This window comes from Excalfactoria chinensis, chromosome 9 (genome assembly GCF_039878825.1).
Source record: "Excalfactoria chinensis isolate bCotChi1 chromosome 9, bCotChi1.hap2, whole genome shotgun sequence".
In the NCBI taxonomy this organism is placed as follows: Eukaryota; Metazoa; Chordata; class Aves; order Galliformes; family Phasianidae; genus Excalfactoria; species Excalfactoria chinensis.
In genome coordinates, this window is record NC_092833.1 from 13,057,569 (window position 1) to 13,201,747 (window position 144,179).

Below are 144,179 nucleotides of genomic sequence, written 5' to 3' on the forward strand. Positions count from 1 at the left end.
GGGAGAGATATATAGGAAGGCCACCATTTAAGAATTTTGGCCAACTACCACATCTGGAATCTGAGCAGCGTGAACAAGTTGATATGGCTGTGGTTAGGAATTCAGTATTTCTCCCCCCCTCTTCCATTTCATAATCTGCTCATTTTGCTATTTGCTCCTCACAAACAATAAATAGGATATCACCAGTCTGTTTAAACACTGCAGTTCTTCCCAAAACAATTAGCCTCATTAACATACCGATTAGCGCTACTAAATGCCCTTTAAGAGCAGGTTTAAAACACGGTCTTTCTAATGCAAAGCTCAAAAATAGCTGTTATGCATGACCTGGCCATTGCACTGGTGGAGGCGATGTAAGAAAACACACAAGCTCCTACCCAGCTCCTTCCACAAGTCCCCCATTTAAGCCACGGTCACAGCTTCATAGGAACACAGCCAGGATTTTACCCACTAAGTTTAAAATGAAGCAGTAGGTAGAGCAGCCTTCTGGGATTCAGGGTCTTAGTAGGAAGCGCGAGTACACGAGGCTTGGTTCTACCTTAATATAAGTAAAAACGAAATGACAGATTCTGTATTAGCAGCCAGGGAAAAGAGGAAGGGAGAAGGAAGAAAATTAGTCAATGAAACATCATGGAAAAAAATAGACATATTGTTCTATTTTTGGATATACATTCAGTTCTTTGGGGAAGCAGGGGAAAAATGCACAAACCGCTTTCCTTCTGACAGTTCCAGGTGATCACAGAAGTAATGTTCTTTATGCAAGAAAACGAAGCAGCTGTTGTCTATCAAAAAAAGGGAGTGAGCATTGTCTTAGGCAGTAATGCCTGATCTATTATTAATCCCTACTTCAGAACAGACTTTAAATATATTGACAACTTCAAACAGAAAATGACAATGTAAAGGCTCTTTTAAACTCCCAGGGGAAATCCAGAACTATGGGTGAAGCTACCATTAAGGAGGAAAAAATGAAAATACACTAAATTATGTTTCTTTACAACTGCCCTAAATTAGTTGTCATTAGTTCGCTGTTATACGTGTCAGTGTAAACAAATTGTTGGGTCCTTAATGAGCTCAACTCTGCCAAACATCTGAGAAGCCTGTTTGGAAAGGGATACCCCAACTTGGGAGCATTTGGAAGCAACTCTCAAATCAGCTAACTCCGTCAGAAAGATAACTCACTTGAAAATGATATAATTACTTTCAGTTTGTTTAAAGCCAAGGAAAAGTTGACATAGTGATAAAAAGGAGGGTGGGGGGAGGGCGAGAGGAGGAGGGGGGAAAAAAAGGAGTTACTTTATACTGCTTGAAATTGGGCTGTTCTGAGGCCGAGGACCCGAGCTTATTTGAAGAAAGATTATCTTGACAAATTGGATAAACATTTTGTGCATGACAGGACGCTGATGGAGAGTCTGTTCTGCAAGCACACCTGGGGGATAGTTTGCTCAGTGTGTGACCGAGGTGTTCAGCTAACCCCAGTTCTCCCAGGGCGCTTTGTTTACTGTGTGACAGGTAGAGGCAGATCCTGAGTCAGGCCCTGGTTCCTGCAGACCTTCCAAGATGCATTTTGCTCCCTCCCCCTTGGGATGGATACCACTTGGCTAGACTAGGCCACAAAAGGCTCCTCCAGACTTCAGTAAATAGTTCGTGTTTCAGGAAACCCTGCAGGCTGGCGTGCCCCAGGCCAACAAGTGAAAAACTCACACAAAGCATCTCATCTCCATCCCTCATCTGTCAGCATTCACTGGAAGGAACCACTCTAATAACCTGAGAGAAACCAAAGCTGAAAGAGAAAACCACCTATAGCCAAACTGTTGGTTAATTAGCAGAGTAATGAGCCTTGTCTGTCTAGGTTCTTCACCATCATGCATCAGAAAATGGGGATACAAAACAGACAATGTAGGGTTTTGCTCTGCCTTCACATTCACGTCAGACACTGATGACCAAACATGATGACCACCATGCACATTTTTGACATTAAGAAGAACTGGTTCGATCAGAAATTAGACCTCCAGATTTTAATTTGCTTTCAATTTCTCTGAGGTTGTTGAAGTCATCCAGCTCTCAAGCCCCTCATTGCTCTGAAAAGCACCTCAGAGCCCTCCATGCACCTGCTGGGGTAGATGATTTTCCCACTAGAGGAGCTTACGGTCATTTCCTTCCTCCAAAGCACTTAGCAGAGCTGGGAGGTCAGAAATGGAAGAGAGGAATATCCTTTGGGCAAAGGAAGGATCAATGTGGGATTCAATTCACCTGAGGGTGGTACAAGGCAAACCTCCTAAACCACAGTAAATTATTCTTCCTTTCTGACCAGTAGTGATGAGCAAATAAAATAAAGGCAGAGCTGCTCTGCAGTAAGTCTGCGTCACCTAATGGATCTGATTTAAAAGTCACAGAAGCTGCAAGGAAACACTGACAAATACACAGAAGTGTTTAAGAGACTATTTTTAACTGGGGCAAGGAAGAGCCTACACTGATTTTTGCCCCTCAAAACTGTCAAACCAAACCTTGTAAAACAGCTGTATTCAAAAACAGCATAGCAGTAAAAGGTGCAGCAAAATTACTTTCTTCCAGCAGCATTTTTGTCTGGGTGATTTACATTCCTACATCTGCTCAGGCAGTACACCCCAAAGCCAGCATGCATTTCTCTTGCAATTTAGAACAGTAACCCATAATAGTATCAAGACAGTGCTCCTTGTGAGAGATATAAATGAGTGGATAGAGATAAATAATCTCCATCCAGAAAGAGAAATGTGAACCTCTGTAAGCAGGCTTGGACTCAGCAAGCAAAAACTGACATTGGAAAGTGATTAGAAAACAGAGTTGAATGATAGGAAACAAATATTTTCCAGGATGTAACAGCCTAAAGAACACTACCACAAAGCTGATGAGTTCCTGGAAGTATCTCCAATTTGCCCCAAGGTATATTTAGCTGATGAGAAATGTTCCTGTGATGCAATCCTAGCAGTTTCTATTTCATTAGTTGAGCATGTTGTCAATATCCTGACAGGAGGGATTTTTCTTTTCAGGTTGACTGAAACAGTTAGGACACTATTTCATTTCAATTCATACAGTTATTATTAAAAAACAGTTTTCCTTATTTGCCCATAATACTATACTGCACACACAAAAAGAACAATGGTTGTCAAAGCCAAAGTTGTCCAAGCAGGAACATTCCAATATTAGAACACACATGATGATATGAACCATTGTGCTCAGCCATGGGCACTCCACAGAGCATCTCTGTTTACAGGAAGAAATCCAAGCTGCAGAGGAACCAGTGACTTTGCAGGCTTACAGAAACTGCCAGGCATAGCTGAGAAAAATCTCAAAAACAAACAAACAAAAAACCCCAAACATGGAAAAACCATGCAAAAAAGTTCTGAGGATAAAAGTGACTTGAATCTTCACACAGAATTCCCCTCCTGCTCACCTTTTGTGGTATCCTGACAAAACTTCCAACAGTAATTAAAGAAAACCAAAGACATCTTAGTCTCTGGAATAGTTTTCCCCTTCCCTTCCAAGCAACACCCACGTTTCTGATGAACTCACACTTGTGGTGCTCAACATGAGCTCAAGTTGGACAGCAGTAACTCATGGTCCTGTACACCGATTAGATGAATTAAGCATAATGGGACCTTCCACCAGCACAACCTACCGGACTCCAGGGAGACATAATTATATTTGCAAAACTAGGTCTTACTTTCCAGAAATAGACCTTACCTGATTCTTAAAAATAGGGCAAAGAACGATGCCAGCAGGATGTCTGCAAACAAGCTCTCTCCATTTAGTCCAAGAGCAAAGATCAATGAAGTCACAGCATCCCAGTTTACTTTCAAAGTTTTAAAACTATATTTTTTAAAGCCAGCGTGGGACTGCTGACTCCATTTAGTTTATCAATTAAAAAAAAAGGAAAAATGACACACAACCTTCCAATTCTTTTGCTACCTGCTCCGGCTCACGTGGGTTTGACAGTGTGTACTTATACCTGCGCATCACCCCTATGTAACTTAGAACACAATCTGTACTGTCACATGAAGGTTCATTTCTGACCCATATTTTATCCAAATACTTTATGATTGTAATCCTAAACACAATATTCATGGCTGCAATTGTTAACCTCTCTCCTTTTACTCCACAGGTGCATCATCCCAGAATATCTATCCAAAGCCAAAGACAACCCAGCCTTTATAGCAGAAGCATTCCAAGCCTCATTAGCCAGGTAGGCAGACACTTCTTGTACAAAGTATAGGAAAACCATTGTTTCATTTCTGAAGAGAACAGAGTCTGCATCACACAGAGGAAAGTTCTGACATGATGTAGATTTAGAGGAAGAGCCCAAAAGAGAGCAAGGGACAGCACAGCTTCTGCTGGGCTGGATAAGCTCTTCCTCCCCTGTCCAGGGCACGCCTTCTGCAGAAGGAAAACCCTGTCATGATGATCACCAGAGACACAATTGTGTTGGCTGGTGGGACAGAAAACGGAGGAACACCTGGCAAAGCATCCGCTTTAAGTACAAAAATAGACTCCTGCTCTTGTGACCAAGGACATGAATATGCAGATATTTGCTTTCACTCAGAGTGCTGTTTCATGTTCTGATATTTTGCAACTAAAACTACATAAACAGTCTGTAAACCACTCTGTAATCTCGTTAACAAAAGCCAACTGTGAGTCAATGCTAAAACAGAGTCCAAGCAGAAATACTATAATTTCCTGGTGCCTTTAAAAGCCAAATGCCCTGATCTGATAAAAAGCCACACGCATCCTCAAGCAAGTAGCTCATTTTAGTTTACTCCCATGTGTGGTGATGGACAAGATGCTTTGTACACTGTCTCTGCAAAGCAAATGCTTGTTTATGTCAGGTCATGTTCTCATTGGAGCGCTGCATTAGTGCACAAGTAGGATGGGCAACTTGTTGCTTAGGGCACCATCTCCCCCATCATTTTGAGATTAACAGAACTATTAGGCATACTATAAAGATAATTTTGTAATGATACAAGTGAATTCATTCTGCATGATTTGCAGGCAGCATGGATATTAAGCTATAAGTAGACAATATTTACATAATAGGAAGCAGAAACAGTGAAACTCCAATTTAAGCCAGAAAACCTTGAATCAAGAACAAGAATTTTATTTTATTTATTTATTTTTCCCCAAACCAATGTTTGCCATATGGAAGCTTCTTTAACACCTCCAAACACATCTACCCAATAAGCACTGAGATGTCCTTTGAGAACTTCACTAATAGTTATCAAAGCCAACAAGAATCTTTCACTCTCATTTTCAGAAGGGTCATTTATTTCAGTTATGGAGCCAGGTTCTATACCTGAGGCCATTTCATTTCTTGGGTGGGGATGAACTCCACAGTATCAACTTACTGCCCTCTGGACCCTGTTCTGGCACTGCTGTTCAGCCCCCAATAGAAGCGTGCTAATAAGAGGCTCAATGAAAAACAAAACTATCCTGCTATAACACTATCTGGAATACTGACCCAAGAAGTGTGCTTCATCAATGCACATCAGTCCCCTCCGCACAGTGGACAGCAGGGGGCCTGGAGGTACTGAGGAGAGGCACTGAAGCCAGCTTCCAAACTTCACATTGATAAATCCTAAGAATATCATATCACACCAGCCACCTGCACACACACATTAAGTCACACCTGTATGCGATATGAAGGATTCGCAAGAAGCTGAGGATGGCTTTAAATGCAGGGGAGCAAGCTCTCTCCTCATCCATCCACACCAGAATTTCAGATCCCTCTCACTCTTTCAACCATTCTATGCTGGCCAGGAAGAGCCTCAGCACGATCACGAGGTCCACCTCGAGGTCATCCTTTGGTCCTGAAAAGCCACAAGTAACTATACTGCTTACCTCATCTCATCACTTCTTTCCATGCACTTACATACACATGCACATACTCTGCTGAGTGTCCACTCAGCTAAACCCAGTAGCTAAAACCTACCCTGTATCAAGAGTGGCATCTATGGTAGGGGAGCAAAAATAGAATGAGGTATTAAAAAAGGGTTGGTTTTGAATGTAGGCATTTCACATTTGACACTGCCCGCTTGAGGCTGCAAACCCAGCTTTACCTGAAGTCCAGGTGCCAATACAGACATAGCTCTCAGCTTGCTTTGATATATCCCAGAACCACAGATCATTCATTCTGCAAGCACTCAACTCTCACCTTCACAGGCTAACATAAATAAATCTTAAAATAGTCATGTGCTATTCTTATTAACAACTAAGACAACAGTCAATATAGTAAGTTCTCTTATAGTATTTAGTGCATGCATACCTAAATGTCAACAAACCACTTCAACACACACTGAACTCCTTTCCTTTTCACCTAAATTTAACTGCAACATTTAACTTAAGCAGTGTTTAAAAGTTATCCTAAAGAAGAGCAAGTAATTTAAGCCACGTGAATGAGGGCACTGGTGAATTAACGCCACAAGACTGGAATCTCAGATACTGACAGAAACTGGGCTTTGTTGTTTCTTCCTCCAAACCCCTAGATTAAGTTCCCTTTAGATGAAAAACACCTAAATGAAGTATAACATTTGCCAACAGAACCCACTTTCAGATTATTTTGTTTTTCTTTTGCATAAGCTCACGACTTCCACATAATCCACAAGCAAATAGCTCTATTCTGTAGGTTAGAAATTATAAAGGACCATGTAATCAGCTGACAAAAGAACTGAAAACAACCCCAGAGGAAACGCAGAGCTGCAGGCTCACAATGCACAGCTCTGTCAGCCGCCCACTCCTGCACCAGATCCTCCTGACGTTTCTTGTGTCATGACTGGACTTTATGAATGGGACCGTAGGGTGTTTGCTGGTGAATAATCAGCAAGGGAAGGGGCACAGCATCACGGACAAGGGGTCTGCTTCACTGTCTGCTGACCAGAGCCAAGCAATTCGTTCACTGCTTTCTCCTGCCACCGACTAAGAATCACAGCTCAGCATTGTATTAGAGGCCTAATTGTTGCTCATTTCTGAACAATGACACTTAAGAAATTAAGCTATTGTAACCTCAGATAAACTGCTCGTGCTTTGGTGGTTTTATTTAGTCTGCATGCATCTAAATGTTTAGGTTCTTACACAGTGTCATCAACACTTCTACCACCAGCTCTGACTCACAGTTCAACATCTGTTTGCCTATTGTACAGTCTTCAGAACACAAGCTTTTCTTCCTCTATATTTTTTATATCTATATAATCAGAAAATATTTTTACTTTGCCTATTCACCTCACGTGTGCCCAACTACTGATATTTCTACTTCAAGTGAAGCTGAAATCCAAACCAATCCCATTGTAAGCAAAACTTCCCCTAATCTGATGGTAAATAACGAGCATTTCTCCAGCCATTCCTCCTCTGACTTATCAGTCAGGTTGATGGATGTTTAGCACTTACCTTAATGCAGATTTTTGCTTTAGCTAACATTTGGAGAAGCAGAATCAATTACAAACTGGAGATTACGGGGCTGATGAGCTTTCACGCTATTGCAGTTGACCATGCAATTGGGTTTCTAAGTGACAGACACCACAGGACCACCTCAATTGGGTAAAATCCTTCTCACATTTCCACATATCTAACTTCATCTCCATTCAGCGCTCATTTCCCTCCTTTTGATTTGTTTAATGAGCTGTTCGAGTGTGTGCATGTACATATGTATGTGCTTTCTCTTAATGAAGGGACTCCTGCACTGGGGGTGCTTTTAGCACCACATCTGCTGGCACAGCTTCCAAGACATCTGCAACATTGCCCATGGACTGGGAATGTCCAGATGTGGATGCACTGCCTAAAGGAAGCCTTCAGATGTGAGAGGCAGTAGAGGGCTGTTGGTCTCCATGAAACAATGCCTAACAGCTCTCAAGAACATGCAAGAAATCTTCCCAAATAAAGCTTTTAATCAGTAAGATCCTAAGCTGAAAAGCACTGTTACAGGTAATTATTTTTAAATTTGCAAATAGAACCTACTTTTCTTACTTCAGTGGACTGTCATTGCTCCCACCCCATCCAGTAATGTATACTTACTAGCGATTATCAGAGCCGTGCCTTTACTGGGATTCCTTTCCTGGGAATCACTTCAACAATTAGCAGTCCCTGCTATCACTATTAGAATCACTGGTGCTCAAAAACCAACAAAAAAAAGAAAAAAAAGCAAGCCTATACCTGATGTTCACCAGCAGAGGTGGGAAAGGCCCAGCACTTGACAGAATCAAGCTCAGCTATAAAGGTAGCAAGCATTTAACTCATCCCAAACGGTCTCAACCATAGAGCAAATGAGTATCTCCAGGGGGAGAAATCCTATTAAAATTTAAGCAGGTAGATGGCACATGAAAGTAGAAGTTTTCCAATTAGCTAACTGTCTCTAGCCCAGAGCTAGTCTCAAGTATTTTTTTAAACAGTGATGCTCCAATTCACATCTGTCAGCTGCAATATTTACATCTTTGTAATTATTAAAACTGCCTGATCTCCAGAGCTGCAAGTGGGTTGGGACATTCTGAGCCCGTTCCATTCCATCAGCGGCTGGTTAGCTTCAGAAAGCTGAAGAGCTATAGATGCCACATTTCTCACAGTTTGTATCTTACGCTTGTCCTCTCTGCTACCATGACTGTAGCTGGGTAACACCATCTCCCCTACTGATTACTTCGCCATTAAAGGTGAGATGGTATTATAAATCTTTCCTCCTTTCTACTGAGAGACTTCCAGAACCTCTGTGCCCTCAGAGCTTCTTACCACTAGGGGAGCTTTGGTTGAAGTTGCACAAAAGCATCAGGAGTTGCTGGGAGAAAGACAGCATCTTCACTTGGGCCTTAGCCACATATTGCTGTGCTGGAAACCTAACATCCACAGCAATGCTGCTGAGAATCATAGAATCATTAAGGTTGCAGAAGACCACGTGCAATAGTTTTCCAGCAGTTGTTTTCATAGCATATTTTCTCACTGCATCACCAGTTCCAAGGTGTGCACCTACCGGTGATCTGGGCTGGCAATGCACCACAGCAGTCAGGATGACCACATGGAGATGGCAGATGCTGAATCTCCTACAAGTTATATTTGCAGTGAAAAATGTTTACCCTTTGTGTGTTCCTCCCCAGGAACAACACAAATGTGGGCTCAGGTTTTTTTAAGACACACTTGGATAAGTGCAAACACATCTCTTTTGTAATCAGCCTGGGCTGACCCTGTTTAGCCTGAGGTCAACGACCAGTGGCATCTGACCTGCAGAAGTTAATGCGGCAGAACAATAGGAGAGGGTTGGCAAGGCCTTATCCTATTACCTTTTTGATACCAAATTAATTGTTTTTCTCCTTCTCAATGATTCTCTGACCTTTCAGCTATATGTGTTGCTGGCACAGAGTGATGGATTAAATTCAAGTAAGTACATTTCTCGACATTGTCTCACAGATTTGGAAGTTATTTATGCCTTCCTTTCAGTACTAAGAGGTTTAAGAATGTGCTTATGATTGCAACCCCATTTGATAGTTAAAGAGAAAGAAGATCCAAAATATTAATCAGTTTGCAAGTATTAGAATATATAGATAGATAGATCACACATTACCAAAAAACTCACTCTAATAATAGACAGATACCCTTATAAACCACAGGTAGGCAAATCTAGGTGCCTGATATAGCCTTAATTGGTGATGCTTTGTTAACTGACAATGCCTCATTAATCAGCAAACCCAAATGCATTACTAGTAGAATAAATTTAATTAGTCATACTAATATTTTCCAGAAGGAGAAAATCCCCACACTATCGCCATTCGATGAGAAGAGCCTGCATAGAATAGCTTTTGATCCTGGACACGTCTTTCATTTGAGTAAGTTTTGTTTACTTCCTAGTAGTTGGGCCACTTCACTGGATGAATATACTGAGATGACACAGTGCAACTAGCACCGCACTACAAAATAAAGGTGAAGGAAATCAGTTCAGGTTGCCCTATCCCACCCCCATTCCATGCATCAATTAAAGCGATCAAGTCTAGAAATGTGAACCTAAAGCTCAAGATGTGACATTTGCCTGTAGCTGACATAAAACATCAAGGCACCAAGGCCAAATGCACATTCCTCACTTGGCTCAGTTTCGTGTAGACATGCTTGTCTCCCCTATCTCATACAGCTCACAGCACAGGACCCACAAATACCTTCAGACTCCATCAACTAAAGAAAATAGAATTTCATAGTTGTCTCAAGACAACACAAAAGCTTCTACTCAATTATGTCTGCAGGACCTCAGAATTATAGCCTTGGTCCCTCATGATCCTGAAATACACATTATTAAACCACTAAAACAAATACACATTATTCTGATTTAAGCCATATTAGAACATTAGAAGAGGGCCACTGGAAAGCATCATATTGGTGGTGCCACTGGGAGACTTCATTTATTCAACAAACTTAAATATTCTCTCAGTTCAGCTTCAAATACAGATGATTAAGCATACATATTAGCACGATGAAGAGCAAAGGATTTCCTATGACAGCTCTGCTTGAAAGTGACAAAAAATGACTTAGGGAGAAATTGGGAGAGAAGTAGTAAGAGGCTAATCTTGTTATAACGATTTAGGATTCCAGAAAGTGTGTGTGGGGGGGGGATGGAAATCAGTTTAAATGTTCTTCAGCTCTTCCAAAACCACACATACCTACACTTAACCTCCAGTAAGAACAGACACAGCAGCTTCTGTTTCCAGAACAATATATTAGACTTACGCCAGAGCAGAATTTCACAGCAGTATATTCAGAAATGCCAGAACCAAACTAATGTGACATTTGTAACTGATAAGTAAGAGGAGTTTCATGAAGAGGCAGACCATCACCCGTTTGTCTTTTGGGTCCAGATATTGTACAAGCAATCAACACAACTGCCAGCCCATGCAAGTCTTCAATATATTAAGGAGTGTGTAATGCCGGTGGAAGGACCGACTTAACTCTCCATAAATAATGAGGAGAACACCACCAGACTGCACTTTGAAACCAATTCGCAGTTGGGATGACTTCCTCATAGTAAAGCCACTGGGAAAGGTTGTTGTAGCTTAAGCCATTCTAAAATATTTCTGAAATTAAAAAGCTGGATTTGACTCAGCAGGAGTAATTACAAATATGTGAGGTACAGATTAAAAGTACCTATCGTACGACTTGACAAATAATGGTTTTTATTTTTAAGAGCCAGGAGAAATGGGGAGTTTTTTGGTAAAATTACAGTCAAAAGTGTTGGCATCAACATTACCACTGTCCCAAGCACATGCTTTCCTGAACCATCACACAACCCAGTATGTAAGAGCTGACAGCTGCAGACAAGAGCCCAGAGATGCAGCCACAAGAGGAGATTCTCCTTCAGGTCTCACACCACATGCAGCAGTTTTCCATGCAGTTTCTGTGGCAGATCCCAGAAGAGTGGGAAGTGACACCAGCACTGCAGGCAACTCATCATCTCCAGGAAGCATACAAAATCGTAAGTTCACATGGAATAGATCATAACACTCACCCTTCTTCCTAAGGCAAAAAGTCTCCCCTTTTGGAAATCAGGGAAGCTACCACTGATCACATTACTGTCCTTATTCACAGAATGAGGAAAAGGGAAAAATGAAGTGACGAAGAAAAAAAAGAGAAACCTTGCACTAATTATGGCTCTCCCCAGTGACAGCACGGGGACACAGAGTTCACCCAGCATCACCCACTGGAGAAGGCCCAGGAGCTCAGCTGGGTGCACCAGGCTGGGACTACACACAGTGAGCTCTGCAAGCACTTCCTGTGGCAGAGGGGGTAGCCTTTAGAAAGAGGTCAGTATTCTGGTATTTAAAAAAAGCTACAGAAAACTATGCTCATGTCAACAGATGATCTCTTGATTAGAGCAGCAACTCTATTGCTCATTTTGATCAGAAGTTCAGTTTCATCATTGCTTTCTTCAGGTCCATTTAAAATACCCATGCCTGGTCAACTCTGCTCATGATCATTTCTCCAGTGCAACACCACAAAGTCTTCTGGTGGAGTTTTGGTTAAATACACAGTTCAGTCAGTACCTTCACATGCCACCACCAATACAGAAGCTCCAGGGCCCAGGGAGAGACCACCTCCCTAAGCTTCTCCATCCGCGCTGGGTCCCCTCCCAATGCTACTCAATTCAAATCACAGCTCACCTGGCATTCAGCTTCAAAATAAGCCTGCACCACATTACCACCCTGCTTCCCCTGCCCTCAGCTTTCAATTACTGACTTTAAAGGTACAACCTGAATCCATGTGGTTCAAAATGACCTTGTTACACCTTGCAGGGCTCTCATACTGCAGCTCAGAGTATAAAACCTCAAAACACGACTTTGCTCTAAGCCCCTGCAGCAAGGGACAAGCCTCAAGCTGTTTAAGTCTTTAAAGGTACATCCAAAGCCAACATGGCAGCTGCAGAGAGGGATTGGGGAGCCCGGCTCCAGCAGCTTCCAACAAGGTATTTAAACCTTCCTGCCTGTTAAATGTTTTTAACGTTCATTTCCTGAACTCCGAGCAGCAATAACCACTCTTTGTTATAGCATCACATTAGTCATTATTAAAGTCATTATAGAAGTTAATAAGTTATGCACAGATGAAGAGCCCAACACAGCTCACACACAGCACTTAATTCAACTCTTTTTCTTCAGTTTCTTCCCTGCTGTTGGGAAAGACAGACAGCCTTTTTTGATATGGCCCTGACTCACACACCCACGTGGCTGCCTGGTGCCCAGCACAGAGCTGTGTGGAGCAGCACTTCAACAAGAGTCAGGGCACCCCTCACCCCTACCACCACCACAGCCTTCATTTGGGGTAGAAAAAGAGTCTGCTGTTGACAGCCTTCTGCAGCACAGCCCGTTCCCATTGAGGGTAACCCCACAGTTTAAGGATACGTGTTAGTTTAGATGCTTCCAAAGCAGCAAACATTGTCTTACTCAGAGTTAGTTACAACACAACACTGCCCTCCCCGAGGAAGAACACATGTTTTTTGAGCAGATTTCACTTAGTAGCCATACACAGCTTACCACATTACTTGCTTCCAGCTTCAGCACAAACTTACCACATTAAACCCAATTGTTTCAAGAGAAGAACCAGCAGATTTAAGCATATTTGTGGCTTAGTCACACAGTACACTCACAGCAATGCTAAACAAACCAACCAGCCTCCCACAAAACAGACCTCACTACACACCCATCCCCCTCCTCAAGCAGATATGTATTTCCTGTTCACCAGAAAACAAACAAGCCGCATTTCTGAAAGTACTTTGAAAATAAAAACAATATTAAAAGTAAAAAAAACTTACCTAGAAGAAGCAGCAACTGCTGACCACCAAGCAGACCCACAAAGAAAGGCTAGCAGCACACAGGTGGCACAACTTATCCATGAATTACAGCCACAGCTGGGCCCTACTGAGTCAATTAAGCAGCTTTTGCACTGCAGAAAAGGTTACCTATGTGTGGCCTTGGGTGATACACCAAGCAGTAAGGTCTCAGTGTCTGAAACCAGAACACATGCTATACCTTGTGCACAAAGTGCTCACGCTCATCATTAGAAGTAACAGGACCATATTGCATATTGCCCAATGAACTAGTTAATTAGTAGTAATCTTAAATTCACCTTGACTGTGGGCAACTTCAGTGCTACAGCAGGCAGCCAGGGTGGGTCAGGTTGTGATCACATCAGAGGCTGTGTCCCAGCTGGCTGTTGTTATGGAGTCATAGAGGTTGGGAGGGATCCCTGGAGATCACTGTTGCATCTTCTTTGGAATGTACCACCATGTGAGGCAAAGGGCAGCCCCTAGCACTGCCTCTCCACCCCCCCAAGAAAACCCCAAAAAACACTATTTGCAAAAAGCTGATTTACTTGGAAAAAATATATAGTCCACTGTGGTTGAAGCAGGGGCATACATTGCAGTATCCCACTCAACCTGATGGTGACCTCTGTAAATGAGATGGCATAAAGACCAAAGTGGCTGCAGATGTTGGCCCACACAGCCATTGGTGTTATACAGGTTCTGAGAAACTACGGCTGCCTTTCAATGTCAGTCTCTGTGTAAAGTTAAACACTAAGGGCCAGTATGCAATGCCCAATAAAACCAGGGGCTGTGTGGCAGAGACCTCTCCTGTGCAGCAAATAGCACTGCTTGGCAATGCTCAGACACTGAGAGAGTTGCACAGAGGTGCTTATATCAACTCCTGTTTAAAAATTCAAGGCTAATTTGGGCCACGGTTGCCCATTCTGTGAGGATTTCGGGCTTTATTTTCAACTGTACACCAACACATGAGGAGTTTTAGCGGAGCAGCACCATAAAGCTGCATGGATCTGAGGGCTCTGCCAAGCGTGACATCAAATCTTCCAAAGAGTGAGGTTAGATAAAGCACCAGATAGCAGCAAATTCTTGATTGAAATAAAACACCAAACATTTCTCCTTGGCTGGCAACAGGTGAGTTCACAGGAAACGTTTCCTTATCCACAGGAGTTTCTTTTATAGCAAACGCGCAGGTTTCCCTGCCTCCCAAGAAAACTCTGTCTCGCAAAATGTTTATAATGTTATCAGCTTAGAAAAAAATAACACTATTTTTAACTGATGGGAAAGGAGCCCGTTGGCTCTAAAGTTTCCATCCCTGAGTCGGGCGCTCAGTGCTGTTTGGGGCCTTTGTTCGGGGTAAATCAGCCATCAAAAATTGAGCCCTGCCGCTCCTCGCATGTGCTGGGCGGGATGACTGGAGGGATCCTGCAGCCCAGGCACTAATTACCTGTCCAGACACCTCGGGAGATCCTGCGAGCAGCTGGCAGGGGAGAGACCTGGCTGGGGTCTCTCCCATCCCCCCAGCATCCCCTATGGCCATTGTGGCCACTACCAAAATGTATTTACAAGGATGGGAGCCACTTCATACCAACAGGGACATGGCCAGCTTTGGTTTTCCCTCCTTCCTTGACTACTCCAACAATGCGTTCACATGCTGGGTGGATAATGTCCCAAAGTGGTTTTATGGATGCTAATGGTGGGAGAAGCATTGGCAAACCCAGACCCATGTCAGAGCATCACTCATTGCACAGAATCACAGAATATCTCAAGCTGGAAGAAACCCCTGGGTTGATTTTGCTGAGGACTCACATTCATTGATGGCTGAACTCCAGTGGTCCTCAACTGGAACATGCTCAGAGGGTGGGGGAGATGAGGGCATCCCCTCAGCACTGAAATGGCAGCATTTATCCCAAACCAGCACACAACGATTATAGTGCCCCAGAGAGCTTTGTTTCTCTTTTTTACACCCTCTCAATAGTAATAATGATATAAATTTTCCTCGAAAAAAGGGCAGAGGGAAAAGTTTCCTGCTGCTCCATGAGCATGTTCCCCAGCACTGCAGGGTGGGTCTGGGGGTTCCTGAGCACTCTGGAACAAAGAGGGGTTCCCCAAAGCAGCGCCCAGGGCATTGGGCTCATTGCACTGTGGGGTCAGCAGCTGAGAGGGAGAAAGAAAAAAAAAAAACAAAAAAAACAAGAATAAAAAAAGCAAAATAGGAGAAAATAATAATAATAATAAAGCTGAATTTTTTGCAAGAGAAAACAATTCTCCTGCCGGCAGAGGTAAATAAAATAACAGCAGTGGGATGATTTGCAACCATGTAACGGGCTTTTGTCTTCGCCTATTTCTCTCTGCCTTGAGGGTTTCTGTGTTCCCTCGCCGCAGGATCCCAATGTTTCTCCCTCCGGTACAAAGGCGGAGGGCTGCAGCCCCTCCCCTGGCTGCTCGCCCCCAATCTGCCCACGCTGCGGCTCCGGGGGGTGCAGGGCTCCGCAATTTAGGATTCCTGTTGGATTTTCAAGAGCACCGCTCTAGGACTTGCCAGGTTTAAAAACAGACTTACCCATCTTTTTTAACTCTTTTTTTCCTTCCAGAATTTACACGAAGCCCATCAGGCATTTTGCTCCCTGCAGGAAACTTAGAGGTATTTATGAGTCTAATTAGAGGCATTTATAAGAGTGATTAGTGTGCAGCATCAGCTGCTGGTGGCTGCGTGTGTGTTCACACATGGATGCAACGCCACAGTTCACAATTTGTTCCTGCGCCTGAAAGCTGCAAAGTGCCCCAAATTCCCCCAGGCAGGCGCTGTGCATTGTGTTGTGCTTTGTGCTGGGATGGAGCAGCACGTGGCTGAGCAAAACCAAATACATTTCTTTAAGAAGAAAAAGGATACGTGTGCTGAAAGGCAGTGTTTGAGTCCCTGGGACAAAGGCTGACACGGCCTCACTCGGGCCTCGCGATTACCCATCACACAGGTGCAACACTTTCCTTCCCTTCTTTTGCTGCTCACCGTCCTCTCTTCCAGGGCCGTAGGTCTGCAGCACAGCAATCCCTCATCCACTCTTGTCCCATATTTGGCAGCAGCACATCACAAGAGGTGCTTTGGGGACCATACCCAACTAAAAATGAACTCAGTGACAGCCCCCAGGGGGCCAAGAGCTCTCTGAGGCCTCTAGGACAGCTTGGGTCCCTCCATCCCTGTTTATTTTGGCAGCCACCATATAAACAAAGTGGGAAGGTGAGCCCTGCCGCCTCTACACACTTAAGAGGAGCTTGTAGCTTGGCTTGGGGAAAGTAGGGAGAAAATAAGGGAATATTTTAATAATAGATTTATTGTAGGAAATTGAGGTCTGTTCCCTGTCACAGAACCTGATTTCCCAGCGGTGTGTATAGCAGCAGGTCATGCAGTTACAGCGCACTATAACCCAGCAGCCCACACCAACAGCGAGCAGCAGCCCTGGTGCGCCCAGGACACAAAGCTCTGCCTCAGCAGAAGGAAGGCCATGGTCAAAACTCCCTCCCAGGGCCACACCACAGCAGTGCATGCAGTGCCCGCCATGTAGACTGCACCAGCAGGACTGTCTCATCTCTGAGGATTTCTTTAGGTTGTGTTAGTTGTTTTTTTTTCCACACAAGAGGGTTTTAGCCCCAAATCAAGCTTGTAAATCTTTCTTTATCCAAACCTCTGTACCCATAGTTTTGCAGTCTATGAAGGAAACTTTGCCACAAAAAAAAAATACGTTCGTTCTTCATTTTAATCGTTGCTGGAGACTCTTCTTGAAGGCTCCCTTTAAGCACAGTGCTCCTCCTGCCCAGGTTCCTCTCCATGTCAGCATGTCCTGCAGATGCAGCCACTGCCTGGAATACGTGTACCTTGGGGCTTTGGCAGAAAAAGAAATACCTCAAAGACAAAACATTGATTTCAGCCAGCTGCACTGAGGTTAATGAACAAACTGACATGTCGGAGAAGAATATTGATTCCACTTTCCTTAACCATCCAGGTAACGTGGGGGCAGGCACCAAAATCGTAACATACAGATGTCATTAAAACACACACAAAAAACATCACATACATACTTTAATTTTATCTGATCAGAACTTCTGTCTGTAGAGATACAATGAATATAGATGGCACTGTTACTGTGTAAACAACTTCCTTCAAATCACTGAAATGTCAATGTCGATTTTAAAACACAGCTGTATACGCTTCTTTTTAAGTAGAAAAAGAGCAAATAGTTCTAGCAAGTAAAATGCATTTGAGAAAAGTCCTGAAATGAACTGAAAAAGGACAAAACCGTATGAGAGAATACATCTGGAAGAATGGCATTTTTGTTTGCTTAACAGTAATCAAATTTTCCTAGCAGGAAAGCTGGATGGGAACTCCCCGTACCATACTTCATTAGTTTCAATTAGTAGTTTATTTGCCATTAGTTAATGTATGACACTACCGGGTCTTTTTACAACCAGCTAGCACAAGTTGAGAAGAAAGTATATTAAATACCAGAAGGAAAATGAGATGATATAAAACAGCCCCTGATCCTGCTAACCCCTGCTCCTCTGAGCAATCCCCTTTCTTTCCTACTTACTGCACAGTGCAAGAGCCTCAGGATTAAGTCAGATCTTTGAACCATAATTCCATTTATTTGGAGAGGCAAATGTGCCTTCCGTTCAATTTAAACATTTCCTTTTAAAAAAGGCTGTCAAATCTGAAAGCACATTAAATTCACATTTAGAACAAACTTTGTTCTCCTTGCATGGTTCCAGGGCTGTGGGTATGGCATAGAATACAGATGCGGTGCTGCCTGAGGCCTCAGGTGCTGGATGGACACTGTGGGAAGTTGGGGCCAGCAGTGCCCCACGCTGCCCCTTCGCCACCAGAGCTGCTCCTGTAGGTGAAAGAGGCAGAACAGAAGGTGATACTGTTCAAACATCTATCGTACAGCATTGGGCACACCATCAACAGCAAAAGACAAGTAACATGTAGCCCCTCTTTCACATATATTAGTGAACAACCAGTCACAACACCTCATTTTATTTGCAAGCCTGAGTTCTGAGTTTCTGGTCTATTTCTCATCCTATTTCTAGGACAGTTGTTGTAATGGTTTGGATCCGGCTGATGGATGAGTATCACTAATTCACCCTTTCTAAAAGAAAACCAGGTTGAGACATTTAATTATTCAGCATTAGATATCTTTGAACCCAAAATAATTAGACTGCCTTGTAGATCACTAAGGCATATTTTGCCTCAGTTTACTATGAAATATTTCATTTCCCCTAGTTTCATCTGGTTAGATACAAAAACTTTAGGATTTCTCAGCTATTTCCACTGTCCCAAGTATAAGAACAAAATTGGGTTACTCATGTTTACCTCTGTCCAACAATGGTTAGACTACATCCCTATAACAGTATAAGAGTCGTAACAGATTCCCAGCAAACTCACAAAGCATCAGTTTCTAATGATTCAGGTTATTTGTGCAGGAAGGCTATTTATTATTTTTAGATTGCCCCACTGTTTGTCCCATGGGAAAATCAAAACGCCAAATGACTTTGTCAAAAATACCAAAGTGCTACAATCAGAACTTGTAGGGCTGGCCCTGTGCAGCCTGGCAGGTAAGCAACCAGTTTCAGTCCCTTCACTACCTAAATCTTTGCTAGAACTGGTTTGTGTCCAGGTCTAGCACAGGATTTAGACAGGTCTGACTGGGGGATTCATGCCTCCACCCACTAGGTGCTATGGCCAAAGGACAGCTCAGGGAGGCACCTCTCTTTGAAGGGTTGTCTCAGACAATGCTTGCCACAGGTCTCCAGGTCAGGGAAGAGAAAGCAAGCGGATCTCGTGCACTGAAGTGGAAAACTTCGTGTCTGACACTTTGCCTGTCTATATAAAGAGTACTTACAGTTTGGCCCAAGCCTGGAGTTGCTGTTTAAGTATCTCTTGTCTATAGAAATGTTAGGAGACAGTCCAAGCACCATCACAGCCTGGCACATCACTGAAAAAGCAGTCACTGTGATCCTGCAAGGGTATAATGGTCCTTCTGAGCAGCATCAATCCAAAATTAATTTCCCGTTCTCGTGACAGTACAAGCTTTAGCACAAAGGTTTGGTCTATGAGAGCAGTTCTGAAACACATGCAGTGATTTTAACTTCTAGTTTGAAATGTCCTATGGGCAGTCAGGTCTGAGGCTGAGCACCAGCACAGCCACAGCTGTACATCCACGGTTACAATTAGTAACTACTGAGGTTCCAACAGGTGCGATGAGTTACATTATAATTGAGTGACATTTTGATGAACATACTTACAAGTTGTTTCCAATGCAAGGCAATGTAGAAATATGTAAATACTCACTGAAACTTGTGGAAAAACAGGAGAGTTCAAGCCAAATAATTTTTCAGTTGTAATCAGCTTGAGGTTTGTATTGTTTGTTTGAGTTTTTTGAGGGAAGTTCCTGAATATCCCACCAGGCTCTAACATTTGGAATATGCTGTCCCTCCTGCATGCCTCACACACGTACAGGTCAGCCACGTGCCTCGTGCTCAGCCTGCAGCCCATGTGATGCTTTGTTTACCCACTGCACTAGCAGACACGTACAGCAGCCATTCCATGGCAGAACTTGCCCTGAGTCCACCACTTTGCTGCGCTGGAGTCTGCAAACACTGGGTTGCTGAGTTCCCCTCCTCCTCCCGGTTCAGCAGCATCCACGTTTGTTGTTCGGAGTGAAACTATTCCAGATTCTGGAGAGCAGAAATGCAGGGAGAGACAGCGAGGGCACAAGCACATTATCAGAAAGAATTTGAGTGCTCCCAGCAGCCCAGCAGCAAATTAGAAAGTTTTGGCTCCCAAGAATGAGTTGTGTTGTTTGTTCCTGCACACTGCAGCTGCTCTTTCCCTCTCTTCCCCAACCCCCTCCATTGGGTGGTTTATTACACACAAGCCACTAATGAATGGGAGCCGCTGTTTTACAGTACACCACACTTACAGGACTTATCTCTAGGCCCACCACAGATTTGACTGATCAACAGCAGGGCACCACCATCATAATTCTTCCTAGAAACAGGAGGATAAAAAGGGGTTTGTTGGAGGTTGGCTGTGTCTGCAGAGAATCCTGCCTGCGGGGCCTGCTGATGCCATCGCTTGCTGCTATGGTCTCTGGCCTAATAAGGTACAGAAACAAAGATTGTTCACTTGTTCAAGAACACTAAAGCATCCGAGTGACGGAGAGTGGAGGCAGCGGGGCACACATCCAAGTGGGATTAAGGCCACAAGTGCAACTTCGCAGGGCTGGCTGGGTGGCAGGGGGATATCTGCCTCTGAAAAAAACAACCCAGTTCAAACATAATTTATAATGTGTCACTCAGTCAGAGGTGGCTGTCATTAAGAGTTAAACGTCGCATTGTGTTCAACTCATTCCGATAAGAATTCTCTAAGCTGCTTATATGTTATCATAACTCATGAGGAACTGGAGAAAGGGCAGGGAAGGGGGAAGCTTTGGGGACAGAATGGGACCCCATGGGGTGCAGGGACAGGGGAGCATCACTGGATGGCCGCCATTTTAATGTGGTGTGCCGAATGCTTTGGTGCAATGCTGGACCGCCACCATTTAGGTGTGGTGTGCCCATACACTGCAGAAGCACTGCCATACACCCACAGTTTTGCTGTGGTGTGCCCACAAGTTGCAAGGCAGCGCAAGAAAGACACCATTTTGGTGTGGAGTGCCACACACAGGGACAGCGCAGGATGGATGCCATTTTGGTGTGGAGCTCCACACAATGCAGGACAGTGATGGACAGCCACAGTTTTGTTGTGGAGTGCCCTTAAGATGCAGAATAGTGCAGGACGGATGCCATTTTGGTGTGGTAGGGTGTGCCCACATGCTGTGGGGCAGTAGCAGGCAGACGCCATTTTGGTGTGATGTGGAGCAGTGTGCCCACACACCACCGGGCCCAATGTGGCATACAAGGCGCAGACCCTACTACTGGGAATGCATCATTATTACCTCAATTGCACAGCAAGGGAAATGTACTGCAGCTGGGTAACTTAGCTGCTGGTAGTGAAGAAGGAAGATATGTTGTAGCCAAGTGGGAAGGCCTTTGGTTAATGTTGCTCACTGGAGATGAGCCCCAGTGGCAGAGCAAGCGAGCAGCTCTGGTGGGCAGTACTCAGTGCTGCTGGCTGGCCTGGCAGCACTGAAGTGAAGTTTTTTCTCTGGCCAAGGGAAATCCAGCAGGAGGCCAACTTTCCCCAATGGTTTTTTCTGCTGCCTTGCCTTAGGTGTTGAGGGAAAATCCTATGCAGTAAAAGGACAATAGCCGCACGAGATTGTTCGTTGTCACAGCTCTTTCCATAGCAGCTCACTGACCTAGCACAACATCCAACCCAATTCCCCGCTGGGAGAGGTGCAACCTGTGCAGAAAGGCCGTTTGTTTATCTGCTTGCTGCGGCTGCCGGATCGCGTTACACCTGCCGGGGCTGCCGGTAACGTGGGAGGTGGATGTTAGCCTGGCACTGTTGCTTTTATAAAGCCTTTAATGTAACAGGCTCTGGCTGTGTTCAGGTGCTCACCCATCAAGTCAAGGCTTAGGGAAGCTTGTGCTGAGACATCCCAGGCTCCCATTTCCTTGTCACTCAACTCAACAACTGCAGTCTGGCTGCGGTAGGTGTAGGAGAAATATTTCCTCCTCATCTCATAGTGAAACAGCCACCCCCATCTTCACAGCCACAGATTTCAGCCTCCCCTGGTTTTTCCAATTGTTTGTTGTGATGACATCTTACGTTGAGGTCTTGCAGCATAACTGGCCCTCTGTGCTCAGCCATGCACCAGAAGATGAGCTACAACTGCGAGAGTATGGTGAGTCATGAAGGACACGCCACTCTCCAGCAGCCCAAGATGGAAGCATGTGAGTGTCAGTGATGAGAGGTCTTCAGCCAAGCTTTGTTTCCCAGCCTGCTCCTCAATGGCTTTCAGGTTTGCTCTTGCTGAGGAAGTGCTAAACTACTTCCTTGCTTCCCTGAGGCATTTCTGCTGGGTCTGGAAGGATACCAGTGTCTCCAATTTGTATGTAACCATTCAGAACCACTCCAAGAGGTATCCAGCTTTCTGGGTACTGCAAGGCAAACATCTTAACAGCTCCAGTTGTCCTCAGACAAGCATAAGCCCTGATGGGTTAATCACAGCAGGCTCTTTGCACACAGTGGTATCTGCTTTGCTGCTGCTGTTTTATGGATGCCACACTACAGGTGTCGAGCCCAAAGGATCTGCACCTTGCATGCGCAGGTATGGCCTTAGGCCAGCTTGCACTTATGGTGAGGTCCCTGCACCTCTGGCTGAGGTGTTACAGACTGTCTGGCAGCTGATACTTCAGAAAGCAGGCAGCTTGCTGCAGCTGTCCCTTTCCACAGTGAGTGAAATGAGATCAAACCGCATGCGCCCATTCCTCCCATGCAGCCCTATATATATGGGCTTATATATATATGAACTTATATATGGCTTTATGTATATGAACTTACTATACATACAATGGCAAAGATTTCTTCTAATAAGTTTCTCCTTCTGAAGTCACCCAGGCTCCATGGAATCTTGCCTGAAAAAGTAAAAGACAATTTATAAGCCAAAATGGAACTCACTTGTTTATCTTCCCCAACTGTATGGAATGCAATCAGACAGAATAAATAAATACTGAAAAATGCATTTGTTTTATAAATGTCTGCAAACAAAGGGTTTGACACATTTGCAGTATGTAGCACTGTTTTTAAACTATGATTTTAACAACCTGACACATTCAATTAAATACAGAACACTACCCAAGTTGTATTTGCATTCTGGAAGAGCAGCTCCGAAAGAAACTGGAAGTGTGGCAAACATTCTGAAAGAAACTGCTTTCAACAGGGAATGAGATCTCCTTGAAAGGCTGCAACAGGACTGACTTTATAGCACTACTTGTAAAAGCCACAAGCGTCTTAGTTTTCCTCGTATGACAGAGCCACTTTGAGAAGGACAGACTGACAGCTTGGTCTGCGCTCCAAGAAACAGCGAGAAAAAAAACACTCCTTGGTGTCCTTCTCTATAGTGTTCAAAAAAAAAATTCCTACTGCAGTAAATAGTCTTTAAACAAACAAATAAACAACGCAGAAAGCAGCGATCTCTGATGGGAGAAAACAGAGGCTGTTTTCCAGGCAGTGACACTGCCACTTTAACAGTTTCCCACTGTACTTCGGTTTAGCTGCCAGAGAAGCCTTGTTCAGCCTATTTGGGGGCCCCATGAAATGCTGCAAGCGTTACTGAAATGAGCACTTGTCTTTTGTTGTGCTGCATGCTAGCACCATACAGTGCTGAGCTGATAAATCCACTTTTTCTAGCACAAGCATTTTTCAAACAAAACTGCCATGAGACTGATGAGTAATGCCAGCTTGCCAAAAAAAAAAAAAAAAAGAAACAAAAAAAAAAGAAACCACACCAGCACTGCTGACAATGACAGCTGTTACATTCACATATTCACAAAACGAGATGGGTTACATAACTGGAAACTACACGAGCAACTAAACAGCAAGAGGAACTGCTAAGCAGGGCGCAACTTGACATCAGGAAGGAGCGCATTACACGTTCCTGTCTGCTCTGCCCACTGGTGATCGCAGACAGCAAAACTTTCAGGCATAAAAAAGCGCTTTGTGAAATGATTGTTATTTTATAGACACGGTGCTGAGCTCTAGCAAAGGTCTGAAATACACACAAGGCAGAGCAGGAAGGCAGAACATCATCCTGTCACCAGATCACCTGCCTTTATTACAGCTTATCTTAAGCAAAATTGTACAAGACCAAAATAATCTGCACTTCCATTTCGTTTGCTCATGGGCAACTTCATTCCCATTATATGGTAAGATAGACTTTAATTTAGATTATAAATAAAGATTTTGACCGGTAGAAATTTAGCACTAACTTGTTTCTGTTATAAGAAGGAAGTGTGTTTGTGTGTCTGCTCTATACATGAGATGAGCAACTAAACACATACAGTTCCTCACGCTTTACCACATTACCTGTAATAAATGAGGCTGATGCAAGATCAAGATGTGCCGACAAATCTGGAGGAAAAGAAAAACCAAACCTAAACAAAAAGAAATGAAATGCAGGAATGAATATTTTCAGAATGATGTCACCTAAAGCAGTGGGTAGGTACAGTCTGCTGTGTAGGGGAGTAGTGAAAGCAGAGGCAAAATATTAGATGTGCATTAAGCCACAAGCTGAAACAGCAGTGAACAATGGCCTTGGTTGCTCTTGGAGCCTTAATGTAAGGAAACATCCTTATAAAAGATGAGACAATAGCAGGCCTATAAATGACAGTCCCGTAGGCAGTGAAGGATTAAGAACTTCCTATAGCTCCTAAAGTATCAACCTACATTGTAACCCTTCTGCAGAGGCTGCCCTAAGTGCTTTCTCTGACTTAGTCTGCCCAGAACAGGGAAAAGCATCAGAATTAGTTCGACTTTTCCTCTGCACGCCAGCCACGCAGACACTTTAAGCAGAGAGGAGAGGCAAAGAAAAGGAGAAGGAAGTGCAGCACTTGTTCGGCACCTCCTGGCAGCACACCTGTCAGCCCGGCTGCCCACTTGCCCTCGCTGCTTCCTCCGGTGAGCGCAGAGCTTCTCCAGCCCTGCTCTGGGCTGAGCGGCGCTTCCCACTCAGCAGCACTGGAAATGCGGTTTTCAGATAAAAACAAGCACCAGCTAGGCTCAGGCTTCAATGTTAATTTATAGCATTTATTTTCCTCGCTTTGTTTTGAAGTGCTTTGTTTTTTGCTGTTTTGTTTTTCTTTTGCTTGCTCACTTGCCTGAGTGAGAAAGCACGCTCATTTGCCGCACGTGTAATTAATCTGAAAATATTTTCTGCTGCCTGATGGACCACAGGCTGAGACACAGTCCTGCAAAGCAGACATCCTCAGACCTTTCAGGCCGGCAGATCACTCTCAGCTCTCAGACTTGAGTGCGGGCTGCCACACACTCTTCTCATCAAAATTTTAATTGAAGACCATGAGCGTTATTATTTAATACAGCTCCACAGACCACCTGCAGCAAACTCACCAAGGCCCCATGGATTAGCAGTGATCCATATGATAGAGGCTGGGAACCACCAGCCCAGAGCCCTTGCTGATTCCGACCGCTCGTCTCTAACGCTGTGTTAAGCCCATTCATGTATATCGTTCTGTTCAAATGAAAGCAGCCTGCACTTCAGAAGGTATTTCATGGAATCAAATGATTGGGAGTGAGAACTTCCCAGATCTGAAGGGGCCAAGGAAGATGAGCAGTCCCAGTGCAGCAACCGCCAACACACACCACATCCCAGCTGTATGAGATGAACGACTAAAAAAAAGGGCAGAGAGTTACAAAAGATGCAAACCCAGGGGCCTGTATCAGGCAGCATTTGTAGACCTGCAGTTGATTATAAATTGGACAGGATCTGTAACGTTCAACTCAAAAGAATCTGCAGCAAGTAAAAGGTCTTGAGACCCCCTTGTCGCTCCCTCTGCTAACGATTCCTCCTCCCAAGTCTTTTGAGAAAGTTTGGGGTAATTTCGTCCATTTTCAGTGCAATGGTTGAACCCTCTGCTTCAGATGGTTGGATCATCCAGCCTGCTTGTCCGGTGGAACTGGGACACTGTATGCTCACTTTACAAAGAAGACATGAATATATATTTAAAAGAAAAAAAAAAAAAAAAAGCTGCTAAAAATTCTGCAGTTGCTTTTGACACGCTGAGGATTCACCTTGCAGCTGCTCACAGTTCCTATTTTTAAATGCTTTTTTCTGAAAACCAAGCAAATTCGCTGATGCTGATCCTCATCAAGGACTGTGAGCTCTGCCTTGCCAAGCTTAGTCATAGAGGGCACTTCCCTGAACCAACATGCTTGCTAATGCAAATAAATTGGTTCTAGTACAGTTCTATCAAAAACCAACAGCAACAAACTATGGGCAGTAGTGAGGATGGAATTAGAGCAAATCTTGCCACTAATACTGCATGCATAGGTCTGGGCCTCACACTATTTAGGGCACAGTTCTGCCCCTCCTATTAGCACCAATTCATCTCCTGCTCTTCAGATAACCCCTATGGGCAGATTATGGCAGCCCCAAGAGGCAGAACCTTGGCCAACAGGCAGCCCCGGTTCTGGGCTTTGTGCAGAGCCAGGCTTTACCGCAGTCCAAGTGAGAGGCTCTCGCTGTTGCAGTGGATGGCACTGCCTGGCAGGGCGATGCCATTTAGTACGAGGAGCACAGGAAGTCTTTGGGCAGGATTCCCACTGGGATAAGTTTGTGTAATGTTTCCAAGACTGGGAACAAACATTAATGCAATTTTCTTCCTTCAGAGCAGTTTTAAAGTCACTCAGAGTTTGAGAGCATTTTCCTCCTTGGAGACTGGACTTTGCTCCTCCGTGCAGTTCCACTTACTCACCTGGTGACTGTGATTGTGGGCACGGTGTGCAGAGCTGGGGGCTTGCAGGGGTGGTAATCAACCAGGACAGCAAATCCTCTTGCTCAGAGGACAAGTTTATAGATTTGTTTTAACAAAATCAGACCTCTGCAGCAGCCTACCTTTCTCCCCACCCCAACGGTTTGTTGCTTAAAATCTTACAGGAAAAATGTAATTTTCTCTATTCTCTTTTAGCAAGGTGAAAATTTTCTTCTGCAAAAACATGTACACCCAAAGCTGTGGCTTGTCCGTTTGAATTACAGATCAGCAAAGGAAGCCTGTGAAACTCTCCTACTTTCATTCCATTCTGAGTGTGACTTAATTTCCCAGTTTAAAAATAAATTTACACCAATTAAGAGCTCCTTGAATCTAAAAAGAACGCATGCATTAGAGATATTCCTCCCTAAAATAAACATATTGCTTAATAAACCATCTCCTGGGTTTTAGGATATTAAAGCAAAAGAGTGCTTCCCAGGAGCCTGTCTCACCACACATCAGCCACCTTGGTTTATAAGTTAAAAATCAAAATATGAGTTTGGTTTGGAATATATAAAGTGCTCATTTTTCCTGTGTTCGTGCTCGATTTGACATTGTTAGGGAGAAAAAAAGGGCTCCTCAACAGAACAGTTTATTTGAGGAATGGTTAATGCTAATACAAACTTTCCACTAACGAGGATGTTTAAAATTGTTTTTTAATATGCCTTTAATGACCTCGGCTCCTCATACCTACCTCCTCGCTTCCAAAACTGTTTGCACTGTCCCCAATAACACTCAGCGGAAAGCTGTCGCTCCTGCCTAAATCCTTACTTAGGTTGGATGCTATGCCTCCGTTAGACAGGGTCACGAGGTCACGATCGATTTTGGAGGCCACCTGGAGAGCCCAGGCCGTGAACTGACTCAAAAAATTTATATCAGAGCGGGAGCGGCCCACCTCCCAGGGCTGAGCCCGCGCTACGGCCCGGCCGCGGGACGGAGCCTGCAGCCCCGGCGCGGGGAGAGGCCAGAGTTGTTGACCCCGTGCGCTGACCCCTTCAAACTTCAGGAGAATTTTTCTGGCAGTTACCACGGTGACTGGGCACTCCAAGCTTATCCTTCTTACCACGGGGAAAAAAAAAAATTAAGAGGGAAAAGCTAAAAAAAAAAGGAACGTTAAAACCTACCTCGTAGAGATGTCTATCAAGAAGCAAACATGTAAATGTTTTAATTGTTTGCTTCTCTACTCGGGCTGCTCTGGTTCCAGCTACAGCATCCGAAGCTGCCGGCAAGAAATCGGTTTGGCTGAAAACATTTCAGCTTCTGGAAAAGCAATGTTCAATGGATTTAGCACTTCTAATATCTGGTCAGGAGTGGCACCCTAAAGGGCTTACTGCAAAATCATTTCTATTTTTCCTTTCTATCTGTCTCCAAATTATTGCCATTTTTTGTCGAATTCAGAACAAACTGAGGAAAGGCTCAGGAAAGGATTCCAGCTTTTCTCCAGTTAAGAACTAACAGCCTGACGACAGCACTGAGCATGCAGCAATGTGCTGCTGTGGTCCCTTCAGAAGAGTCTGAGTAACCCACTTAATGCACCGTGAAATATTATTTAACAAGAGCAAAAAAAAAAAGAAAATGAAAAGTTGTGAGACACCATTACTGTTGTTTTTCTCAGGTACTTTGAACATGACCCATTTCACACTTATCAGATGTCCCAGGTAAGCAAGGTCCCGTGATGCTGACAGAAATGCAACAAGGAGTCAGGAAGTGCACTGAGTAAACAAGAAAACAAAGTGCACTCTCTGTTCCTAAAACAATAGGGGAAAACTGCCGCTGCTTCACTTCCAAGCAATCTTGTACAAGAGATGAAGCTTTTATGCAAATTATTCAAGTGTTCCTATACTTAAAGAGAACCTTTTGAAAGGGAGCGCAGACCGGCACGCAGTGTTAGTGGGGAAAAACCTGCTTAGGCTTCCGATGGCCAACCTTCCATCAGCATCCCCAGGCTGCTATGAGCTGCCTGCTTCTGGACTACAGCTGAACAGGGGTTGAATGGCCAAAAGTTTCACGTCATCTGGTCTCACACACAGCTTTGGAGTACCTCCGTCTGTTTGCAGAGTTGAATAGAAATATTCAGATGTGTTCAGCCTCTCCTCAGGGCTGAGGAGGTTGAGGGGGCTGCAGATGCGGCTCTGGAACAACACGATCCCTCAGCTCCTGAAGGTGGAAAACAACGCAGGTTTGTGTGTGAGAAGCAAACCGCACAGATCTGCTGTTTTGTCACAGATTCATCTTTCATTTCCACTAGAAGGAAGAGAACAAGGAAGGCCAGCACGTGTGCACCAACCAGCACTGAAATAAAAGTGAACACGGAAACTGCAAGGGACTTCTCCACTCAGAACTGGTTAAATCGCTGTGAAACATCACACGCCTCAGTGCCAAGTAGATACACAGACATGGTAATATTATTCAGCAGTTTTGAATTAACCGTGAAAACTATTTCAATTCAAAACACTTAGAGGTTGTTTTCCTGTTATTAGGAAAAGGCAAAACCTCTCCTTAAGCGATGGATTTTTCCATTTGTGCTTTTATTGTGGCTGAACAAGGTGGTTTTATGTTTTCCCCTTCTTTTTCTGCATGAAATAATCTAAGTTGAAACAATCCGGTGACTGATTAATAGGCCAGTGGGAAGAACAGAAGTGTCTGTTACGTTTTATTTTTTGCACTCTTTTTCAACAGCTCTGTATATACAAGCATGTGCTTTTCAATTAGATAGCATGATTTATGAAGTCATGCTCAGGGCTCGCCAGGTTGTTGACTCAGATTAGAGCTATGATGCCAGCTCACTCCCTGGTGACAAACACTGACTGTCCTTCCCGCAGCCAGGCACCCCTGGCAGCCTTATTAAAAGACCTTGTGGTTGGCAGAGCGCTGAGCAGGAAATGAGGTCCCCTCCGGTTCGGGACGGAGATGACTGGAGTTACAGAAAGCTGGAAAGCAAAACCAGGACCTCCTGAGTCACAGCCTTCCAGCTCCCAGGACCCCGCAGTTCCTGGCGCACCTGCACCTCCCCCCTGCGTGCCCCCTGTCTTTCCAGGAGCCCCCCAGGAGTTTTGGGTCCAGCTGAGGCCAGGGAGCAATTCCACGTGGGAGAGCAGAAATGAGGGCACAGCTGCCCCCGTTGTCCCCTCATGTCCCAGCCTGGCCTCAGAGCTCAACACCCTCCAAGGGGACACTTCCCTGCCCAGTCCCAGCTGGAAGGTTTTGGCACATCTCAGGGTGTTTTGCTAGCTGTGTTACAGCGAGGCATTTATCTCAGCCTGTGGCTTGGGGATCTTTTGTGTGGCCTCCTCTCTTCTAGGAATTCCGTGTATAAATCACTGGAAAGCAGGAAATCTGTAAGCCCTGGTGGGAAGCTCATGCTAGGTTTGGCACAGACAGCTGCAGACCAGAGAGCATCTCGTCCTGTAGGTGATGCAGCAAGCCAACATCCGCACCTGAAATGGGGGAACCCAGCCCCTGCTCCAAGGGTTTCTAAGCCAGCATCAGGACCCTGGAAATCAGTTAGAAACTTGATGGATTTATGAGAAAGGACTCCCTGATGCTCCCTGAGTAACACTTTCAGTTTGAATTTCCTCTGTGCAATAGAAACAATAATATTTAGACCATTTGGGGCTGAGATTATTGCTCTAATAAATTGTTTTGGGTTTTTTGTTTGTTTGTTTTATTGCTTCATTGTGGCAAATAAGCCCCCGATTGATTTTTCTCCTAATCAGCATGGAGAATGCATTTCGCTGTAATTAAATCCTGTGTAACTGGGCACTCCGTGTTCGCTTGTCTCCGAGCTTGCCGTGCTATGAGATACAGCACATCAAACACCGCACTGTACGCGATAGGCACCCTGCCAGCCCAGCAGCGATTATGCGAGCTCGCCTTCCGTGTGCTTACAAATGAGTGGAGCTGGAGCACGTATGGAGCAGCGCGCATCGCTTGGGAGACGTAGGAAAGTTATTAGGGTAGGAAGACGACCAGAGGGGAGGCTCAGCCCTCTTGCTCTCCCATCCCAGCCCGTCCTGCAACACCGAGCCTTGGCTCCGGGCTTCAATCGGAGGCCTCAAAGTGGGGAGCGAGCGGCGGCCGCGGGCGGGGGGCAGTGGGGGCGGCTCTCAGCCCCGCAGCGCTCTGGGGGGCTCCGGCTGCATCCTGCCCGCTCAGCGTGCTGCTGCCCGTCACCCCCCGGCCGCGGGGAAGCAGCCCGGCGGATAATTACCCCTCGCTGCAATCCGCAGAGCTGGCCTAATCCGAAAGCTCAAGTGCCCGTAAGTAAAACTTCAGGAAAAGTTATTGAAACTGACAAATACAGGGTGACAAATAATCAATAAAAGCCCAGTCCGACATCCTTTATTGTTTCCAGGCACTAACAGCAAGTAATGAAACCTCGGCGAAGACAGGGGGTGGGGTGAGGAGGGACAGACAGAACCCGGAGCTGGGCTGCCGCTTGGACAGCCCCCAGCAGGTCCAGCACGGAGGGAACTCAAAGAAGGGGCGGGGGGGAGAGAGGGGGGAGAGCAAAGTGTCCCCCGTTAACCAAAAGGCGCCGGGATGAGCTCGGAGCGGTCCCGGCCCGTCAGTGCCGCCGCTCCGTGCGCGCACCCGCGAAGGTCCCCGAGAGCCGGGATCCGCTCTCGGCAGTAAAGAACAGGAGCGGGGACACAACGCGCTGCCGCTCATTAGCATCTCGGCCCCGGGTTTGCAACGCCGCGGTTTCTAAAGTTTGAGAGGAAGACGCCGGGCAAGATAAATCTGTGCTGTCGTTTCTCTCCCTTTCTGTCTCTCCGAATTAAGTTCTGATCTATCAGTTTAAACAGCGGCCAGAAAGTTGATTCGCTTTCTGTTAGGATTTCGGGTTCAACTGGGGGCTCCTCCCGTGGCTTTAAGCTTTTGAGCTGTGTAAATGAACGGCAGTGTCACATAATCGATAGGAAAAACTCAGCTGTCACAGATCCGAAAGCAGCCTCCCGCCGCAGCAATAACGTGATTTGGCATTTCAAAGTTTGGGAACGTGCTGGCTGTGCGCGGGGATGACGCGCAGAGAGAGGCGGGGGGGGGCACACTGACCCCAGCTCTGCCAGCACAACCCTCGCCTTCCCCCTCTCCTCCCCTTCCCCCCACCCCAACACACAAGCACTCTCTCCTGCACTGCTGGAGAAGTTTCTCAACTTTGTCGTTAGGGTGGGGGGGTGACCCAGAACAAATCCCGGTGTCATCGTGGCCTCTCCAAAGCACCCGTGTCGTCCTCCCCCCAGAAGCTTCCCTCCCTTCCCCCCCCCCCCCCCCGGCCTCCAGGACGTGCCCATCTGGAGCACGCACCGTGAGAGCAACTGTGACCATCAGTCACTAAAAGCCACACGCTCCAGTGGGCCGGGGATAAAACGAAGGCCTGGTGACGCCTGGTTAAACCACTGACGCTCCTGCCAGCTCTGGAAAGGGTTTGGGGAGGGGGGGTGGTGAGGGGTTCGGGCAAGCCCCTCCCAGCAACCCCAACTTCGGAGAGATGGAGCTGGAGCTGTGCGGGGCAATCTGTCACTGGGCAGAGAAGGCAGTGCCAAGCTGAGGGACCGTGGAGCTGATTTCCAGGGACACTCAGCAGAGCCCCCGCAGTCCCCGCCGTGCCCTAGGCAGCCCATAAAAACAGGGACTGCAGAAACAGGGCAGCTGCATAGGCACAAATATTCCACTAAAACCTTTCCTTTTTTTGATGGGAAGGACCAACCTGTGGGCAGGGGATGCAGAGCTGGGGGGTAACCCTGCTCCCAGTCACTGTCCCTGTTTGGCTGTGTACACATGAGAAAACAACACAGGCAGCACAAAGCTGACATGCACTCAGGAAGGGGAAGGCTTTAACTTCAAATTAGGAAGCTCTCTCAGATGAGCGATAAGTTCTCTTTGGTCAGACAGCAGTGTTTGATCATATCTTTGTGTTTTTGTGCCCACCACAAAGGGACCTGCAGGCTGAATCAAGAAACAGGATTTCAGATCCTTTGATTTGACATAGGGAAACTGTTGCGTTTGTAATATTATAACACTGTAAAGGGAAAAAATGAAACCTCTGTAGCTGAGACGAGAAGTGTGCTTAAGTACCACTACATTTCAATCCCCATTTGGATATAATTTAAGTCTCCTCTGGCTTACAGTAATATACTCTCCAACCTTGAGGCTATCCAAAAGGAGGGATTTAATGAGGCCGAGTTTATACACGTATATAGTTTAGAGGTTTCACTGTAGCTGTAAGATCACAATTGGTACATGTGTAGTGCAAAGGAGCTGAAATCCCATCCAGGGACCAAGTTGCTTATTTCTGAAGGAGCTGTCATTTCCAGCAGGGGGGACACAATGAGAAGGCCAGGAGCGATGGAGCTCTGATCTCCACCAAGGAGAGATAACCACCTGATTAAAATGGGCCTCTTGTTCCCCCGTCACTCGATCGTCGTGTGAACTTCCCTTATTTACAATTATAGGCAATGAGAGAGTTACTCAGACTGCAGTACACCTATAGCTTGGGGTTTATCTCTCCCTTTGTTATCAGGACCAGCTCTTGGGCAGCTTTGTGGACCGCTCACAACACAGGAGCACAGAAGTGCTCTGAAGAATGGAGGTGATCCGTACATTCAGGGCCACACATGTGATCACCACACATACAGCCCCACAGGGATCCGAGCAAAGGGGCTGGGCCCAGGCAGAGCCCAACCAAACCAGGCTGCTCACAGCCCTCAAACATGTGTATGTACCACCAGAAAGCAAAGGGTCATCACACTGAAATGCCATATCATGCTCAGTACCTCCTCATTTTGGATCAGCCCGAAGCACAGATGAGGACCAACAGCCCTGGGCAGTGACAAACATCTGCTGAGATGTGCTTCACTTCCCTCTCCATCTTAATATTAAATGGCACAGTGTTTGCCAGATTATTATCCCACTATTGCTTGTGCATTTGTCTCTTATGTCTAGTGTCTGTCATTACACAAAGCATTTTGAAGAGCTAATTTCAAAAGACAGAAAGTCTACACTTACTATAAAAGTCATTAAATTAGCATGACAAGCATAAAGTTCCTAGGTTATAATTTGGTTATGGATCTGAAATCTCTCCTGCTCTGTCTCTCCACTTGAAGGGTGAAGGCTGTGGTGAGGCATGGACACCAGTGAGGACAACTGAGCCACAGTGTGCAAATGGGGAACAGCAGAGAGGTGCAGGCTCCTTGGCATGGCAGTGGGTGAAAGAAAAGTCTCTCATTTCCCAGCAGCCAGAGAAAGGACTGATCTGATGGTTTCCTGGCACAACAGGTGGGAACACAACATAAATCCATCCTGATGAATTTCACATTCATTAACAGGTTGCTTGAAGAGCAGGCAGCACTCTTGCTTTTGAGATGCAACTAAATGCTGAGATGGGAAGATGCGCTATTAAAGCAGCCATTGGCTGCTTGTGCTTAAGCTGCAATGCATCCCATTTATTTGAATTGCTTCTTCATTCTGGAAGAAAGCTGAGAAAGGGTGGGAGAGAGGAGAGGTACTTCTACCATCCCCATGTGCACCTGCACTGCCTGAGCACACCAACCTCAGAGGCTGCAGGAAATACTGCCAGGACCACGAGTGCACACAATGCAGCCACGTGGGAGCACCCAGCTCCTCCAGGCTGCACAGGCATCTCCAGGACGTGTTGCACTTTGACAACAAGAAAATGAGTGAGCAGCCAGGGCACTCCAACCTGGTGCTGGCAGCAAACACTGCCCTGGTGGTAATTTCGGTAGCAAATCTGCTGTCAACATTTTTTTCCCACAAGGACCATCACGGTGCATCCATGCGGGCTGATTTGTTTACTTTCAACCAGGCACACTGTGTGACTTGGAATCCCTACATTTACCTTTTCTTCTTTAAGTACTTTAATTACCATCACTGACCTGTTGGGCCTACCTACAGTATCGATGTCCTTTTTACATCGTTGCCTTCCCTTGCTCTGCATGTTTCTGCCATTTAACACTTGCTACCTTTGCCATTGGAGTCCTAGAGTGACCCCCATGGGTATCTTGGAAAGAAAGCCCCTCTGCATTCCTGCACTGTCTCCTTACCCAAGTAATAGCAAAGGGACCATTCAGAGGCATGGACCACACTGAAGCATTAATTAGGCTGATGAAATCCATAGAAATGTATGGATTCAGAATAATCGAGTTTCTTCTGCTGACTATAGTTAAGGAATACGTGAGCAGCTGGGAGAATAGAAAGTACTGTTAGGGTGAAGTCATGCATGTAATTGAGTATATTTAACATAACCATTTTAATGATCGGTGATTAAAAGTGCATCTACTTAAATTGTATACCTCTGCAATTTGTCCATATCAACTTTAGAGCAGACACAAAGGAAAGGTCGTCATATAAATTTATAAACAAGATCCCTCTGGGCTGCCCTGGGCTGTGCAGGGCCGTGGCTGCGTGGCTGTGAAGGGCCCAACGCGATGCACATTGTGAGCCCCTGCCTCGGCCCCGTCCTCTCCCAGGCACTCACAGCTCTGCAAGTGCATCAGCAGTGAGTTTTCTTTTCATCCGTAACTGTTTACAACAATCAGATCTCTCGGGGAAAAAAACAAAATCCCCGGGTTTCTTCATGTGTTGGAAGAGTACCTTTCCCCTCACTTGGCAGTATTAGGGGTGTGTGTGTACATGGGTATGTTTCAATAAAACCTCACCAAATTACTTCCCAGCAAAGAAGTGATGGAGATCGACGCTTCCCCCACACTGAGCAGAGGGGCCGGGGCCGTGCGGGCAGTTCGGGCAGTGCAGGCGAGGTCGTCCCGCAGACCCCGACCATGGGAACGCGGGGAGTCGGTCCCCCCGGGCCCACGCGCTGGGAAGACCGGGTGCCTCTCTCGCCTATTCAGCCCGCCCGGGCTGATCGCGGCGAATAAATAGAGTCATTGTGGAGCCCATCCACAAACCGACCCGGCTCCCTCCCCCATCCCCTCTCGCCCTCCCCCCGGCCCTTTATGCCCAAGCGCACACGAATCCGCAACCGCTTTGCTCCGAGCGGAGCCCAAACTTTTCTCCCCATCACTGCGCGGCGCCGGTGGGAAAGGTTTCCCCGCGTCTGTACGGGACGTGAGTGCGGGGCGGGGGCAGCCCGGGGCAGGACCCATCCCGCGGCAGATAACGGTTCCCGGCAGCCAGATGCACTCAGCAGCCCCGGACAGGGGGCAGAGCTTCACTTAAGCCGACGGTGGCGAACCGAAGGCGCGGCGGTGCCCCGCTCCGAGCAGCGCCGGGAGGGGAAGCGCGTTCGGGGCCGGCGCTGGGTGTGCGGGAGAACTCGCTGCCTTGAAAGCGTATTTTTCTTCCAGCGATGGTGGCACTTAAATGATAATGTGGGCAATGAAACCGGGGAGATTTATATCTTTTGGAAAGTAGGGCGAGCCAGATGGTAATAGCGTCATTAACAAACAAACTTCGGATCCGCAAGTGAAGCTTGAAATTGGGAAAGAGATCTGGAGAACAAAAGGAGCTGCTGTTGAGGGGGGGAGAAAAGAGTCCCTCTTCTGCCGGAGCACATTCTGGAGGGGCTGCTCCTGCCCGGCGCGAGATAATAAACGACGGCCTTTTCCTCCCCTGTTGCGACTGAGAAAGGACAGAGAAAACTTTTGCAATAGGCAAATGTGGCATTTATTTATGTGTAACCCTTTGTAGTCTCAAGTGTCCCAAATGGGCCTTTAATTCAGAGCCCTGGTTTGATACGGGAGGGATTGGTTCTCCCGAGTTTATTTTATAGAAACAAAGCGCCGCTTGTGGAAGCGGAAGGGCCAAAAGTTCAGTCATCATTTTTTCAAAAATTCATAGTAACGAATAAATATGAAAGGTTAAACGCTGCGTGCAGGGAGAGCAGAACCGTCTGCGGGATGCAGCGCGTCCCCTCTCCGCGATTCGTCCCTTCTGCCCCTCACCCCCGGCCGCTGTTTGCTGGGAGCGGGGTGGGGGGGGCAGGCAGAAGCGGACCCTCCTTCGGTTTCTCTCCCCCGGCTCAGCCCCCGGCACGCGTTTCAGGGGTGGGAGCGGGGGGGGGACGGGACACCGCAGGTCGGGGCGGTCGGCTCCCAAAGCCGCAGCGATGCAGATGTGCGGAGGGCTTTAGAAGATCCCCGCGAGCATCGCCCTTCCCGAGTAAAGTTGGTGGTGATTAAATGATTAATGATTTAAAAGATGCCTGTTAACAGCCCTGAGTTGAGAGACGCGGACCCACGCTCTAAAGTGAAATCTAACGTGATTTTTTTCTATGTGCTGGAGATCTTTAAAAGCCCCGAGGACTTACCCTTAAGGCATTATTCAAAGAAAAAAAACTGAGACTGGCGGTTCGTCACAGGCAATTGTAAAGGGTTTCAAAGGACCGATCAAACGAGTTGGAGAGTAATCTACATTAAAGTCCGGATGGCAGTGTTACAACATGCACCTGCAGGGTATTTGCTATCCGTGCCCCTTACAGAGCTACAAATCACCATTAAAGAAAGCTGCTTAAGCTTCCTCCTCGCTTCTAGAAAGACTTACTCGGGCTCCTTCACTTTGATATTTATACATCTTGTTACAGATAAGTGCGGGGCTCTGGGCTCCCTTCCCCCTTCCCCACCGTCCCAGTACCCCCGCCCCGGGCTCCGGCTATCGGGGCGCACCCCACGGAAGCCTCGCGTGGCGGCGTCCCCGTCCCCCCACGCACCCTCCCCACCTCCCTTCGGGAAGCAGCGCCCCGCGAGGAGCCGCGGAGGACCGAAGTTGCAAGGGGGGACGGTTTTTTTTTTTCTTTATTTATTTTCTTTATTTTGTTCCCACCCGCCGGCTCGGCTCTCCCAGGCGGCCGCTGTCACCGGGGAGACCGGGGCAGCCCCGGCCGCATCGGCACGCTGCCTGGCCCGGCGGATTTTCTCACAGTTGCGGGAGGTGCAGACATGGAAATGAGCTCATTACGGGGAGGAGTGGCGGCAGCAGAAGCCCTCCCCGCCCCCGGCCCGGCTCGGCCCGGCCCGACCCGGCCCAGTGCAGCCCGGGGACCCGGGGGCGGCTCCGTCCCGTTGGTGTTATTCGGGGAAGTTTCACCCACGGCCGCTCTCAGCCCAGCAGCGGGAGCCCTTAACCCCTGGCACGCCGCTGCCACCGGGAGAGCCCCGCCGACCCCCCCCCGGCCCCGTAACCCCCACCTGCTCCCACGGCAGCAGCCGACGGGCGCGCTGCTGCCCGCGCCAGGTGATGACAAAGTTGCCAACTAAATCAACAAGCCCGGAAAGGTAAAACTAAACAAACAACTGAGTTAAAAAAAAAATAATAATAATAAAATAAAATAAAAAAACAAGATTTCCTCTGCAAAGGTCAACAGGCATCGAGGACCCCCTTCCCCGGGCTGCAGGCAGGGATTGTGAGTCCGATTCATTGCATTCGTTGCGGGGAATCTCAGCGATCTGCGTTTCACCACTTGCCTCGAGTGGGTTCTCGCAACCACACAAACCCGAACCGCCCCGGGCAGGGTACGGGGACCGCGAGCCCGCGTTCCTGGGACTGGAAATGGGAGCTCCGGACACGGTGGTGGGAGCGCACCGGAGGGCGCTGCAGATGGAAATGAGCCACAATTTTCCCGGCCTCTTCGTTTCAATTAAAAAAAAAAAAAAAAAAAAAAAAAAGAGAGAGAGAGAGAAAATCTGCCGTATTTGTATCTGTGCCCCATCTCCTGACAGCCCTGCTTGCGCGGAGGGCCGACACACATCGCCCTAATCTCCCGCTGACGGTGCCCCGCGCGCATCAAAGCGCGCATTGTTCGGCGCCCGGGGGGGCAACGGGACGGGGCAGGGGCTCGGCATCGCTGCCAGCTCCCCTCGGCCAAAGTTTTCCAGATCACTCTTCCCAGCAGATCGGCCCTCTAAGAAGCGGGTGGGGCGGTAGGGAGAGGACTCTGCCGCGCAGGGCTCGTCCCAGCCTCAAGCGCGAGAGAAAATTTCGCGCAGAGCCCAAAGCGCGCAGCCCGGGGCTTTCGGAGGGGATCGGGGCTACGCGCAGAGCCGCGCAAGAAACAGCGCAACTTCCCCTCGGAGTCGTCCCGCGGAGTCTCCGATTCCCCCCCGGAGAAGGGACACCGCGAGGGTTTGGGCCGGTGGGGGGACGCCAAGCTGAGGGGCCCCGCAGAGCAGAGGGGGAACCCCCAAAGGGATTCCGGGGATCGCACATCCCCGGGCCGGACAGGCCCTGACGTATTCCCTGTGCAACTCGCAGCCTCCTCCAAACTGTTGCAGACTCAGTCCCGGGCACGTCCGCAAGGCTGGCAGGAGGGTGACAAGACACCAACCTCCCCCTCCCCCGGGGCCCCCTTCCCTTTCGCCGAGCCGAAAAACGCCCGCAGCTGCCCGGGGGGGCACGGGGCGAGCAGCGAGCGCTCCTCGGGCCAGGCGCTAATTTGGAGCTCGAAGGCTGCCAGCTGAGGGCTGGGTAGCAACCAGGGGAGAGAGGGTATTGCTGCGGGAAGATTTAGGTTGTTGCTAGGATGTGAGAACAAAAAATCTTCAATAAGTCGGGGAGGGGGGAGGACGGGGCAGTGGGGGAGGAAGGGGGGTTACAAGGTTTGTCACAGGGAAAAGTGCAGACATCTGCTGGAACTTCCATATCTAAGCTGTTCATTTACAGGAGCCAACTTCTGAAATCTCCACAATTAGATCTGCATTGTTCTTTCTCAACAACACTGCCTAGAAAGAAAAGGTCTTCTCTGTCGGGGCCAATCCAACGAAGCGTTTGACGTTATTAAATAATAAAGCGATTGTGATTTACATTGTTGTTCAGAAAAAGGGCCAATTATCCACTGTTATGTTGCCATAAAGATCATATTAACTCGAATTAGTAATCAAACAATATGCTAGCGTTAAAAGTATAGAGCGGACAGCGCGAGCGGGCTTGTCGCATCCTCACTTGTGCTGGTAAAACCGGAGCGCACAAACACTGCGAGAGGCGCGCAAACTTCGTTCTCAACGGGAGAGAAGTGAGCAAGGTGCCGGCGGGCCGGGGCCCCGTGTCGGCGCTTAGCAGCGAATTCAGAGCCACCCAAACCTCGGGCTGCTTTTGTGTTTACAAATTAATTCTCCATAATATCGCAGAAAATGTTCCACAGCGCTCGGCGGATCGGGAACTGTTTGGTTGGTGCGAGGTTGGGTTTCGGATTGGCATTTCGATGGCTTTTGGGGTTGGGGTTAGGTGTGTTATTATTATTCTTACTATTATTGTTATTATTGCTATTACTATTATTATTATTTGGAACTCTGTTTTTAAAAGATTTCTACCCGAAGACGAATCTCAGCGCCACCCAAACGCGGACCCAGACGCATCCTTGCACTCCGCCAAACGTACTCCGCCATAATCAAATAATTATTTTTATTAAAGCAGTTATTAGGTTTATAACTCATTTGCCACTTAAATTTGTGCAACCAACCAAGGCGATCTAAATAGGTTTGAGTTGCCCCTTGGGTCCGGGATGTAAGCGGTAAGCAGGAGGATTAATTACGGGTGTGCGCAGCGCCGGGACACAAAGGCTGCGAGCAGCGCGGGGGCTGCGGTGGGAACGGCCGCCCCCCGTCCGGCACCGCCCGGAGGGCACCGCGCGGCGCTGCGCAGCGCAGCGGGACCGGGGGCGGCTGCCGGGGGGGCTCACACTTGTTGGCTCCCACCTCCGCTGCCGGGTGATGCTCCGGCCGCAGAGACCCGTTGGAAACGTCCCGAAAACAAAGTGAAAACCGTCCGTTTTTTGTTTTTGTTTTTTCTTTTTCCTTTTCGTATCAATATTATCTTTTCCCTTACGCCTCACCAAGATCCGCTCTTTTGTGCTCGGGGTGACGAGAGCTGACCCCTGGGAACGCGCTTGCAGCACCCACCGGAATCTGACTGATTTCCACCGTCATCTGCCGCGACCATGTCGCGTTACAGTGTGTGTGAGGGGGGTCAGGTTCTCTGTCAGCCTCCCCCGTTTAGCGGTGATCAGGCGAGGAGTGCTTTTGCCAAACCGTTCCAGAAGCTGACGCTATTTGTTACCACGATTGGGGAGGGGGGGCGGGGGGGGGGGGGGGAGAACTTTCACAGTAACGTGGCTCTTTATAAGCAAACACAGAGCAATTTTCCCCAGCGCAATGCATCAGCAGCTACAGCCAAAAGAGCTTAACGTGCTTCTTGCAGGACGGCTGCGAGGAAGCAGCGGGCGCGGGGGCTGCTCCGGGCCGCCCCGAGGAGTCGGCGAGGTGCGCGGCCGCGGTAGGACAGGGGGTGGAAGGGGGGGGCACGGCCAGAGGCCCCGGGCTGTGAGGTCAGCCCCCACCCTGCGAGTCACTCCGAATAAAACTCGAGGAACCGAGTGTGTAACATCGGGCTTTCCCCAAACAGATCACGGGGAATAAAAAAAACGATCATAATAATAATGATAAAAGTGACGGAAAGAAGCCAAGAAAAACCAATCCACGCCGAATTAGTAGGACCGCAAAGTTTCTATCCGTGTATAAGGATAATATATTAAGCCAAAAAGGAGACAGGTTATCTCTAAACAGGATTAATATGCGTTCGTGTGTAGGATTAGACCATCTCATCCATTTAAAAACAGGGTCTCTCCTCCTCCCCACGCCAGTTTATTATATATAATAAAAAAGAAAAACCACCACCAACTTTCCCTGCTCGGAGCTCTCGAAGAAGGCAGTTTCTTAATCGAGAGCCTTTTGTTCTTTCTTTTTCTTTTCTTTTTTGCAATAGGACGCTGCTGATGGCCCGGTCTGAGCCGCCTTGGAAGGGACTGGGCCAGTCTGTAAAACCTGTGATCAAAACAGACCTGTCTTCAGAGCGAGCACAGCAGATTTAAATGTTGGTCAAAAGGAGTCACAACTGTTCATTAAAAGCAAACCCTAACTAGGGCTAATGTATAGCCATTTTGTGAGCTCAGGACTGTGGAAAGAGGCGAAAAAAGTCTGAGTGTGAGCTGATGCCGTGCTGGCTGGCAGTGTGTGGTCTATTGTAGGGAATGTGCTTTTTCCACTGAACAGAGAGCCCCCCTCTTTTATTCCCCAGCTCTACTGCACCTGCACTGGATCAGGGAGCTACTGCCATTCACCACATCAACACAGAAGACATCTCTGACAGCACTCAATTCATTACATTTCTTCCTGCTTTTCAAACCAACACACAAGGAAAAAAAAAAAAAAAAAAAAAAAAGAAGAAAGAAAGAAAATAAAAAAAGAGTATTGCCAATCAGTGCCGGGGGGGGGCAGGGAAGAAATCTTACAATACTTGATATTCGCAACTCATTTCGGATTTCATTAGTCAGAAAGCTCACTCCTCACTCAGCCGGTCACAACTTTTTCCCTTTCTCCTTCCCGTCCCCGTGCGCTGAGGAGACGGCAGCAGGAGGACGGAGATGGGGGGAGTGCCGCAGCAGTGCCACCTCGGTGCCCCCCGGAGCCCCGGGCCGGGAACGCGGGGCCGATCCCGGGGCTGATCCATAATTCATGGCAGAGGAGCTCTCTGGAGAATCGAAGAAAGGGCCCAAGAGAGCAAAGCGTCCCGGAGCGCTGCCGGCAATTCCCGTGCCCGTGTCGCCGCGGGGCACAGCCCGGGGACCGCGGCCACCCGGGGGGACACAGCGCGGCCGGGGACAGCGGGGGGCAAAGTCTGGGCCGGCGGAACTCTTGGGGGGGAGTTGGGGGAGGGGGGGGTTGGGGCTCTGGGAAACGGTCGAGTTTGTTTCTTCCCAAATCGTTTTTCAGAAGCATTTGCAAGCGAAAGAAACCGAGCCCGGGGTTTTAGATTCAGGCATTTGATCTCGCCGGATCCAGACATCTAATTAGAGTGGCCTCAGCGATTGGAACGGTGTTAATTCCCATTGTTCCCCGCTCGGCTCTCGTGGCCCCGCACCGCTGGGTTACGCTCCTTTTCAAAACCGAGAGAAGAAATCTTTTTATTTTAAACCTCCTATAGAAATAAATATATATCCTTCCCCTCTTCGAGGCCCGTTTGCTTCTCTCCGACCAAAATACACGCTCCTGTCTGCCGCTCCTCACACCCTGGCGCAGCCCCTCCGTGGGACCGAGCGGCCATCGATCCCGAGGAGCTCTCTCCTACCTGAACAGCAGGAGCAAATCCTACTGCCTGCTGTCGGGTGTACCGCGAGTACCGATAAGGCGCTGCCGGCTCACGCTCGGGACCCCGTGAACCGATCGGTTTCTTTACACCAAACCCCGCTCGGATGCGTGCTTCGGGAACACGGACCGCTGCGGTGGGAAAAGCCGCGGGCGCAGCGTGTGCGTAACGTGGGGAGAACGGGGGCGAAGGCCGCGGAGTGCCGGCCCCACTCGCGGAGCGGCAGATTGCTTTTGGAGCTAAAACTAATAATTTCATAACTGATTCCCATTCAATCTGGCGCCGGTGACGTCACGGGGCATTAGCATACGAGGAGGGATGAAGCAGTGTGGCTGGAGTTGATAAGGTGCCTCCTGAGGAATTCGCCGCTTGTTTTAATACATTAATTATTTCTGTGTCTTCCGCAAGTTTGGCAATTTGTAAGGGCTTAAAGGACCCATCGCTCTGGGAGGACGGGCTGCAGTCTGGGTCGGGGGCTGCTTTCCCAGCCCCGAGCATCCCCTCCCGGGGGGGGGGTGTTCCCATCCCGGTCCCCCCCAGCGCAGGGCAGAGGCCCACAGACCGGTGGGGTTCCCCCCCCACACACACACGCCATTCATCACGTCTGTCTGCAGAAAGCGCCCTCGTGACGTCAGCAGCCCTAACCGCTGAGCGATGATGGGGTCACCGAGGTCCCGGGGCGGGGGGGCGGCGGGGGCCGGGCTTGCCCCGAGCCCCCCCTCTGCTCAGCGGGGAGGGACGCGCTGTGGGGACCCATGGGGATGCAGCCCGGCTCCGCAGACCCCAGAGCCCCCCGGGGACCGCCGCTATGGCCCACCGAGCTCCACCCGACGGGGCGGCTCCCCGAATCCCGACGGGTACCGCTCGGCTGCCCACCCCGTCTCCCCTGAAGGAGTCAACAGCCTTGAAATAACCACTCGTTTACTCGAGGCCGAGGAAGCACTTGGAAGGAAGGAAAGGTTCTTTTTTTGTTTTTTTATGGGGTAGGATTTTTTGTTTGTTTGTTTGTTTTTGATTTTGATTTTGTTTTTGTTTTCCGTTGGGAGTGAGGAGACGATGCAAACAAATCGAAAGCTTAGGAGAAGAACGAAAAAGAAATAACGAGAAACTAGAAGAAATATAAAGACTCTGAAAAAGAGCTGGTGCACCGAGCTACGGCCCTGCTAGGAGCGGGACGGCGGCAACCGCATCCCGACTCAGGCACAGACTGCCCCGGTACGGCCCTGCTCTGCCCCGGCTGTGCCCACGGCGCTCTACAGGCCCGCGGGACCCCCATTGCGGAACGCCCCGCGCGGTGCGACCGAGCCCATCTCCTCCTGAACTTCTGCAAGTGGGAATGAAAAATCACGGCTCTTTTGGACGCCCCCTCCTCCCGCACGCACAGGCGCACACGCGCACAGTTACGCACATGCAGGCACATCCACACACACACACACACGCTGAAACGCACTCAGCGCGCTCTCCCACGGCTCAGCCACACTCCCCCGAGCAGCTCAGTGTCCTCCTCCCCCCGTTCCTGCCCCGTTCGTTTCCCCGCTCCCCAAGCAGTGCAGCACCCAGCGGGGCCTGCACCCAAACCGGGCCTCCGAGCTCGGCCAGCTCCGCGCCTCTCCGCGTTCTCACAGCCACATTTACAACTCCGAGAATTCCCGTTTCTGTGTTTCCTATTTTTCTATTTTTTTTTCCCTCTCCCCTTTACCCCCCAGGTCTATAAGCGAAAAAGCCTCCGCACTCACTTCAGCGCCGGATATCCTCGCCAAGTGAACTCGATTCCTCAAAAGCAAAACAGGACCAAACTTCTCGCATCCCCCGGGCCAGCGTCAGAAAACTGCTTTTAATTACCAAAACCCAACTAGCGGCGGTGCTAACTAGCGGGCGATCAAACCGCAATCAAACTTCAATCTCTGAGCAGTTAGCTATAAACTGTCAGCAATTGAAAAGTAAACCCGGTGCACACAAAGGCTCTGTTTAATTTTCTCGTTGTAATGGCTCTAAATGAGGACCCCATCACTATGCAGTTAAGCGGTGTTGCTTGTCCCCCTGAGGCGCTGATCAGTTCTTTTTAATGTGAGAAAACTGGCAGCTCGAAGCCCGTCAATGGAGCTCCCACAACAAAAGTCCTGAAAAGCTGAATGAATTGGGTTTGTAATTACTGCTTCCCTCTCCCCCCTTGCAGCTTATCTCTTATTCATTCAACATATATTATTGTCACCTAATCGCACACTCCCAACATTTTTTTTTTTTTTTTTTAGTATCTACTACTGCGGACATGTTTGTTGTAGAAATTAAACAAAATAACCCTCCTTCTGCTCCCCCCCATCACCCCCCCCCGCCTCCCCCGACCCCAAAGGCTGAACCGCGGTGTCAGGACCCGGCAGGGGCCAACGCGCGGACCGGGGCTCAGCGCTCCGCTTGGGAATCACGCACGCACTTTAGATTTTAATATTTGAGTTAGATCGGGATTTAAATAACTGAAGTGTATCTAATCACACCTATCAGCAGTGGGCCTCTTTCCTTCGGCGGGACCCGGGTTATATACTGCTTCAATCCGCCTGCTCTGCGGAGCGCAAGGTTTGCTCTGCTGCACGTCGGGGCCGGCGAGGGGCTCACCCAGAGGGCCCTGGGCCGCCGCGGGGGTCTCCCGGCACCGCCACCCCCCCCAGGCCGGCACAGCGCCGCGCTCCGGGGCCCGAGGTGCCCTCTGCAGCCGCTGCCGCCCGAGGGGCCGAGCGGAGCCTCTCCCCGCTTCCCCCCTCGAGAACCGTCGGTTGCAGAAATAAGCGCCGCTATTACAATCACATCTCCTAACAGTCTAAATAATTAATTGAACCATTGCTCTTTGACCCTCGGAAAGTCCAGTAGGGACCCGTTTGTAGTAATAATACCCCCGAATGAGCCCTTGTCAAATATTCATTTAGTGGTTAATGTGAGCGATGTCCCCCTGGGACGGGCTGTAATACCAGCTTCCCGGCTTTGGCAAGAAACCCCGCTAATCTACCTCTCCAGTTCTGCAAAATATTTTAACACCCCGGCCCTTAAACAGCCGTAAAAAAAAATCACAGGGGAAACTCTAATCTCATCCTTGGGTTCATTGCGGCTCTGCACAGCGTTGGCGAAATGTTACACCGACGCTCATGGACCGCGCAACGCCATGGGATGGAGCACGCTGCAGTTCCGAGGGGATACCCGAAAGGGCTCCGATAACAAAATAAAACCGCAGCCACGGGCTCCGCTATCCCCATCTCAGCTGCAATAAACGCCCGGCATAATGGCTGAGGTGTGAATGGGGTTACTTAGTGCGTTGCATTGAAAATTAGCAGGGACAATGGCGTTCTTCCAAGTCGCACTTTAAAAATAAAAGCGTTCAGCTGGACCTAGAAAATGCTTTGGGTTATCGTCAGTAAACGGATAAATGGATGGATGGATGGATGGATGGATGGATGGATGGATGGATGGATGGATGGATGGATGGATGGATGGATAGGAGGAATCTGCCCAAGGGAGATCAGGTTTCACCAACATATATTTTACATCACAGTCCGAAATCTAAGCTCAAACAAATTGCCCATATAAAAAGTTGCTGAAAACACTAAGCCTGAATATGTGGTTTAGTGTCTTTGTTTAATGGTATTACCTCGCCTTCTTCATGCGAATTGTAAAAGCACCAACGATTCCAGCTACCCCCCTCGACTATTTGAGTTAGCACTTCAAAAAGGGGCCCGGTTTTATTGCTGTTAATTGGCTAAGATTCTCTCTGGAAGAAAAAAAAAATGGAATCGAGGTATCGATTGGGCTTTTATTCCCAGTCCCTTTTTCTCAGTGAGGTGAGCGGAGCGGGACTGTGCGCTCACTACCACGTGAATAATCCCCAGATGCATTACAAACGCAGAACAGCTCTGAAATATATATATATATTTTACTCGTTGCATTAATGCACAAGAAATAGAATAGGTTGGGAACGTGCAATAATTGCCGTGTGCTCAAACACCGAGACGGCGCGGAAATAAAAGGGACAAAGGGAGCTGAGCTGCAGCACAGTGAACAGAACCCCACAGCCCACAGCCCGGCAACGGGAGTTCTCTGGGCACCCGGCTCCAAGCAGGGAGGCCAGAGCCGAGCCTGGCGAACAGCACAACGAAACAAACCACAGCGAGCCAACTAACTCTTCTTTTGTGATTTTTGCACGCTTGTTGTTGTTGTTGTTGTTGTTTCTCCCTGAGCTAAATCGCAATCCGGCAACCGACCAGAAACACGAGAAAGAAAAGCTGAGCCGCGCTCGTACCCGGCCTGTTCCTAAGCAAACCGCCACGTCCGTGCCTACAAGCACAACAGCCACGAGCAGGACACGCGACCGCTTTGCAATCACAGCCCCCCACTTCCTCAGGCGCCGTATTCCTCCCGTGCAGACCCGCACCTCCCCACGCGCAGTTCCGAGGCGGCCGCGGACGCGTTGGCAGCGCCGGACCCACGCGGAGCCGCCGGGGAGCAGAGGGGCTGCGCCGCCGTTCCCCTCCTGCCGCCCCCGCCGGGCCGGGCCGGGCCCAGCGGCAACGAGCGGCCCTCGGCGGCGGCGGTTCCGAGCGCACGAAGTAGAACTCTACCTGGCACCGACGGCGGAGCTCTCCTCCTATCTGGCGGGCGCCAGCGCTTCTCTTTGGGGCTTGCGACCGGCCGCAGAGATTGTCCGAAATGGGGGCTACACCGCGCTGGCAATTTAAGAAATAGGATTCAAGAAAGAGCTGTGATTTCGCGAGCGAGTCTCCGCCGTTCGCCCGCCTCGTTTTGTCCTGCTCGTTTGTGCCGCTTTTCTCGTTCCTTACCTTTGCCCGGCCGAGTCCCCCCCCCACCCCCCCGCCCCCACCTCTCACCTCCTCCTGCGCTGCCCCGGAGCGAGGAGCGGAAACTTTGGGAAGTGCGGAACAAAGGCAGCGCTCGGGCCCAGCAGCAGCACTGCAGCCCCGCGCCGCGGCCCGAAGGCCCGCACGGCTCGGAGGGGCACCGCCGGGCGCGGAGGGAGCGCGGATCCCCCGGCAACAAGTGGCCGACGGGACGGGACCGGACGGGACCGGGGCCTCCGCTCCGCACCGCCGTGCCCCGAGGACGGTCGTCCCGGTAAAGCGTATCGCGCTGCGTCCCTCCCTATCCATACGTATAAAAATATTCATGCCTCGGTATACGGCTGCATTATTTATAACAGTCTGTCGGCCGCGGGGATCCCTTCCTCTGATGAATTATTGAAAAAGAAAAAATAACCAAAAAAGCAGCTTGCGGTACAAAAATAAATCCAACACTCAAACGGAACTTCAGTGTCCATATGTCAAAAATTTATTTATCTCAAACTGTGCATAATGGAGTAAAAACTTAACTTGAATATGTACCTGTTATAAGGATGGTATTAGTTCAAATATATACATGGACTGTCGGCAGACTGATTGCAAATAATACAGAGCCGAATCTTTAAAATACAACTACGGAAAATGAGGAAATGAGGAAAAAAAAAAAAAAAAAAAAAAAAAAAAAAAAAAAAAGAACTTAAAATATCATCACAAGAAATGTACAGAAATATTACAAACCATAAGAAAATATTTCAAACACAGTAAGTTCAGGTTGGGGTGGGGGGTGGGGGGGGTTGTTTGTTTTTTTTCCTTCTCTTTGAACGGGATGAAGTCTGGAAACAAAAAGTTATTATAAATTAACAAACGGCGTGTGAACCTTCATGGCCTTTTTTTTTTTTTCTTTTTTTTTTTTCCTTGCTTTTTAACCAGAAGTAAAAAAGAAAAGAAAAGCAAAACGTCGTACATCGAAACGTTTGCCCTCTCCCAGCAAACCAAGCCCACGGCTCGCCAGTCTTCCTCCTACCGCTTTTGCCTTTTGTACAATTTCCAAACCAATTTTCAACGTCCAAATGCTGCAAAATAATTCCCTCTCCTCCCGCAGCTGCCGTCAGCGGAGCTGCCACGGCCACGGAGCTCCACGGAGAGTCTGTGTGTTAAAAAAATCACTCGCGAATTCTCGGGTTTGATTTCTCCCCTCTCCCTATGACCGATGGACATTCTGATTGCCATGTGGAGTTTGATAAATACTGTACAAAAGTTGCCTGCAAATATTCAAACGTTCTCCTCTCCGCTCTTTGAGTCTAGCTCTAAATATTACCGGTGAAGACTTTTGCGAACTTTCCTGCAAAGTTCCTACCGTTCTCACTAGAACTTTTAAAAAGTTTTGTGTAGTCGCTTCCCCTCCGAGCTCTATACAAGTTCCTTTGTCGGCTTTATTTCTGACCCCCTCCCTGCCCCCCCACCCCACCCCCTCCCCTCCCCCCCACAGTTTTCTCTGTACAAAAATAGTCCAAGAAAAAAAAAAAAAAAAACAAAAAACACAACAAAAACAAAACAAAACAAAACAAAAAAGTCCAGAATTTCTAATAAAAGTTTTTTGTTGTTGTTGTTGTTTGTTTGTTTTGTTTAGTTCTCCTTCCCCCCCACCCCCACCCCCGCCCCCCCCGGCCCCTTTGTCTTACATATGTGATAGAGGGAGTGTGCCATTAATGGCTGTGCCAGGAACAGGTGCACTCTGGTAGTGTTGGGACATATGAAGTCTGCTTGGGGCAGCTGGTTCTGGTACTTCAGCACCTGGTAGATACATGCTGATCATGTCCCGAAGGTCCCCGGCTTGGCAAGGAGCCCTCGAATGAGACGAGGAGGTGACTACGGGGGGACTGGAGCTGGATTCCGTCTTGACCACCGAGCCCATGGAGCCCAGGGCCATGCCCGGGGTCCCTTGCTGGGAGTACGACATGCTGTAGGTAGGCGATCCGTTCATGTACGTCTGCGAGCTGGTCATGGAGTTGTACTGCAGGGCGCTCACGTCGTAGCGGTGCATGGGCTGCATCTGCGCCGCGTTGTGCGCGTTCAAGCCCGGGTGCTGCGGGTAGCCGAGCTGCTCTTGCATCATCCCATAGCCTCCGTTGGTCCAGCCGTTCATGTGCGCGTAACTGTCCATCCTCTGGTTCACCCCAGCTCCCAAGGTGGCCCCAACCCCTACCCCGGTCGTCATGGTATTGGTGCCCGGAGCCAGTAAGCCCCCTGGCAACGTGTACTTATCCTTCTTCATCAGGGTCTTGGTTTTCCTCCGGGGTCGGTATTTATAATCCGGGTGCTCCTTCATGTGCAGAGCTCGGAGCCGTTTGGCTTCATCAATGAAGGGTCTTTTCTCCGCCTCGGATAAAAGTTTCCACTCGGCCCCGAGCCGTTTGCTGATCTCCGAGTTGTGCATCTTCGGGTTCTCCTGGGCCATTTTCCGCCGCTGCCCGCGGGACCACACCATGAAGGCGTTCATGGGGCGCTTGACCCGGTCCGGGCTGTTCTTCTGGTTGTTCGCGGCCGAGTTGGAGTTGCCTGTGCCTCCCCCCGAAGTTTGCTGGGGGGCGGGAGGTTTCAGCTCGGTTTCCATCATGTTGTACATTCAAACTACTTTTGCCTGGAACCAGCCCGGAGCGGAGAAGCGGAGCGGAGCGGCGCCCAAGTCCCAAGCCGGACTTCTTTTTTTTTTTCTTTTTTTTTTTTTTCCTAGGGAGGGGTATGAAAGGGGGGAGGGGGACTCCCCAAAACCACACTTGGATCGAGATCAGAATCTTCCTCTTCGCTGATGGATTAATAATGCTAATAACTGCTATTATTACCGCCGGAGCCTCGGATTTAAAAAACTTCTTCCTCCTTTTTCCCTTTTCTCTGCCTGCCGCCCTCTCTCTCTCCCTCTCTCTCTCTCTCTCCACCTCGGTCTTAAAGAGCCAGCAAACTACTTTACCCCCTTTTGCAAACACACACACTCTCTCTCTCTGCCTTGACAACTCCTGATACTTTTTTGAACAAGTTAATAGACAACCATCCATGTGATGGGGGCTTGTCAGGGAATAAATGCGTTCGCCCCGGCCAATCAGCGCTCGGCGGCTCCGCCACTGAGGACAAGTCTCTACCCCTGGTTTTGCATGAAACGGGGCGGGGGCTCTCAGCCGCCGGGACGGCGCGGCGGGGGGGGGCGGGCCCAGGGCCGGCCCAGGCAGCCACTGGGAAGCCTTTGTATCTCCCCTTCCAGCAACAGGTCACACACGCCTTTTGGAGGAAGTGGGTAAACAGCATTGTTGCTACGTTGCTTTTTTTTTTTTTTTTTTTTTTAAGTCGATGTTGGAAGAAGCCATAAGGGGAGCAGGGATGGTTTCCCCTCGACCCCCCGCCCCGTTGCGGTGTCCCCTGAGCCGTCCGGCTGCGTGTGCGGCGGCTCCCCCCGTCCATGGGGAGCGGAGCCCCCGACCCGGGGCTGCCCCACCGACAGGAGCCGAGCGGGCCCCGCGCAGAACGGGTCCGGGCCGTGCCCTTCTCTCTCCCTCCTTCCATCGCGGGGTGCCCGCTGGAAGCGGGAGCGGAGGACCCCCGACGGCCCTCCCAGCAGAACGCGGTGCGCGGCCTGCAGCCCCGGGACGCGCCCCCGGTGCGACGCTGGGTGGGCACGCCGGTCGGGGGGGCGGCCCGCAGGACAAATAGGTAGTTTTGTTTCTCTTGTTGTCGCTACACGGGGCCGCACAAAGCCCCGGCTAAGTTTACTTCCACTCTCTTGTTGGGATCTTTGTTGCTAAAACGCACTTGACGACAAAGGAAGGAGGGGAGAGAAAGGGGGGCGGAGGGGGGGGAGGGGGGTGCTCTTCCCAGCCCGGCTCTACGCGCTCTGCCGCACCCCGACGGCGCTGTTTTGCCCGCGGCCGCGCTCTCCGGCAGCGCCGAGGCCCCCCGAGAAGGGCCCCCCGAGAAGCGCGGCCCCGCGCAGGGGCGGGTTGGGGCCGGGGCAGCGCCCGGGCGCCCCGCGAGGGCTCAGCCGCAGCACTGCGGCGCCCCCTGCCGGCGCGGTGCGGAGCAGCGGGAGCCGGGGTGGGGGGAAGGGAGCGGCCGTGCCCCCCCCCTCCGCCCTCCCCCGTCCTGGTAAGGCGTAGAAAAAGTGCGGCGGGCGAGAGTGCATCTCTGGATTATGCAAATAAATGTTATCGGCTTTAACGCGTGTAATTCGAAGGTGTATATATAACCTGGAGAGAAGCGACGGGTTGAAAGCGTCGGAAAATGGGCGCGCGGTGCGGGATGCGCGCACCGGGTGATGCGCGATTTTTGCGCGGCCCGACTGCCCCCGCGCTGCCAGGGCCGCCGAAAGCTTTCTTATTGGTCGTGCGCGGGGCTGCGGTTGATAACAACATTCCAAATCATAATGATAATATTACAGTCTTGGGGATAATGAAGTTTGAAAAGCGGGGAGGAGCGGGCGGCGGCGGTGTAACAAACGGATACCGGAGCGCGGCTCCGCGCGGGGCCGGGCCCCTTCCTCACCGCGTTTATCGCACCCATAAAGGATGGGAATTGCCCAACAACTGCGTTATCGGGCGGTATTTACAGCTTCGTTTGAACTAACTGCTTGAATTATCGACGCAATCAACTATATTTGGCGTATCTGCATCATAACGCGTTATAGAAAACGAGGTGACGGCCGTCCGGCTCCCCGAGGAGCTGCCTCCTGCGCTGGGGGCGGTGGGTGCGCGGAGGGACACGGCCGGACCCCGCGGCTCCGCGCACGGCCGCACTGCGCTGGGGGAGCCGCGCGGTGATGCTTCAGAGCGAGAGGATTTATAAAAGCGCTCCCTTCGGTGTAATTTATGGAAATGCAAAGTGGTCGCATTAAGCAAATAGTCCGCAAATGTCCTCCGTGATGGGCTCTGCGGCACACGCACTCTGATTTCCAGGTTATGCGTTTCTTTAAAAGAAAATGAACGTTAACGACTTGGATTTTGTGTATTTATTGTGCTAATAATCGCCGATTCTCTCTGAGCCCCGAGGATACGGCCTATCGCGTTAACTGTATCGGAAAGAATATACGCATTTTCATATTATTTTTCCGAACCTGGCAGTAACCAATCTAAGCAAACTATTAAGCGGTCTTGTGGAGATGGAAGATTGCAGCTCCATTTTTTGTCCTTAGCTGCAAATAGAGGTTTAACTTGCAGTAATTAGGTGAGAACTAGCCAAGCATCTTACTATTATGATGCTTGTTAAAAACGCTTCTTTTCTGCATCTGCATTTGAGTGTGTTCCCCTCCACTCTTAATCTTCTTATGGAAATGAAGGCGAACGGCAGGGAACCTGCAGAGACTTAGAGAATGTCCTTGTTAACTGGAATTTCTCAGCATTGCTAATTAGCAGAGTTTGACGACCACCAGTATTGGGGAAAGCTCTGTTTAGCCACTCACAAACCCTTCCGAGGAAGAGCAGACTAATTTTATTTTGTAATTAAAATCTGAAAAGGGCCCTATTTGACAGTTAGGGCTATGAGAGTTTTATCTCCCTGTGAAATAATTACTGCCTTGATAACTCAATTTTCCGCAAAATGTCAACTGTGAGCTCCAAAAGTTTTAATTTCATTACGTTAAAAAAAATACTACTAATAAAAAATGCCGAAGACGAAAATGTACAGAGAAATTTCCTCTCCCCCTTCTCCTTCTGCCGAAGTTCCCCGGGACGTTCCGCACACGACCCCATGCCCCAACCCCGAGGGTGGGGAGAAACACCCCGAGTGCCCCCCGCAATTCACTGAAACCATTTCGAGTGGGTCCGGGCCCATGGAAGGGCAGGGCGGGGGGATAACGGGGGGCTTCAGCCTCCTGCAAGCTTCCAAGTGAGGAAAACGCCACATTTTCTCCAGCAAATAATTCCACAAATAGACGCAGCGACAACCTGGGGGCACTGAAAAGGGGGGACAAAAATGAAGAAAAAAAAGAAAAAAAGAAAGAATGAAAACCAAAGCTCCGCCAAACTTAAGAAGTTGGGGCCGAGCTCAGGGCCGGCCCGCACCCCGCCGGGCCCCGCACCCCGCCGGCCCGGGGCCACCCTCTCAGCTCGGCCCGAAGGGCGCGGGCAGCCGCTGAGGGAACGCGGGGGGGGATGGAGGGGGAAGCGAGGCGCTGCAGCAAGTGTAATCCACTCTGCTTGCGTTTGGGATATTTTATTATTATTTAAAACGGTTTAATCTGCTTTTTGTCCCTGCCTGTCCAGCAAGTAGCCCGATTGTCGCTCTCAGAAGTGGCATTACACGTACAAACGATCGAGGGGGGTGAGGCACAAACCTGCGTCCAGCCCCAATTTCGCCCAATAATTTCATTCAAGGGCTCTAAGGACCCTTGAAAGCTGGGGAATGCGGAGGGAGCTCCGCGTTGCTCCCGGCGTCCCCTTTCATCCCCCTTCTCCCTAATGGAACCGCCGGGCGAGCACACGTGCGGGCAGCCCGTGGCCCCGCAGCCGCCCCGCGCTGCGCTCCGGGCCCGGCTGTGCCCCGAGGAGCGGGGGCTGCCGGCGGTCCGCTTCGAGCCGCCCCTCGGGCACCGCCCGCCCCGCGACCACCGCGACCAGCAGCTCTGCTGCTACTTTGAGCGGCGTTAAGGAAAAAAGAAAAGCGTTAATACGGCGTTAAAGAAGAAAAAAATAATCGAAAAGGAAATAAGAGGGAGCGGCTCCACCTTTCTTCTGTGGGACCGCAAGAGAAATGTAAAAAACGATCATAAAGCTGAGATGATGGGACGAGTTGAACGTACGCAATAAACATCAGCAAAGCCGGCTCATGTACACACACCGGAGCTCCAAATCGCCTTCAGAAGGCTTCCAGCAAGAAAAGAGGCCGTGTCCAAACCTGTTCTGCTCCCAGGGCTCCAGAAACAGCCCTCCAACTCCGGGTGACTCTCCCCCACATCTCGAATATCCCTCCCCGGCCCTCCATCCCAGAGCAGAGCAGAATGGAAGCTGTTATTATTATTTTACATGACCTTAAAAATAAAGCAGAAAATCAAGCAGCAGCAGTGAGGAGGAGGTCAGGAGTTGCCGTGGACCATGGGTGGGATGGCTGCTGGGCACAGGCCCTGTGCTGGCACGGCACCCCCTGAGCACAGCCCTTCTGGGCGCTCTATTTCAAGTTATCTTTCCTTCCTAGTTTTATAAGAACAAATGAGTTTTCTTTTCCCATTGTAGTTGAATGAACTCATGTATATTAAACACAAAACCCCTCCTGAAGAACGCTAACTGCTTTGCCTAAACCCACAAAGGCACAAAAATCCAGAGCTGAAGGTTTCCAGTTTCTGAATAAGTCCCCTCAACTCTCTCAGGCTCGCAGGAAGGAGAGATTGGGACCTTTTTCTGCAAGTTTTAATGCCTGGAAGGGGCCATCTCGCACAGAAATGCATTGTCTTTTGCCAAAGCTGAGGTTTCTATTTTATTTCCCTTGTTCCCCCTCACCATCTTTCTATTGACTAAAGAAAGAAAAAAAAGGTGTAGAAACGCGTCTGTGCATGGGATCACACGTGTCGCCCAAATCAAATGAAGTCCTCTTTGGCCCCGGAGCAGTTTTGATGGAATTATTCTGACTCCCGCATTGAATTCGAGACGTTTCCCAAAGAAGCTCTGGCGGATTCAATGGGAACGCCTGAGGCACAGCCCGGGGTGCTTCAAGGTTGCACCTCAAACCCTGGAATCCCGAGGCATGGATTGAAAGTACATAGGAAAAAAAAAATAATAATAATAAAGAGAAAGAAAGAAAAAAAGCAATCTCTTTCCAGTGACTCTCAGATCACTGACACCATCGCCCATAATGGAGCCAAGACGGTGACTTTTATCTCGCTGTTCCTCATAGTCCTTAATTTGGAGCTCATTGACAGGACAGACGGTAATGACACTTTCAGAACTGTTATGGTCTGGAGTGACAATCTCTCCATCTCGTCCATGGTTTATTGACACCATGGGCTCATTGTGACAACTTAGGCTTGTGATTTCAGAATTCTCAAGTGACGGGCTCGTTGGGGGGGGGGGGGGGGGGGGGGGTTTAATTCAAATTATAGACTAGCTGTCTATATTGTGAATTCATATTTAGACGGCACTTAATCGGAGCAGAGAGATGGTGCTATAAATAATACCATCAGTGCTTCCCATGTGTCTGTCTGCTGTCCTCTGCCCCAAGATGACCCGGGAGAGCCTTTTCAGGAGGGAGCCTGGCCACTCCCCAGCATCCCTTGTAGGGCTTAGGCCTGTGTGTGTGGACAAGGAAAACCTTAAGGGTGCATGAAAGATCTGAACCCCCCGGGCTGGATTGTGGTGCAGTGTCGCAGGGGAATGGGGCTGCTCCTGGCACCCCTCTGCCCTGGACAGGCTTGCAACAGCTGTGCCTGGGGATGGGGAGGAGAAAGGAAAGGTAGAACGAGCTAATCTGCCCTGCATCCCGGTTGCTTTTAGGATCTGTTTCCTCCACTCTTCCACTCCTCGAGATCTGGAGGAAATGCAGGTGTCCATAAAGCCTACTTCCAAAAGACACTCATAAGGTAAAACCGCACTTTACCACCAAGCGGGGACGAACGAGGACAAGCACGGGGCTGCCCCAACCCACGCTGCCCGCTGCCCGCTGCGTGCCACTCCCGGCTCCCTCCCGGCTTCAGGACCGACCCGCAGCTGGCACCGAGCGAGCCCGGGGAGCGCTCCTATTTTGGTTACAGCCTCATTCAATGCGCCAACTTCTGACCCTCGGAGGGGGCACTTTCCGAGCCCTTTACAGCCCCCTCAGCACTGCTGTTTCCAGGGGAGCCCCAGCAGCCCCGCTCTGAGTCCGGGTTAATCATTCACACTGCTGCAGGAGTCACTGCGCTTTTTGCAAAGCGCTTCCTGACGTTAGAACGTGTGTACCAACCTCTCTGTATTTTTTCTGTTTCCTGTGGTAATTGACATATAATATCTCTGTTTATAGCTGGCTTGACAGATCCATACAGATGTGTATTTTTGCTTAATTTCAGAGTTATATATACCCAACGCGCGCCGAGGAAAGAAACAGTAAAGGAAATCTGGGAACTCCGTTGTGCAGAAATTTGCGCAGGGCTCTTGCTATTATTTATAGAAAATGAGAAGCCTTTATTTTGGGACACATTGGGAGTTTCAAGCGGAGATCAAACCGAGAGAACGGAGCGCGCATACTCTGCGCGACAAACAATGATCCTTAAAAACCACAGTTCGTACTTCATGTCTAAAGCGAAAAGTTTACTGTGAGAAGCACGGCCGCAGGAACCGCTTCATAGAAGAAATGCGGCATTACGACTTTCAATCAGGCTGCCGACAGGAGCGACAAAATCACCCCGATTTAGCAGGAATCATTTGGTTCCCATTAGCGTTCCTCCCCGCACGCAGGACGCACAAACCGCGGTCAGTGTTACCGCACCTCGCGAGCACCGCGCAGATGCCTATAAAATAAGCGGCGAATTCATGTAAAAGTTGGTGACAATGCGGCACTTCGCATATTTTGGTTGACGGTTTTGTAACACGCAGCTTTCTTTTAGATCTGTCAACAGAGAGGAAGAAACCCCCCACTCCACGCATTCACTTAAGATAACGCTTCTCCCTTTCCAGGAGCCGGGCGGAGGTGTGGGGGGGTTATTTTGCTCTTTTTTTGGAAGGGGGGAGGAAGACTACTTCATTACTTCGCCTTAAAATACGACATTTGCGAGCACTTTGCCTTAATGAAACGGAACCGTCGAGCTCTGCTCGCAAGTAACACCTGTCAGTGCGACTGAGCTCCAGCGCCTTGGGGGGAAATCACAACCGCAGCATCCGGAAGGCTGCGGTGTCCCGACAGCAGCGGGAGCTGGGGACGCAGCTGGGGACGAAGGATTTGCCCAGTGCCACCCACTACCGCGGCGTGCAGAGCGCGGGCTGTCGGCGCGGTCCCGCAGCAGCACGCTGGCCGAGCGACAGCGGCATAAGCGGACACTTCTCCAGGGACGGGGCTTTCGGCAGCTCTGCTCACACATACGTCTGTGGCGTTACGTTTAATGCCTGTACATCCACACAGCTCGAGCTGGAGGCTCCTTCCCTTCCCGTGATTTCTCTCCCTGCCCATCCCCACTTCCCCACGCTCACACGCAGCACCCGCCGGCCCCGGGGGCTCCGCTCCGCACCCCGCTCTCCGCAGAGCCGCGGTTCCTCCGCCAGGTCCCCGCGGGCGGCTCCGGGTGCTGCCGACAGGGGGCGCCGCAACCCGCTCTCAGCGCCGCCTCCCGCCCGGCGCGGCCCCGGAAGAGGGGGAGAGCCCGGAGCGGAGCGGGGTCGAGTGCGGATCTTCAGGCTCGGCAGATAAAAGAGATTAAAGGCTAAATTCTCTCTCTCTCTCTTTTTTTTTCCTTTTTTTTTTTTTTTTTTTTTTTTTTTTTTTTTTGGTAGCAATTTTAACCAACCACGAAAACGCGGAGCTTTCATCCTTTGATGCATCTCAGAAAGAAACTGTTACATCAGTTGTGAAATTACATCGTTTCGGAGCCGGCCGAGTGGAGTGGGAAAATAATTTAATTAAAAATAATCATAATACGAGGACCAGAGCTTCCGCTGAGGCACTTAACGGCTGACACACACCCTCCGTCTCGTCTCTCCCAGCGCTCCCGATGCCGTTGCATGGGAGGAATTAAACCCACATAACCCGGCGGGTCGGGGCTGTCCCCTCGGGGCCGCACAAAGCAGCGCTCGCCCCGCGGCACACGGTGCTCTCTGACCACATTAAGCAGAAATAAAATGGTACCCGGCTGCCCACTTTCCCCCTGCTACAAAAACTCTTCACCTGTATTTAAATAGCATGTCTTTAATTACAGCGGTTGGGGATGTATGAGGCTGAAATGAAATTAGCAGTCATTACCAGTCCTTTAACTCCGTGGTGCTTTTGATCAGCACTAAATTAGCTTTCCAGTCCTAACAAAGGCTCTATAGCAAGCAGTGGGCTGTAAATAAGACAGCTCGACCTGCCCTCAACACCTTTTCTCTTGTCAATCACAGCTCTATCATTCAGCCCAAGATTAACCTTTATCTACCAAATTCTTACCCCAAAAAACAGAAGGGGGGGCGGGGGGTGAAGAGAAGGCGGAGGGAGGAAGAGGGGGAAAACCCAACCTTAACTTTGCTAACTGTAACTAAAAAGAGCCTCCCTTTAAGTGGCATTATAATGAGCCAAAATGTCAAAATCGATCATTCCCAGCCCAAATTGCAGCGCACCGGGAGGCAGCGTTCGGCGCAGGCAGTGACACACGTCGATTGACTCGCAACTTCCCCGGGCGCGGCCTCTTTGCCCAGCGAGGGCTCCGTCCAGGGTCGCCCCGCGTCTCCTCTCGTGTTCGGGTACCCCGTCCCCAACGCACGGCTCTGCGCGGATCCCCGTACGGCCGCGAACCCCCCAACGTCCCCCCTTTCCTCGGGAGCGCCCCCGGAGCCGCCGCGCAGGAGGGGAGCGGAGGGAGGGTGCGGGACAAGCGCCGCCGGCAGGGGGCGCCAAAGCGCAGGCGCCGCGGGCGCCGCGCCAGCGCTGCTGCGCGCCCGTTGCGCGCCCAGGTAACCCCCGCAGCGCGGCCGCCCCCAGCCCCCGCGGAGCGCCCCGGCCGCCTCCCGGACAGCGCAGCGCAGCGCCGGCGGGACTCAAACGCCTGCCGCCCCGCAGCGGAACTCGCCCCCGCTCTGCGGCTCGCCCCGCGGGGCACCAACGAAATAGCGGCCCCGGTCGAAGCAGCCCGCGGGGTCTCCTCGGTCCGTGCGCGCCGGCGTAGGGGCGGGCAGTGCGGGGCGGGCGGCGCGGGGCGGCCTCGGGCGGCTCCGCTCCTGCCCGGCGCTCCGGTCGCAAAGCGGCTGCCGCGCAGTTGCAGGCAAACCCAAACCCGCGCCCGAGTCCCTCAGTGTAACGCCGTCGAGCTCGGAGCGGCGGGCGCAAAGCGGCAGCGGTATTTCTCCATCGTTTTAAAGGTCACGGGGGAGGAAGGGGGAAAAGCGTGAATGTCAAAGTTGTGGTGCAGTACTTACATGTCGGTGCCAGCGCAGGGTGGTGGCGGTGAGCGGTTTGATTGGCAGCTTAGAGCGAAAGTCCGCGCGGACTCCTGAGCCCGAGTCCGCCGCGGGGCTGCGAGCACTTCTCACCGGACAGAGGCAGCTGCAGGCAGCCCGCACGTCCCCGCTCCTCTCCTCCTCCAGCCAGGACGGAGAATGAATCCATTTCGGCTTTTCTTCCCCCGGCTCTCCTTCCGTTTGCCTACACATCCTCCAAGTCCTAGCCCTAGCTTTTAACTGCGGTCCCTGGAACAAGAGGGGAAAAAAATCGTTTATGGCTTAAAAAATCCAAATGGCTGATTTTGTGTGTGTTATAAGAATGCACCCGCGACAACAAAAAAGTCACTTCTCTGTCCCCCACCGTACAGCAGAAGAATAATAAAAAAGCTTTATATTTTTGCAGTGGGTATTCAAAGATAATTTGATGCCATTGTTTCTGCTACAGATGGTTCTTTTTAATACAATAACACTGCTCTTTGTGCATACTACACACAATAAAAATCGAAAGCGTTCTCCTGAATAACCATTTTGTTCTCGCTTGTATACAGGCCAACAAAAGCTGCCGTGAGGTAATGGGTTCTGTTTATTGAAGCCATAGAATAGAGGTTTGATAAAGATTTTTGTATATAAGGGGAAAAAAAAAATTAAAATGAAGACCTCGCAAGGTCGAGCCGATCCCTGCGTATTTACTACTACTGAAATATTTTATCAATATATTTCTTTGACTTGCAGCTGCAGGGTTCCCCCCACCTCCCCCCACCATTCAAACATCTGTTTCTCTGAATGTGGGGAGCTCCGCAGCCCCAGCGGCCCCTCCGACCCGGCTGTGGGGCAGAGCGGGGGCACAGCGGCCCCGAGGCGGAGGAGCCGAGAGAAGCGGGGCCGAGCAGCGCGTGTGCGCATCTCTGCGCGCGTTCTTCGGCGACTTGCCGTCCCCGCGCACGAACGCACGCCCCGAGAGCAGCTCCCGGCGTGGGAACGGGGCCGACCTCGTCCCCGTCGGTCCCCCGCTCGTTCCTGCACGCCGGGAGCCGCACCGACCCCTCCGCAGCTGCCGAGCTGCAGCCCCGGGGCGCACCGTGCGGGTGGGGGCAGTGAACTGCCGCGGAGTTCTCGTGCCCCGCCAACTTTAAGCCGAGTAATGAACACGCGAGCAGCGCTCCGAGGGAAGGATGGATAGCACGGAACCGGAGAGAAGCGCAGCTGGGAAATGTTTTCCCGGGTCCAGAATAGCGCGCCCGAAGCGCTGCCCGCTGCCCGCTTCTCAATGCGGTTGAGACTGTAGCGAGCGGAGGAGAGCCCCGAAGCCAAAGAAAGTGCTTAGACAATGGGGCTCTGCGGGAAAGTTGTTAGGCAGTGCCTGTGTTTGTCTACCTTTCTATAGGAATTAATGCCACAGTGCTCTGTGCCTCTGTAGCCGGGACTGACAGTAATCCACCTCTGTGACTTCTGCCCTTTGTGTTTTCACAAAACTCGGCTCACTTGTAGCACGACAACAGCACGGAATAATGACTTTAACCTTCAAACATTCTTTAATTAGCTTTTTCAGCAGACGCAAAGATGCCCAAATGAGCCCTTTGACAAAAACTGACCTGCGCCTTCCAATTCTACTTTCACTTTTGGGACTAAGACGTTATTGGTTCCCAACTCGTCTGAAGTCATCTAATAAGGGATTATTTAGGAACTATTACCCACACGCCAATTAAAGCCTCTCCGATGAAATTCGGGAGACAAAGATAAGCATCAAAACGGAAAATTAAACTATTTGCGCATAGCTTGTTTTTCAACAACCCATTTTCCATCTCAGGATAAACATCTTCGAGCCGGCTCGCCCCAGCAGAGCGGGGAGGGAGCGCAGTGCGGCGCCGAGGCGGCTCCGAGCGGCCCCGGGGCGGTGGCCGCGTACCCTCCGATCCCCGCACGGCCGCTCCGCTCGGCTCCGGGCCCCTCCGGCCGCCCCGTGCCGCTCCCCGGCCCCCCAGGCCCCGCTGCCAGCGGATGGGGGCTCTGCTCAGCCCGGGTTTAACGCCCAGAGGGCAGCGGAGCGCACACAAGAGACCTCCTAACATTGCACCTCTAAGCGCGAAGGAAAAAACCATCAGTGGTATAAGAACCCAAAAGTTGGGGAAATCGTGCAAGTGCTTTCCTAAACACTGGGCAACATTAGGGAAGAAAGTGCCGCTACTATAGAAAAGGTATTTTGTTACTCACAGCGGTGAAGGAAAGGGATTAGTAGGAAAGGCGCGTTTCGCTACCTATAGAGGTGCTTTGGGTTAAATGGGAACCGGGCTCTGAGCAGTTTAATACGGACTTAGCGAGGAAAGATGATTTTTTTTTCCCCCAGACAAAGCGTCCCGATGGCTCAGAAATTGAACGTCGTTCTTAACAGCTGTATACAGCTCTTGGAGAGAGTTTCCAAGCAAATTACAGCAGCGTCCTACAGCAAGCTGACAAAGAGATTCCGGGAATGCCAAGCACCGAGGAGGGAAACACGAATCCCTCTCGTTAGCCCGAAGCACGAAATTGGCATAAAGCTCATTTTGCTGATAGCCAGAAACGAAATCATCAGTGCGTGGGACCGGGCGGCTGCAACTTTCAGATGCGCGGGATCAACGTGTGACACTTTCTCGGGGAGGGGGAATAACCATGAAGAAAAAAAGAAGTAAAACGCGTGAACCATGGGTTGGAAGGGCTCTGAGGGACACTCACATCCCAACACGCCTTTCTCGCCCCGCACGGCACCGGTACGCATAAGCTATGCCCCCACGGGATGGGACACTGAATGTCATAGAACCAGAGTGTTATGGTGCGCCGGATTTTGGCTTTCACAGTTCATTTAAGACTCGAGAAAACAAAACAGAACAAAACATCTGCATCCAGCAGCGTAGATGAAATAGCGGATAACTCCGAATTTACGCAGCAGATCCTTATCTCATACTGGATACCCGAGCAGTGAGTTGGCCAGAGGCGCCCTCCCTTAGACGCCCGACGCACCGCCGCGCCCGGGGAGCAAACAACTCCCGAAGTCGGGCCCGGGGCAAGCAGGGCCCCGCACCAGCGCACAGCTCGGCACCAGCCGCGCTCCTCCCGCTGCCCGGCGCACACACGGACGCGTTCTGCTCGCCGCGGTCTCGGCTCGGGACGCTCACAACGAGGACACCACCGTCCCGCAGTTGCCCCCCGAGCGGAGCCGCTGCGCTCCCCGCGCCCCGAAGGACGGGGTTGGAAGTGTCTGAAAAGACCCCGGGCCGCGGGGCTGCTCATTCGCGAGTCCTTTCACTGCGTTTCCCTCTTTTCACTAGGGAAAGTTCTCCCGTGCGATCGTTTCCTTAAGTTCTTGGCAGCACGCTTTCAATTAAAGCACGTTCGGGCTTTTCTATCCCCAAAGCGTGCAGGCAGCTCACCAGGATTCACACCGGTCGCACGGACACACGGCCCTTCAAAGAGCTAGAAAAGCTTCCCACCACCTCACGGTGTAGAAAGAACATTTGTGAAGCACCGACAGCAGTTTGTTTGTTTTGTCCTGGGATACGGTAGTAAAAAGCCTGCTTAACTGCAAGCAAAGAACAAGCAGTCTCCTGAGGAGCTGCAGGTTTGCAGGGCAGGCAGGCCCTTCTCTGTGCAGAAATGTATGTCTGAGCTTCAGACGTGCCTCCGAAACCTGGAGACCTTTCAGTTCTTTTCCCTCCCTGTGACCGCTCTAAGAGATCTGAAATAGTTCATTCTTTATCTCAACGTTCACTGCAATATTTCTGCTGCCAATTGCTGTGGATAGCTGCAGTGCCAAATACGCCTTTACTGAAAGTTGAGCACAGAGTAAACGACACATTTCTCTTGGGAAATATTCTGTTAGCACTTTGCCCGCACATCATAAGGACCTGACACCTTCCTTTTTTCAGTCCTTTAGATGGCAACTTTCTCTAGAGTTAGGCTCCTTTCACATTCCGAAGATGAATTTGTCACAGAAGGTAGACTTATTTGCAATAACTGATACCTTCCTGTGTACGTTATGTCAACGTATCACAAATACATTGATTCTGAAAGTACTTTGACAAATAACAACAGTATTTAAAGCAATTTAAATAGTCCGTGTCTGTATTCATGCATACAGTAGGCATGTACTTCACACACCTGTACATATGTTACATACCATGACAATACACAGTCTACACATGCATGGCACATGATACCTGGCATTCAGAGGACTCAGACCCCTTTCTGCACACACACTTTCTGCACGCACACTTCCACATGTCTGAGAGGTATGCATGCATTCTTACATCCTAAGTGATAAGAGATCATTCTGAATGCTGAATTCTGAACGTATTGCTGTGAGTAAGGTGGCAATCCCCAAACCACATCAAGTCATTTCTCAGAACTCCTGTCCCATTACATGCTCATTGCTGCTGTCAGCAGCCTGGGACTAAGAAGAGACAGAGCCAACCTTGGCAGAAGGCTTCCAGCAACATCCAGAGAACAGTTTCCTGGCACTGTGCTGCCTGGCACTCTGTCATCACTCACTTCAGTTGCAATGTGAATTTGGAGAGGTTATTTTCTCCATGGTTTCTGTATGGTTTCAGGTAGTCCCTCATCATCACCACCTCACCACAGGGACAGCTGCCGATCTTTAACCCCATTCCCCATAGCCTGCTATGAGCAGTGACTCAGGGACTCAGTGAATTTAGGATGTTCATATGTTCAGCATATGTGGAAATACCCAGACTTAGAGACTCTCACTGCAACCATCACAGGACTCAAGACAGCAATGAGGGTCCAAGGTGGGCCAAGAGTACACCGTGCTCAACGCTTTGCTCTGAACATGGGCAATGAGTACAAACCACTCCACACAATTTGAAACCTTCTGTCAGTGACACAGAGTAGCAGCTCTCAACAGGTCAAAAATCCAGCTGAGGGCTATTTAGGAGAACATTAACAAATGAGGATATGCAGAAATAAGGGATATCTGTTTGCAGCAGGAAAAGGGCAAACAACTCACACTGCATCTGGCACGGAATTAAAAAGTGTACAACAGATTAGATATCAGCCACTTCTATCAAATCCATGCCCAGGAACCTAGGGGGAGGGAAACACGGAAGAGCAGATGCTTAGAAGGTAAAACACCCCAATTAACCTCATTATCTTTTACAAAACTGTACTATTAATATTCAGGGGTTTTCAAATTACTGTTGTTGTTGTTGAAGAGAATCTGTTGACTATAGCATGTGTTTTGCTGTAGTCTCCCAAATCAGCATTGCCCTTCTTAAGGTCAGGGGAATGTATCTTAAAACATTCATATATTTAAAAAATATGTATTGTTATTTTAATAGGCACTGTGGATAGTTTAATTTGTATCTGTATTAAATTAAACATATGGTGAACAGGGTATAATAGATTTTCTATAATTTAGCTGCCAATGTGGCAACAGAAGCCAGTTACTCTCACCAGCAGACTTGTCAGTGGTTTGTTTACTAGCTTATTTGAATTAAAATAAAGCTTCGCTTCTGCTGACTGCACATCATTATCTATGAGACCATAATCCTGCTAGCAAATCCTATATCTTCCAGAACTGGCTCTTTTGTTTGGGATTACTGAGAGCTTAGCCTATAACAAAGAGGAATAAGGCATCCCTCTCATCCTCGTAATTAAGTGTGGGGAGTAATTTAGAAACAAACCCAGAAAGATGTACAATTTGGAGTTCTGCTTCCATACAGGATTGGGGAACAGAAGAGGCCAAACACTGATTATGGCACTGCAATGTTAAAGCTATTAAACTGCTGTACAACAGGAACCCGGCTTTTAAAAAGAAATGGCAACTATCAGTAAAGTATTAGGTTGTTTTATACTACAGACATTTTTTTGCTTATCTAAAGGTATGCTGGAAAATTTGGGTGGAGCTTGGAGCCCAAAGTCTATTTCAAATCTCAAATTTTCTACCTGCACACAGTACTTCCATGTCACCCTCCTAACAAATCCATTTTGAACTAATAAATGAAGCTTGAATTATTTTAAAATCTCCCTTAGTGATTTCACTATTTTTGAATAAGAACACTCTCCAGGAATAGAAATAGCTCCAGCAGCTGAACATATCTACTTAAGCGCTACCTTTTTGTAGCACCAAGATTTGTATTTTCCTTTGGGAATCTGAGCAGGTAGTTTGGAGATGTCAGCATTTTCAAATGACCACAGCATTGGGGATATAATAGAGAATGTTTTAACATAGGTACTGTGAGGTCAGTCAAATGCACCTGGGTGATCTTTGGTGCTCATTCACGTAATCCGTTTCTCTTTCTGTTTGAAACATGAATTATGTTACATACAAGTAGTAGCAATTAATAACAAGGTCACAAAAAATAGAAGTCTCGGGAGTATAGAGATACACAGTATCTATTTGCAGAGGGCTAATAAGGACAAGGGTTGATTTATAAAAGTCTTCAACATTAATTGTCACAGATGGGAATTCTGAGGACCTCTGTGAAACCAAATGAGGCCCCAGTGAATTATAAAGCAGGTCCTTAGACTTTAAAAACATTTAGGCAAAGTGACAGTTCAGAACATCTGTTAGCCTTCTGTCTGAGCATAAACTGGATGTCGTGGAGTGCACAGCTGTAGGCATTTTCTGCTTCTTTTTGCCAACATCTGTCACAGTGTTACAGTAATATAGGTAATTATCAACACCTCATATAAACTGTTTGCTATTTTAATTTCTGAATAAGTAAAATTAGCATTATACCCCTTGGGGAAAAAAAAAATCCAGGAGAGGAAGAACATACATTCCCTTTTAAAGCTGAATGACAGATCTGATCATTTTAGGAGAGCTGAAATGCAGGGGAAAAAAAACCCTCTAGTACAAATAAGGTCTTTAGGATAACATAAAAGACTTAGGTGAGAACAAGTTTAAATATCCTCCCTTTCTCTCTCTGCCTCTTAGAAAAAGACATCTGAGTCTCATCTGTCATAAGCAAAGAAGATCAGTAGCAAGAAAAGACAGGAAACCGTTAATCATCTATGGTTTTCTCCATGCACAAGCAGCTGTCAAATGATGTATGTTTTACCACAGTAACAAAGCCAGGGGCTCATCAGTACCAAGCAATTTTACTGTCAGTTGGTCATCCTTCTCAACAGCTGCAGTAAGAAAGAGATCACCTTGCTGTGGTGCACAGAGGCTCGACCTGAGCAGCCGGTGAGGGGCAACAAGCTGCAGGACTTTCAGAAATAGAAACATGGTCAGAGGTCCCCCAGTAGCCAATGGAAAAGGGTACACTTGGAAGAGATTGTCCACAGAAATGCCTTGAAGCCATTTTTCAGGACGTTTTGTCCCTTTTCATGGCTAGAGATAGAAACCACTGCCCTTTCTTCAAGATCATCTACCTGGCTGTGGACTTGGGCTCCTGTGAAGATGCTGATTCCCAAATCATCAAGCACATTTGGAAACAGCTGCTCACTTGGTGGCTGTCGTAATGAGAGAAGTGCACCCACAGGCTCCTAGAGCACAGGATAAAGAACAGCAGAACAACAAAGCAATGCTGTCAAAACAGCACTGGAGACCATGTCAGTCTTAACTTGCAAGTATGAGCCTAGTGTCAGAAAATAATCAAGGGGCAATAAATTTTACAGCATTTTATGGAAGTAACAATCACATCCAGTTCATACGTATTTTGCTTTCACCACTAAAAGAACAGCACCTCTGCTAGAAGTTAACATTCCAACATGGAAAAAGTGCCTTTAGCTCTTTTTATAAAGAGGAGGCACATGGAACAAAGTGGTCACTAATACGCTATTTTTAGTGCCTGAACTACAGTCCAGAAGATAATACCCAATTACTTGATATAGTGCTCTATACACTCTCTGAACAACAATAGTGGATTGAGAAGCAAGAGAAAGCACCAGAATATGGTTTTGAAGTCATTCAGATTTCATGTATTTTATTTTCTTCTTAAAAAAAAAAAATAGGCTTTGAAAAGAGGTGCAGTGTTGTCCTGGTTGAAGGAGGGGGGCCAGAGAAGAGTTTAAAGGGAGATGAGAGCAGATGGGGCTTGAGAAAGAAGAGAGAGAGACCTTGACTACAGGAAAGGAGAGCTAGGGCACAGACAGCCAGAAATCTAGAGAAAAGAAAAAGCATCTGGGGTGCAGTCAGAAAAGGCATTGGCACAGCTATAAGAATGTCATAGGCATAACTGTAAGAAAGACCACATCCAGGACAATCTGAGCAGTTGTGACCAATTCAGGATTTTACCAATTCTGCCGTCCCCCCTGGCTTTAACTCTGCTGCTGATCTTTGCTGACTGAGCTGCTGGTTTATTTATTTATTTTTTCCTTCATAATCTCCGCTAGCAATAGAGCAATTTTAATAAGGACAGAGAGAGAACAGCTGTGAATCCACACTGGTTGAAACAGACAGTGAATTTTTGGAGGGGGATGATGTCCGGAACCATTCTTGTCTTACTTTTATTTTTAGCTTTTTTTTTTTTTTTTTTTTTTTGTCTCATCTTACTGTCTTCACTATTCATTAAGTATCCCCTTCTTATTTCACGCACAGTCAAGACTAGCTGGAATCATATGCGTACTCCATGCAGCCTGGGGTGTAGCATTCCTGCAAAGACAATCCAGTGAGGACCATTGCAGCTGAGATCCTGAACCACCTGGGAAAGATTGGTAGACTGAGCAAGACAGAGGTTGGGACTACTTCTAGATCTCCATGCCTTCAATGAGCAATTACTGCTCTGCATTTTCTTGCCTAACATGACTCCACATCCAGGTGGATGCCAAATAGATTTTACCAAATTATAAGCTACAGGATAAATATTTTCCTCTTAATTTTGGTTTCAGTGCTAAGATTCTTAAACATTTATTTTAACATTCGCAAATAAAACTGTCTTAGTTATTCTCATCACCCAACTACCGAAAGGTATTGTTTGAATGCCAGAGTATGAGCTATTGCAGATCACATAATAGATGCCTACACATTCTCTATGCTAGTAACATTTATTACTGAAACAGTGTTTTGTAAAGAGCTTTGAGATACCTAGGCCATAAAAAGCACGATATAAAACAAAATGCTATTCAGTTCAATAGATGTCTGATAAGAAAAGAACCCTAAAATTTGAACAGTTCCTCCTCCCCTTAATCAGCCCTAACAATGGTACCCCAATCTTGGCTCTCCTGCACAAAGCAATATCTGTCTTTTAAAGAGAGGAATAGGAACGTGCAGCTAACAGAGCGCTCTCATTGGTGGAACATTGTTAGGTGTTTTATAATTGATAGTTTTCAGCATCAGCACAAAGGTAAGGGCTTTAGCCTTGAATACTACCTACTAACAATGTACCCACATACAGAAAACTAGTGCTAAATGTATTTATTAAAATAAATGCTTTAAAATAGTCCTGCTTTTCATACAAAGTAATTATCTTACCCTATGTGTAAAAGGTACTTTTGTAATCAATGGTATACAACCAGCTTCAGATACAACCACATACATGCACGCCATTACACACAGTGATGCTCATCAGATTGCATGGGACTGAATCATTTCATTATGTTCTGTAGCTCAATTCTTCAATTCCTGTAACTTCAGCTGGAATTCATCCAGATCAGCCCTGTATTCTAAGATAAAATCAAAATACTTCAAGGCCACAACCACCAAGAAATACAATCAGCTCTAAACACAGAATAAGATATTTCATACTTTTCATGCATAGCTCCCACTCTAATAGTGTCAGGGCAACAGATTTTTTTTTTTCTTTTTTGGCACTTCTAGCCTGTTCATTACCAAAGGACAAGAGAAATATGTTGCGGGTATGAATGAATTTTGTAGCAGTCAAAATAGGAGTAGCAGCCAGCTGGAGAATTTTAAATGCTCTAAATCTTCACAAGTCCTGCCCAGGAACCTCATCACTAACAAGCAAAAAACTTAATGTGTTAAATACTTTGGACAGAGCAGAGCAGTAAAGAAATAAAATTCAGGAGAAAAATAAAACAAACAAACAAACAAAAACAACCCAGAAGAAATATAATACAGTGACGAGTTTCCCACAGTACAAGACAAAAACAACCTTGTTAGTAGAACCAGGTGAGTAATCATATGGGCAAAATGTTTTAATTACTAAAAATGGTTAGTTTTGTTATCTGGAGAATCCTATCATCTCTTAATTAATTAATTTGCAAGTATTTGGATGACCATCAATTTATTCATAGAAATGTTTGAGAGTTGCAAGCTATGCAAATTCTGTTGCTAATTAGTTAATGGCTACATTCACCCTGTCAGAGGCTGACAATCAGATACTTGTGCTTGTAATTCTTACACCCACCATCATCTGCTCTTAACAGTACACCAGAATGCTTCTGTACTTGCGCAGAGTGGGCAGCACTGATCCTGAGTGGCTTTCCCCCCAGGATCAGTGTTTCCATGGCAAGTCCTGTGCAAAACTATCTCATCTTTTCCTCTCTGCAGTGGGCGCTTAGGGACAACAAAACAGACAGCAGAGAAATAGGTTCTACCCTATCAGTACAGAAGCTGGTGAGAGTCACCATTATGGTCCAGATCCAAAAAAGCACTGGGAAATTAAAGCATCTTATGCTCCTTGATATGTTCACATGTATGAACCTCCCGCCCTCAAGTAACTGATTCATTCTTTTAAAATTAAACCCTATGGAGAGAGGGACATAGAATGAAATTAAATGATGGAGGATCTCTGGATAAGATTGAAATACTGTTGGCTGATCACTGAATGACAGTGACACAATTCCTCTACCTTTGATTTCATTCATCATCTATAATGCACAAGCCCAATGTGGGGTCGTTGGGTGCGCAGTGTATCCAGGATAGTTTTATCTCTCAGAGAAGTAAAAGGGAACAGTGCTGTTGTTTTTATTTTTCAGTAGCTGAGATTCCCTTAAAAACCTGTAATAACATAACCCAGGTAGTGACCCAAGCTAAATTAGAAAACCAGAATTCTTCTCTAAGACTATTAATTTGCAGTACCAGAAGATCCTGGGATCTTGTGCAGCTTAGGGCTTTTAAAATAGTTATATGGGAGAAATTCACTTATGTGACCTTAAGCATATCAGTAACTGTTGGGCTGAAGCCTTGGTGAGTCAATTCCCACTGCCATTGCTGCTCCCTTGGAGCCAAATACTTGACATTTGTTCTTTTATATCATTTTTCTACATTTACTTACACTAATAATCTATTTTCTCTTAATATATGACACAATATAATTTAGGATGTTCCAGTTATGGGGAAAAAATTATGATCCAAGTTCAATGTCCTCTGCTACATATATGTGTTCCGCCTCCCTCTCTCCCTGTCTACTGCCATTATAATGTTTAATTCCAGAGGAGCTGGCAGAATTTTCTTCCTCTTATGTGTTTTGTTTTATTTGTTTGTTCTTGTTATTCATTTTATTTCTGTTACAACTCTGGAAAAAGATGCACTTCAGTGGGTGATAACCAAGACCACGCAGTTTAACAGATGAAGTAGCTGCTCTACATTTCAGAATGACTAAAATAAGTCCTGCTAGCAATGCAAAAATTTTACCTTTTTTATTTTTTAAATCACTTAGGACACTTGCTTCAAATTAACTGCCTCACATTGCTTTCCTCAAAGGGAAGTGAGAAACAGCATTTGTTTGATATAAAACATCATATTCTTAAAAAGCCGAATTATAAACAGAACCATACGTGAACACACACAGCAGGATAGAAAAGGTCAACCACTTCAGTGGTAAAACCACACAAGCCCTCATTTGAGCCAAAGTACGCTCCCTTCCCACTATGAAATAACTCCCAAAATGGGAATACGAGTAATAATTTATTTCCAGTACCTGTAAATAAGGCCAGCAGTTACAGAACTGTAAACAGACACTTCAAGGAGCTTCTCTTTGTCCCCAGTGTTGTTAGAGGACAACACTGTACGTCTGATATGCAAGCAAGTGGAGATTTGCATGGAACTCTACTGGATGAATGGCAGAAAAGTAGCTCTGGGTGGTTTCCTGCAGCTTACTGGGCTGGAAACAGCACAGAATATCTGGCTACAGCCTGGCTGAAAGAATATGACATGATTGCAGCCTGGAAATAAATGATTTGTCTGCCTGTACTAAATGAGGGTAAAGAAACAGACAATGGAATTTTCAAAACATGTCTGCAATGACATTGCACATATAACACTAACGTTCAGCTCTAGAAGCTACCTCTTCCTCCTTGTTTTCTCTGTCAAAGGCCTAAGCAGAGGAACTGCCAAATTTCATTTAGCTGTTAGGCTGTACAGCTTCCACTGGACTTGTCACAGAACCTACTGTTTACATCAGTGGCCTGAAAAGCCTCAACAATGAGAACGTCACTGAAAGCTCACTGCTTAGGGCACAAAGTTCTGCAGGAGCTGCGGTGCAAATTCTTTGATCCTTGTTCCAAACTACTCAGAGTTGCTGATCCTTTGTGAATATGACATTATTCATCTTATTCATCTTTGGTTCATCATTTATTCAAAATTTTGGGAACAGAGAAGAGTGGCTTTCATTTATAGCTAAAGGAGTGCCTAGCTTGAATTTCACTTCTCTTTTTGGCTGGTCATTTGGGTTTTGAGATGAGAAGGCTTTGCAAGATTTAAAGGGTTGGAATGGCAGAAACACTCACTGATATCAGCAACGTTTTCTCAAAAGTTGCTTTCTCTTTTTCTCCTCTTAATGTTACATTTCAGCCTATAAGCCAGCATTCCTCCTGCCAACACCTGCTGGAACATAAAGGATTCTGAGACAACAACGATCTGTCAGTTACAAAACAATAGCTGGACTCTTTCTCACATTGTCCTCATACAAAGTTAGCCACATCCACCCAGAGACATTTGAGTAATATAAGTCAAATTAAATAAAAGGGTGAAAGCAAATTTAGAGCATTAGTTGAAGTAAAATAAATCTCTGTGAGATTACTTCTATTGCAAATTAACTGTTTTTACTTTGTCTCTATCCCTGCCCCATTGAGTTTGTTACTTTTTCTAATAAATCTTGCTATTATTAAGTTTATTGCTGTACAGATCATGTCACAAAACTATTTTCCCCAGTGGAACTCTTTTCTCTTTGGAAGAAGAAACACAAGGGGATAAAACTGCCTTGATCGCATCCTCCTCCTGCTGGTGATGTTCATACTGATGGGTGTTTTGCAAATAAGATGTGTATGTGAGCATAAATATAATTATAGTACATCTTTGTTGTGTGGCTGTCCTATAATTTTAAATAAACTTTACCAGATACAATATACTGCAAATTTCTGCTACTTCTATTCATCTATGCTACTCTTGTTATTAAAATAAACTATCTTCTCCCTTGAAATGGTGAGTGCTATTGACTGAGATCTGTAGGATTTTTTTTCATAAGGATAGGCTAATCCTGTGGAAGGTGCTTTATTGCAGTCTAACTTTTGTTTTCTCATGAGCAGTCACTTTCCACGGGGTTTGAGATTATGAACTCTCAACATATTCTTAGAGTCTCAAGAGATTTTCTTTTCAGTCATATTGTGCTCAGAGAACTAAGAATTTTCATCCAAATTTGTGATAGCCTGCATCCAGTAGAGCACTCAGATGACAGACCTGAGACTGGCAGCAGCTCACATTGCAATAGTGTTCTCTGTAGTCATGTTTGACCATGCTGCATCACAGCGCAGCTGGGTGGTGAATCAGGCACAGTGAAGTAGCAGTAGACAGCTACAGTAGGCAACTGAAGATGGAAGAAAACATTATTCAAAACTTAATTTCAGTAAATTGTCCTGAAGGGCAAATCATTAACCCCATGCGGCCTAACAGCAACTTCATGCCCTTGCTCACAAGAGTGAAGAAGTTCTCTCCACTACAACGCCAGAGACAATTTAGTACTGCAACAAATTTCTCAGACTAGAACTACTACAGAACAGAGAACTCAATGTTAGAAAATGCCCTATATTAGGAACATTTTGCAGTCACTTCATGGTCACTCTCACATCACCTTCAGGGCACATAACCTGGTCTGCTTGCAGAGAGAGGCTGAAGTCCAGAGAGAGCCTTTAACAGCTTGCAATCAGATTTGCAAATCTCACCAGCTAGTACATATTTATCTAGTTAATGGCCTCCAGCTGCAGTTGCAGTGTACTTTAAGTTCGCTGGGAAACACAATACCATTTCTTCCTGTCCTTTCTTCATCAAACCCACACTGCTTTGAACTCCTCCATGAGTTGTTTGGTTTATATGATCAGTTCATATGAGTACAAGCACTACACAGTCGCAAGTAAGAATACAGTCCCATGCAAAGACTACTCCAGTCTGTCCTTAATTAAGTAGGAATCAGGTGCCTGGCATGATGTAAATCATGTCAAAAGTAGGGATCTCTCAGATACCCCAATTTCTAACTGATGATTGGCATTAACATCTTACCCAGCCATGTCCCTACAATATGCCAGTCAAGGGCAGAGAGAGGGCACTCGTTTGATGAGAATTGGGCCCTGCTGGCATCAGGTGCAAGGAATCTGCAGGATCCAGAGTCCTGCTTTTCCCAGAGCCATTTCCAAGCTGGCACAGGGGCTGACATCTTCCCACGCAGTATGGAAGAGAAAAGTGACCGGCAGTGACAAGGCAGTAACAGCCTCTCTGCTAGAACACATCCAGTCCAACGCTGCCAACAAAGAGGGAAATGTTCCTAGTTTTCTGTTTGTGATTACACTGTTTTGTCATTGCTGTCAGGATGTGCCTATGCAATATGTGCCTCTCTGATGTCTCGTGCCTGTATGTTTCATTTTTAGCTGAGTGGGATGTACAGTAATTAGCCACTCATTCTCCTTGTCTATTCTCTGTGTTTTGTTTCTTTTCCTTCGCTTAGCGGATTTTGGCAAGCCTGTGGCCTTACTGGCAACTCCTTCCCTTCTCCCCCATCTGAACCTCCTCTGTCAATTTTCTTCTCCCTGCCTGCGAGATGACAGTTTATATATTTGTAAACACAAGTGAATATGCAAATATGCTCCAAATATGGACTATGCAATCAAATTATCATGGGTTTGGTGGAAATCTTTTCTGGTTTATTTCCTCTAGAAGTACAGCATCCCTACTGCAAACAATTTACAGCCAACAAAATATTGCTTGAGTCAAACATACGCAGTGGAGTTGACAAGTTTTTAATTCAAGCTGGAAAAATTTTGTTCCTGGGCTTTTTCTTTTTTCTTCTTTCCTTTTCATTATGAATTGTTGCCTTTGGGTTGTGTTTGCCTTAAGCATGCAAACAGCTCTCACCGATGTTATGGGGACTCACATGTGCTTAAAGAGTTGAAAACGAACAGCTTCTAGGGGCTTTGGGTTGATGGAGCTATTTCACTCCTTCGGTTAATGCTGTACAGCACTTTATGAGTTTTTATCTCATACCTGAAATTTTAAAGCTGTAGGGACTACTTCAAAGATCTCCTCTGGAATTCTTTTCCTTCAAAGGAACCAAATTAGCATAAAGGACACAGAATCAGGTCCACAAGCAGCAAAGAACAACTATTTCAATTTCAGCCATGGTTGCACAGTACAACACACACATACGTAGCAGCCATGCAACAACACTGTGCTGATCATTCTACTCTGGGATACGTGTCAGGCTAATGAGAAATACTGTGTGTATCATCTTCTCTATCTTAGCATCATTTATTCCCTAATATGCAAGCATGGCTGTCTGGACACTACAGCATTTTGAACTGCTGGTCCTCAGGGTCCTATGAAGCAGCTCTTACATTTTCCACTAATCTCCTTTTTCCCAAGTGCTATACATTTTAAAGAGATGCCATATGGCACTTAAACAGAGAAATCATATGGTGTTTTGCCCTTTCTTTCTAATTCCATTGGCTTTATATTTCTCAAGTTGCATTCCCAGTTGATGAACAACGTCTTTAACCTCTTGAGTGGTCCTGGTCTTAGATACACAGCAACATGAAACTTGTGCTGGCTTCTAATGCATACTGGATGTCAACAATACTACTGTTGCTTATTTCAGCAGCTGATTTTCACCTAAGTGTAGTAGTGGGAACTCCATTATACCCCCCAAGAGTAAGTGGAAAACATAGCATATCTTCTACTGATGTACCATAGAGCATTTCCAGTTCTCAGGCAGAGAACAGTCAGAAGTCATGGAGTTAAATGGCTACAGCTTCATGAACAGGATTGAATTCTGGAACATGAAGTGCACATTTTATTGATGATACCCCATCCGCATGCATTGTTTCTTCAAAAGGAGTAACCAACAATTGCTTTGTAAGCTTTTTCTATTGCCTAAGGAGCAGAGCTATGGTGGTTTTGTGGAAGTTAATGTTCCTTTTCATATGAATTATTTGTGTTTGATAAAAAGGAAGGATCATTACCACTATATAGTATCACAGGAGGTGTTAGAATATAGACAGGCATATCACATATGATCATGGACCCTTTAAGGCCTCCAGTCATATGAGACAGAGTTCAAAATTATAGGAAAGGCTGAATTAACATCTCTCTTTTCCTTTTTCCTCAAAGTGCAAATTGAACCCATCATATACCCTGAGAAACCAAATGGTGTTACTGTTTGGTCCACTTAATACTGAGCATTTCAAAATGCCAAATAAAAGCATGACACTCACTTGTGCCTGTGTATATTTATCTATAGAAATAAGATGGAAGAATACATCCACAAGTATCACTTGCATATCAAAATAATGGTAAACGCTCATCTGTAGGAGTGACTGGATACAAAAGCAATTGCAAGTGTTTATGCAGTACAAACATGGAGGTGAAGTTAAAATACCTTTGAAAATCTGACCCATATTATTGGCAGTAATAAGGAAATCCTCCCTCTATAGATAAAAGAGAAAGTACCCTCATTATTTAGTCAGACCTTCACACCACGAAGACCCAAACACAGAGGGGTTATCAAAATGCCCTTAGAATAATAAAATCAAGCGTTGACACACCAAGAAGCAAAGTTTTAAAGTGGAGGCCCCCTGACAAGGCTCTGCTTTACTCATAGAGGCTGGCTGGGCTGATTACCACATCTGAATGCTTGTAGAGATACAATGCAGGATGTTCATTAGCAGAAACTGCTGTCCTGACAAGAGCATTACTAGAATTATATCAATTAACACCAGCTGAGGATGTGTCCTGTAATTTTTAAATACAGCGAAACTATAAAGAGACTTCTAAAGTTTAGAATTAGGATTGTGAATTGCCAGCAGTGCAAGCTGGATGTCTGTAAGAGCGCCAGTAGTCTGAGGACCACGTGCTGCCCATCCCTGCACATCCAAAGCTTGAAGGAAGGAGGCATGCCAGGAGGTCAGGGGAGGGGTGAGACCAAGAAGCAGAGCTGCCAATGCGAAGGCATCCCCCCGAAATTTAAGGCTTATTTTCTCTTCCCTGTAAATATATTTTCAGCATTCTTTGCTGCAGCCGTGACAGCAGTCCTTGCCTATTGGACCCACACACAGCATTTTTTTCCCTGGCACCGTGCTACAAGCAGTATCAGTTACTGCTATCAGTTTCCATGCTTAGCACGGGCTGGATCATGGCTTTGGTAGTGCAGGCAGGTTTCAGCAGCACTGATGTCTGCATGGATGCAAAGTCAGACTTCTGGCTTCACTGTTTTAAAGCAATTCTAACTCTATGGGCTACAGTGACTATTGTCTGCTCATGAACGGCTCTGGAGATCAGTATTTAAAACCACGATAAACACATATCATTAGTAATACACCATTCACAAATATGATAAAGGCAAACTAACATTTGCACATGTAGTCTTACCTTACTTTTAAAAACTGCAATGCATTTGCTTTCCCCTGAGAAAACACCAGCCTTCTTCAGGCTTACTAAGGAGTGTTATCAGTCCTGTCACACCAGCTTTTGTCACCTAAAACCTAGCAAACTGTTTACATCTGATTACCTCATATTTGTTAACTAACATGGACATTTTCAAAGGCGGCCAAATTTTCTGTTTCATATTAAACATTTGAAATCATGTCCTTTCTCCTTTTTTTAAATAAGACACCACACACAACTTGAAGAGTCCACAACTGAAATGCCTAAATGCAGACTTAGGTGTTCTGCAGCTGAGCATCTCGATCTTCACTGCATGCACTGCAATTGATCTGAAATACTTAAGTCACGATACACACAGAGATCTCCAAGTGCTTTTTGGTGCTCACAGAGGTGTTCTGAATTTAATCTGGCATCATCCAGCATTCAGACAACATCAAGAATGTCTTTTAAAAATGTTTCTAACTCATGTAGTACAAATGCAAAAATATATTTATATATCTCCACATTAATATCAAATAGTCATCAAAATAATCATTTGAAGATAAAACAACAGATGCCAGCATGTTATGGTTACTTAGTGCTAACTACCCCACCAAATTAAAACTGGGCCTGGTGATCCCAGACACAGATTCAATAGTGTTTCTATATTTATGTGTTCATTCTGATTTCAAGAAGCTGCGCTTCTTAAGTTTTTCATTGCTAACCACGGAGTTCAGTTTAAGCTCTGTTAAATCCATAAAAAACAATATTGAGTCTATGTATTATGTGCCAGTTCCATCTAAAAGTATCGGGTATGGAATATGGGCCAGATACAATGGAGCAGCCAAGCACATGTAATTTACCCAACAAATCTAAAGCAATCCCACATTGATTTTTGCAGTTTTGTAGCCCCTAGTCACAGAGTGGAGAAAAAATGGCTTACTCATAGAGTGTGTGAGTACTTCAGGCTACATCACATTCATCTTAGAGCCTGTGATTTGGGTTGCCTTTTTGTTACCTTTGTTGATGGATTTTTTTTAGGTCATTCCATACAGTTTTCCATTCTAAAATATTTACTTCTGTAGTTAGAAAACAAAATTGTTGTGATCAGCTGATTACTTTCACCTAACTTACAGAGTACAGAGGGAATATTGTACCATTTTAACAGTTCCATAAGGCAATTATTTTAAGTGAGTGTAAACAGAAAATTGTATATGGGTAAGGAGGTAAGTTTTCAATAACATACAACACTCAGGAACCAGAACTAAGGGATACAAAAGAATTGAGTGTACAATTACAATTCAAATGGATATTTTTGAAGTGATGCACATATGTATTTGTGTAGCATAAAATATCTATGTTTAGACAATTATACTTCTAAATAATTTTAAATCCTAAAGGAATACTTCTATATATCTTCATATTCATTTAGAAATTATAAATGAAGACATTTATCAACATATATTAAAATAATTTTACTGTCCAGAAATATCTGCTTTATTAACCAATTCTTAAACTATAAATTCTATGATAAGTTCTAACAGCATTTGGACTTAGATTGCAGTCTATAATATATGCCCAGACTGAAAACTCCAACTTAATAAAGAAAACCTACCAGATTTAAGCTTGTTTCATGTCCAGAGCTTTTTTTTTTTCTTCTTTTATTTACTCATAAGTATCATTAATACCAGAGATCAACAACCTTTGCTGCCATGTATGTCACTCTCTCTCTTCAAGTCTTTAGTAGTTGCATGCTTATCTATTTCAGTCAAATGTATTTCTTATCGAAAAAAAAAGAGTGAGCAACCTGACAATACAGTGTTATCGAATTTTTTCAGCTGAGACCCACATGTCATTCAGCATTCAGACATGCTTGTGCTTGATTGATGGATGGGTTTGTGACAAATAAAACTAGGATCAAGAGCTTTGCACCTTTTCCCCCATCAGGAACCAGAGTAAAGCACAACTCTATAACAATGGCAGGATTAGGGATGCATTAGCTCTCCATCGACCAAAACCATCCATTCCCATCAATACTTTGCACTTAATAACCTGAAGCTATGATAAGAAAACAAAAGAAGGAGAAAGGGACAGGAGAAAACAAATCAATAGAAGAAGGGAATGTCTAAAAGATGCTCTGTCCAAATGAAGAAAATTTTTTGCTGAATTGCTAGGATAATGCCCCTTGACAACAGAACAATGTACTGTCAAGGTTTATCAGCGAGGAGGCCAATTGGCACAATGTTAAGCACAGGTTTGGCATTTGAGTGGTGGCACTTACTGTAGAAATAAAATACATAATGCCAACATGCAGATAATAACTACTCATATTTGTTTACTACCAGCAGTCTGGATACCCATAAGGAACACAATTACATTTCTAGATGTGCTGAAACATATGTTATGAGCAAAAGGATGGATCCAATCCCCCTAATCTACAATTGTTATTGGCTGACATATTCCACTAAAACTTTGTGTTAAAATATTATTAATTTCCACTTGAAATCATATATTTATTTCTTTATTATTAATTTACATCTTATCTGATTTAATAAACTGACCTGAAAGACCCTGAGCAGTCTTAGGCTTTAAAAGGCCAATAGATTCCATGTAGCCTCTTACCTACTTGAAATACTGAAATCTAGGAGCTAGACTAAGGCTGGAAGCAAGAGACAACCTCTCCTCTTCTTCAGGATTAAAATAAGAGAAAACATATTTATTGAACAATTGCAGCTTACTTGGGAAGATAATGAAATATCAGTTAGGAAACAGCTTATCTAACAGATCCTAAAATAAACTGCTCTCTTTACTGCAAGATTCCACGCTTGAGTTTGCTGCAGTGGTGAGCAAAACTAGAGAAATCTATTTCTTTCATGGTGCATCTAGTGCCAAAGGATGGAAGATCTAACAAACCTCTTCCATCAAGAACCATCTTCTGCACAGAGCCCTGAGTGCTGAGTTGCCTTACTTTGGGCTGAGGCCAGTGCTGGATGCTGAATTCCCTGCCTTGTAGCTGACCTGAGACAGAAAACTGCCCATGTTCATTGAGGGACCCTCCTTTCTTTAATACGTTACAGTTTTATTTCATACTCCTTATTTATTCCAAATACTATTAGAATAAATGTCAACAAATAGCACACAGACAGGAAGGCAGGAATGCTGCTGATCAACACTCACTGTTTTAATCAGCTAACCTGTTTTCCAATAAGCCTCTGATATAAAGGGAAAACCCTAGTATCCAAGACACTAAACAGCATTACTTCACATTAGTTTTATGAAAAGTAGCAGAAAATATTTTGAAATGTTTCCTCTATTACAACTTTTTTTTTTTTTTTTTTTTTTTTTTTTTTTTTTTTTTTTAAATATCAACCTACAATTATCAGATTCTACTCACTATATCAGGATAAGTATGTTTTAATATCTCCATATTAGTCATCTAATTGTCAGTGTGTACCAGGAAGGACAAAGACAGCCAAACAGTAAAAACGCAAGACAAAACAGGCAGTAGGGATTGTGCTGCTGGTGCATCATACACATGAAATCTCAGTATCCCTGCACTGTTGTATGTAAATGATGATTTTGATTTTCAGCTTCAACTCAGCATATACACTTGCTGTGATCACAGGATGTTCTACAAAGAAGAACCAGTAATGATCTAAAGGGAATGCCACAAGGAACAAGCATGTTCCTAGAAGTCAATGCAATCTTTACAAGTTCCTTGATGACTACATGAAGTTACTGAAAAGATATGGAATTAAGTAGAAAGCGCTACTGTGGCTGTGCAGAAGCCAAAATGCATTCACGTGAAGTGAGATAAGAAGACAGGCAAAAGAATATTACTAGGACGTGTTAGAGGGTACCTGAGTAAGAAGAGCAGCAATGACTATGAAAGGAAATAGCTTATAGCGATTTTTTCAATTCAGTGTGTATGACAGAAGTAGAGTTAAACACAGCAGAACACGAACATAAGTAAAGGATGGAAATAAATTCATAAAAGATGCAAGAACTACAAAAGACATGATAAACCAGGAGCTTTTCTGACAGCAAACACTGTATACTTTAACTGTTTCTAATGCTAGAGTTACGTTGTATTGCGTTGTATGAAATTCAAAAGTGCTCCTCCCTGTCTGGAGTTGTTCTCCATACTGTAATGAGCACAACTTTTGGTTATTTTAGTTTAATAATATCGTTACCATCAATACATGTTAGAAAACAAAACAAAACAAAAATACAACATAGTTCAATGAGCACCTTAAATTTCAGCATCTCCAGTTACTTGCCCTGATTTCCCTGATTCTGATAACACAACCCGTGTCATGGTGGTGCTTTTCCTTTACTGACTTCATTTGAGGGGCTGTCTGGGTGGAGCCAATACAAACACACAGTTCTGTCAAAGCTGCAAGAAGTGAGGGGCAGGTAAGTGATTTTCTCCCCATAACATACACCTCACAGTTACAAGAAATGATTTCAATAGCACTAGCATCAAATGCAGTGTTAAGGAAAACATTTATTTCCTTGCATTACAATTCTGAACACTTTAAATGCTCATCTACAGTTGTCAGGAAATATTCAAAAACCTGTTTGCACTGTTTCTACTGAAAGGATTGGAGTCCCTCTGTTCACTAACACAGCCAGCAGTCCTAAGGAGAACTGCCAGTAACTACAACAAATCAAGAGATGTACTTGAGAAGTTCTCCAAACCAGTAACTTTCCATTCCACAAATAAACAACTACATTTGGCAAGCATGTCATATAATTCATACACAGTGAAGAAGTGAATATCTGTTTTAAGTGCAGATTTCAAAGCTATTCTAACTACAGAGCAGCTAGAGCACTCCCATAATTAATTGCTTATTTATTTCACACCAGAAATAATAATGATCTGATCAAGATATCATCAGTTCCAATCAGCCTGTTATTTCCTAGCTGATTTCAGGAAGAGGATGAATGAGCAAGACTGAATAATAAAGGCCCCAATTCTGCAGGGAGCCATATGACACACAAGGGGGGGGGGGGGGGGGGGGGGGGGGGTGAGAAAGCAGAGTGTGCTCCAGGATGTATGCAGAGGCAAACAAATATTTTGGCACAGCACAGTGATTATTTCCAGACCTTATAATAGAGATGAGATGCAGGTGAGTTTTCAGATGTCTTATTCGCTTATTCCTTTTCTTCCTATTGTCTCTCCTGTTTGAAATAGCCATGGAGTTATTTCTAAGTGGGAACTGAAAACACTCAAAGTTACAGCTAATTTGCTAACTGCCTTTCTTGTACCATTTCAAATCTAAAACTTTGGACCAAATTTTCTTCAAAATCTAATCAACTGGACTAAGCCAACCCTCCTGCTCCCCACTGGTCCAAACACTTCTTTTTCTTTCTGTTAAATATGTTTGGATCCATGCTCTATAAGGACTGATTGGATGATATACCCAAAGCCATGTTTTGTCTCTTATTTTTAACGTGTTACTTAATCCTGATGTGATGATCACAGTCCAAACTGAAGAATACACGAAGTTTATGCTAAGCCAGTTTTATCCCAGTAAAGTAGCTCTAGAAAAGTAAACAACCTTATGCCATTACTGCAAGCTGAGTTATGCTCTTGCACTCAGTGAAAGAGTACACTGTTTTGCAACGCTTTAGCCTCTGGAAAACGTAAGTGCAGGTACTGAATGTAACACTTCAAATAACTGCTAATGTAATGAATTTAAACATTTGACCTTGATCAGTGAGCCACTCATTACATGCCCTGGTTTATGTATAAAACTGCAGCTTCTGGATGACAGAATAACACAGCTTTCATGTGACATTCATCACATGAAAAGTATTTACAAACAATTCTTTTCTTCCAGCTACATATCTCCTCACGTTAATCAATACAAGAAAATTGTGTGAAGTCACAATCGGCGACTCATGTCTTAATTGCATAGATATGCATGGGTAGGTCCTCTTTGTTCTACTACTTCCAGATGTTCCATGAATTAATTCTAGGGGAGTTGTAAGTGAATATATTTATATTCATACATTAGGTATGTGCTTCATGAGGACAAACACTAGAAGGTATTACTTGTGATAAAAAAACAGGATCCAAAATATCTTTTAGATGGTCGTGAGAAGGTCCATCAGGTTATGAAGCATTTGCCAGCCAGATCTTCAAGTCTTCATTTTGGAATCAATTCTTTTTCTTTGGTGAAACTAAACGCATATGCTCCAGAGGGTTTGCCCAACTTCTGAAGGACATGTGCCTATAATAGGCCTTTCTCATCTCTGTCTTGTTAACAAGTATATAAATAAGAGAAGGCTTCAGTAATTGGCTCAGAGTTACTAATGAATTAATTAACTTCAGTCTATTTTACCTAACCTTTAATAATAAGAATCTTTTTTTTTTTTTTTTTTTGGTCTAGCAATAGGTCTGACAGGCTGAAAAAACAGACATGCAGCAAAGCTCTTGAAAATTAATGAGAAACGAGGAAAGAATCAATGTACATTCTGCTTGCAGAGAACTGACACAAAAAAGACACAATAAACCATGAACAAACACAGTCAGTTTAAAAAATAGGTTAGAAAAAGTGGGCAAATTCAATTATAGAAGTAATTAGAAGATATAGGGCAAGGCTGCCTTTTGGGACTGTGCCAGAAAACATGAATTAATAAGAGTGAATAGAAAGCGCCCATGTAGTAATTAAGAGGCAATCACCTATGGCAATGAATACCTGAAAACAGGCTGCAAACTATTAATTCAGTGATCAAAAATATTTTTAGATGATTAATATGGCAAATTTGTTTTAAAAGACTAATTTCTGGAAAGATATCAAGACAATAGCACATTATTTGTTCCTTTGGCATTTATATAGCTAATTAAATTTTATAATTTGCAACAACATTAAGCATTATCTGAAAACAGTAAAAGCAATATTTCCTTCACTAATTCTTTATTATAGTGGCTTCAAAATCAATAAGTTAAGAGTAGCTCAACTTTTTAAAGGGAAATTCAAGCACCCAGGGGCAACTGCTCCCTTTATTTAAATGATTTTTTTGTTGTTTATTAAAAAGACACCATGCATAAATTCTACATAATTTTAGCTCTTAAAAATTATTTCAGAACCTGTTTTAATTATAATTCAGGGGATTATAAACACAATTCTTTGATACTCAAGTAAGCCATCATGCTAATTTGTGGCCAAGAGAGATTCTTCCTCCAACAGAGCATGTCCCTCCCTTTTAGACACAAAAAAATGAGCAAGTGACAGAAAAGGTGCGCAGCAGCAGGTGACAAAAATCACCATCTCCTAAAGACCTGCTAACAAAATCTCCTGTTATATATGTTATTTATTCTTTCAGTCAACCAGGTACTGGCTGCTTCTTTCTGTCACAGTTGCCTCTCAGGTCACCACAAAAACTAACATAAAATTTGCACCATTTCCAATAGTTTGTTGTCAGCACTGGAAACTTATTAAAAAAAATGGACCTATTCTGCAAAGTAAGTCTAAGTGGAAAGATTTCACATGAGGAGCAAAACAAACTGCAGAAGAAGCCTTAACATAACTTTAGAGCCATATTAAAGACATGTTTATTTTAGTAAACAAAGCATTTTTCACTTCAACCATTGAGGATTATAAAAAGACAGGAGCTTCAAACTAATGACCAAGAAATAAAGACTGATGGTAAATTTCTGTACTAACACCGACCATGAGTAATTATTATATTCTACTGGCATTGCTACAAAAGGGAAGCATCTGAGTGTTGTTGGCAACAAATGCATGCCTTACAGCCTTAAGATTTCCACCTGTTTTGCCCTTCCACTTCCAGTATATTTTTAAATAGTATTTATGCTCCCAATTCACAAATATTATCAGAACTATAAGCAATAGAAAAAAAACATAGCTCCCAGAGATAGACAAAATTGTCTGCAACAAATTAAACACTCACATTTCATGGTTCAAAAGTCTGCCCTCATCACAAACTTCCCTGCCCTCATTTTCTCCATGGGAAAGATTGTGGTTTGAGACTTACCAGAAGGACTAAAGGCGAAAAATTACTGAAAATAAGATGGTGAGAGGAAATGAACTGAAACAACTGAAGGAAGGTAATCGTAAAAGAAAAAGAGCGGGCAAATGTTACTCACAAAAAAAAAAAAAAAAAAAAAAAAAAAAGGCAATTTATTTCAAAAACAAGTTGTTCACCTGTGCCAATATATTTAGAGACATAGGGAGAGAGTGTTCCCTCACTATGTATTAGCTGCTGTCTATTTTACCTAGAAAAACTTAGAAAAATTGAATCTCTGAAAAACACACAGCTTAAAGCTATGGGTGAAAGAAGTTAGTGAACTCACACTGGTTTTGTGAATGCTTCAAAATGAATCACAGTTTGAGACATTGCTGCCACACCTTTAACTCCAGGTAGCCTCCACGGGTCTCAGAATGGGTTGTTTTCTTCTACAGTGCTCAGACAATGAAACAGAATGTGTCATATCTGGAGAGTGTCAGTTTATAATGCTGCTGACAAAAGCAGTCCCTGGCAAATGGAATATATGCTGAGTTGCAAAGATGCTCTTTTAAAAGAAGAGACAAATTATTTACAGTCTAGTATAGGACACAGACAACTGGTGGTTTGATTACAAAGTTGACTATGAGCATCTCAGTGTAACTTTACAGTTGTGTTCTCCTGGAACCAAATCCTCAGTCCCTGGTTACTGTTAAATGAAAGCGCCACAAGAGGAGTCTCTAGATGGGCTTTGGAGTTTTATCCTCCACAGTAATCCATTAACAGAACTCATAACATGACAGCAACTCCTCCCTAAAGGACAGCACAGTTTATAGTATCTGTGTCACCTGGTGTTAGGCACCCAGCTTAATTTCCTTCACTTACCTTGCTAATTACTGGACACAAAGTGCCCACTGAGGCCAAGTTCAAAAGAAAACCCTAATTTTTCCATGCACGTTTTCCATACTTTAAAAATCATTTGCCAAATTCATGTGAACTTCCATCACCCACAATGTCATCTGATAAGGAGTCCCACCACGACTTAACTATATGCTGTGCTGAGGAATCACCACTTCTAATACTGAACATGAACAACTTCCATTTGATACCCTTTGGTTTAATTGAATGCAAAGAATCAGTACCTATCCGCACTTTCTTTGGCATGCATATTTCATAGACCTCTATTAAACTGCCCCAGCCCTGTTTGTACCCTTTCCTTCTGCATCCTGATCATATCCTTGTACCCACTCTATCATGGCGACTGTTCTTGTCACATCTTTCAGCTTTCTCTGATTTTACTCAGTTCTTTCTGAGTTGAGGAGGCTGGTAATGCACAAAGTATTCAAGGTACAGGTGTTCAATGGATATAAATAGTGTTATAATGATGGCTTTTATTTTGTTCTCTATTCTTAAAATTTTGGTTTAACTGTTCTTGAGGTGACAGTTTCACAGAACTATCCATTTAATTCAAGATCTCATTTCTGAGAAGTGATGGTTAGTTCCCAGCCCATCATTTCATATGTAAAGATAGAGTTATTTTTCCTGTGTGAATTTGTCTGCACTGAATTTCACGTCATTTTTTTTGCCTATTATCGCCAGTATTGTAAGATCCTTCTCAATACCCCATAGTTGGTCCTTCTCTCAACTCTCCTGAGTAATAGCACCATCAGCAAATTTTGTCCCCTCACTATTCACCTTCCTATTTTTTTCCCAATTACTTATATGTTGAATAGCACAGATCTCTGTGGGGATTTCAGTCATGACCAACCTCAGCTGTGAAAACTAACCATTTTTATCCTACACTCTGCTCTCTACTGTCAACTAGTTATTTATTGATGTGAGGGTCTTGCCTTTTGTGCCAGCGCATCTTACTTGCTTAAAGACCCTTAGTGGTGGACCCCAGTAAATGATTTGTGAAAGCCCAAGCAGGTGATCTCACCTGTGTTTCCAGTGTTCTCCTACTTGTAGATTCCTCCAGAGAATTTCAGATTCTGTACTTTCAAGTCATGACTTCTCTTTCAAAACCCATGTAAATTTCTCACAATGTATCACAGTTATCCATATCACACTAATTCTTTTATCTGTTAGAGCTTCTATATGTTTCCCCAGCACAGACATCATACAACATACTAGACTGTAGTGATCTGGATTTGCCTGAATCTTTCTTTAAAATCTACTGCTGCGTTAGCTAACAGTTATTTATTACTGGTTGGACTCAGGACTGTGGTTTGCCATGTAGACATACAAGCAGTACACAGTGGGAAAGGCAACTTCACAATAACCTTAAACTTTCCCAAATCTGAGTTAACACCTAACTAAAGGCCACCCACCCATCTCCAAACCACAGCTTTGCTCTAGCTGCCATGCATTTGCACTAGTGCTCGGTTTGATCAAGGAGCTGGTAAAGCTGAAGGCTAACTCCACTAAGCAAGTCATTATCTTTCTCTAACTTCACATATCCATAGCACTCATCCCATCACAGGAAGAAGGGAAGACATTGATAGAGCACGTGGTGTGACTAGCGCTCTCGACAGCAGTGAATATTTGGAACAAATTAATTTGGAATCTGCACTTAAGCTAGGGGAGCAAACCTGGAGCATGGGCCAGAAAGTAGTGGGTGGGTGGGGACGGTGAGGTGGGAACCCCTGAGGCTGTTGCTAAACCCAGCATCTCATCAAGTCACACACTGAGTGCAGTGTAGAATTCCGATACTTGGGGGCTAAAGATAATCAATTACAATAATCAAACAAGCTTTTTCTAAACAAGTATTTAGGAAAACTTGCAGGGTGCATTTTCTCTGCTCAGTGAAGCTATGTCTTGATTTTCAGATTTAGGAGTTAATTTGTTGGACGAGTAGGAGGGAAGAAAATCAGGGACTGGGGAACTTTCAATACCATTACTAAAATACAGACAGCTTGGGAGGTACTTAATCCCTATCCAGCACTTCTGTCATCAGCTAAACATTGTTCCCCATTGTGCACACAAGGAGAAGTGCAAAGCTGACCTAGCAGATTGAGATGAAAAGATTAGAATCAGAAATTAAAGTCTCCTGGAGAGATTGTTCAGCTATTATATACTGATACATTTTTTATGGATTTCACCAGGTTTTAAAAATCACGCTAAACTGAAACTTGGAAACTTTAAAAACATGCCTCTGATTGTCAGCATTTCCATCTGACTGCTGACTAGGTGCACCATGGAAGAGAGATCCTTTCTTAGTTCATCTGAAGAGGAAGAGTGAAGCAAAGAAGATCAGAGAGTCCAGTTTTCAAACCAGATGTCCAGGCTGCTTTCACAGCATCTGGTCTGCCCTTCATTTGGATAGGTAGAGGAAGTGTGAGCAGAGGACACAAATATTATCATAAGAGTACAAACTGGCTGTACCAGGTCAGGCCAGACATCCTTCTAGCTATGCACTATCTCTACAAGCAGCCAGAAGTTAATGCCCTGAGAAGAGCAGAACAGGAGTATGATAACACTTCCTCTGAGTACTCTTCCGGCTTCCCTTGAACTCATGTAAACTTTAAACTTTGACAGTATCCTGTAGTTTAATTCTGTTACATTTCAAGATTTCTCTTCCAGCTGTCATATCTGTCACCTGCCTTTGATGATCTTAAGTTTTTGTCCAGGCAAAGGCTGTGCACAAAGCATATACATGTAATGCCCACCTTTGTGATGATTTCATCTACCTTTATAATCTCTCCCAGTAATCTTTTCTAGTTATACAGAGTCTACTTTGCTTAGTTTTCTTTTTATGGAAATCTGTTCCTATAGACATAATTACTGCTTGTTTTTGAAAAGACAGAGGGAAGACTGGATGCAAAATATGGTGCCCCATGGATATATATATTGGCATAAATACTCTGTGCTTATCTTCTATCTATTTCCAATTTATTTCTCATATTCATTTTCTTTTTCAGCAGCACTGACCACTGAGCATATTCTTCCATGGACCACTTTTATAAAGCTAAGATCACATTCCCTGGTGGTAACACAGACAAAAGTCTTTTTTAAAAATTTTCTTCCAAGTTTTGGTCTTTCACAGACACACCTCTGTAACTCGGATCTAAACCGAATTTCAGTTGATATTTTAAGGATGAGTTGCTGAGTTTCATCTCCAGCCAGTCATGTTAAATGTCATTGCCTTAATTGCCTGAAAAACCTGATATCATCACCAGTCACTGCTTCCATTTTGCTTACGAATCAAAGAAGGGAGTTTACGCACCTCAAGGTATAATCTCCCCTTTCAAACTGAGAACCCAAGATTTCCTGCTGCACAGTGAAGCCTCCTTCATTTTATCTTGACAACTCCTTGCCAGAGAGACAATAGCCAGTTTTGAAACTTTATGTCTTTTAACAATACCTGAGTACTTTTTGCTCTGATGGACGTAATGCATCAGATGATGAGGTTTTCAAATCACCTCTCCTAGAAGGAACCAGTCAGAACACTCTCCAGTGCTCCTGGCATTGCACACAGTTTAGAAACTAATTCTCTTCTTGAACCAGCATCCAAGGTCAGTGACAAACACAGCTTTGAAAGAAGGGTACATTTAAAACCACTCCTCTTTTCAGATGAATGAGGATGGTAAAGTGATGCATTTTTAACAAAAGCCTCTAATAAAGGTTTTAAAGCACAGTGATAATGGGAATTAGCTTGGGAGAACATGCAAAGTGTGGATCCAACTTAATCTGATTAGGACTCAAACAGAAGTAACACTTCTGCCAGAAGTCACTGACAAAGAAAGAAAAGGGAAAATTGGAAGTGCTTTGGAAGTTCGGATTCTATTTATTTATTTAAGTTGCAGCATGGCATTTTCTGAAATTTTCAAAACAATTTATCGAATACTTTATGCCAAAATTTCATGGATGCAATTGCTTGAAAATGACATTAATGAAAAATATGAAGCATTTCAGATTGTTTTTCCATTTTAGTAAAACGTACAAATGACAAAACAAAAATGGATGTTTTGCTAAGTATCTGTGTCCGCTTTTGAGGCTTCTGCCAGAACAGCAGCATGGATCAGGAGCAAAATGCCTCCACAGCCATCAATATAGTTCTGTCTGCAGATACCACCAGAAGACAAGGGTTTCTTTGTGTCTTCTCTGGTAAGTGCCAGCATAGCACAAACCAACACCACTTTTTAGATATCTCCTCAGTAGGGAAACTGGCACAAGGAAATGACAGTGGAGTCTGGATGACAGCAAGGAATACCATACTGAGAAAACCAAAGAATTAAAGAATCTGAAAGAGGGAAAGTTCATGGAACTGAAATGAAAAGATAATTACAAGTACAGAAGGAAAAAGAAAGAAATTACAATCAGACATGCAACTAAGACACAGAAGGAAAAGGAACAATTTAAGAATTATTCTAGGAAGAGGTGAAATGGAAGTGAGGGAGTGGCTGCCTCTTGAATTCATGTCCCCATTGCAAGGCCATGAAACCCCTAGGACACGAGAAAATGTCTTACAAATTATCCATATCTTCTTGCCACAGATATTATTTGTGCTAGGCTTCCAATGACCTTTAAAAGTAAACTATTGTATACTGCAGGAATTACATACCTCTTCTTGTTTAGCCTCATTTGTCAATGGCATCACATCTTCCTGTTGACTAGTGGGTTTTTTCCTTGTTACGCTATTACTTTTAATGCTCATACAATGCAGTTTCATGCATCTTGTTGGTCACATCCCATTTCTGCATCTTAATCACTTGATTCTCTGGAGGCTCATGATATACCTTTAGACATGTCGTAAACTGATTCCTGTAAAACTCCCTTCTGAGTCTTTGGTTAAGGCTCCCATGTTAACCAAAGATATTTCTCAGCATACAGCCTGTGATCATCTGCAGTGGCATAGTTTCTGCTTGTACTTTTGGTATCTGTCCTTTAAAAAACTGCTATCACCGTGTCTTTACTAGTCATTTTTTCTTTCTCCTTTATATGAAACCAGTCATCTTATATGAAATGCCAATTGCTTTAGCTTTGTATAAAATCTCGTGAAATACATCGATCCAATCTCTTTTGTTTCTTAATGTTCATCACAGCCCACTAGCAGCCAATGCTCACTTGTTCCATAGCCCACTGTAAGACCACGGACAGGAGATCTGCAATAGCATAAAGGAACTGGGTACATTACTCCTATTGAATTTCATCCAAGTGATAATTGAACCAAAAGTCATTGGGAACCTGGAGCCTAAGACTGTTATGTCTTAAAAGAATGCTTATAATGTGTACTTATCAGCTGCTTTTACCACTCAGTACAGGGCTAAGGTGGAACTGTCACACGAAGGGAATATTTCCAGGAGCAGGAAAGCTCAGGCAGTGTGCTTGAACTCTCATGATCTTCCACACAACAAATAATCTGAAATGTTTTGCTAGCACATTGAAGCCTGACTCATTTCCCACACCATCAGATCCAGCCATCAGTTGCAGGTACACTTAAGAGCAGAGTAAGGACATCTATATGCACAAAGAATGCATCTGATTTCACAAGTTCAGAAATCCACACAAGAATGAGAAACAAAGAACAGAAGGTCTCCTGTAGTTACAGATATTATATATACGAAACACGCTATGTCATTTTCACAACAGAAGTATGTTCCAGCTCATCTCTACTGACATGCTGCTTGATTTTCTAGAACAGCAATGAAATCAACAACTGAGCCAAACTTCTTCAGCAGTGTGACGGATCACTGAGCAATGGGTTTCAGGAGCAGAACAGTTGTGGAGGTTAATCATTAAAGCTTGATAACCAACCCACTGAGATGAGAGAATTGTAACACTGAAGGTAGTAAGAGTAGATCCTGCAACTGGTCAGTTTGCCCAGAGTTCATTCAGTGGATATAGCAGTTACTAACACTGAAGGACAATCTAAAAAGCACATGAAATCCAGAAAGCAGGTAAGTCATCACTGAGCTAAGCTGTTGCAATACACTGAGATAGGAAACCTCATATATTCCAAACCTACACCAGAGGTAACAATGTCACTCAGACCTGCTATGTCTCAGTATTCTCATTTAAAGAATACTATGAAACAGAGATGGGGCTGCTTAGTCTGAAGAAGAGCAGGCACTGTGGTTACCTGAGAGTGGCCTTTTCGTATCTAAAGGGGAGCTATAGGAAAGAAGGCAGACTTTTTTAGCATGGTCTCTGGTGACAGGACAAGAGGAAATGGTGTCAGACATAAAGAGGTTAGATTTAGGTTGGATATAAGGAAGATGTCTTTTACAGTGAGAGTTGCCCAGAGTTGTGGTGAATGCCCCATCCCTGGAGACTTTCAACATGAGGCTTGGCAAGGTTCTGAGCAACCTGATCAAGCCGTGAAATTCTCTGTTCATTGCAGGGGAGTTGAAGCAGAGGACCTTTAAAGTTACCTTCCAACTCTAAGATCCTAAGAACTATGAGCTATTTTTAATTACATATAAATATTTTATAGACAAAAATAAAAAAAGGGGGGTGGGGGGAGAAATAAAAACATTTGTATAGAGATAAATGCATTGTATAGTAGAGAAGTGCTGAAACCCACAAGAAGATATTTATTTAATTGAAAATAGCAAATGTACTAACTGAATGATTCACCATCAAAGCACATAGCGCAGCTAGGTTTGTGCATTACAGGCGTGAAGGCCAATAATCTCATGACTGAAGAACAACAAACTGAGACATGGTAGTCCCTGTTCAAAGCCGAATTTTCTTGGTCACTGAAGACAAACAGAATTTAAACAATGGAAGAAAAAAAAATCAAACTAAAGTATATTTGCAGCGTGTATTCTTCAGTCATTACCCATTATCCATTGAAATGCACATAATGAAAAATTTCAGTTGTTCTTGTGTCTTTATAATAACCCTTTGGTCCAAGACAAAATTAGTTACCATTTTCTTTCGCCTGAACTAGATGCGTATTACCATTTGGTTTGGGCTTTTTTGATAAACAAAAAATAATTTTTTCCGTAGGATTCTTATCAAAAGCATCATCAGTGCATCCTTTGGTGCTGCGTTACCAGTAACCACATTAGATTCTGACATACACCATGCAACCATATTCCTGGTGAAACACACAACACCACTGCATCCTTTCCCACGCATACTATCAAAAGATCCACAAGAGAAGCCACTAATTCGTTGTTCTATGTAGACTTTCAGTGCAAATGACCTACTTTGGAACTCAACAACACTGCTGACATCTTCACAGGAAGTTCTTTCTCTTTCTAGCCAAAGAAAGCCATCCAGTGACAGCCATCAGTCAACCGGGAAGGACCAGTGATAAATACAAAAACAAGAGGTGCCTGATTGAAGCGGGCAATGTACTAATCTTGTCATCACACTCAGAGCCCCTGCTACTATACTGCTTGCCATTAATAGAGCAAAAGAGCATTTAACTACTGAATGGAAAATTTTGTCACCATGTGTCTAAAGCCACCTTCAGGGATTCCCACAGTAATGCTATGCAGAGACAGAGAATGAAGAAAAAATGCCAATATGAACTCTGAGCATGTATTTGTAACGTTTCACATATATGAAGATTAGATCACACATTTACTTTTTTTTTTTTTTTTTTTTTTTTTTTTTTTTTTTTACGACTACAAAAGGCAACATCCCAAATACACCAAATACACAGCTACCCAAGCATAAAACAGAAACTGCTGACTCGTATGAAAACAAAAACTCTCACAAACAAAACACTATGGTTATGGTTGAATGCCCGATGTTCCTATTACATTGGCAACTGCTAGCACTGCTATCTAATTATACTCCGTTTTAGTTCTGAGCAGAATTTGACTGAGTACTGTCTTCATGTGTTCAGTGAAGTCACCAGATTTCTTGGAAATAATTGTCTAAGTTTTTCATTTGGTACAACTGTCTCTTCTGAACTTCAGTCAAACTTGTACCACATATTTTTTGCTCTCGGCTACTAGGAAATGACAGCTACAGACTCAATGGTAACTCCTGAAAATGCTGGGTATACATGACAAGCGCTAAATTCTGTATGTTATTTCTTAATTATAATTTTTGTTTCATTATTAATTCTTATTTTACAATACCAGATATTGACAAGTTTACATATATGTAAACATCCATTCAATCTTTGTAATATCAGGAGAGATTACTTTTGTGATGAACGTATTAATGAGCTTAATTATGTTTTATTGTAATGGTGTAACAAACAGAATTTATGTTGCAATTTATTTTAGAAGACTCTAGATAGATTAAAATGAAGGTCAAAAGTCATAGTGGATAATAGCTGATGGTTTTGATAATGCTAATTATGTATTACTAAAGAATAAAGGTGGAAAGGGAAATATGAGCATTAAAAGAAAGATAAACATCCCAATGCTGAATTTAAAATGAAAAAAAGAGAAAACTTTAAATGTCTTTGTAGCTCACTGTCAGAAACCAAAGACATAATGAAGCCTGAATTAAAAATGTCAGTTTCTGTGAATGTTGATAACTTGGTTCTTTGTTGTACAAGTCAAAATGTGTCTGTTTGATGGGTTAAAATGACAGTCTACAAATGGGAGAAGCTAGAGCTAAAAAAAGAAGACCCCCCCACTTCCCAAAAGACTTATAAAAAGTAGGCCCGTAATGCAGTACTTTAAGGAGAAGACCTGTAGGGTAGAAGAGCCAGTATCTTTAGGAAGTAACCAAGCAGCACTAAAAGGCAATGTCCATGGCCAATCAAAACTATTTCTCTAGCTGCTGGGGCTCTTGCATCTCTGTCTTCACACTAGACTGGAAACCCTTTGTACTAATTGCCAGACTGTACCAGATTTTCTGGTTCAGTTCCATCCCATAATTGACTGACAATGATGGGCAAGGAAGGGGAAAAATTCAGGCTCACCACTGCAAGCAGAGGGTCAGAAATGGTTTCATAGGGAGCACATCACTGCTTGGCACTAAATGCAGGGTTAAGCAAGCATCATCTGTACTTTCTTCTAATTCCTGGGTTAAAAGGGGGATGGGAAAAACATTCACACTGTAGCAGGGAAAAGAGATGTTGAGAGCTGGCATTCCTCTGCAAAAATCTTCCTGACAGAAAGGGAAACATGTAGAGGATTTTTTGGGAAGCTGGTCACTTATTATTGAGATGTCAGTACATTACTTATGTTAAAACAAATAAATAAAGGTTATGGAATTTGTTACTCCATAAAAACAACCTCCCACATTTACAGCAAACACGAAATTATTTGCTTATAAAGTCACTGTTCTAAGCAGTTCAAATAATTCACGATCTTATGATCCAAACAGAAAATAACTTGTAAATAAAAAGGTGGAAGTGCTTTAAGATAAAATGCATACATTAAAGTTCAGGATTTAACAATGCATTTTTATGTTTATAAATCAATACTTGCTGTGCATCTAATCTAGTTCACTGCAGCTTAAACATATTTGCATGCTGATTGATACAGGATCCCCCACTTACAATTATTAAAGTTGAATTCATTTAATAAACCCTAGAAAAACATACTTGAAGAGGAGAGCAGTACAAATTCTTTCAGAAACTGGACTACTGACAGCATCTTTCTGATTGTGAATCTTATTTACCCTCAATTGTTCTCCACCTACTTTATTCCAAGCAAACAGCACCCCCAGAAGCATTTCCACAAAGCATTAAGACAATTCTGAGACCAAACGAATGAGAAAAAGAAAGTAAGAAAGAGAGAAAGAGGAAGAGAGAAAGAAAAAGTGAAAGCAATCGAGTGCAAAGCAGTTCAAAAGCACCTAAATGTCTGTGCTCTGCCTGCCCTGGAAATACCATACCCCCAGGTCAAACACTTTCCCTTTTACCCTTATCCTGCCTTTGGAGCATATGCATTTGCAGAATAGCTGCTCCTGAAACACCTCATTTTGCAGGTAACACACTTCTTACTTTCAGTAGTTAGTTACAATTCCATTTCTTTAAGATGAAAAGCACATTCCATTCAAATCCATCCCCTCTAACCCCACCACCTCTCGCTCCAAGAATGGTTATTTTCCCTGTTAGGCAGAAACCTGCTCCCCTCGCTCACCCTCTGCAAAAGCTCCAAATGAGCAATAAGCTGCAAAGTTTCAGAACTAGGCCAATAAAGTTAGCATCCTAAAGCACAGACGGCAGAGGACTTAGGCAAAAGCTTACCTTTCAAACCCAGAACAGAGCTGCCTTTTATGAGGCCTATATGGCTGTCAAGTCCTGGGACTCTCTCAAAGAAAGTACCCACACAGGTGAAATTCAAATAGCTGGTAAACACCTGAGAACTGGACAAGACGACTATAAGAAAAAAGAAAGCAAATGAGTAAAATGTCTTCCCAGAGCCACAGTCAGCTCTTGTGCATGGGGAGTTACGAATGCACTGGCTATAGACTTTTGTCCAAAGCTGTAGTTTTTCTTTTTTTTTTTTTTTCTTTTTTTTTTCTTTTTTTTCTTTTTTTTTTTTTTTTTAGTGAAGCTAGATTAGTTCATACAAAACTCAACAATACAGCACTGAAACCCATTGTTGATATTCAACATTTTTCACATAGCGGAACAGAATAGACAATACGGTATCTAGGAAACCATGGGCTGGATTACAAACTGATGATATCTCATCCTTCTGGAGGGCCTGTAATCCTTTTTATTACCTACCACAGAAGGGGGGAAGAAAACCCCAAACAAAACACCACGGCATAAACCACCCCGTATCAGTAATGTTTGAACTCTTTTCATAAATAAATGAATTAAAGCTTTCTCTTACTTCTGTTAGAAGCTTGCCCTCCCCACTGCAATATGCATATGTAATGAAATAGATGTCTTTCATGCCACTTAAATAACTGTTAAATCGCCGAGCGTTTGTGCTGCCCTGCGTTGTCAGGCTTGTTTTAAAAACAACTGTCACATTCCATATTTAAAAACAGCTCTACATTTAGCCTCATTTTTTTTTCTTTTAATTTTTTTTTTTTTTTAATAATTCTTAGCAACTTGATAACGTATCTCCCATCCTGCAACAAGCTGTATGTTCCCTCACATTCATTTCTAACCGCAGTTACTGTTGGGCGTAGAACAATATCTGAAATAATTTCCACTTTTTTGGCTGAAGTTTTACAAAATATTCGTCCATCCACAAACCAATGTTTAAAAAGCCCATTTACTTGCACCACATCCACTCTCCACACACCCAGTTTAAAGGTCCTTCCGTGCACATTGAGCCATGCTCTGGTTTTGCAGCACTTACGCGCTGCGTGCACACGCAAAACAAATACAGTATTTCAGTGATGCATTTACCCCCGCGCAGCTTATTTTTTACTTTCCAGCCTCGTTCCATTTCTACAGACTCCAGTTCCCGTGTTTTCCTTAAAACCCCAAATAGTCTAGGTAGCCACAGAAGTGATTGTTCCTACCAGTTTCTTTTCATCACTTCTGCAATTGACCAATTGACAACTGATTGATGGTTATCTTTTCACTTCCACAATGAAAGAAATTACCATCACTATAGCTATGTACAGTAAATGCCTCCAGAGTAAATTACATGATTCTAAAATTCTCCTTAGCTCACTTAGTAAAACATCAACACAAAAAGTTTCTTTTTTGCCTCTCTTCCTGTACTGCAGATTTGGCCTTTCCTGTCAGCTTCAGAAAAGAACTTGACAGCTTCTTTAAAAAGAGGAGTATAAAAGAACTTGAATAAGGGATGGCACAGGGCCGGGCTAAGGCTCCCATTCTCTGCAAGTGGCTATTCTTTGCACTGAAAAAAAAATTAGGCATGTGAGCACAGATAAGCCACATAAGAATACCCCAAAGAATATTCCCAGTGACCTTGAGATTTTGCTGCAATTCCGTAACCATTCTCTGCTGGAACAGCTTCATGAATTCTGAACTTTTGAATGACTAACTTATTTCCAGAATGTGTAATTTATTCCTTCTGGGGGAAAAACACTCCCACAAAATTAGGAGGGAAAAGCATTTGTCACTACAAAATAAAATAAATTTGTGCTTGTATTTTTGAAACAGTTGAAGCCCATTAATAGGAGCTTGGCTCCATTCCATAGCTGGTTTTAGTGATGTTGAGATGGAAAAGAGAGGCCATTCCGCCTAAAAGCAAAACCCTTTTACTTTCATCAGAATTTCCAGCTCCTGCATGGAAAGATACCGAAAACTTTTGATTGCTCTACAATTAAGTGCAGTTCTCAGAGCATTAAATACATTGCTGAGAAAGACAGAGAATTACTCGTTGGTTTTTGGTCCTTCTTGGGAAGTACTTTAAAATAAAAACAAAAATAGATTCATTATGTCTTATTACTTAAATAAATAATAGAAATCTGGCTCTGTTTTGGTGTTGCTGAAAGTTTTTGTTGTGCCACAAATACCTATTTAGCAATCCATGATACCGCAACCAGCAGATCCTCTCCAATTCCATTTCTGCCTTTGAAAATTTGCATCACTTTCTGAAGGTCACCCATACCTTAGCTTTTAAATATAAGCATCCCTGTGTTTTGGTTACAAACAAGCAGCAGGACCACCTAATCTTCAAGTCCTCTTCACATTTATTCAGGAAAGAAGTTTCCATGCAATTTAGATAATGCTGGTCAGATGCATCCATCCTAAAAAGATGCGTCCACCTCAGAGGACACTGCCCTGAGTATCAGAAGTTGGTAATGTCAGATCTGAGCAGACAGTCACATTGCATAGCAAATGCTTTTCCAAATTTTCAATTTCTTTCATCCCTCTGAGCCTCCCGGCTGCACTTCTGGATCACAGCCTTGTTTTCGTATTCAAAAGAGACGGACAGAAAAAAATCAGAACAGATTTGTTCTAACTGGACAAAATAAAGACACCTACTCTTAATGTACAGAAGATCTGAAAAAAGAAAACAGAATAAAAAGGAATATAATATACTGATGATCACAACTAGCTGATTTGAAATTGCACTTTAAACAATTAACCACAGCTGTAACACAAATTTGTGCTGGGAAGAACTGCAACTAAATGCAGCCACAACTGTCTTAAAATTCACTTTGTCAAATTCATCATGTTTTCTAAGGCATATCCTCATCCCCATATACATTTGTTCTTGAAAATTTCTCACAGCAACATTTCAGATACTGAAAAATGGTTCTGTTAATCATTATGGGACAAATGCCCCGAACAGCTACTTGCAGTACTCAGTGAGAAATGAGTATAAATTTTAATACTTCTGAAATAAAATAGCATTCTTCCCAGCAAGAAATCAGTTTAATGATACAAAAAGATGAAACCGACTTTGCAAAAGAAAACTTCCAGCTGTAGTCTCTCAGTGCTGCTGTGTGATGTTACAAACATGTCCTTTAAGTTTAGTTTTTCCTTAACCCGACTATTGGTTTGAAAATGTAAACAAGGAAAAAAAGAAAAGTAATCAAACCCAATTTTAACTTTTGTAAGAACATTTTCCATTTCTTTCTAACAAAAAGACCTATTTCAAGCCATCTTGAAAGACATCACTAGATGTCAAGATGACAGCTTTCTGATGCATGACATGGGTTACTCACTTGAAGGCAAGAGGAAATTTGAAGAGCAACCTTCGAATCTGACTATGTCATAGCTCCTTCCCAGGATAGGTGAAGGAGATGACAAGGACTACATATACAAAATCACCTCTTGTTTCTTTCTGTTGTCTCTGGGTGCAAGCTTTTAAGTATTTGTATAATACAGGATGCCTGCCTTTTTGTTAGTGAGCATTCATAATAAGTACTCCACAACAGAACAGGCGTTTTGAATAGAAGCCAGAAAGCCATTTATCACCTCTGTCTTATTTTGGAATGTTTCATTTGGTTTCACAGTTGATATAAAGTGTATACATCCTACAGAACACCAAATGCATCTATACAAACTAAATATGTAATGTTTTAACATCAAATCTGGAAACAAACAAACAAACAAACAAACAAACAAAAAAAACAAACAAAAAAAACAACCAAACCTTACTATTTATTATGCTAAAATGCAGTTTGGGCTTAGTTTAGTCAATTCAAGGGCTTGGTCATTTCCAAGAGTCCTTATGAAGAGAAGTGCTGCAAGAATAGCAAATACTTTAGCTGCATCTTTATGGAGTAGATAGGTAACTTGTCCAATGACTGCTCCAAGTAGCATTCAAGTGAACTATTCTATGTCAAAATAATAAATGTACATAACAGAGCTTTCCTTAAAGTGTCCCAAAACAAAATAAGCCTTGAGAAGCCAAGGCACTGGCTCAACTGACACACACTAATGAAAAGATTTTAAGTACAGAAAAGCTTATAAACTTCAGCTTGTAGTTGTAAATCTATTATTTTAATATGAATTAAAATTTTAATCATGCTATAGTACTTAAAAATCAATATATGTTTAAACTCCCTTTCCCATGTCACTATCTCCACCAAACCAGCTACCAGATGTGTTTGCACTGCTTCTGCTCTGCATTGGGTTTAAGAGCACAAACAAGGAGAACATGTGTAGCAAGGACTTCACAATGACAGCTACCAATGGAGAGAGAAGGAATGTCCTCTGGTCTGCTGCAGCTTGATTGAAAATATAACAGCCTGTTTTCAGGGAAGGTGTTGCTGCAGTTTCACACGACAGTCCCTACTTGCTCATGGAGCTTAAAAACAGGTCTTAAAGACAGTCTTTTGTCCGCAGATGTCAAGTCAAGGATGACATAGCGAGGGTTATTAGTTCATTGTATTATTCATAGGCATTGATTGTTAAGAAGTTGAAACAGAGGTTTGTGGAGAGGACAAAAATATTTAGAACTTCAATTCAGAATCTACAGTGCACCTTTATAGAAGAACAACAGTTGCAACCAGAAGCCCTAAACTGTTCATTTTTTAATGCCATGTATGACAACAACCACCAGAAAACACAAAAGGAGAGTACTGAATTTGATAGTGCACCCTACACCCTACCTTTCACCTACAAAGGTGCCCATGAGGTACTGAGCACTGAGCTGCAACAACCTGCAACACATGACTGCTGATGCTTTGTTCTGAGGAGTAATCTATACAAAACAAGACCAAGATAGTGTGCATTCCAGCTTCAGAATGCACCTCCTGATGGGTGACGGGACCTCTCTGATATACCAGAAGATGCATAGAACTTCAATGTATAGAAGTAAAAAATCTAGAGCTAGAAGGACAAGGTTGTAGGGATTTCTCTCTCTCTCTCTCTCACACACACAAAACAAACAAAAAAAACAACATGGTTTTGAAGAAGCTCCCAATGCAGAGAAGTAGCAGCAAGCGGGAGCAGAAAGTCACTGTCTGTGAGCCCCAGGAAGCTGAAGAACAGCAAGAAGGTGCCACGTGTGAAAACAGAGGATTGATGGAAAAGAGACACTTGCAACTTGGGAAGAAAAAAAGAATTAGTAACCCAGCTGAAAAATAAGTTGTCTGAAAATCATTCAAGCATGTGTTGAGAAGATGGAATGGTACAAGAATTACAGCCAGTAATTCTATGACATTACACCACTGACTCTATCTTTTCCTGAGCACTAAGACTGAGTATAAACAAACCCACAGCACAGCCTTAGTTAGGGATGTGTTTCTAATTCTGATCATTTTAATAGTTTATCTGGAATACAGGAAAAAAAAACTGATCTGATTTTACTGAGCATCTAAGAATCCCATTGCTCTCAAATGGAAGTGTATTTGCAGTCTGAAACCTGAAATCAGAAACCTTAATCCATATTTAAGAATAACATTAAGCACCTTGGGATCTGAGGAAAGCAAGCTTTAAACCAGTCAATATAATTTATAAACACATTCCATAGGGATAAAGAAGAGAAGGAATAGGTTAACATAATTGGAGGCCAAAACTGAGACCTGAAGCTTAATCCAGCACCTGGGAAAACAGAGGCTTAAATACATAGCATAAACACATGCATAAATACATTCAGCAGAAGGTCTGTTGCACACTCTTTGTCCATTGCTTTAAGTGGAAAAATGGGAAAGAACAGCAAACAAACATATTCCCTGACTGTGACTTTTTTGCTAATGTGTGACACCATTTCCTTGCCCAGTGATAACTCAGAACACACAGATTTATGCAGCACACACACTCATATTTGCATTCCATACAGCAAAATGAGGCCGTTTTGCTGTTGTGTAATTCAAAAATGAAATTTTATAAGCCCGATACCATGTAACACATAAAAAAGTAAGGTTTGAAAGAATGCTAACCCAGCAATCTGACATGGCAAAACATACATAAAGAAAAGGGTAGAGATGCTTTTACAGAAAATAATAGTTTTCCATAAAACTGCCCTCAGCTGTTGTCCCCTCACTGTGCACATTTCTAACTGAATTACTGAATAATCTAAGGCAGTTTCCTTTACACAGCTGAAATCATTCAGACAGCTTGGTTGGCAAATATTTGGCACTGAACACAAGCTCGTTTCATTTCTTCGGGAGTATTTTGCACTCTTGGAGTACATCAACAGTGGCTATAATGTATGACATAACTGTATCTTACAATGTGTTTATTATGGTCATTTCTCTCTGTAGCTGTTACAAGGGAACCCCTTTGAGCCTAGATAAAAGTTTGCCAAAAATAATATTCAAATATCCTTTTAATCAAAACAAGATAAAGAGGAGATTAGTGTCACCAGTGTCAACACCACCACTTCCAAAACATATGCTCAAATAAAACATGAAAGCTTTAGGGGATTGCTTTTGCAGGCTTCAGTAGCTTGCGCTTCCTCTCTTCCAACACTATGTATTATTAAAATGCATCAGCTGATGATGTGTGTTAATGACAAGCTCCATCCTCAAAAGTCTCTAATTCATTAAAGGGGACCATCAACCTACAATTCACAGAATTTAGAACAAAATATATCTATTTAGGTTATTAATTATTAATTTTATTTCAATAAGGAAACCTTGATGCTTTTAAAGTCACTTAAACTAACACACTGATAGAAGTATATCCCCTGGAAAAAAAAAGAAAAAAAAAAAAATATATATATATATATCCCAATAAACTTGTTATTAGGGCTCTTTCTGTGTAAATTGTCCATTGTTCACAGATATTGTACCAGGTTAAGAGAAAATAAAATTCTAAATCTCGATGTTCTTTTTTTTCTCTCTATATTAAATAACAATGATAACAGATATTCTTTTGCTTACAGTCCGCTTCACTTTTGGATTCTTGAAGAAAACCAAGTGCATTCACTTATCTTAATTATGCCCACCATAAAACTCACTTATATCAGAGTATGAAATTGGTTCTAGGATGCATCTCTCAGTGAGGAATTATCCATGATTAAGGTAATTGTAAGGGAATAACGGAGTTCATACTAAACTCCCTGACATATTATGCCACGAAAATCACTGATAAACTCTGTTTACTTATATCTTATTATTTTCAAGCTTTTTTTTCCCACATCACCAGCACTGGTATAAAATATAAACTATTAGAGAAAGCACAAATCTGTCTTTCACAACTAAAGCAAAGCAGTCAAACCTCTGATGCTGCTGATACAAGGCAGAAACAAACTGCAGAGTTTTAAGAAGATGGAAAAGTTACATAAAGATACAGTCCAACAATGAAACTGTATATCAATGACAACAGGTTACTTATTCATGGGATAACTAACTATTTTGAGAACCATATACTACAAATTTAATGATTTATTGTGCAACATCCCTGAGTTCTGCTTTGTCTTCTCACAGCTAAATAACAGCTTTATTCCTACAGGGAATACATAAAGCTCAAGGCTGTTTGTTTATAGGATAAGCTTATGCATGTACCAAATCATAACAGATCATTTACTGTTGAAATGTCTGTGAGAATCCAGTGAGCTTCAACAGGAAGAAGAGGCTAAAAAACACATTTTATCAGGTAAACATATCCCATGTGTACATAAAGGGACATACTTGGATAGTTTCCAAACATTGTCCTTCATAGTAATTCTTCATCCCATACTTACTACATAAAAGATAGTACCCAAAATGTAAGTAAAATGTACTGTTTGGTTTGGGGGCTGAGTTTATTACTTGTATAGAACAAACCATCTCATTCTTCCTGAGTGATGCTTCCAAGAGAAGACTGAAGAGTTTCTATTTTCCCTTCAAGTAGCAAGAAACAAGATGGAAAACAGGCCAATAACCTTCAGCAAAGAGCTTGATTTAATAGTGCAACCAGTGCATCTCAGAGGTTTAGTATTTCATAAGTGCTCCAAATGCTGGTGAGTTTTCAGCTTCTAGGTAAGGTTAAAGTAGCAACTTATCCTAGAAGAGTAAATTTTTGCCCTCATGGTGGCAGAGAGAAACTAGAAAACATAATCAGAATTCAGAATTTAAAAGGCAAACAATTAGAAATGCTGCTGTTGTTAAAAAGAGTCATTATTAACTCATATTTCTGAGGAACAGCAATAACTTTTTTGAATTGCTCACTTTGTTGGCACAAGTTTTTACTAGTAATAACAGCACTATTTGATGATTAAAGGAGATATTTCCCCTCTCACAATGTAAAAGAGAAGAAAGGAATTGTTTTAATTTAAATTCTCTCTGGAGAAAGTTAACAATTCACAAAACAAACAAACAAACAACTTGTAACTTAAGCAGGTTTTCTTTTCAAAGAAATCCATTATTTACTGTGAATAAATAGGAAAAAAACATTGTTGCTAAACTGGAGTTAAATAATCTTAACTAGAATTTAGTTCTATAGTCCATCTTACTTTCCTTTTTTAAAAGTGTGCACCGATGGGGAAGCTTAAGCTAAGCACTAATTTTTTGGTACTTTCCTGTACTTTCACTACTTGCAATTTCCCACTGCAAAATCTGTGGAAGATCTCTCATCTGCTGCTTCACAACAGATGGACAATAACTCATTCCAATGGCTACTCAGCTAAGTACTATTTTGGGAGTTCATAAAATTCTAATAGTTATCCACAGCCTGCATCACGCATGTTTTCCCCATAACCTCCGTGATTCCTAGTCTTGCCCAACTCTGGGTATTGCCAACTGAAATTAAGACATTATTCTATACATCTCAGGAGCCAAGATGAAGCGATTTACCAGCAGAGACTTGGCTCCTGCAAGCAGCTACTTGGGCATCTCAGATTGAGTCTGTTTTGAGAAATCAATATTTCTCAGTCTGTTCCCACTAAAAACTATTTTAAAGAAATGAAAAAATCCAAACATCTTGTTCATTTCAAAAGGCAATAAGAGGACTTCTCTCTCTAAATATGCCAAAATGGAAGTATGTCTCCTCATACGAGTTTTAATTACTGGATGGGGTGCAGTCGGCCTTATTCCAGGCAGTTGAGGGTCTCCTGTGTTAAGGACCCATTTCCCATGAAACCAGCCTCCAAAGATTTCATCAGACAAAATGATAATGAGCTATTCCAGTTGAAATGAGCTGATTAGTTTTTCCCCCCAGCTGCTGTTCAATTAATGAACCACTTTTAAAAATTTTGAAGCGAAGTTCATGAATCATCTATTTTTATTTTCTTAAATTGAAAACTGAAAAATGAATTCAGCCTTTTGGTGACACAAACAAAAATAGTTTGAGTTCCAGATCTTGAAGGAGTGTTGGCAATTCGGAAAAAAAAAAAAAAAATTAGACACAGTGTGAATATTTAGCAGCAAATATTCCTAAAGAATGGTTAAAATACAGATGATTGAAGCAGCAGCCAAAAAAAGGGATGCAAATGACTCTTAAATGAAAGGTTATAGAGCACGAGAGGTGTTTAATCCAAATAACAAACTGTTGTTGTCAATGAAAGATCTGATACAAACCGATTTAGATAATACAGAAAAATGAACACACAATTTGACAGCTACCCTGGATTTACAGAATCATGGGATTAAATGCTTTCCACTTATCAAAGAGGATTAGTCAGGATACATTTATTTATTTAAAGCAGATCTTTTACAGAACTAAAGAGTTTACAAATGATATGGAGTGATGGAAAATAGAAAATCCATATCAGCTTTAGCTTCTATCACTCAGCCACAGATGTGAAACTGCTTACTATCAAATATGGAATATAGTGCATTAGCAAAATAATAATATTAATAAATTTGATGTAGTCTTAAACTATTTAGTCAAGGAAAGAGACCATTAAGATATTTGCATGGGCCATTTGCACTGAAAGCCACGAAAATGCGAACATCTTCATGAAACAACCACAACTAGAACTGATCCTTGGAAAACAGGTGCAAGCCCAGGATAATACCAGTGGAACTGCTGCTACAGCTGATCAGTATGCAATGAGAGCGGAAAGCAAGATGCTTTCATGTGAGCCCAGGTACTGCTGAAGACTCAGTACAGGACACTGATTAAGTCACTTCATTTTTCAGCTCCCCTATCAGTTAAGCAGACAAGATTTCTTCCTTGCATAGTACTGAACTTTTAATTTATGTCTGAAAAGCAATTAGTCTTATATTAACAGCTCCTCCTCATAAGTAAAATAATAAAAATAACATTTTTTGAAAGATTCTGCTTGTGCCAGAGAGGTGGTACAGCCTAATTCTCATCTGTGTTAAAGGATATTTATCATGCTCTGAAAGTGCTTGGTTATGCCTCTATAGTCCCTTTCATCAGTGAAGTAGTGAAAGACAGGTATAATGAGGAAAGTTAAAAAACATATGTATATGTATAAAGTAGAAGATAAATATATCTATTTTAAAAAGATATGGAACTAGGCATAGGAGGCCAATCGAGTTTAAGAAAACGAATGCAATGGGATCAGTGAAGCACTTGCAGATTCACAGTCAAAATTTGCATAGTAACAGTTGCTTCCAGAATTCAGTATATTTAACATCTCTTTATTGTCATCTCTGTATTACTGTGCTTCTAGCAGTCCCACTCCAAGAATTAAATCACTTTTTCTGCATAGCAATCCCACTTACAGCTCATAAGGACATATATCTAGCTGGGCAACTCTTCTTCCCATCAGAACATCTCCAATACAACACACTCGTTTCATCACCAAATCCCAAATTTGTAAGAACTGGCAAAGGGATCAAGAAAAGACAGAAGAAAACAGATCTCACACCTACTCTCTACTCTTTGCATGTGGCAAATACCTGAGACACTTCCTTCAGGACAGAAGCTTGAGCCTTTAGATCTAAAACCAAAATTGGTCAATGTGAGATCCTTTGCTAAACAAACTATATGCAGTCTTAGCTGCAGTGATGTACCTGACTTCATTTGCATCACATGAAATGATCCAGATAATGACACTGACCCCCATGCTTGCCCATTTCTTTTTCCCAAACTGCCGAGCCTATCATTAACCAAGGCAAAGTAAGATAACAGGTGGCTCTGAATTAATTCTCTCTTCAAATATCAAATAAAAAAAGGTGTCTCAATTAAGACAAGTTAATTTGAATTTATCATTCTAGCAATAAGTTTAAATCGATCATGTCCACTTCAAGGTAGAATGAGTTTGTAAATAAAGTCAGTGACATTTCTTACTGATGGGCCTGTCAACAAGGCCAAAGACACAAAGCTGCTACAGTGCACTACTTTCAAAAAGCAGGTACAGGTCAACCTGCAAATTCATTTTAAGTCTGACCCTAACTTCCTGATCAGATGTAAGCAAACAAGACTCAACAATGTACCCATAGCTGTAGGGACGTGACTGTCTCATTAAGATCACTCCATGAATTTCCTATCAAGCAGACCTCTGAAGTCAATCCAACCCTGAGGACTCCTATAATAAATCCTAAAGCATCTAGTGGGCATGTATAAGTATATGCAATATATACTTGCAGACTTTGAGATAAACTTACATTTAATGTAAAAAATACAAAGATGATACAGAAATCTACCCTTTCCACTGTGCCATCATGCTTCTCCCTTCAAAATAACTCCAACAGTGGATGACATCTACTCAGAGATGAAGAATGCAGAGCTGAGACTCAATCAAGGAAGCATGTTTTTGTGAAGAAGAAAGTACATCACGGACTTTTTCAGACACAACATATTCTTTGAGACAGATTATGTCAAGATTATATAGATTTGGATTCAGGAAAAATCCTATGCTGCCTCCAGTTTACTGAAGACTGGAGACTCAAGTCTGACTCTTCAGCACTAAGCAACCATAATTTCCACTATTTGCATCTCAGTTTCTTCCATCTGCAATCAAAGCAATAAACCAGCCATAATGTCATTGGTTTTCAGGAAACTCCAGGTGGAGTACAAACTTTTGCAATGTATTTTCTCAGAAATACAAGGTTTCACTAATGTTCCATACAATGTTTTCTATGCTCATTTGCTACAGAATATAGATCAAAATTCAGTCTCTGTTCCTGTCTTCATAATCCTAATGGTCATGAAGTCAATATAACCAGAATACCATAAAATTTCAGGATGAATGACAGATGAGCATACCTTTCTGCCTGGGAACTTTTATTCTCATTACTTCCAACACTGCTGTTCTTCATTTAAGCCATTCCAATCTGCTGTTTCATTCTTCCCACCCCCTTCTTGTTTCCCCTTCCTCAGTTCTATTGACTGTTCTCAGCTCATCCTGCATTCCCTCTCTTGTTCAGGCCATTTACTTTCATTTTACAATTCATCATCTTCTTTTTCTCCTTGCCCGTGAGATTCAAGTCTCCACATTTTTATTATTGTGTTCCTTTAGCCATCACTTGTAGAATTGTGTGATCAGTTGCAAACGGACATTGAATTCAGCTAAGCTCAATATCTTATCAATATCTATCTTGTTTAACACAAGGCCAATTTTCTACCTCAGGCAAAAAAACAGATCTTCTCCGTTCGCACAATCATGCAAATAATACATGTACTTCAATACAACTGTCTGAAAACCTCATCACTATAGAAACTGATGTTATGGACTTAAACTATAAAACCAAGCAAAATAAAATGATTACTTTTCAAAGGTGATGTTAGTTAAAATCACAGAAAACAAGCTATGACCTATAACCAGATAAGGATTCTTCTCTTTCCTGCACTGGAGCTTTTCCAGAGCCCAGTAAGCAAGTCCTATTTCTTATCAGCAACTATCTGACCATAAATACCACATAAGACCTTATTTTGAAACTGAACAGCTATGTACATGTAGTCACACAAAGCAGTATAAAATTCATCTCTTTCCACACCAAAAGAAATTAAAAAGTTTTTTATGTATTCTCTGGTAAAAGTAAAGAAAACTCTCCAAACTTTTTCAAGACAAGACATCTTGAAATCTTTAACACAATGGAGCAGCTGCTACTGAGTTTCCTTGATGGGTATATTCTGTCATTAGGGAAATCAGAGGCCCCGCTAAATACCTTTTTTGTTTGGTCGTTTGTTAGCTCAAATACTGATTAGGTTTTTTGACAACCACATTGTTTGTTTGCAAAAATGTAGAGGGAAAAACCTGCATTTGCAACTTGCATTTTGTAGCATCCGTGAGCACACTCAGAGATATTTTGCTATAATCATTTACAGTAGGAGATTTTAAAACTATTCAAAAAAACCCCACAAAACAAAACAACAAAAAACAAAACCCAAAACCAAAAAAACAAAACACAAAGAAAAGCCCAACTTAGATGATTCTTTTAGTGCCAGTATGCAAAAATGATGTGGAATCTATTTAATATACTCAATCTAAAGTACATCTGCAATTTTTACTCAGGAAATATTAACTTTGCAATCAAAGCACATTTTGAGCAAAGCAGAACTGAGTTCTGAAACTAAACACGGTATTGAAAAAAAAAAAAGGATGAGTCAGAGTATGAGCTATCTCACAAAAGAAACTTCAACAAAGAGGAGTTTGTGACAGAAGGGTAAGGGCCCTTTTTTTATCTTACCATAGACTTGGATATAAATCAGAGCTGACCAGAACAATAGTATTTACATGGCAAGCTGTGAAAGCCTAAAGAGAGATTTCTCTACCTTCATCTGGAAAAACCCACATCCAAATACACCATCTGCCATAGCTTGCCCAAAGCCAGTGTATCATTGAGTACTGTGGACATCCGCAAGCACAAGCAGCATGCAATTATCCTGTACCTTGCAGGATGAATATTCAGTGTAAAGTAGGACATGTGTATAGACGTATTATGCATACTTGCACATGATCACATATTAAGCTATTATCTTAAAATGCAATCCCAATAGAAAAGTGGCTTCTGATTAAGAAGTATAGAAATTTTACTGAAACAGGCTAGCTAAAGTTGTATTAGGAAATAATGAACTTAGCTAATTATCTGTATATCAGATGATTGTATAATATAATAATGTGGACAACATTGTTTTTATTTAGAACATAGCTAAGAACAGATCTAAAAAACATTTTTATAAACTTTACCAGAAAAGATGTTCAAGCATGTTTTAAAAGAGGGATTCTCAAACTGAAAGCTGACACAGTACTAGTTGAAAGTTGCACAGGACAAGGTTCTGTGCTTAGGAGAAGTTGCATTGGCCATTTTTCACACAACAGAAAAAAAGGACAGGAAGAAACAAAACCAAATGAGAAAAGAGCTGAAAGAAAACCCAGCTGTTTAGGACTGCTAAACTAAAACTTAATGACTGAAGGTAACTGGAATACTGCAAACATGGCTGAAGTTGGTGCAGACATCATTAATATAATGAGAATAGTAAAGGAATGTAACAGTATTGTGGTTAGACTGATGGGAAAAGAATCAGACAGAAAGACAGTAGTAGGATTGAAGAGAAGAGAAGAGAAGAGAAGAGAAGAGAAGAGAAGAGAAGAGAAGAGAAGAGAAGAGAAGAGAAGAGAAGAGAAGAGAAGAGAAGAGAAGAGAAGAGAAAAGAAAAGAAAAGAAAAGAAAAGAAAAGAGGCTGAAACTTTGATAACCCTCTCAAACTAACCTTGCAGTTTCCAAGTAAATATAAGAATGGTGGCCAAAGCACCACCTCCTATTTGTACTGATCACCTGAGGCATATTATTGGCTGTTTCCACGTGGAGTCCCACCTTCACATCAATCTCCTCTGCTCCTCTTGGAGGAGGTGGACAAGACCTCTACATCAATTTCTTGCATCACAGATACAACATCAGTCCCAGTTTTGGAGATAAAATCTTTAACCATTTCTACCATCCAGTTTCAGCTTTGGAACCTCTAATTAACATCTTAGTTTTCAAGATTTTTTGTTCTCACTGTTTAAGTGAAGTATTAAAACTACACCACCTAGAAAAGCGGGTCTAGCTTTTATCAACAGCAGTAACAACAGGGTGGCAGCAATGTCAGCATTACACGCTTTCTTTCCAAAAGTCTCAGTCTTGTCTTAAGAGTAGGACATCCTCCTTGTCAGGTCAATATTTGACCTGTTTGTTAATCTCAGCAGGAGTCCACAGCAGTGGCCATTGTAAAGGTTATTTCAGATGCAAACATCTGTCTGGTTTACACTAAAATAGTGTCAGGAAGAGAGATTCATTTCACAGTGGCTGAGGACTGATGTATTGAGTGGTCAGAACAATAATGTGTAAAGCAATCATAATAATAATAAAAAAACAGCTTTTTCATTATTCAATTCAGCAAACAACGTATCTGTTATTTGCATGGATAGCTGAACAAAATACAAACGATTTCTCTAAACTCCTTACATTACCTCTGTTTGCAGAATTACACATTCAGCAAAAGTGTTGAAAGGCAGCTAAAGATGTCAAAAACATTTACAGGCTAAACAGATCCCAGCTCAGATAACTCCATTTCAAGTAATCTAAATTCATCCCCATTATCACGTAAGTGAGCATTACGGCTGTTAGTAAACCCTACACAAATATTCAGATTTTTGTTTTTCCTGTCATGCTGAAGGTTATCTCCCCAGTTGCTCTGAAAAATCAGGTGACAACCATTTCCCATGATGCTCTAAGGGCTGTCAAGCTGTCCATCAAGCTGTCACCTGACCAATCGTTCCCATGGTTCTTTTAGACTTCTAGTATGATAAATTGAAAGGCACTATTATCTGCCTGTTGTGAAGAGGAACTGCTTAGGCTTTGATAAGATATCACCAGTCCCAGGTGAGAGGAGGCTGACAGCATATCAAGACAAGAAAACACATGGAAACAGTGAACGCAGGAGCAAAAGGTTTACAAACATCTGTTGTCATTATTTATTACCCCTTTCCTTGGTTTTAGCTCTATGCTTGTCCTGTGTCAGTTTAAAAAGAAAGACTTCCCTTTCTTCCCAGCTAGTCTTAACTGCTGCTATTTTTAAACCAGTCAGCTGTAGACTGAGAAATATTTAAAATATGAAAGGTGTCTTTAATAAAAGGTTGTGTTACCTATCTTTTCTGATACATGTTGCTTTTACCATCATTGTATTTGAAGTTTTATGTGATTCTCACGGTGTAATTACACCATGAGAAAATGAGAAGCCCTGAAAGAGATGAAGATTTTTTAAGCTCCACAGTCATTTTTCATTGATATCTTGAGAAGATTCCACAGTTTTCTTGTTAGTATTTTAGATCTGTCCTTACTTGAGTACCCAAAGTTAGCTGAAAAACTCTTAGAGAAAACAATAAGTTGTTATTTAACATGGATTGTTAACAAAAAGAAGCTTGTTGCTAACATCACCACCTTGTGTACAAATATTTATTTGCATGCAGTTTTTAATGGCTTCATCTGGTGCTGTGACTTCAATAGACAGCTCTACAGAGCCTCAGTTGTGCAAAATAACATTTAAATCATTTTATAATCGAAAACCTTAAAATACTATTTAACAACATTCTTACAGTCATCTGTGTTATGACTAAAAGCAAACTTCCACATGCTGTTAGAAAACCCTGTTTGTTGAAAAAAACAGTCAAAAACCAACTGAACAGAATTTCAGCAGTGATAAATATACATAGAAATGTATTAATAAAGCTAAGATTTATAATTAAAGTCTGTTTAGCCAGTTTCTATAGTTTTTTTTTTCCCACTGAAATCCCTTATTTTTTGGGAGACCAAAGGTTGTTATGTGTAGAGGAACCGTTTGGCTTCTGCCAAGTGCTTCAATTTCCTCATTTTTAAAAATACACTTTAATTTTAAGAGCATAAACTAGTCCACCCATGGACAGAAAGTGCCCCTGGATCAGTATGACAGCCCACATGCGAGGCAGGTGATAAAATCAGAGTTGGCACCAAGGGTGGTGATCAGAGAGAAAAAAGAAGAATGAATTAAGAGGGGCAGTTTTCCATTGCTGAATGAAAACTTCTACAAGAGAGCTAACTGAGCTAGCGTGCTGCCTCTGTCCTTGCTAAGCTGCTGGCACACACAGTGGCATTCTCCAGGCACTTTTCAAACCTTCTCTCCAGGTCATTATAACAGAAAGATGTGGAAATATTGAGAAGAGAGACAACACAGACAAAGGGTTGTAAAATGTTGTTATGGTGGCTGACTACATTTGATAATCAGGTTATGCTAAAACTGTATTTCTTCTGTTTTCTCTATCTGTAGAAGGAAGAAGGAATCTTGATGAGGAACAGGACTGCAGAGGATGATGAGACTTTTTACACAAGATCAAGGAAAAATATATACTTCATGTACAGGGCAGGAAAGGAGATGCTGTTCTCTGCATGTGAGAAGCTGAAAAACAGGCAAAGAGAATGAACTGGGGGAGTAACTGGAAGGCAACACCTTCCAGTTAAGGAGGAAGTTAACTGGGCAAGGCACAGTCATGGGGAACTTGGCACAGACAGAAGACCTGAGAGCGGTGAAAGGCTATTTCACCTCCATGAAATACCATGGAGGTATTCAAAGATGGACAAAACAACTAGATGATCTTAAAAGTGGGTTTTGCACATACAGGAAGACTGCTGGTCAAGTGCTAATGGGCCCAGGAATCTCCACTGAGGAGGAAGGACCTGCATGACAAAGAAGGAAAAGAAAAAGAAGGAAAGAAGTGACAGATTTCTAACTACCTAGAGTAAGCAGGAACAAGAAGCAGAAAACGAACGAATTCTATCTTTTCCAACCATGTTTAACATTAGTCACTGCAGTACTTTGGTACTACACACAATGACACCTTTAGCATCGATCCCACAGTAACAGAGCTCTCTGAAAGTCTTTTGCAACGTAAATATTTAAAATTACTTAGGATATATTGGAGTTATCTTTAAACAGGGGAATTGTAAAATACAATGGCCAAAGGAGTTCTGTATTTTGCTCTGCTGATGGTTTGAAGACAGAAAACAAATGGAATACGCAGCTCTACAGTCATTTCTATTAGTAATTTAAATATATTTACACTGAAGAGTTATTAGAAGAAATCATGCACCCCTTTTTCTTAATAGTTTCATTATACTTTGCTCACAGTTTGCAAACTTTATGCTACGGAATTTGCCTGTGCAGACTGCAGACCAATGAAGAGCAGGGCAGTGGAAAAGCACCTGATCCCATTCAGTTCCACATTAACCTGCCTCATTCACTCTGCTGGAGATCCAACACTCCACTTCCATGCCTATTAAAATCTGCAGCCCTTTGCAGTAGCCAACAGATGCTTAACGAACCATGACAAAAACATTATCTAATCTCTGTTCTATATTTTATCTCTCCTTTACAAGTTCTGTTAACAAGTACAGAAAAAGTGTCACCAACATGATTATGAATGAAACTGATTTGCTGTTATAATGACAATAATTGCAGTTGTGATATAGTACAGGTTGTCACTTAACAGTTCCCAGGAAGAAGGAAGTTAAAATAGGACAGAGATGAGCACAGTGAGGAGGAAGGGCAAAGAAATTACTAACTGAAGCTGAGGAAGGGTTGGTGCAGGTCAACCTGAGGGACAGAAACTGACATGAAGAGAAAACTTAGCATAGAAGTTGAGTTTTCTTTAGTTATGAGAAATGTTCATGAGAAACTTTGTTAAGGTAATCTCATCCACTGTAAATAGTTTCACAGCATGTTTTCAAAACTGAGTCTCGCAATCTCATTGTACATCTATGAGCAGCCAGTGTGCTCCAACTTGTCATTCTTCATTAATTTTTCCAAAACTTTTTGTGTGAACACATTTTTGCTTGAATAGACATCTCCAGGTTTACAAAACCTGCTTGAAGCCCATACTTATTACTATCAAATGCTTACACAGTACAGTAAGATGCTAACCATGTCATGGAGGTAGGCCTCTCTTGCAAGAGAAACCGGAGTACCAGTGAACACATATGAGAATAAGAACTGTCAATACAGAGTAACCTAAAAACCTTAATGTTACTACTTTTGAAACAGTCTCCTTCTGGACCTTGGCCCTGCCTGTGTGTACAAGTAACTGAATGGAGGCAAATGTAATAGGACTACTCATGCATAAAGCTAGTCACATGCATTAATGTTGGCAGGAACAAGGACTTTCTTTTCATACTTACGCTAGAGGATAGTAAAAGAAATGCTGCTCAAAGAAATCCATCAACTAATTCAAACTCTGAGCTAGCTACTTCAGAACCTAGGACAATGGCCACACTCAATGAGTCCATTGAAGACCTGGAGAGGAAGTAAAAACAGGTTTCTTTTTGAAGAACATTATGAGATCAATATGGTGCTGTGGATGTTAGGAGAAGTCACTTTAATAAAAAGGAAATTGCACATAATGTAACAAAACAATTGCTATTCGGAGGGCCCTGAAAAAAAATTAAACAATGTAATTTGATCTTCCTTAACTTCATTTCCCATGAATTGCAGAAATCATAACAATAAAGTTTTATACATAAGCAACTCTATGAGCTGAAAGAAGAGAATATATAATTCCTTTCCATGGACTAAGCCAAAAGAAATGAAGAAAAAATTGATTCTTCTCTGTTAGCCTCCTGTGTAAAATTTTTCTCCTTATCATCTCATCTAGTCATATCTTTCCGCAGTTTGAATTACCCTCTTTTCCTCAATCTAGTAAGGCAGTGAAAGGATGTTTGTTCTGCTAATTAACTTTATTACCCTGATAACTCCCTGCAGCCTTTGACGAAAACAATTACCGTTCCTCCTTTTTTTTTTTTTTTTTTCCCCACTGGCGGAAAAAAAAAAAAAGAAAAAAAAAGAAAAAAAAAAAAAAAGAAAAGAAAAAAAAAAGATGACTATTAATTAGAAACGAGGCCCCGGTCCCTGCCATGTTAGCCTGCCACGTTCTCAGACCCTCGAGCGGGATAGCATTACATTGTCAGTAGTAATTTAGCTCTCATCTGTCTCTGCTAATTATTGTCACATTCATCAAATTCATCAACAAAAGTGCTCTCAGAAGGATTGCATATTTGCAGTTAATACAGCATAAACTGGTATTACCCATCACCACATTTGTGATGATGAGAGGGACACAACTTATTCATCCCTAATTAGAGCAAGCTGGGTAATTAATTATACATTCCGCCTTATTACTTCTGAGTTCCCAGATATTGTTTGTCTAAAAAGGGGGAGAGAGAGGAAGAGAGAGAAGCCTGAAAATGCAAAAAAAAAAAAAAAAAAAAAAGGGGGGGGGGGGGGGGGGGGGGGAGAGAGAGAAGAGGGGGAGAGAGAGGAGAGAGAGAGAAATGTGTGATGTGTTTTGTCACATGTGCTATGCCATAATTCCCACCTGACAAACTAGCTGAATCAGTAGAAAATTGCAAGTTGTCAGCAGCAGAATAAACTGCTGTAATAGCTGATTAATGATCAACACCTGTGACAGGTGCTATACGGGACTGTAAACTTGGTGTGATTAACAGTCACTGGACGAATAAATATTAGTGACAGTCAGTGGAGAGCGAGTTTGCGTGTTTTAACAAATCTCACACATTACAGTTATTGATATTTCCAGTGTAGGCACTTTTTTTTTTGGTAATTATCTGACAACACTGGGAGAGTGTTTTAATCCGGTATGTTTGTTTCTCTTCTGTTCATTTATTTCAGAGCTCAAAACTGTGTTTTGACAAGATGACCAAGCAGAGTTCAGAACTGCAGACAAATTTAGTATAGTCACTTATAGTTCTATAGTTCCATGTCCAGCTCGCAGCAACACTCCCAAATACTTGTTTCAAGGAGCTTAAATATAAACATATAGAAGCCTACATATATGAAAACATTATATATGAGTATTTGTAAAACATGGTGTATTTTCAAGGCCTGTATTTCTAAGAGTCAATTCAGCTTATTTCTTGTGTTGGGGTTCATGACACAGACCTGACTGCCACCAGAAATCAATATTTCCCTCTTTCCATCACAGAAGGTCCATGGATTTCTTCTCCGGATTTCATTACATTAGACTTAGAAAATTCTCATCATACATCATAACATGGCATGAAAAGTATCCATTTGTGCCACTGATCTATACTCAGCACAGTAGGATCTAAGCAATTCCCAGATACACTAGACCTACATTAAGATCCTCTTGGGCTAGTGTCAAATATGTATTTCATCCTCACTCATGGTTATGGATATGCTGATTAGGTAAAATACATATTCTTACACAAAAAGCCATATATTAGAAAGCTTACACACAGCAAATGAAAAGACATGGACACAGAGCTAGAATACAATACTAAGAACATTCCAGCTCATCAGAAGCCAGGAAATGAAGATTCTCCCACCAACGCAAAGGCATTCTCAAAGCCTAAACATGAAGTAACACCACTGGTTTCTTCTAACAAGACCTATAGTGGGACAAATAAAAATGAAACAAATCTGAAGCCGTGGCTTCAGTCTTTCACATGTGCATGTGATGGAATTGAAAGGGTGGTCAGATACATCTGATACCTCACTGTGTCCATGCAATCACTCCTTCCCAGCCTGCCAGTTAGAACCAAAACTTTCAGGGCAACCTGCAAGCTGGGAAACTGTGAGTCTACTGAAGATGTTTCAGTATTTTCAGCTACAAACATTTTACCTCAAAGAATGCCAGACAAGCTATCCGTTAAGTCCTGTTAGAAAAATAAAGACTATTATTTTCCTCGGAAAAACTTCTCATAATAAATGCCATTAAATATATTGTACAGATATTTATCTATACCATGTAGCACATCAAAAGGCACAGGGAGGAAAAAAGGCAAAGAGAAGTTACTGCTTGTATCAGTTACCTGGGAGAAACAACAAAAAGTATCCTTGACTACAGCATAAGAAATTCATCTTCTGAAGATTTAATGGAAAACCCAAACACATGGAACTGACCTGTTGCTTCTCCTACCAACTCACACATCTATCTATATTCAACAACTGTGTGTTTTTTCAATTTTGGTGTTTTCTAACAATAGTAGTAAAGAAAAACTTTATTAATTAACACTAATCAATGACAAACATGCCTTTAAGCAATACCTGATTCATGGAGCCTGATTTAGATATAGAGAATTGTGGGAAAAGGCTTCCTATACAAATGGTGCTGAGTTCACCAGAAAACCCGCCAACATGAAACAGTTTTCCATGGACTTGACAGTCACTCATTTGCAGATGAGATGAAGATAGTGGAGGATTTTAATATCAACACAATCCACAAGTCCAACCGCTCCAATAATGGTTTAGGTACCTCTACTATCTGCCCTATAATAATGGAAAGAAGATGGACACAAAGACCAGTCTATATAATAGACAAACAATTTTGGCAACAATCTTTCTAAACATTTCTATCCATCTATCATCCTATTCCACATTTTCACCCATTCCTGTACCAGAAGATTTAAATGACCCAAGTGGTTTCTCTATAATAAAATGCACAGAGATTACAATATAGTTTGTGAACAAAAACTTAATAGGTATAATTCCTTTTTTTATTTTTATTTTTTTCTGATTAATCTCCAGTGTAGCAATATGAAATCTGAAACAGAAGTAATAGCTTGAAAGCTTTATGCAAAACGTATGTAAATTTGTCATGCTTTAGTACAGATACATCTGAATAGGCAGCAGTGCAGCTAGCCAAAAGCCTAGGAAGGAGGCCAATCTTACATCCAGATGCCACTGACAGAGAGACACTGTGTAGCACTGACGCTCCCAGCTGCCAGGCTCACCAGCCATTTTTACAACAGTTGACTGTAGTAGAAGAGACCTTGTAGAGCTCTCTGCTGATAAATAATAACAACATGCAGAAACATTCCCAGTGAGCACAAAAATCTCGTAAAAATGTCTTAAACATTTTCCTACAAGCAATTTCTAACTATTGGGAGATTGCATTATCTTCTCTGCATTGAACTAAAAGGAGAGCTGATGATTTTCTCAGTGTGCTGACTTTGCTAACAACTTTTTAAGGTGATTTTGCCCACCTTCAATACTATGATTTCATGTAATTTTATTAAGTGGAAATAAATTCCCAGTTACATATACAGAAACCTGATTAATCTTTGAAACAAAGGTCAGGCATTAAAAGCAAGTAAAGGGATCTATTGACTTTAATTTCCTGTGCTTTAGAACAATTCATAATTTGAAGAACGATAAAGAAAAATAGAAACTATTGAAAGAGAATTGTAGAGCAGATTAATCAGTTCTGGGACCAGGAGAAGAGAAATTACTTATTCCTTGAAAAATTATAAACCTTTTATTAATTTCCATTTAAACAATATATGGCAAATAGACTTCAGCAAGTAATCCTCATCTGTTCTTTAAAGTAGTGCACAATAAAAAATAAGCACATGTCACCAGGACAACAGCCATTGAAGAGATTCATAACTCCACTTAACTAAAATGAATTTGGGATTACGATTCAACATCACTCTAGTTCATCCTGTTCAGCCCATGGATCAGTCATAGCCAGGTTTTGAGATAGATACCCCTTAGTTTACAGCAGCAAATTGTACAAGAGAAGAGTAGATTATTTACTAACCTCAAGAACACAGAATAACAAATTTCAGCTTTAAGTGTCTATGTATGTGAATAAAAAATACTGAATTCCAAGTCAAATCCCTTTTATCTTGTAAATAAAACAAAAGCAACAAAAACTTAAACCACAGCCAACAAATCTAGAGTTTAGAAACTGCTCTGCTTCTGTTTATTTCCAAATGTGAGGGAAAACTTTTGTCAGATAAGGAGTTTAGCATCACAAATCTCAGTCAGAAATCTTCCTTGATTGCCATAGCTATTTCAAGCACAGCAGAGCAAGGACAACCAACACAAAATCAGAGCAGGAGGAACAAACATGGCTCTCAAACTCTTTTGCTCAGATCACTGTCTGGGCCTCTTTGAAAAAGAAATAATCAAAAACCTTCTAATTGCTGAGCTTTATTCTGGGTCACCTTGGTTTTTTCATGCTTCTTCCTACACCATTAACCATATAAATTTACCAGCATATCAGCATCACACATGCACAAGATTTCTAAGATATTAACTTGATTCTTTTGTATGATTCCTTTTCAGAAGACATTGGTAAAGCATCTGCATCCTCTAAAAGAAAAAATAAATTGCAATTCACCTGATGAAGATAGAAAATTGTAATTATGGATTATCCAACAATTTTGATAATTTCACCATGACAGCCTGCCAAAAACGATGTCTTTTAGTTTACAAAATCATGTAGAGCTTCACTATATCACACATGCTCGTGCTGCAGAATGGTGCAGGTAGGAATTAGGAAGATGAAGCAGCAGTGCTGGCCCATTCTCAGGACCTTACTGATGTTCTCTGAAACCTGGGGTGGTGGGGCCACGTTGTCCTTCCCCTCACCAAAAGTGATTTTTCAGGCAGATGTTCATGGAATTGATACCTTCTGCATCCCTGGAAGCCTGAGCAGCCAGATACAACCCCAAACCACAGGAAGGAAACACTCAGGAGTACATACTGCTGCTAGAGGAAAGTCTCCAAAAGAGAAGCACTGGGGGAGAAACTTTGACAAATTACTGCACAAATGTTTGTTAGATGACTGCCTACTTTTGTAGTAATTCATAATTCAAAGTAATTTTGAATGACTGGTCACTCCCAAGACAAAATAAGATGTTAGCATGTTTGAGTGTTTTTCTGTGTATTCTCCATCTGCACCTACAGGAATGTCGCCTGCAACACTTCAAAGTTGAACATTCAAAGAAAGATTTTTAAACAGAAGGATCAGCAATTCCCCACAGATGTCTTCATTAAAGAGATGCAAATACATTTTCTTTAACAGCAGCACATTAATTGCCCCACAAGCTTCAGTGTAAGAGTCATCATCGATGCATCATTCAAAAAGAGACATGAACAAACACATGAAATGCTCATCGATGTAGTCAGCAGATAAACACTCTAGAGAAGAAATAATACTGCAGACAGAGTGCCTGAATGGCATGGCACTGGTGAACATCCTGGTGAACGTATGCACCACTACTAAAATTACAATGGCGTATCCTGGCTTTGTAGAAAATACAGAAACCAGCGAATGATCAAAATCTGTTCCTAGTTGCACTAACATGCACCGGAATAATACTGCTGACTTCAGTGAAGATATTCTAGATTTCCATCCTTGTATCTGGAGCCCCCATAAGCATTTAGCCTCTGAAAACAAATGTAAGCCACCATATGATAAATCCTCCTAAATGATACTTTATTCCTTAGAGCAGTGTGAGAAAGGAACTGTTCATAAAATGGATTTTCCAGAAGTGAGTTATGCTGGACACCACAGGAAGTCATATGGGGGGGTGACTAACCCTTACAAAAACTATCTTAACACTAACAAATACTGATAACACTGCCCTTTTATGGGAATTATTTTTATCACAAGCAATACTTGGATCAATGGAGGCTGGGAAAAACAAAATGCAATAGTACATCTCTGACATGTACCAAGACACTAAGTGTCTTAGTGAGAAATGCAAGACAAATTGCAAATAAAAAGGGTTTTTTAAACATCAGTAAGTTGGATCAGACAAAAAGATGGTCTTTTCCTATTTTATGAGTTCTTCACAGCACTTTCTCAGAATGACATTCATGCACACGCAAATCTAAAGAAAAGTTAATAAGTGTTGTCATACATTTTATACACCCATTTCTCCTCTCTCCCAACACCTGAAACAGAAAACTCTGTTTTCTGTTTGTTTGTTTGTTTTTCTATAAGCTAAGCAGGTCAAGAATTCTATTCCCTCTCAAAATGCATTTCTTGAGGATGGGGGATTCTCTCCAGGGAATTCGGTCTTCATTTCAACCAAAGATTCCTCAAATTTTTGTTGAATAAAATGAAGATACTACTGCAGATCTTAAATCATCTCACTAGTGTTTGTTAAGAATCGGGTTTTAACCTTATTTACAATCACACTTCGGGAGATAGCAAAGAAGTCAGCAAATTACTGTTGCTTAGATTGTAATTAGACTTGGTTAATTGCTATTTACTTAAAATCACCAATATACTTGAAGCACAGGAAGTTAAGCAAATTCTAAAACATGCCTTGATAGTTACAATTGTTTAGCATTAAGGCTTAAAAGATGTCACAAGTTGTGTCCAGTAATTGTACAGGTGCATGTGGAGCACGAGGGAAGATGCCAAGAAACAGGACCCAACAATGAGAAGGCAGTCCCCACGTGAGCCCTCTCTCCTCTGAACTGAAGTACATTAGCTATGGAAGAGTTACCTGAGACAGCCATGCTTTGGCTCACAACTCATTGATTATTCAAAGAGAAATCCATTTGCCTCATCACTCTGGGCATGTCAAGCGTTCTGTGCACCCTTCCAGCAGAAGGTTATCAGAGGAAAGCTGAGAATGGAAGGGACCTTAAAGATCGTCTGCTTCCAGCTTGCTGTGTTACCTCCCACCAGATTAGGGCCCAGAGCTCCATCCAACCTGGTCTTGAATGCCTGCACAGATGGAGGGCACCCTGAGCTCTGGGCATCCACCTGCTTCCCAACATCTAACCCAAATCCCTTGTCTTCTAGCTTAAAACCATTCCCCCTTATCCTGCTGTCAGACCATATCATACTATTATGTTCTAAGTAGCAGAATGTAGGGATTCAAATTCACATATAAAAAGATAACAATTCTATATAAAAAGATAACTGCAGATTCAAAAGTTAAGATTCAAAACCTCATATTAGAAATGAACTGCTTTCACTATCGCATTCCCAATTTTCTATTGTAACTTCCAAAAACTCATGCTAAATTTCATTAGAACACTCTTCCATACTTCTCACTATTTAAGATTTGTCTTGAATAGCAGAAATATTAATATTTAAACCAAGTTTTGCTGATATACATTTTATGAGCGTGACTTGAAGTTACTTTTTTTTTTTTTTTTTTTTTTTTTTCCAGCCAAATCTGACCAATCTTGGGTGTTTTTCTGTACCCAAATTCCATTTTCTCCACAGAAAAAGTGGCCACCGGAAGTTCATAAGAGTGATAGAGTGATAAAAGCAAACAGATGAAAAAGTATTTCAGAGTTATTTCAAAAATTAGCATGTTGATTTTTAACGATACTAATATAAACTTTTGTATGAATGCTTTTTCCCTATCATGTAGAGTTAATCTGTTTATGCACTAAGCCAAGCCGTTGTACGTTTATTCACATTTTAGCTGAAGGTACCAATAAAAACGTTAAATGTAAAAGTTATATAGTTTTAAGACGGTATTCAACTTTGAAATATTCTGTTAAGACTAATAGGAATATCTTTTTTGAATGAAGGCCTTAAAGTGATGTTTTGAAGCATGACAGTGTGATCAAAGAAACTGATTGTTTGAATTCTTGTCCAAACAAGTCCAATCTATATATCATTATTCCCTTCTATAAACAGCATTCAGTGGCAGCTATACCTCTGTAAAAACTGAAGAAATAAACAGTATAAGGTACTATTCTAAAACTTTGAAGTCATGAAGACAAAAATTATTTTTTTCAAGTTAACATAGTCCAGAGCTTCACTCTGGGCTCCTCCATTGGCATTGCATTGGTTTAACAGGTCACTCTGAACTAGGGTTGAGCCCTTTGAGCTCTGAGTACAGTCACTCTTCTGGAAGCCAATGGCAGATGGAAGGACTGCACACACTCCAAGATCTTTGAAGGCAAAATCCATAGCAGTCTTGGTTAAAAAAATATATTACATTTATTTTGGTTGGAAAGCATAATTGGCTGCTTAATTTCCTACTGTGCGTAGTTTGAAAGTGCAGACAAAACAGCTACAAAGAGCCAGTTTGCTATTACAAGAAAAAGTGTTGTACCAACATGCAGCTCTCCAGTATCATAATTAATGCAACCACTGAGACAGATCTAAGGTAAAAACCACCTGGGCCCAGCTATGACTGAATTTCTTTATGAATATCAGTAACTCATGAATACAAACATTACAGAAAAATAAAACTTCTAAAACCAAGGTCTGGGGATAGAAATCTCAGAGAGATCAACAACTCCAAAAGAATCTAGTGTCACATTCCAAAGAATGTCAGATTAAACTAACATGTGCCAGTCAATATTGGTACACTGTGACCCTTGATGCCTCCTAAGCAAAACTATTAAGTCCAACATTTTCTCCTGTAAGCACTTATCTGTAAGGATGGCTAACATGTCCTCTGAAGCAGATATTGAAACTGATTGGACAATAGGTAGATACCAGACAGGGGCCTGGGGGCCGACCTCTAGAAATAGGGGGAGAAAATCTTAATCTGCAACACAATGCAGCTCTCTTGAAACCCTATCATTTTCACTTCCCATGTGTCTGCTGCCTGACTGTGAATGGATTTGAAAAGGAATGGTTAGTGCTGAAAATTGGATCAGAGCTAACATTCTCTCATTTTTATCAGCAGCTGCCAAAGGTCATCTGACATAATAGCTGATGAATTCAAGCCCAGTGGATTTCATTTGCAATTTTCAATTTACTGAGGCCTCCAAACCCCACAGTGATAAAAGCTTCCCCTATCGTGGCCTGTCACAAACATCAAGAAACTGCACAAACCCACAAGAAAGAAATAGGAGAAAGCTGTGCATCATCACAGTTACAGATAAGGAGAACAGGAAGAAACAGTATCATGTAGAAAGGTGTGGAGCGGCATGTGTGGTTGAGTTTCTAAATGCCAATTGTAATGAAAAGACTATGAAGAGCAATCAAATAACTTCTACAGAATAACATCACGGCTCCCCCTCCCCCCTTCAGTTTGAAAATTGCCTTCTAATCTCTTGCTTGACATCCTGAAGATAGAAGTGAAAGTGAAAAACCCTGTTTATTTAGACATGGAAAGTAGTGTACAGTTGATATATTTACTGTAGTTTTGATTTACAAATGCATGCTATTAACAGTCTTATTATCAGAGAACAGTATGTCAGTACAAAATAAGAAACACATTTGTTTGCTGGCAGGCCAACTTTAGATCTTTACTTCTGATCCACTAGGAATACAAATGGTCTCCAGTTCATGAGTGCTGGAGGTTTCAAGAGTCTACTGATCCAAACACATACATCAATTGACTTTAACAAAGACTTAAGTTATACAGAAACTATCCACATGTCCTGTAGATCTTTGCCAGATCAAAACTGTAAGAAACTGCATAGGTTCCTATTCCAAGTGATTAGAGAAAATAACTAAATACATCAAAAACAAAGCCCTTCACATTGGAGGGAACACAGTTTGCTGAAGATCAAGGAGCTCATGTTCTTTACTTCTCAATGACTGTACTATGAAAGGAAATGTTCAGAAAGAAAATTGCTGTTTCACCAGGTAATGCTGAGAAGAGTATTTCCAAGCACTAGCAACTAATTCCAAAGTACCAACTTAATCTTATCAGCAGCAACACGAGGCTATGATAAGCTACACTCATGACAATAACTTCAACTCTATTACATACTGCAGTAGCAAAAACTCATGTTTCAGTAATCTCAACAGTACCTCCAAGTCAAACAGCCAGGAAACAAATGATGCCTCTAGGATCCTCCTTGGACTCAAAGCCAAGAATGGGACAAAGATAGTTTCAGCAGTAAAAAGCACTTACTGGTGCTTGTAGGACCATCAGTGGCTGCATTTTCACCTCACAACCGATACTAAGTAAGGATTATGGATATTGAGAGTTCACGGGTAGTCACAGATCTTAGGATAGTGAGAGCAGATAATACGACCCTGAGATATCTAGGGATATCTTAATGCTAAGTTACCTCTGTCAGATGAAATTACTAAAAGACAAGGGCTGCCTCATTAATCTACTCTGCTTGCTCACTCAGAAGAGCACAGAAATGTGTTTTCAAGCAACCGCCTTTCTTTACAAGATTTGCTATACCTGTTGCCAGCAAAGAAATCAACACCAGCACTAACATCTTTGCTAGCATCCATGCTGCCAACAGGGATAAAAGATCTTGTCACATCACTATTCCATTCAGCACTGAGTCAAAGTGGTCAGTATTGACCATTATTATATTCAGCTCATTCTCACAGAGTACTGCAAATATACTACATGTCTGTTCAGTCAGTTGTCCTTTTCCCTACATTGGGATGTAATTCAAGCTCTGGCATGGTTGAATGTACTGCCATGACTAAATCACTTAAACTTCAGGTTTCAATAAGCTCTCTGCAAACTGTGAATAAAGTAATCAGTGCACTGGTAGAATTAATGTCTGAACAACAGCTGAAGTCATATAGGGGTTAAGAATCCCAGAGCATTCATTCATAAGTCATTTGTAATGATCACAGCAGAGGCAGTTTCTAGTTTCTTCTACTCCTTGGAATCACTCACATCTCCAGTTCTAGAATGGTTTCACATCTCTTTTGAAAGCAGGACACAGCTGGAAGGAAGATGTTAATTCTTGGGGAAGAGAGACCTGTATCGATGGAGTGAAGTAAAATATGCAGTCTCACCTGCTGAGTCTCAGTTCGAGAGAAAAGACAATAAGGGAGAAGACTGAAAATATGAAACTTCATTCATCATCACCAAGTTCTCAGTTGTTAACTGAGAAGTTCAGACATCAAAGACTATGCAATAACATTTGACACTGAAAAAAATCTGATATTTCCACTGTGCAGAATTAGCAAAGATAATATATTACTGCAAAAAAAAAAAAAAAAAAAAAAAAAAAGTGATTAGGCTCATTGATGTCTTCTATAGAGGATAAAAATTCAAACATTAAATGAAAACCGGTAAGTTAAAATGTACTTTCCATAGTCAGCTATTATGTTATGTCCAGAAGCTACAGCTGAGCCGATTAAAACATTTACTGACATTAAAACAATGTAGACTAATACATAGCTGAAGTTATTAGTCTACCATAACTGAACGCATTATTCAACAATAAAACCACAGTCTATTTATAGTAATTCTATTTGTATTAGGAAGATGTTTGAAATTATATGATTTAACTCACTCTTACATCAACCTTCTCATTTTAACCAGAAAAGTATTATTTCAAAGCATTTACCATCCATTTTAAATAAAACTGCAAAAAAATTGGGGCTATAATTTGCTTGAATTCTGCTTCTTTTAAATGTATGTTAAAATTTGTTTATGAATAGTAACACCTTATTCTACATAGTTATGCTATGTAGTTTGTAGCATCATTTCTGTTCAGATCCTATCATCTGAAGATGATGTGTTATTTCTGCAAGAAATAATACCTGCTTCAATAGACTGGGACAGAAGCATCAGTTTTCCTCATGGTAAAAATAAAAAATAATAATAAAAAATAACAAAGCGCAATAAAAAGGTCCAATCCAGTAACAGGCTGAGGGCTCTCTGTTCCTAATGAAGCAAACAGGAACTGAAAATATTCAGCTATCGTCTTGTAGGATCTGGCCCTGAAGCACTTGTGAACACGCTGTGGAAAGCCTCTCTGACTTCAGCAGAGTAAAATTGGAAAGAAAACAATTTTCATGTACCACTGTCTTGCCTGTTTCAATTATCGGTGTCTGATCTCGCAAGGCATGAAGCACCCTCCTGTGAGACCCTCCAGCTCCCACAGAAATCATCAAAGGGAGCTAAGGGTACTCACTGCCAGGCAGGACTGGACCCTGAGAGAGCAGAAAGCCATGTGTAAGCATGTGCTAGCTCTAGCCAACCACCATTCTCTCAGCAACAAGATCTTGTTACTGACACCAGAGAATTATATTCACTGTACTTTGATATTATACTTTGGTTTAAGTAAAACATTCCATGATAAAACTAAACATATTATCACCACACCTTCAGTCTTGGAGAGATACTGGTGCAGGTATGACCCATATAAAATGCTCTATGTAGTTTTAAGATTATTATACGTATATTATTGTTTACAACAGTGGTATTAGAAATAAAAAACATCCAATTGATTAACTTGAAGGTGTTGTTAATATGCCATCTAATTAATAATCTTTATCTAAGCAATCTGAATCTGCCTTTTCATAACCAGTAAAACAGTGATCTGGCAGGTTAGATTAAAAGTAAGCATGAAAGCATAGCTTAGGGTAGGAGACCATATGAAGTTGTCCAGCAAACATCTTTGAAGTATAAACTAATATGTTTTTAGGTCAGATTTATGGAATACTCGGAGTGTTTGTGCACACAGACGTTAGTTACCTGTGCTATAAAGACACAAGTATGCTGAATTATAAGCAGAATCACCTATGATACACTGGCACGCACCACTTGGATACGGTATCTGAAAAGATTAATAGATTCTTGAATTTTTCTTTGGCTTGGCCTTACGTCACAATTGGTACAGCATAGAACAGCTCAGAAAAATGGGCATTTTCTTTGATTTGTTCTTTTTTTTTCTCCTCAAAGATTCCTTGGAGATTCCTTTGAGTGAGATACGTCCCGGAGAGCTCTAGCGAGCCAGAGAGCACCCAATGGCCTCTGGATTTGCTTGCTCCTTCCTTCATTTCAGGTAGAATGGTTTTGACTATTTCAAAATATCTAAAGCTTTAGTTTCTATATTTTTTCTCACCATGACTAAAAAAGCACCCCTTAACAGCAAAATAAAGTGGAAACATTAAAAAAAATCTGATTCTAGCTCAGCCTACAAGATTTTTAAGGGCATTTTTTCAAAACACCGAATCACACCCAAGAAGTACATGAGATTTCACTGAAGTTTTTAATAGAAATTTTAAGTTCCTCTGACTTCCTACCGTCAGCCATCATCACAGGATGATGGTCATTACTGTACACAGAAAGCCTATGTAATAGTCAATTCCCAAGTGTGCAAAATGTAGGGAAATATCAGCGTTAAGATTAATTACCTATTAATTCCATTGAGACTACGAAGGTTGTTAAGAAAAAGTAAGAAAAACCACTATTCCCTGTATCTTTTTGTTTATCTGGATTCATATTGCTGACATGAAGCACACGTCATTATACCTATACATAATTGCATAAATCATGAAAGACTACTACTAACCTTATAATCATGATATTTAAACATTACAGCTGCTTTCTCATTCCCACAATATAATGACTGACTGCCACTAACAGCTGATTATTATCATGAGACTGGGGCAGCTACTGCTATGAATCCAATTTGGTAGCGCTTAGAAAGAGTAAAAATCCAGCTTTACTGAAATTATTGGAAAAAAATCAATGTAAATTCATCTCAGTAACAAGTATGGAGTTAAAGCAATACAGCAGAATTTCCAATACAGCCAATGTGTATTACAGAGGATGACTGCAGAAAGACAGAAAGGAGAAAAGTTTTCCTTTCCTCACCAAAGTGAAGTTGATCAGTGCAGTTTGGGTTTCTTTGCTGACAGGTAAAATTAAAATGAACTCTCTGCATTTATGGATGAGATTTTCAGATGGTAGAAACTATATCTGACTGCATTTTATGCCAATTATAGTGTTTGAGTCCCTCAAAAGAGTTTAAATGCAAAAGATAAGAGTACGTCAGAAATGTTCATTAACAAAAGCAGAAATGTTATCACGCCGTTCATGGCTAAAGCTCTCTTTCTGGAACACCAGTCTGAGAATGCTGTGAGGAATCCTCAGACACATTTTAGGTCTCATATCTTTTTGTTCCCTAAAATTCACCTAGAGCTGCTAAACAAAGATGTCAATTCAGTCTTAAGAGGACCCTGCAAAACAGTGGAATCTCATAGGGAATGACAGGCAGAAATATCCATGTCTGCTTGCTTTGCTCTTCTGTTTCTCCACACATGCTGGGCAGAGCATACTGAGCACTGCAGGCCTCAAAATGATCCATGACATCCTTAGGTACATCTCTATTCACATAACACTAGTCTACTTCTAGCATATTTCCTAAATTGTTCATGGGAGAAAGTGACCTCCACCCTTTAGGAACTACCTTTGAATACTTAATTTGCTGTACTGTTAATACTGTTGGTAGTTCTACTTTCCTGCGAGATTTCAGAGACCTGACAAATCTGACAATGCCTTGCAGAAAACAGCAGCATGAGACCTGCCATCCTCCTTGGACACAGACTCTGCATCCACCTCATTTGTCTCACGTAATGACTTACTGCAATAGCATCTTTTAAATAAAAAATAACTTACTTATAAATCTTTTTCTCTAAGAGTCCTAATTCTACATTTCATTAGTCAGCTTTACACATTTGTTTCATGGAAAATACAGCCTAATTTTGTTTAACTTTTTTCTCTTTAGCCCCCCCCTTTCAGATATGCTACATATAATGTTTATCTTTGATCAGACTTATTCAGCAGATAGTCACAGCTTTTGTTTTTAAAAAGTGACCAGAGAATTGGTTTGCTATCAAGTGTATAGTTAAGATGCTTCATACAGCTCTGTTTTTCTGTACTTCTCTCATTCTCTGCCAACTGGTACCTCAGTCTTATTGGTATCCAATAATAAGCCCGATTACAGCTAGCCCTAGGAGACATGACAAAAAGAGAGTCCTCATCTTGCATTAATTGCTCGTATTGAAACTATGCCACATCTCTCGAAGCTAGATGTTGCTTAGTATCCCTTTGATATGATAATGACATGCTTCTTAGCAGATGAATATGCAAATTAAAAGCAGTAATTTGGTGGCATGCACCTGCTGACACTGCACTACTATGCTTATGTGCTCCTCTGTAACACTGCAGCTACACAAAAGCATCACAGAGGTAAAATTAAATTCTAATGTCGTATATATTAAACAGATGCTTCCACTTTTCTTTGTATATCTACTTTTTTTTTTTTTTTTTTTTTTTTTTTTAAACAGAATTTGCTATTGGAATCTCAGTTCTCCCTCCATGCAATTAGTGGACATTTATGTGTCATACACAGAAATGTACTTGGAGCTATTTAAGGGTTCTGTTTTTAAAGAAATGGTTTACACCAACTGCACTCTCAAAGAGATTTTTTTTCCCTTCCTAGCAGAGAGGCAGAGGATTTTAATCTTCATGCACAAAAGACCTTCATTCATAAAAGAAATGCATACTTGAACATGGTAGCTTGTGACAGAAAATTTCTGTAGTCAAGATGCTAAAGAGTATACAGTTATCCAAACTTTCTGATACCGATTATGAAAATTTTCTAATAGGTTCTATGAATAAGCAATGTGCATTAATCACACACAGCCAGCTTATACTCTCAGGTGCGTACTGGAAGTTTTTCTGTATATGATTAAGGTGTTCAACATGAACGCCAGGCTTCTGCCAGGCTGCTCAGGAGCACCATTAAACTGAAGGTGCTGGCAGGCAACTAAGTGACCCATTGTGGCCACTCATAAGATAAAAACTACCATTCCCAGATGAGTAAAGATACAGGTACTCAGACATTACCAAGCTCAGCTAAGCCTCCTTACTAACACTATGCAACTGAAGGAATTGAACTGATATTTCATTGGAACGCAACTGACTTGAAGTCAGGGAAAAAAAAAAATCAATTCATATTAATTAATCCGATTTAGGAAGCATACTGTGTGTTTTCCAAAGCAGAAACGTAACACAAACTCAACCAACTAGACAACTTTGTTTTTCAGAGCTTCCTCAGCTCCTCCTTGGGCACCTCTACAGCTGAAGGCCTGAATTCCTCCCCAGTTCCACATGACTGGTGTAAAGCGTGCTTGTTTTCCAGCAAGTGGGCAGCCCAGATCTCATGGCTGTTGTTTACTGTATGCATGTAGTCACCATTTGGCTGTTAGAAAGAATGCTCCTCTTGTCTCTTAGAAAGCACATCAACATCAGAGAAGTGATATTATTTCTCCTGGTCACATTTTATTGCCTCCAGACTTTAATCCCACTTACTTTATCACTTAATTTGCTTTTTGCATGTCATCAATGTAAAATAATTTTTAATTTAATGACTCTACTTGATCCCTGCCATCAATGAGCATGAATTCTGTTTAAAGCCACCACTGTTCATATAACATACTAGTTTCTTCCTGAACAAGACTGTGAGAAAGACTGAAAATTTGAGGAATTTTACTGGGAAGAAATGGTGTGCTTGAGATGCATACGCTAAATGACAGTTACAAAATTAGCAAACTTTTTATGCACATGAAAAGGATGGAAACAGTGTCGGTCCTACTAGAGTCCATGTGTCAATACTGACATTATCACTGGGCAGCAAGGCTTCTTTCTCTTCCTCTTATGAGGAAGAGAAACAAATGGTATCAGATTTCTATGATGGAGACTAGAATAAGACAACCTCACACAAAATAAGGCAGTTCGTACAAAAAAACAAATGAGAGAAAAGAATAAAAGAACGTGTTAAAGTAGATCAATGAGACAATCTGAAAATAGAAGAGAATTTAGTAAAACAAAGTTTTCTGGACACCGTTTAGATGTAAAGGGCCAGACTCTGCATAGATTTATGCTGGATGCAGCCATGCTTAAATGAAATGCATCTACATAAGGCTTTATATAAACAGTAAATAAACTGTTGACCATGTTAGATAAGGAGAAATATATACATGTGTTCAGATACACACATACAGAGCTGTGCACCCGTGGCAAAAGTAAGGAAGGTCTAATAATGGGAAATTCTCATGAGGACATTAGATCTTTTTCTCTGTGAAATATTCTTACTTCTCTCTTTATAATTTGGAGACTTTTATACAGAACAGAATCTTACTCTTACATTTGCTGCATCAAGAGTCTACTTCAGATGACTGCTACATGTGACTACAGCACTAGGCCATCCAATCATTATTGTTGACCATTAAGTTTCTTTGCTAACCATGTCTAATTTTCCTTGGTATCTTTTCCAAGGTTCTCTCTTGCAATGAATATTCATTAACGAATCATCTTTCTCATTCTAATATATACATATTTTTTCCAGCACGTTTCATTATTCTTGGGTTTTATTTAGATCTACAGCGTATCTACATACCGGGTTTTTACTGGTTCATTATATCTACAGGTTTGTTTGTTTTTTTTCCCCTTACAATATAATTCAATTTTACCTATCTTCAAATAACAGTGAAGTACTTCTTCAAGTCTTTAAGTAAATCCAATCTCATTCAAAGTCATTAGTCTCTAACTCCTTATTTCCTTATGATAATGCTTCTGATATTCTATTTTGTCAAGTATTTTTTCAATCCTTATGAGAGTGTCCAGATTACTAAATTCAGAAGAAAATATATCCTGTGGTTAAAAGTTTTCTGCATAAAATCTGTCATGCATCAATTATGTAACTTCAACTTTACATTCCCTTTAGTGTAGCATACTTCTACTAAAGATGAGCAATTTGTATCTCAAAGAAGGCAAGACAACAAAACAAAACAAAACAAAACACCAGATTCCAGACAAAGCAAATCAATTAAAAAAGTGGGGAAATTCTCTGAAAGTTTTCCCCTGTAGCCTCATTTCCACAGATGATTCTTTGTCTTTTTCTAAAATAGTTTCACACCAGTCCTTCTACCCCATTCTATGTTGTCAGAGATGTGTACAGTGCTTCAAATACACAGAGAATCTTCCCACAGTTGTTGTGCAGTTGTAACTATGTCTCACTATCTTTTCAGAGTGTGTTTGTGTCTATTTCCTCCTGAAGATGCATACCAATACAATAATATCCACTTGCAATCACAAAAGACTGGAAGTTATGCTTTAGCATTTGCAATTCCATTTATAAAGCACATGTCGTTAACTCAGCAGGGGGCATTAGAATTAACAGAAACAATAACTAAGCCAAATACCTCATTATCGGAAGGAAAGGCTGCAATAAGGATGCTGAAATTACAGCTAGCCTTTCACCATAACCTAAACACAGAGATGTAGCTAACATCATCATCCCTAAAGCCTCAGAAATCATTACTGAAAACATCCCTTATGGACACACCACTTGAAGTAAAATCTCTGCTACAAAGAGCTTTTGAAGATGCTCCAGGTGGTAAAACAGGCTCTGCTGGCACCCAAGGAGAAGTGATCCTTAGAATATCAAGAATCTTCATGCTGTTAACAATTTGTCAGCAAAACTGAAGTCTATCAGCAAAGTGGCTTAGGGATTGATTCCCACAAAAATCAATGAGGAAACCCACTACTTTAACAGGCCTGGGACATGTCAGAGTACCAGGTCTCTAAATCATATTCAGAAAAAAGCAAATGCTCAGCTCAAACAGTTAATTCTGAAGCTCTTCAGTAAAATATTCTGACACCATAGCTGTATCCTTCTGCAAGAGCTTAGGGTTCCAAGAAAACATATGAAGTCAATTAATAGCCAATCTAAGTCAAAAAGGTCATGCCACAGTTGAGCATTAGCCAGGCTAGCATCATACCTGCCATCAAAACTGGGAAAAGCCACTTCTCATCCCTACAGGCACCTAGAAGCCAAAAGTAAACTAACAAAATCTCTTACATAGTATCATATTAGAATACTTCCTTAGATGCATTACTTTGAAGATGTTCCACATAATACCTGTATTTGCAGACCAGTGGGGGCAAAGTATACTATTTCAGGTGCCCATAGACAGCTTTGCAGGGTAAACAAAAGTTTAGGCTCCTTTCAGCCAGTAATGGAAATTCACATTAGGAAAGAATAACTTCAGAATAATCACACGACTTCAGTAGAAACTGCTTATGTTACTCAAGAAATCAATCTTTAGAGACTAAGAGCCTTGTAATGTAATAACACTACTTGGTTTCAGCCCCTTATCTGTAGATCTTTTCTGCAGTAAAACGAAAACAGTAAGAATGTCAGATTGCCATTATCTGTCAGGAATTTGAGCAGGAAAACAAAACAGGTTTAGCACAATGATGAACAGTTGTGACAAATCATCAGCATTTTCTCTAAATCCTCTTCTCAAAGCAGTTTCATATTTCATCTTTAGACTCTGCATTCCCTCTTACATGAAGCAAAAAATTATCCAGTACTTTGCACAACGTTACCTTTACACAGCTTATGCAGCACCTCAAGAATAAGTGAAACAGCTTCACCTTTTTTTGTACACCTCATTTTGCACCAGTCACAGTCTTTGGTTCAAAGCAGTTCATAATAACAGTGATTTTTTTATTATTAACATTATTTTAATTAACAGAACTTTGCAAAACTTCAGCCACATTGCACTGCTGTTGACCTGGAAACTGCAAAAGGACGTAATAGGAGGATCCACAGGGACTGTTGTAAAGTCAAAATGTACAGAACACGAGCTCCTTAAGGACCACTTACAATCTGATAGAAGGGAGAGGGTGTAGCTTCAGTTTTACCTAGTAAGACACCAAGTTTGGGGGTATTAAATGTTAATTTTCTTTTTTGTGTTATTTTAGTAAAAAAAAATATATAAAAAAATTAAAAAAAAAATCACTGAAAGAGATGCTTTGCCTCTATCATCCACATTGCCTCAAATAACATTCTGCTGATTCTGCTGGGATTTAGGGATTTCTGGCTCGAACGACTCCAGCATTTTAGCCACAAGTTCACATTGCAGTGCAATCTAACAGCAGAAAATAACTTCTTTAAAAGAAGAAAAGTTCTCATGCCTGCACTTCATACTCCTATCATACATTTCTTTATTTCTTCTGCTCCTGACTTGGGATGCACAGAAAGGTCACAGTCTGAACTACATTATCTTTTCAGTCAACCTAAGAGTTAGTGCTAGGCTTCAAGAGAAAGTCCTATAGAGAACAGCTGGGATCCCTGGTCCCTCTGCTTAAGGCCTTGAGTAAAATGTAACAAAAATACCTTTCTATTGTCTCAGGAAGAAGAGGAAACCACATAGTACAGACATTACCAAGCAAATAATGCTGCTCAATGCATTTCTGAACTTCCTTAATCAAAGCAGTAAAGCAAAGATTTTTTCCCTGTTCTCACACTTCAGCAAACCCAATACTGTTCAAACTGTTTTCATTTGGAGTCTAACAAACTTCTGATTGCAAGACGTTCTAAAATGTCACATTAGAATTTTCACATAGAGAAACAGAGAAAAATCTGCTACACTCCTGCTTTTATAGGTTTCAGTATAACTGAACACCATTTCCCTATGTCACAAGGAATACAAGGATTTTTACATAAATATACATAACGCTATTCGGCGTGCCTTGATTTATAAAGTATTGGTACCTTACGTACTAACCATATGGATAGGAAGTTTTTAAACAGTAAACCATACTGCACTAATACCATTAAATATCAATTAATATAAACAGCTTAGCCTCAGAGCTGTCACCCAGTAAGTGAATGCACAATGACACGCTGTTACTAATTCACTGTCAGTAGCAAAGCTGTATACAAATAATCCTCTCGGCTATTTCTTATCGAAAAAAATGTGAGTAAAAACTGTGTGACCACTCAGTCGACAGCAGAGCGTTTGTCCAACATGATGTCAGATTCTGTTATCCATCTTTTTTTTTTTTGGCACCCTTTGCTCAAACTAATTGATGGTGCTTCCGCTGAAATGTCATAGCCTTGTGATTTCTTGTCAGCCTTACTGACCTCTTTTTAGCTTTGAGTTTCACATTTTAAAGAGGGAGAATTAGACAAGCATACTTCACAGTTTAGCCCACCCACACATCCCTGAGCCAACAATTCTTCAAGTGTGTGGGTTCATCACACATGAGCTCCACCTGACTGATTTTTACCTGGTGCGTGACCTTCAATTGAAAATTCCAACAGCATGCAACTTGTCTTTGGCAAATGAATTGTAAGTACGCCAGCTGCCAGATGTCTTCATTTTAAAACACCTTCAAAACTGCTTTCTGGCATTGATCCATAGGCAAACAAGCTAAGCTGTAGCTGTAATTTCTATTCTGTGTGCAAAAAAGGGGAGGAAACCTAAGATGTGTTGCTTTACATCCCTAAGAACAGTACAAGGCAGCAGGAAAAAAAACACAACCCAACAACTCATTACTGATGTGCTACATATTTTCAGGAAGAGTTTTTCCAGTACACAGAGCGTATCCAAAATTTACATAAATATTCACCCTAATGAAATGGTTGCTTGAAGTAACATAGTTCCGAACAAAGGGATTCTCTCTGTACCATGAAAATTAACGCCTGTGCCTCCAAATGTGGCCTAGCCAACCTATTTTGCCTAAGATTTACAAAAACTGCTTGGCAAAACCATTTGAAGGTAGAGATCTTAATTAAATCTGTGCATAAGACTAGAGATCACATGTTTTCAGTTACATTTATTCTCTTTTTCTGGCTGTTTGTTTTCTTTCAGAATCTGAAATTCATCCTTGGACACTATAAGTTTCAGTGCTTTTTGGCAGATTTTTAGAACAAATCTGTGCGTATTTGTTTTTTTACTTGGAACTATGACAAATTCATTCTCCTGCCATGGAAAATGGCAATATCCATTAACTTTCCTTTGAATATCTAGATTTACCATATTCTACATATTGGATCACTCACACAGTCCCGGAGCCTAAAGTGATTGAGAATCTCTCCTTCTAGTGCCAAAAAAATCTTGCTGCACGCAAAAATCTCTCTGCCATCAGACCATTACCTAATGGCTCACTGATCAGTGGCCCGGTCACATACATGCAGCTTACATGCGATGTGTTTACTTTGGTCCTCTACTGCATTCTTATGGTCTTAATTCTATGTATATAAATGAAAGAGTTAGGATTAATGTCAATGGTTTACGGGCTGGTTCAGCCCAGTTCCATAACTAGTGGGGCAGAGTGATTAATTACAGTGGAAAAACCCTAGCTGACACTGCAACACAGACTGCTTGAGTACATACAACAAGGAGCTGCCATCTATGGCCAACCAAAGAGGAAAGCAGAGAAACATAACCAGACGAAGTGGCACTCTCTGATGAAACTCATACATATTATGATAGCATATAAATGACAAAATAAATTTGCCATGCCTCTATTTCCCTTCAGTCAAGAAGCTGTAGATATGCTAAATGAAAAACAAACAAAAACCAAAACAAGACAGACAAGAGAGCAGGGTATGGAACTTCATGTGAGAACACCTTGAAGTACTCCAGCTATTGCAGAATAAGAAACCTCTTTCACAGATCAGTGATCTACTATGAATATCTCCAAGCAACCTCTGAGATGCAGAAAATGGTATTTTGAAGACCAGGTGGCAGTTTTGGTGACCAGCATCACCATCTTGAACTTGCGTTTGAGGATGAACAAATTATGCATCCTTAAATATAAGCTGAATTACTGGACCTCATCATCTCCAGTTATTTTCTCCAGATATTACAGTGAACATATCGATCCATAACAGACAAAAGCATGACGGTACAATGAAATGAGTGGTCAAATTCACAGTGGATGTAAATCAGCACAGTTCCATATTAGGCAATGGAAGTAGTCTGATTTACCCCACTGACCAATTAATATCTCACAGGTTATAACAATTTAAAACCACAGTTGAAATGAACAAATGCTGCCATACAACTTTTCACAGAACACAGACAGCTATTTCAGAAATGTTCTGACTTATATTCAAACTCTATTTGAAAATACTAATACCTATTACAAATCCTAACCTGTTTAACAACACCCAGTAGCCCACTCTGTGAGCAGAGCAGCCTTAAAGAAGTACATCAGCAGATAAGCAAACCGTTCTTGAAGTTCTGTACATGCTGGCACACTCCTTTTCATTTAATAAAAATAAATTCATCTCTAACAAAAACCAGGTACAACCTCATCAGTAGTCAATAATACACACAAATGTTTGCTTTTATTTTTCCACATACTTGTTCTTCATCACTCTCCCTGATGACTTGAGAATGGCTGATGGCAATATGCTGCTACATCTAGAGAATATGAACCTCATTATTCTTAATTTTGATTTTTTTTTAAATTATAAAAATAAATCATAATAATACAATATATATATACACACAAAAAAAGATATTCTAAAACAATATACACTTGCATTCCAGTATTATCTCCTGATCTTTATCTGCATAAAAAACCCCCACATTTTCCTTCTCCTGGTCACATTTACACATGCCAGTTATACTCCCTTCCTTTAGACCCTTTGCTTTTTCACTGCCATCTCCACTACTGATGGAATCCTGCATTCTTACACTTTTCTTGCTGCAAGACTGCAGTCAATATCTAAAATTTACACTTTACGTATCTGCCAACCGAGGAATATAAGTAATCCATTTTCAGGTAGATAAAACATTTTAAAATCACACTTGCACAACTCACATTGCATAGTACCTTGTCAAAAGTAATCATACATGCTTCCTTAAAATCATAAATAAAATGAGAGCCCTAAAAGCTGAGTTTGAATCTTTGTCTACTAATGCTTTCTCACTGCTTGCTGGTGAAGATGGTCAACCAAAGCAAAACTTCTGTCATGATCTATTAATAGAGAATAAGGATTAATGAAGGATTATGTCATAATGAGTCTGCCTGCAGAGTTGTTTCAGTTCTTGTCCTTTACTGCCAAAATACAGTTCTCATTTCCAGCAAACAAAGTCTATCTGAGAGAAAGCACAGAGCTCCTTTAGAACTGGAAAGTCCTGTGCATAATAATGAATGACTAACTCTTCTTTTGCCGAAGCGCTTCAGCACTTTCAATGTCATAGGTCAAGGCAGTGATTCAGAGAGGGCCTGATCCTTATCTAAGCTTTTGCAACAAAATTAGAATGTGTTGTAGCCTTATTAAAGAAATGTTTGTTCCTCCATCACTGAAATGAAAAGAAAGCAGCTCAATGCAGTTTTGCAAATCACAGTAATACAGTGCTCAAGTTAACTGCTTTATTACAAATATTTAATTATTCTGTATGCTAAAGATCCTACCTTCATGAGACAAAATAAATATCCTGCTTGATAATCAGTTTGGATCTGCACATGCATCAGAGGGCATTTTAATAAACAGATTGACACCAACAGCCTTCATACTGAAAACGTTACAAAAAAAAAATCATACTTTTAGCAAACTACTTCATCTCCAACAAGAGGAACAACAAGAAATAATAAAAAGGATTTTTTTCCCCCAAATTAAGTAAGTATTCCTTAACATTTACACACACATTTCCCCATCTATTCTCAACAGATACTGCACAGAGCAAATTCATATTCATAATAAAGTTGGTCACATTATACACAGTATTACTGCTACAGTAAATTATCTGTATAATGAAGAAGTATCTTTTTTCTCTGAGCTTGAACTGCAAAACTCTTCATGGTTGGATTTAACTGTGCTAAGAAAATTTGTCTATGCAATCTGCTTTTCTTTAAAGCATTTAAGGCAATAGGGAAGGCTATTCTAAAATATACAGTAATGATTTAAATAATTAATTAGAAGGCAGGTAACACAAAGAAAAAAATGAGTAAAAAAGTGAGACCGTTACATTACTCACTGAAGGGAGAATGAAATTCAATTTGTGTTTGTTAGATTAGCTACAGCAAAACAAAAGAAAAATGTACATAAAGTTACACCTCATCTAAGTTGACTGTCAAATAAAATGCAACCAGAGAGTATATTAGCACTGAAAAGCAGAATACTAATCTCTAAAATTAGAAGACTGATCAACTGGGATATGCATCAGAGATATTCATCAAAGCCTTGCAACAGCCTATCTCCATTTACTGTTTAGATACAGCTAATCTACATCATTAAATTGACCATTCAGTAACTGAAAATCTGCCATGTAGGTCCCGACTTTTCATAGAGGCTTTTAAATATGTATTCGGTAACTACAAAGTACTGAATATATTTTCAGTCTTTTTATACTAAGATTTACAACTAATGACCTTAAGCAATGTCATGCATGTAAAACAAAATTATGAGACCACCCTGGTTTGAGCAGAATTAAGGTATAGAATCATACTTCATTCTCATTCAAATTCAGCAGGACAGAACAAAAAAAAAAAAAAAAAGAAAAAAATCCATAGTAATATAGCTAAACCTATTTCATAGTTTTACTTTGTAAAACATGCCTCTTCACTTGTATTTTGCTATTACAGGCTCAATATAAGTAGACAATTATCTAAGCTTAATGCCAAGAATGATAATGCATTGAGCGCATGCAAAATCCTTGTGCAACATCAACTACAGCCCGCAGGGATAAAACATTTATCAGTTGCTCCTTAGAGCACCAGTGGCTTGAAAATTTGGCTGCCCATGCCGACATTTAGTGAAATCATAGTTTTAGCTTCATTCAGAACCCAACACAGCAAAGCCTGATACCAGGATGACTCTGCTGGCAGTCTGCCTCCCCGTACCCACATGCACTGCAGGCTACTTTCTGTCCCACTACTTTCCATGAAAGAAGTCCTTTTACTTGACTGCAGTAGTTGGCACAGTGCCCCTTTCATGGACCAAACTAACCGTCATCTTGGATGTAACAAATTAGTACATTCTCAGAATAATAATAAGCATGGACAAGAAAACACTATTGTTTTTACTTGGAAATGAAGTAACTACATTTTAGCTGGGTGACTTTTTCAGATCAGCACTGCAGGCAAAAATAAATCTTATAAAAAGAATGGACAATTACAGGAGATATGAGACACAGCTTTTGCTGTGGGTTCAGAATTAAAGAGCTGCTTCTCGTGCTGCCTGAAGAACGCACTGTAAATAAAATTGCGAATATTGAATGATTTATTCATTTCAAAAAGAATTGGCTTTGGATAGTGCTACTTGGTTTACAACCAATATTTTGCCTGTAAAGTACAGAAATGCTTTAAAAGGCTTCATTAATATTAAAATTAAATACTTCACAGAATATACTGAAAACATTAAATACAGAGTAATTCAAGAACTCGGGTCAGGCTAAACATGGGGTAAAGTTGTGAACTTTTGAAATGGAAAATAAAGTTTGGTGCTGTGAAACATATCTTTAACTAAAAATGCATGTCCATAAATCACAGTGTACTTGCCATTCCATCTGAGCGCTCTGCACTTCTGCTAAAGCTTTGCACATCTAATCACGCATCGTCTTTTAAAATCAGTATCGCAGATCAGATTTGGTGATAACATTTTAAGGAGCTGATAAAGTAAATTCTCTCCATTGTTCTCGGCACAGATAACCCAGGCCAAGTTCTTAGAAAAGTACGAATAATTAAAACTTCCCTGTACCACAGCCCGATACAGTAAGAGCTTTCTTGCCAAACTATGATAAGGAACATTAACAGGGATTTGAATACAAGTGCCTCCTTTACTGTGTAACTCCTTAGAAGCAGATAAGACTAAATTAGTGTGAAGTGTCGACAATTATGAAAGATTAAAACAAATATTTCTGTAAATAAGCTCAATATGTTTCCATCTCATATCATGTTCAGTCTGTGATGTAAAATTCCAATATATATCACATGTATTTGAAAAATACGGAGTTGGAAACATTTCAAATAATTCAAGGTATTTTATGTGAAAATGTAACAGTTTTGCTAAACTTTCTGGTTCAAATGAGTCCAAGAATATCTCATTATAAATGGAGACAGTCCTGAAAAAGCAATCAAGCATGACTAAAAAGATCACTCTTTTACACAAAAAATAGCCTTCTTATTTTACCCTTTGTTGGAAAGACATTTGGCCAGCCACAGGGGAAATACATAATCTACTTTTATATTCAAATAATATATTTCAAAATTCTATGCATACAAGGACCTTAAAACAATTCTGGGTGGAATACATGAGACATGGGTTTCTGTGATCCTAATAACTGAATTGCTGACATGGGCTGACAATTACTGGGGGGTTGTTTGTTTGTTTCTGTTACTTTAAAGCACACGTATGAGGATTCTGCCCATTAGTTATTTCAGTTGCAACTCTGCAGCGAAATACCATTGGAAAGACATTGCAGTAAACATACAGGGAGATCCTGGGTAGAGAAAGAAGCATCTCTTATGAGCAGTACGCAGATTTACACAGAGATGTTGGTTTTTTAGAGTTATATTAATCTGAAGCTTAATTTTGATACAAGAAGCCTTCTGCCACAATTCATATATTCATAAAAGATATTCAAATGAAGAGAATTTGTAGCAATTCTGTTTCAGAATTTCAAGGGCTAATGAATCAACACCTTAATTTTGTAAGGACACTAATATGTCATTGGTTCTGCAAGAAAATTGCTTTTCAGGGCAAAACTGCCAGGGTAAGAGTCAGGGAGGAGGGATACAATTGAGGTTTTTCACTTTACTTTAAACAAGACAACTGTTATTCAGTTTCTCAGTGCCCAGGATTATGAAGATCAGAGTTCTACACACCCCAGAAGAGAAAAGCTTAGAGCAATTACAGTTCCCTTCTAAGTGCTGAAGCACTTGCTGTTGGTTTTCAACAAATAAGCAGTTTACACACATCTTTACTGCTTCATAGCTGCATGAGGCTCATGCTCCTAAAACTCACCAATATCAACAAGAAACAGGGAATTCAATTGACAAAACATCACCATTTTAAGCCCTGAATTTTATCACTTAGGAAAAGTTGAAATTTTTTCATATTAGCTGGATATGTTCCCCTTATGCCTTTGCTGAGAAACAGGGAAGTTACAATATCAGGGCAAAGGACTGAGGAGTGAAATGTCAGTGTGACTTGCGCATTCATTGCTTCCTCTGGACCCTTTCAGCTTATACAGCAGAACAGGATGAATATTTGTGCTAACTACACATTTCAGCACAAAGAACCCAATTCAGAGAAAAAAAAAATCTCATGCCATCTCTGGCGTCTGTGCACTTTAGAAAATACAATTATAAATGGT

General features: G+C 42.8%; 1 protein-coding gene across 31 annotated transcripts; it reads right to left on the bottom strand.

Annotated features, from left to right (window-relative positions):
• Window positions 1-16,602: 16,602 nt before the first annotated feature.
• Window positions 16,603-96,881, bottom strand: SOX2 (SRY-box transcription factor 2). Of its 31 annotated transcripts, none has more exons than XM_072345021.1 (8): window positions 49,413-50,854; window positions 28,821-28,936; window positions 27,904-28,039; window positions 24,321-24,388; window positions 22,797-22,870; window positions 19,881-20,023; window positions 19,189-19,304; window positions 16,612-18,177 (listed from the first exon to the last, which is right to left on the bottom strand). In XM_072345021.1, exons 1-2 carry the CDS (start codon window positions 50,354-50,356, stop codon window positions 28,930-28,932), a joined length of 951 nt encoding a protein of 316 aa, XP_072201122.1. In that variant the 5' UTR covers window positions 50,357-50,854; the 3' UTR covers window positions 16,612-18,177; window positions 19,189-19,304; window positions 19,881-20,023; window positions 22,797-22,870; window positions 24,321-24,388; window positions 27,904-28,039; window positions 28,821-28,929. The 31 variants fall into 31 exon arrangements, 24 of the variants coding, with proteins under 24 accessions (XP_072201122.1, XP_072201114.1, XP_072201112.1 ...); XM_072345013.1 differs by having other exon boundaries at window positions 16,618-18,177; window positions 22,806-22,870; XM_072345011.1 differs by adding an exon at window positions 20,269-20,336 and having other exon boundaries at window positions 16,618-18,177; window positions 19,189-20,023; window positions 22,806-22,870.
• Window positions 96,882-144,179: the final 47,298 nt, after the last annotated feature.

Bases quoted from the DNA above. Each gene is read 5' to 3' on its own strand.
- SOX2 (XM_072345021.1), bottom strand. From the start codon at position 50,356: ATGTACAACATGATGGAAACCGAGCTGAAACCTCCCGCCCCCCAGCAA.